The sequence below is a fragment of the Mytilus trossulus genome, chromosome 12 (genome assembly GCF_036588685.1).
Source record: "Mytilus trossulus isolate FHL-02 chromosome 12, PNRI_Mtr1.1.1.hap1, whole genome shotgun sequence".
Lineage (NCBI taxonomy): Eukaryota > Metazoa > Mollusca > Bivalvia > Mytilida > Mytilidae > Mytilus > Mytilus trossulus.
The window spans coordinates 12301790-12427997 of NC_086384.1; the positions used below are offsets into that span (position 1 = coordinate 12301790).

At 32.1% G+C, this 126208-nt stretch overlaps 1 protein-coding gene and 3 long non-coding RNA genes across 4 annotated transcripts; 1 reads left to right on the top strand and 3 right to left on the bottom strand.

Moving 5' to 3' along the window:
* Window positions 1–12329: 12329 nt before the first annotated feature.
* On the bottom strand, window positions 12330–14749 carry LOC134693239 (uncharacterized). Its single transcript, XR_010102374.1, has 3 exons — window positions 14496–14749; window positions 13006–13187; window positions 12330–12427 (listed from the first exon to the last, which is right to left on the bottom strand). It is a non-coding gene; the product is annotated as an uncharacterized LOC134693239 (long non-coding RNA).
* A 6031-nt stretch (window positions 14750–20780) lies between these two features.
* LOC134693238 (uncharacterized) lies at window positions 20781–23692 on the bottom strand. The gene is made up of 3 exons (XR_010102373.1): window positions 23450–23692; window positions 21477–21673; window positions 20781–20972 (listed from the first exon to the last, which is right to left on the bottom strand). It is a non-coding gene; the product is annotated as an uncharacterized LOC134693238 (long non-coding RNA).
* Window positions 23693–26412: 2720 nt separating this feature from the next.
* On the bottom strand, window positions 26413–29891 carry LOC134693863 (uncharacterized). Its single transcript, XR_010102497.1, has 3 exons — window positions 29677–29891; window positions 27082–27281; window positions 26413–26675 (listed from the first exon to the last, which is right to left on the bottom strand). It is a non-coding gene; the product is annotated as an uncharacterized LOC134693863 (long non-coding RNA).
* A 32896-nt stretch (window positions 29892–62787) lies between these two features.
* On the top strand, window positions 62788–121560 carry LOC134693219 (multifunctional protein CAD-like). The gene is made up of 43 exons (XM_063553960.1): window positions 62788–62892; window positions 62999–63125; window positions 65022–65291; window positions 66247–66305; window positions 68211–68294; window positions 69169–69310; window positions 69793–69964; window positions 72469–72654; window positions 73392–73493; window positions 74144–74294; window positions 75402–75533; window positions 75836–76069; window positions 78139–78360; window positions 78535–78723; window positions 79399–79644; window positions 83355–83492; window positions 84091–84341; window positions 85198–85444; window positions 86886–86984; window positions 87577–87678; window positions 88551–88673; window positions 89109–89291; window positions 91621–91839; window positions 92101–92451; window positions 92753–92857; window positions 94828–95070; window positions 95475–95556; window positions 95966–96132; window positions 96554–96718; window positions 97386–97517; window positions 98988–99189; window positions 99523–99638; window positions 100077–100292; window positions 101129–101348; window positions 107115–107272; window positions 109340–109417; window positions 109837–109978; window positions 112616–112686; window positions 113382–113507; window positions 113701–113856; window positions 115455–115556; window positions 116083–116177; window positions 118842–121560. Exons 2-43 carry the CDS (start codon window positions 63020–63022, stop codon window positions 118942–118944), a joined length of 6687 nt encoding a protein of 2228 aa, XP_063410030.1. The 5' UTR covers window positions 62788–62892; window positions 62999–63019; the 3' UTR covers window positions 118945–121560.
* Window positions 121561–126208: the final 4648 nt, after the last annotated feature.

Sequence of the window (126208 nt, forward strand, 5' to 3'; positions counted from 1 at the left end):
TACTAGCAGTAGTATCGACCCAGTGGTTGTAAATAAACTCACATAGGTACCAGGATTTTTATTTTGTATTTACGCCAGACGTGTGTTTCGTCTACAAAAGAATCATCAGTGACGGTCGAGACCAAGAACGTTTTAAAAAAAAAATTAATATAGTACCAGCAGCGAACATTCTTAAATTGTTTTCCTCCTCGTCCTTGGTCTCTTGTGGATCGTTTAATCATACATGTAGGTAATTATGTCATGTCCTTGTTCCATATGGTTGTGGTTTTCAGCACACACGACGTAGTACGAAGGCCATTTATTTAATTTAAAACACACATGTAATAAAATGCAGCTTTTTGTCATCATACATGTCGCATGTCTTGTATCTCATTATGTTTTGACTCCAGATTATCCATTACAAAAATAAAACAAGGCTCTGTTTTGTTTAAGAAACCAGCTTGCTAGTTACAGATGTCGGAAAATAAGAAACCCATACATCAGTTTAACATGAAGAATGGATATTTATAAATAAAACTTTTAACAATCATTAGTTGTTCTGTTTTTCTTTTATTCCTGACCGACTTATACTTTCCATGCTGCGGTAGGTTATTTTACATGATCATTTGTGGTTTGTCTGATTTCATATATCAGGTCTTCATATGCAAAATTTAGTTTCTTGAAACATTTTTGCAAAAAGTCTTAAATCAATTTCGTTGTTAAGCCAAAAAGGGGATTTTGTCTATCAATATAGAAACAAAATATAGCGGTTCTTTGAAAGAGAAACACACATCTACCGACGTCTAGACATCACAGGGAAAACAACCACTCAAGTGCTATCAATATACCAGTTGTCTCCAATGATCTTGGCTTGTACTTTTAGGAATTTTGGTTCTCAATGCTCTTCAATTTCATAACTTATTTGGCCGTTTTAACTTTTTTCTGATTCGAGCGCCACTGATGAGTCTTTTGTAGACGAAACGCGCTTCTGGCGTATATACTAAATTTAGTCCTGGTATCTATGATGAGTTTATTGTATCTCTGTCTGTATTACATCAAAGAACTACACATTGGTATTTGGTGCACACGACAAAATTTGTCTATACGAGAAGAATTTCATGGCGATGTGTTTGTTTGTTTTGTTTTTTTTTGAAGCTTCGAATCTTATTAACTTACTAGTCATTTGAATTAATTTAATTTGAACGTTTATCAATTAAGGTCTTTATCTGTAATGATTTTTGATCTTAGAATATGGTTTTAAAATCTTATAACTACTTATTTGATATCTTTCAATGTGTTAAGGCTGTTTATGTATTTTATGTGTTTACTTTAGATATTTGAATACGCGGTAGTCTTTAGCGGTTCTGACTTTAGATCTTTGAATACTTATATTTTTAATCAATCAGGACGTTCAGTAGTGATCTGATATCTATTTGAAACTGTCATGTAAAACTAAACAGTTCTTAAAAGACTGAACAATAGATTATTAATTCATTTTCTGTTTTTTGGTTTATTTTGACACTTGACCTTCAGATCTGTTCAGATAAGTCTAACATGACATGCTTAATTCTTTTCAGTCGTTTTCAAGATCAAAATGTCTGTTTAAGACGGAAATTCCTTCACCAGTGTATAGGATCTTTTGTAAACCAGTATTGACTGATTAAACTATAATAAAATTAATTAAAAACCAAAATGTCTTTCCAATTGATACCCTTCATTGTCTTGCATCATTTCGATATGTACGTCATAGCATTGAATAAACACTGTCATCCTTTCTGTAAGATTTCCTTACATCCAATCATTTGTAATTTTCTACATTAGAAAATGCCTGTACCAAGTCAGGAATATAACAGTTGTTATCCATTCGTTTGATGTGTTTGGACTTTTGATTTTGCCTTTTGATTTTTGATTTTCCTTTTTGAATTTTCCTCGGAGTTTAGTATTTTTGTGTTTTTACTTTTAATAGCTTTAAAAAGATAAAGTATTATATCGCTGGACAAAAACCATCAATTAATTTTGAATAAACAAAACTGAGGTAAACATTTCATCTATAAGAAGAAATCAAAGGAACAAAAGACATACTGAAGTGCAACAAAATATAAAACCTATACAAAATCGAAAAGGGGAATGTGTCAAAGAGACAACAAACCGACCCTAGCAGAAGGTCTCCAGCAGGTCTTCAATGTAGCTAGAAATTCCTGCACCCAGAGGCTCCTTCAGCTGAACCCTAAACAAATATATACTAGTTCAGTGGTTATGAACAACAAAAAATGAGGTCGATTGGTTGACAGAGTTTTTTCATTTATGACGGTCAACGTCTAGTAGCAGCGGGTTGTCAACTATCTGCACAAAAGCAAATAAAGAGACGAAAAATAACAAGTGTTAACATTCTAATCCAATCGTCAGTTAATGCATGGCAAAGAAATGAACAACGATCAAAACAAAACGCTTGAGAGAAAACCGGATTACAACTGTCATATTCCTGACTTGGTACAGGCATTTTCCAATGTATACAATAGTGGATTAAACCTGGTTGTAGAGCTATCTAAACCTCTCACTTGTATGACAGTCGCATAAAATTCCATAATATTGACAATGATGTTTGAACAAAACAAACAGACAATATAAGTAAAATGTCGAAAATAGTAGTACAGCAGTCAACATTGTGTTATAATCTTAATCGCTATAAAAAATAAAATATAAAACAAAGTAGCACAAAAAGGTATATCGACAACACATATAAGAAAAAAATACAGGCAAGAATACACAAATTTACCATACAGCATAAGAAATCAGAGCCCAAATAATGACTAGTGTGGAACCATTCAAACGGGAAAACCAAACGTCTACTCAATATTAAAGGCAAGAAGAGATAAACATTTATTAACCACAACAACAAACGACAACTAGTAAACATAAGGTTTCTGACTTAGTACAGACACAAACAAATACAGCGGGTTAAAACAAGTTCTTATAAAAAATACCTTCAAATTTATCTAACGGATTCGATAAGGCGCCGACTAGGTGTTAGTAGTGTAACCGTAGAATTTCATTGCATCAAATGATAAGAAAGGTATCAAACTTTGAACGAGGATACCTCGAGTTAAATAATACCGTCGTTTTATTTACATATATGTTGTCGTGATATTAAAATCAGGTTATTAAATAATTATATCTTACAATAAAAAACTGAAAGCTTGTATTATGACAAGTTGCTGGTTCGTAAATTTATGAATAGTGAGTGTACGATATATTTCAACTTCGTTAATCAGGCCCTTTTAGCATATATTACTCTACTATATATATAAACAGGTAACTACAGTATATATTCCACTATATTTAGCCCGTAACTGTGGTACATTGTATGTATTTTCACTAAATAAACCAGGCGCTTGTAATATGAATCCCTACTACATAAAGCAGATGCTTGTTTTATATATCTACTTCTAATAGTAGGAAGATGTTATATGCATGTCCACTACATAAAGTAGGCGGTTACCGTAGATATGTCCACTTTATAAAGCAGGTGATTGTAGCCATAGTACATATGTCCACTACAGATATCAGGAGGTTGTAGCAGGTATGTCAATTACATAAAACAGTAGGTTGTAGAAGTTATTCCGATACATAAAACTGGCAGTTTTAGTTTGTATACCCATTACGTAAAGCAGGCGGTTGTGGTGTTTATATCCACTACAGGAAGCAGGCGGCTTTGGTATGTATGTGCACTAAATAAAGGTGGCAGTTATAGTTAATATATCCACTAAATTAAGCTGGCTGATATAGTTTGTATGTCCACTTTATAAAGCAGCTGATAGTATTAATTCAGTCCACAACATAAAGCGGGTTATTGTAGTAGGTATGTTCACTAAATATAGAAGGCGGTTGTGGCATCTATGACCACTACATAAAGCAAGCCATTGTAGTTTGTATATCCACTACACCAAGCAGGTGATTAAAGAAAATTGTAACCTGTAAATTAAAAAAAAAACAAAGTTAACAGTTATCATGTCTCGATTACGCATTAAAAAGCGTAGGCTATCAGCGTGCTCACACACGAAGAAAAGGGATTGAGATGTTTAGTGAACAATTCATGTCTATTTTTACTGTTTGTTTTGAATGGTATTTCTTCTCCAAGGAGTATTTGGCAGAGGAAGGGGTTCAATGTTTTTTTCATTTCTAAGTGTATTTTAACGGATCTGAAATACTAGACAAACAATATATTTACCTCACACTGTTTTTAGTAATGCATTTATGAGTGAATCGTTGTTTGAGTAAAGACCAATGGCAAATATTTCGGTGTACGTCGAGTCTATTCGGGAAGACCTTTTTAAATGAATTATGTGTTCGGCAACGATGATGCTTTGAATCTTGATAAGGGGTTAATAAAAGCTACGTAAAGGTTTTTTTTATATAACAAATGAATATATAAAATTAAGACAAATTTTTCTGTAAAGAAATATTATTAATAATTGGTATATATATATCAAGTTTACTCAAAGGTCGTTTCTTCCTTAAATATACATGGTAAAACTATTGTTCTACATGCCTAGTTTTGTGTACACTTAACCTAGACAAGGCCTACATTGACTATCGACTACATGTAGACAAAAAATGATCTAAACTACATGTAAACATTGAGTTTTATCAATGGGAACGTGATTGTGTTAAGTTTACGTGTGAGTTACACATGTTACACTTACACACCGGTGAGCTTAGGTATATGTGAAGACGGCATAAGATACATGTAACTTGTAGTTACTGATAACTGGTTCAATGTTAATTTCAACTAATAGATATATAATGTCTTCCTATAATAGTATTCTAAACAGGATACATCAAACGCATTTACCGTAAAAACGTCATTCACATGACATCTTTCAATGCAAAATATAGACCACACATATATGTATTCGTATCGTAATTATATATCAACTAAAAGAACGTTCTGTCTTGATATTTCAAAGTTCAAATAGATGGTATGCTTTGTTGTACATATAACTAAATATATAAAATGAATCAAAGAATATACACGATGCAACGAAAATATGTTTTGTGTATTTCATTATAATCATGGTACCTTTGATAACTATTTACACCACTGGGGCGTGTCACTTCTGGTGGACGTGTCGTCCCCGATGTTATCTCAAGACCAGTAGTCAGCACTTCTGTGTAGACATGCATATCAATTATATGGTAAATTCTATAAATTTCCTGTTTACAAAGCTGATTTTTTTATAAAAATAAGGATTTTCTCATCCCAGGCATAGATCACTTGAGCCGTTTTTGGCACAGCGTTTTGGAATTTTGGGTCATCAATGCTCTTCAACTTTGTACTTGTTTGGCTTTTTACTATTTAGATATGTGCTTCACTGATGAGTCTTATATAGACAAAATGCTCGTCTGGCGTTTTATATAATAATCTTAGTACCTTGAGAATAATTCAGTCGTCATCATCTGTCGTAATATTAGGTATAATCATTCTGCCCAATGGAAATTGTGATGGCTCGCAGCAAGATGGATCAACACAATATTGTCGAGTTTTGACGCAATCACATATCTGCTTATAATAACTGCACAAATTATCATATACTCCATCTACAAGTTGTTGTCTGACTGTTAAAATAAAACAAGCAAATTGCTATAACTAGTAACTTATACTTACAATTTCTAAAATTGTTAGATTATCAAAATCAAGAATCGATTTCATCCGTTGACTGACAATGCAACATTTTAAACATTGTTTCGAAATATTTGTAACATGCGCTTTCAATTTACGTATATTACATATATAGGTACCAGGATTAGATTTCTTTAAAAAAGTATTTCATGAATGATTTATGTACATGCCCAAACTGTAAATCGGAAATGAGTGAACGAAATTGAATAACATCTGAAAAGTCAGACACATATCTCCAATTTTACCATTTGTAGTAGCATAAAACTTTCTTTTTCATTCAAGCATACCTTCACTGTTATTTTTGTTATTATCGATGGCAAAAATACTGAAGTCTTAGGAAAATTCAAAACGAAAAGACCCTAATCAAATGGCAAAACTAAAAGCTGAAACGCAGAATTTCATGCTTTTTAGTTTGATTCATGCAGATGAAAGATCCAGACATATTTGCAAACCGTATTGAATTATTTAGAGAATATTTGTCTTTAGTTCAAAAATTTACAAATATATCTAGGATTTATATTATTATTCGGAAAAAAAAAGAAGTGTATTATATGCAATTATGCATTCTATAGCTACATTATGTACACATATCAAGCTTTTAAAGACCATAGAAACAAATATAAACAATCCGAATATACTCACTTGACCATTGTTACAATATCTAAAAAGATTTTCATTCTTAATGTTTTAATTACATGTATACGTATAAACTTGTATAGTACTGTTATGGTGTCGTATGTGTAATGATATTATTTTTTTCGCCATTCTTGCTTATCATGCTTATAGGAAATCATGAATTGAAAACAAGTATATGGGTTGTTTATATTGCTGCTATAGCTTCTATCCAACCTGACTATACATCTGATTAAATAATGCAAATACTTACGCTATTTAAAAATACAACAATATTTTTAAATTGGTTTCACAAACTGCAACTTATATTGAAAATGAAACACAAACGAAAGTATTGCCAAGATGCATACACTAACTACATACTTACGTTGAACTTGTATTCGGTTTAATGTATACTCCTGAGAAATATTACAATAAATGCCAAGTATGAATAGAATTAAAACTTGTCTGGGTGACATCGTGAATCCAAAGTAGTGAATGTCCTAGTAACAATTAATTGTCTTTTGCTGCTGAAACAAACTGCGGCAAAACTACAACTCTTGATAGTCTAGTTTTTGCTTTGTATGAACATCCACGTCCTGGGACTTATTCTTTTATGCCATGCATGTCGTAAATCTGGTAGTTGGGTGGTTTTCATAAAACAGAAGTAGACTCATAAATATGTTAAGTGTCAAGTTGTAGAAATTGTAGGTTAATAAGGTGCATGTATAACTATCTTAAGTAAAGATTATATAACAAGATTTAGTTGCAAATGTACTGAATAACAATAACTGCAGTCCTAACAAAGGCCATGTGCATAACTCTTTTTCAACTTATGGTAACTTATATTTGCATTCATATATAAAACAAGAGATTATATGACTTTAAAACAAAAGGAACTTCTAGCGCTTTAGATATATTCAACAGGATTCCGGTGTAAATTTTGATCCACTCTATGGAGTTATTGTCAGATATTTGTACGAATTCGTTGTATCTTAATTCTGCATGTCTATTTAACTCCTATATATAATAAAAAACTCAAACAGTTCAAATCTTATGGACAGAACTTTAGAAAATACATGAAACATATAGCCTTTCACTATAACAGCAGTTCAAAAGTCGGTATTGCGGAACTGATAACATAATTTTTAATGTATTTCCGTTGATAGATTATAAAAGTATATAGAAGGTTCAGAAAAATCAAAACTATTTGAATACTTATGCATTCCTGGTTTGCAAATTTGTATGTTTGAGTTTATCTCGTGGAGGTAAATTTATAAGTAGTGCTTCGGATCCAAAGACGTTGATATACGGTATTTTAATAGTGTTCCCTTTCCCCTTGGAAACTAACTGTGTACCCTTCTGTTCGGATTATTGATGAGCTGGTTGTCTGATTGAGTCCAGAAATTATCTCAACCTTTACAAGATAATTAATCTGAGACACAGGCCCATCTGCATCCTTTCTATGCATTTACCTCGGATTTGACAAATGCAGTCATCTAAGTACCAGTATCGTTAACGTTGAAAAGCGAATCGCTTTTAATCTTGAAATTAAAAATATTCGTCACCTCAACAGCAACATTCCTACATTATTCATGTATACGCATAAATAAAATTGAGAATAGAAGGGGAATGTGTCAAAGAGACAACTACCTGATCATAGAACAGAAAACAGCAAAAGGTCACCAAAGGGTCTTCAATGCAGCGAGAAATTCCCACACCAAGAGCCGTCTATTAGCTGGCCCTTAAACAAATATACATACTAGTTCAGTTATAATGAAAGTCATTCTTAACTCCAAATTGTACACAAGATACTAAAATTAAAAATAATACAAGACTAACAAAGGCCAAAGGCTCCTGACTTGGGACAGGCGCAATAATTCGGCGGGATAAAACATGTTTATGAGATCTCAACCCTCACCCTACACTTCTAGCCAATGTAGAAAAGTAATAGCATAACAATACGCACATTAAAATTCAGTTCAAAAGAAGAGTCGAATGTCAGAAGATGTAACCAAAGAAAATAAACAAAATGACAATAATACATAAATAAGAACAAACTACTAGCAGTTAACTGACATGCCAGCTCCAGACTTCAATTAAACTGATTGAAAGATTATGTCTTCATCATATGAATATCAGGCACAATCCTTCCCGTTATGGGTTTAATATCCTACTATTATAAGATATATGAGAAGAATATAACCCGTGTCATACCAACAACTGGTTTTTAAGTAAATGTGTTTAGGTCCGACGCAAAGACCCTTTCAGTGAATCAATATTAAACCAAAATATGCAATTTTCAATGACCTGACACCAGTATCGTAACTACTGTAAACAAACTTAATTTCGCGGATACTTTATTCCGTGTTTTACCCTTTCTTGACCACTTCGCGGCTATTTAAATTTGCTATTATCTGATTTACTTGATGAATTTTATTAAGGAAAGATCAAAGATTGACATAATCGCGACGATTTATATAAGCGTTATTTTTCTACTCACGAATGTCGCGAAAATAAATCGCTCGCAAAAATAAGTTGGTTTACAGTTTATTCCTTCTTAATAAGTCTATTTGTAGGTTTTATTTTCTTCTTGGGTGAATACTGACATTATGTGCTTTATAAAGAATATTTCCATAAAACAAAAAGAATGTGTAACACCTGAACGTTTAAGAAGTCTGCATGTTGAGCTATATTAGTTATAGAAAGTTGCGGTGTTGGTGTCAACAAGACAACTCTCCATCCAAATAACAATTGATACAAGTATTCTCAAATCAAGAAATGAAGCTACTTAGACTTTGGTAAACGGTATAGGTGTCAGGGTGAAACAGAGATTTGTCAGGATTTTGTTAAAAAATGTCCCAGCCCTTTCTGCGTATCCTCGAGGAGCACCTGATTATAACAGGTTCGTGCATTCCAGTCTTTATTTTTTTATATATAGTTGTAATTTATATTCTTTGTCAAGCTTGTAACTTCAGTTGCATGAAGCTCGACAACGGAATATTTACCCAGCGGCGTCGGTGACAGCAGAGTTTATCATCTTCTGTAAACCTTATCATTTCAGAAGGTAGAATTCATTGGTATTTCATTATTTGCATAACGATGTCTGGTGTTATGAAATTTCCGTTTCCTTTGTTTATCCTTGCTATCTTATACATTGTTCAGTGACTACTTGAAAAACAGTTAAGACGTGTTATAATGTAAATTTCTCTCATAATTAGAGTAAAGAAGGTCGATGCCACTGCTGGTTGACGTTTCTTTTTCGAGGGTACCAACAGCTCAGTAGTCATCACTTCGGTGTTCACATGAATATCAAATACATGGTTATTTTTATAAATTTCCGGTTACATACAGGAAGAGATTACCTTAGCCGTATTTGGCCCCTCTTTTTGGAAATGTGGGTCCTCAATGATATTCAACCTTGTGCTTGTTTGGCTTTACAGCTATTTTGATCTGAGCGTAACTGCTGAGTCTTATGTAGACGAAATGCGTTCTGGCGAACTAAATTTTTATCCTGGTACCTTTAATAATTATATTCATATTTAGTATGTGTGTTCATTGCCAAGTTATACTGCTAGTCAGACCGTTTAAACTTGACTTCGACCCCTTTTCGTTGATCAGTTTACAAAGTTCAGATACTATACATACTAGTTATACTAGCTATAGTTTGTGTATTGAATGTAAGATGTACATGTCCAACTGACAGGTTTCACTTGGCCTTGCCTCATTTTCGTGGTTTGGCGGTAATAGTGATTTATTTTATTTTTATTTTGTTTTGTCTGTTTTTCTAATATTCTATTCAATAGGGCAACTATATTTGTTGTTTTACGATATGCATTTCAGTCTGCAGATTTTATCAACCTGTACTTTTCTTTAAAATTCCATTTCATCGTGTTTACTTGTTCCGTCTATCGGTTGCGTTTTATTATGTCCGTTTTTTATGTAATGACCTATTTTGAATGATTTGGAGTTAACGGTACTTTTATTCAAATGTTTTGTTATGGCTGTTTCTATATATTTGAGTTTAACAAACTACGCATTAAAGAATATGCGACAAAAGTACTGAAGATTGTATGACATACCTTTTGTAAAATGGCTTACTATTATTCGTCATGAGATTTTAAAAATATAGAAATAAATCATCTTTGTGCATGTGATGTCGCAAATATAAATAAAAAATAATACAGGTTTAGTACCGTTTACAAACAACAGAGATAAAGAGTTGCTTTGACATAGAGACCTGTCTAATAGTTTTGTTAAAGACGAGAATTTAATCAAAGACGAGAATTTAATCATATTTATCACCTACACATAAGGGTTAATTAGTATATCATATATCTTACACTTAGGAGTGTAACCATTATTCAAATTTACCCACTTTTGTGTTAAGAACTCCGTACATTTATATTGAAAACTGCAATACACTCCGTGGAAGTGAAGTTCTAAATGAATTTTAGGCACAGGTGCTTGTGCTTAATCGGATTTTATAGTTTTTACATAGACTATGATTTCTGACAACCGAGATTTAAAACAATATGTCTAATACTTACCCTGTGTTTATTTTTATCAAAAGAGAATTTGTTACTCAATATGATCATTTAATATTGGTGTTGACATTATAGAGATATGTATTTTGCTGTGTGCATATGATACAATTCTGTTAGCCAACACTAAAATCTGTTACAAAACATTTAAGTATATTTAAAGCATTGTTATACTGACAATACAATTGTCCATGTTTTGAACAGTTTTAAAAAACTTCACATTAAACCAAACTCATTTGAATGATATCAACATAACTTAGAGATATGAATATTTCTGTCAGAAGTGAATATACTTATATTGGCCTTGTTTTAAATTCCTTAACTTTAGTACTACTTCAAAAGCAGTATTAATTTTTCGTGCTTTTTTTTAAAATAAACTAACAAATAATTTAAAATATGGCGGGAAATTATTCTCTACATATTTGTCATATTTTTATCATTGGCAGTATTTTTCTTTTAAAAAATCTGAAATTAACAAGGAATTGATAAGATTTCAAAAGTGATTTTATTCACTTCGAATTGATTGTTCCTCAGCATATGCAGTCGATTGTCACTGTAAATTTATGTGGAAGCATGATATAAGTAGATACTACGTATGTGTGGTATTGTTTGAGTAAATTTGAATGACATGGAAGGTTTGGCTACCCATAAAATTAGGTTCAATTTGTTATTCATTCTCAGTATGATCTGTACCAAGTTAGGAATATGGCAGTTGTTATCAGTTTGTCCGTCCCTTTGTATGGTGGTGTTCGCTTTCAATGCATTTCAGTGTTTCTGTTTTTATTCATTGTTTTCCTCTCATTGTTGATGTGTTTCTAAAGGTATCAGTTTATAACCCGGATTTGTTTTCTCTCAATCGATTTATGACCATAGAACACCGGTATACTACTGTTGCATTTATGTATCACAACAGACTCTGAATGAGAATACACCATTTATACAGCTCGTGTGGTGGTACATTGTAATTCATTTTTTTTTGCCATGACAGTTAAATGAAGCGGAAGGGTTTGTTTCAGTGCCCGACAATTAGGGATTTACACTCATCTGGGCTCGGGTATACAGGGCTAATTTTTCGGGATCCGGAAACAAATTCTGACTATTTTCAGAAATCAAAGTTCATTTTCAAGATTCTGAAACACATTCCGTTCTACCCTCTATCAGAAAATTTGTTTTTAGTGTAAGCATAAACCATCAGTTGCCGGTCGATTGATTATGTGAAAATTGTGAATAAATCGTAAACATATTGATGTTCGGTTGTTAAACTAATTCGAATGAAAAGAAAATGAAAAAAAATAACTTCATCATTCCTATAAGATATATACTATTAACATTTCATTATAACTTTAACATATGCTGGTTCATTAACCTATATATAGTGAATGTATTATATTTGTTCAATACATTAAAGCAGGCAATTATTTTGTATATGTTCCATCACATAATGTAGGTGATTGTAAAATAAATATCAATTACATAAAGCAGGTGGCTGGAGAATGTTTATCCACTTAATAAAGAGATGGTTGAGGAATATGTGCCCCCTACATATATAAAGTAGGTGTATGAAGTATGTATATCCACTCCATAAAGCAGATTTTTTAGAGAAAAAGATAACCTGTTAATAGAAAGAAAAACAATTATCAAAACAAACCTTTCTTATAGACTAACTAATTTTTTTATTGAATAGATGTGTTGGTTCAAAACATTTGCCACAAAATGTGACAGTGGTGTAACAGCATAATATAAGAAAACACATTTAAACCGTTAGATAGAGTTTGAATCATCATACAACGCAAGATTTGATCTAAGATTTGTTTGTTTGTATTGTTCCTTTTTAGACATGATAATGTTAGTTTATAAGATAAAAGTTTAGCTAGTACCAGGTTCAATCAACCATTTTCAACATGAGAAAATGTCTGTACAAATTCAGGAATAAGACAGTTGTTTTACATTCTTTTGATATGTTTGAGCTTGTTGTTTTGCAATTACATTACATACTTTCCGTTTTTAGTTTTCCTCGGAGATCTATATTTGTGCTACTTTACTTTTATTCATACATAATTAGAATTAAAATATAGCAGACAAGAACTGTAATATCTGATATGCATGCCTGCTATGTTGAACCAATTTCGTAATAAAAGGAAACATCGTATCCAAACAATGCAACGTATAAGATAGAACACTTTTTTTTACCTGTAGAGTATTTCAGTCGTCATCATCTTCTATAGCCATCATCTGGCCAATTAGTTTGAACAATTGTGATTGGTTACAGCAAGATGGATCAACACAAAATTGTCGAATCCTTGCGCAGTTACACATCTGCCTGTAATAACTGCACAACTGGTCATATGTTTCAGGAGATAGAGGTGTGGTGGCTGTTAAACAAAACCAAATTGATATTATCTATAGCTAATACTTAAAAAAATCGCGAATTTTGAGATCAATTGTCAAAGTAAGGAATCCATTCAATATTGCTGATCCTCACAACTGCCGAAATGGGGATAATCTTGAAATGTGTTAAAACGCATTTGAAATTACATATAAAGTCAGGATTATATTTCGTGAAATACCTCGACTATAAGTGGTAGTACGTTTCCAATTTCACTTTTGAACCAGGAATAAAACATTCACATGGTAATATCATGATATTTACATAACAGTTGCATTGTCAGGAATCATTCATGTTAAAGCTATAAAGCACCATTTAATGTACTTAGAGGGTTATGGCAACTCCAAAGCATTGCCTGGTTCGTTTTTGGGGGAGGATGGATTTCAAATTTAAAATACATTTTTTTACATATTGTGATAGGGCAGGCTTAACTTCCTCAGGGTTTGAGGGCCAACTCCACTTATAATTGAATTGCATTGTAATTCTACATACGAACATTCAACAAATATTGTTTTTGAGATGTTATTTGAAGCAAAACGATTCATGAAACTTAACACGTTTTACAGAAGAAAAAAAAGTGTCAATTCAAACACGTCTAATCGTGAAATAAAGTTGCCGATTATCTCCTTCGATAAAATTGTTGTATTTGTTTTCAAATTAATCTTTAATCTTAACATAGATTTGTTTTCTATAGAATACATGCTTATGTACATTAAAGAGCAAGATTATCTGCACCCACCACAACTACCTGTTGTATCCACACTATAATTTGAGAACTAGTAAAACAAAAGTCAAAATAAATATCTTTATGCACATCCTTAAACTCTTTAAGCTCAAATAAACAGATGTTAAAAAAATCAAATATACCAACATGGTAGTCTTTAACTTGGTAGAAAAGGTTCGATTTCTTTTGTTCAATATCAATATGATTCGAGTCTGTATACACTTTGTGAAGCGTGTGATTCTGTTTGAATATTGCAAAAGTAATGACATTTCTGATTTTGTCATGTAATTGAATTGGATAGAATCATATGTGAAGTGTTCACTTGCTCCTCTACCTACTCCATATACTACTTAATGCATTTTGTTGAATAATGTAGATATTATGTTATGACATAAAATATGGTTTATAAATTTCACCAATTGCAATTGCAGCATTAGTGCTTGGTAGATTCGTTAAGTTTAAGGAACGTTTTACATTGTATTTGTCCATTCAAAATAACCTTACAAAACTGCAATACGAACCATTACCATGATAACATTGACAGGATGTATGCAATACCTAAATACTTACTTTCAACCGGTTTACGCCTTAAAACAAACTCCTGTGAAATATTGCAACACATTCCAAGGATAACCAGAATAAAAACTTGTCTTAGTGACATTTTCGATGCCAGAGAGAAGTCCTTACAAACAGTAAGTTGTCTTTTGCTGCTTTAGCAATATGCAGCAAAACTACAACACTTGAATGTCTAACTGCTTCACCTATACATTTACGTAATAGGACCGTGTCTTCTATAATAACATTAAAGTTATATAAGTATCACATTCATGCTTTTTATAAAAATCAGCTATAGGCTTTAGGCGACAGTAAAATGTCAAATGTGAAGTTGTAGAAATTATAGGCTAGTTAGGTCCATGAATAACTGGCCTAAAAATAGCATATAATATCATTTACCTGTAAATGTTGAATGTAAAATATAAGTAATCCATGTATCTAACATCTTTATCTAAATGAAATTTTGTCAGCGATGACTTTCATTTATCTTAGACAGCAGTGTCTTCCAGAGATTCAGCTATTCTAAAATATCCGAGTAAGAATACATAACTTTATACCATCTTTCACGTATCTCTAATATTGAGGGAACAACATAATTACACTTCAGATTTTATGACAAAACCTTTAGAACTTTACTGCTACCGTTCAAAAGTCTATATTGTCGTGTTGGCGTGATTTAGAAAAAAACTTATAAACCAAGGTGCAAAATCAAACAAAGTTGAAGAATCTGGCTATTCGGAGTTCCTTACGGATGTACTTAGGTGAGGTTAGGTAAATATTTTAAATTACGAAGTTAAAATTGATACTTTAAGCTGGTAGAGCATCATTTCAGGATTAAAATAAGTTTAAAATATTGATAGGTCATGGACCTCCTTTTTGCGATAATTGAGATTAAAAATAGGGCGGGAAAAGGCTGACTCGGACTTTTACCTTATATTTGCATTGGTATTATTGGGTCTCAAAACAGAAGGAAGAAAATCAAGAATCTTCTAAAATTTTGGCAAATAATCTTTCATGAGCCATTAAGGCTTAAATGAAAAAATAAATGGGTGTTATGGGGCAAAATATTTTACATTGTAATGTTTGGAAAAACACCAAAGGTCCGAACATTTGACACAAATTCCAAAACCTCACCTAAGTACATCCTTGTTAAAAATATGAACATCAAAGAAGCTAGAGCGTTTAATTTAACAAAAAGGTATACTAATGAAGTTTTGTTTTTAACAGTCTAAACCTTTCTGGTTGGGTCTAATTTACATATCCTCCTAAATTGCCGTCTCAAGAATCCACAGATACAGCTTCCTCTGCAATATTTTTGGACATCGGTCTCGAATTTAACACTGTTCATCACATTAATGAATTTATAACAAATGAGACAATTTCAATTTTTTATTTTTAATTTATAAATTTTCGTCAACTTAGTAGCAATTTACAAACTTTACCTGCATAGGATATGAGATATACATTTCCAAACTCATTTGGTATTCAAGAGCTTGCCGCTGCTACTCCGACAAATTAATACGTCAACCCTGTCTAATCTAAATGTTGATGAACAACTGTGATGTCAAAAAAACATATCGTTCTGCTTCCAAATAAGTAATGGATTAAGGCAGTGAGGTCGTTAATGCAAATCAGAATAAAGAAACTGAATGGGTCCATCAATGCCCATGCTACGTCAATCTTCAAAGACCCAAATGTTGTTAAACACCTATCCGACCTTCATGATAAATATGTTGTTGTCCCCGCATACAAAGCCCCAAATAACATCGTTTTTGTCTGTAAAGCTCATTACATTAATTGCTTGATAAATGAATTAGGTATAGAGAATTCACATGGAAACTCAACATATAACCTCACGAGGCTTACCAAAGAGGAAATCCTGGATAATCATAGGTCTGTTCTTTGTTCCTTTGGTATTTCAACCAAAGATGAAGAACTGGATCTTCCATCACTGTATTGGATACCTAAACTACATAATTGTCCTTACAAACAACGGTATATTGCTGGGTCTTTCAAGTGCTCCACGAAACCCTTTTCTTAATTATTTTAACATCTATTTTATCAGCAGTCAAAGACGGGCTTCAAAGTTATTGTGAAACTGCCTATTCTAGAGGTGGCGTGAATCAGATGTGGATACTTAAAAATTCCAAAGATCTTTTAGAGTACATACAATCTAACTCTCTTTCATCTTGTAACAGTATTAAAACATTTGACTTTTCTACTCTTTACACAAGTATTCCACATTCCAAACTAAAAGACAAATTAAAAGAGTTGGCATTACTTTGCTTCATAAAAAAGAATGGCCAACGTAGATACAAGTATCTTGTCTTAGGGAGGGATAAATCCTACTTTGTAAAGAATCACTCTGATTCAAACAAAAAATTCTCTGAAACCGATATTATCAAGATGCTTGATTTCTTGATTGACAACATATTTGTTACGTTCGGAGGACGTGTTTTTCAACAAACTGTCGGCATCCCAATGGGAATAAACTGTGTCCCTCTACTTGCTGACTTGTTTCTTTATTATTATGAGGCAGACTTCATGCAGGAACTTCTTAGGAAGAAAGATAAGAAGTTAGCAATATCCTTTAACTCTACTTTCCGCTATATAGATGACGTTCTTTCACTAAACAATTCAAAGTTTGGTGACTATGTGGAACGCATCTATCCCATCGAATTGGAGATACAGGATACTACAGATACAGTTAAGTCGGCTTCATATCTTGACTTACATCTAGAAATTGACAATGAGGGTCGGTTGAAGACACAACTTTACGACAAAAGAGATGATTTCAGCTTTCCAATTGTGAACTTTCCATTTCTAAGTAGCAACATTCCAGCAGCACCTGCATACGGGGTATATATCTCCCAATTGATACAATATTCCCGTGCTTGCATTTCCTATCATGATTTTCTTGATAGAGGGTTACTGCTCACACGGAAGCTATTAAACCAAGAGTTCCAAATGTTGAAGTTGAAATCATCCCTTCGTAAATTTTACGGACGCCATCACGAGTTGGTTGACCGTTATGGAATAACCGTTTCGCAAATGATATCTGATATGTTCCTTACGTCGTAACTACAATCCCCTTTCCTTTCATGAATTTGACCTACCGAATTAGACTATTTACCGGATTTGTAATCACATAAGCAACACGACGGGTGCCGCATGTGGAGCAGGATCTGCTTACCGTTCCGGAGCACCTGAGATCACCCCTAGTTTTTGGTGGGGTTCGTGTTGTTTATTCTTTAGTTTTCGATGTTGTGTCATGTGTGCTATTGTTTTTTCTGTTTGTCTTTTTCCTTTTTAGCCATGGCGTTGTCAGTTTGTTTTAGATTTATGAGTTTGACTGTCCCTTTGGTATCTTTCGTCCCTCTTTTAATACGTTATCCTTCCAGAGCACCCAAGATCACACCCAGTTTTTGGTTTGGTTCGAGTTGCTTAGTCTAACTTGTGTTTTGTGTACTATCATTTGTCTGTTTGAGCCCTGGTGTTGTCAGTTTAATTTCATTCTATGAGGTTGACTGTGCTTCTGGTTACTTTTGATCCCTCTTTTGTCAAAGAAAATACGAATGTCTTGGTGATATATATTAGGTTTCAAATCACAAATAGTACGGAAACTGATTGTTTTGAATGTACATTTTAGGTGCTGACGTTGTTTGTCATATTGATAATGTGTTAAAGTTCACCTTTTTGTCCTTGAATATAGTTTTACCTTTATTGTTTATGATTTTGGGTATATAAGTATGACGTCGACCGGTACCAACACATTTTGCAATATTGCTTTGTTTAACTTGGTTCTTGACTTTCATTTTTGCTTTTTCTATTCCATGTCGTGTTTCATTGTTAAAACAGTTTGTTGTTTATAGTGATTAGGATTACATTACAATATTGATGTACCCTTATATTTAATGTAAATAGTATATGAGTTATGCATGAACTTAATAATGCCAACATTTAAAGTTAAACTAGATATAACAATTTGTTTCATTGATTTCATCTACCTAAAAAAATTATTTTATAAAAATAAGAACGACGATTCACATAATTGTGAAACAAATGATATGAAATCAAACAGACTTGGAAAAAGTCAATTGCACATTTATGCAATATATTTATATTTTTTGTGTTATCAAAATTTGCTGTTACAAAATATTAGAAATTATTATAAATTAAGGAATGTATCTCCCTCGTGCATTCCTTTCAAGGAGTTGACTATACATGTTGGACCTTTTGGATTATAGCTCTTCATCTTTTATATAAGCTTTGGATTTCAAATATTTGGGCCAAGAGCATCACTGAAGAGACATGTATTGTCGAAATGCGCATCTGGTGCAAGAACATTGGTACCGTTAATTGTATTACTACCACTGGGTCGGTACCTCTGCTGTTGGACTATTTGTCCCCGAGGATATCACCAGCCCAGTAGCCAGTACTTCGGTACTGGCATGAAAATACGGATTTGTTGTGTTATTAGAATTTGCTGTTACAAAATATTAGAAATTATTATAAAGTAAGAAATGTATCTCCCTCGTGCAAAGCTCTGATTCCTTTCAAGGATTTTGCTATACATTTTGGACCTTTTGGATTATAGCTCTTCATCTTTTATATAAGCTTTGGATTTCAAATATTTTGGCCACGAGCATCACTGAAGAGACATGTATTGTCGAAATGCGAATCTGGTGCATGAAAATTGGTACCGTTAATGTAATTACTACCACTGGGTCGATTCCTCTGCTGGTGGACTATTAGTCCCTGAGAGTATCACCAGCCCAGTAGCCAGTACTTCGGTACTGGCATGAAAACACGGATTTTTTTGTGTTATTAAAATTTGCTGTTACAAAATATTAGAAATTATTATAAATTAAAGAATGTATATCCCCGTGCAAAGCTCTGATTCCTTTCAAGGATTTGGCTATACATTTTAGACCTTTTGGTGCAAGAAAATTGGTACCGTTAATTTTATTAAGGTATTATTCTACCGGGGTAACGGCCATTGGTAGTTTTAAGAGTTCATCTCGATGGTAAATACGACCCCGTGTAGACTCACAAACCCTTAGAATGTGGTTTTATGTTATCAATATAATCATAATAGCCGCCCAACAAATTTGTCAAGGCCATATAGTTTTACCCTTTTTCGTCATTCCTTCATTCCTTCATTCAGTCATTACGTCATTCCTTCATTCCGTTATTCCGTCATTCCGCAAAATATTATAATACAGGCTTTTTTTTTACTACCTCAGGCATAGATTACCTTAGCTAGATTTGACAAAATTTTAGGAATTTTGGTCCTCAATGCTCTTCAACTTCGTACTTTATTTGGCTTTTTAACTTTTTTGAATTCGAGCGTCACTGATGAGTCTTTTGTAGACGAATCGCGCGTCTGGCGTATATACAAAATTTAGTCCCGGAATCTATGATGAGTTTATTTATAAATTGGGCTGATTCTTTGTATGTGAATTTAACACGTTATAGATCAAGTTAGAGTTTCGTTTCGCTCCGATAATTATTGCCTAATTTACGGGCTTTGGACTTCTATAAAATGTTGAAAAATACAGTTATACGGATTTTTTTTTCTGAACGCCTTCAAATATTGGGCTGAATTGTGGTATGTGAGTTAACCATGGTGAGTTACAGATTGTCTGAGTTTCGTTCCGGTCCACTAATTGTGGCCGAAATTACTGGCTTTGGAGTTCTATGAATTGTTGAAAATCATAGTTATACGGATCTATTTTTCTCTTAAGATATAAGGCTGATTTTTTGGTATGTTAGGTAACCATGATGAGTATCAGATCACGTTTAAGTTTTGTTCCGCTCCACTAATTATTGCAGAAATTACGGGCTTTGGACTTCTATAAATTGTTGAAAATCACAATTAAACTAACTTTTTTCTAAAAATCCTTCAGATACTGGCCTGATATTGAGCTTGTGGGTTACTCATGATGAGTAACAGATAAAGTTATGGTAAATTCAGCTTCGATAGTTTTTGCCGAAATTACGGGCTTTGAACATTGATAAATTGTAAAAAGAAAGTCACAGTAATATGGATTTTTTCAAAAGGTTATCATTAATAAAAAAAAAAAAAAAGAGGGGGAAATGTGCCATTTGCATAATAATAGAATTGAGAATGGAAATGGGGAATGTGTCAAAGAGACAACAACCCGACAATATTAAAAAAAACAACAGTAGAAGGTCACCAACAGGTCTTCAATGTACCGAGAAATTCCCGCACCTGGAGGCGTCCTTCAGCTGGCCCCTAAACAAATACATACTAGTTCAGTGATAATGAACGCCATACTAATTTCCAAACATATATATTTTATATACAACTAAAACACTTGCTAAATCATTAATATATGTATACTCAGTGGATTGTATATGTCGACTTCATAAGACAGGCGACTAAATAATGTATGTCCACTACATAATTCAGGAGATTAACGGAAGTATATCACTACAAAAAACAGGTTTTCTGGAGAACATTATGACCTGTAAGAAGAAAACAAGAAAAATATTGATCTCCTATTATTAACGGTAACATTGACAATATGACAGTCGTTTACCTTCGTTTGAGGTGTTTGATCTTTCGATTTTCCGTTTGATAACTGTTTTTCCGTTTTGTATTTTCCTCGGAAATCAATAATTTTGTTATCTTACTTTTGATTATACATGATTAAAATTAAAATATAACAGACAATAACTATTATTGGTATGCATGCATTGTATGTTGAACCTATCATAGATTACTTTAGCTGGATTTGGCAAAACTTTTTTGGAATTTTGGTCCTCAATGCTCTTCAACTTCGTACTTTATTTGGCCTTTTTCACGTTTTTGGATTCGAGCGTCACTGATGTGTCTTTTGTAGACGAAACACGCGTCTGGCATATATACACAATTTAGTCCTGGTATCTATGATGAGTTTATCTATATACGTAAATTTAAGGAAACATCGCATTCAAACAATACAAGTTATGAGAGTTAAACGTTTTTACCTAAATAGTAATTTAGTCGTCATCATCCTCGATAGCCATCATCTGTCCAATCATTCTTATAACAGCGAATGGTGATTGGTTGCAGCAAGATGGGTCGACACAAAACTGTCGAATCCTTGCACAGTCACATCGCTGCCTGTAGTAACTGCACAACTGGTCATAAATATCAAAGGGTTGAGGCGCAGGTGTGGTGACTGCTGATATAAAACAAAAACAAATTGACATTATCAAATACTTTAAATACGCAACATTACGGGTGACACATGTTGAGCAGGATCTGCTTACCCTTTCGGAGCACCTGAGATCACCCCTAGTTGTTGGTTGGGTTCTTGTTGTTTATTTTTTAGTGTTCTATGTTGTGTCATGTGTACTATTGTTTGTCTGTTTGTCTTTTTTTTCATTTTTAGCCATGGCGTTGTCAGTTTATTTTAGATTTATGAGTTTGACTGTCCCTCTGGTATCTTTCGTCCCTCTTTTAAAAAAATAGGCATTCTGAGATCAATTTCAAAAATAAAGAATCTATTTGAAATGGCTGATCCTTACAAATGCCAAAAAAGTTTTAAAAAAATATAATCTAGAAACATGTTAAATTCGCATTTTAAATTACATATAAATTCAGTATTTCGTAAAATGCTTCCAATTATTAGTGATGATACGCTGTCAATTAAACTTTTGAAACCCGATAAATACATTTAAATGGTATTATCAAGATTTTTGCATGACAGATGCATTCTCAGGACTCATGTTTTAGCTATAAAGCACCATATAATATACTTTGAGGGATATGTCAACTTCAAATGATTGCCTGGTTTGTTTTCGGTGGAGGAGGGATTTCAAATTTAAAATACATTTTTTAAATATATCGTGATGGGACAGACTTTACCTCCTCAATGTTTGAAGGTTATCTTCTCTAGATAAAACACACTAAGAATTAAATTGAATTGTAAAAGATCAACACATGCTGTTTTTGAGTTGAACATGTGAGGAAGATTGAGTGAAAAGTGTGACCGACTGTTTTTTCAAAAAGATATAGGAAGATGTGGTGTATGAGTGCCAATGAGACAAGTAAATTTCATGAACCAGATATAAATATTAAAATTCACCAATTGTAAATAAACAAGAATTGTATAAAAGAGTGAAGAAAGATACCAAAGGGACAGTCAAACTCATAAATCTAAAACAAACTGACAACGCCATGGCTAAAAATGAAAAAAGACAAACAGACAAACAATAGTACACATGACACAACATAGAAAACTAAAGAATAAACAACACGAACCCCACCAAAAACTAGGGGTGATCTCAGGTGCTCCGAAAGGGTAAGAAGATCCTGCTCCACGTGTGGCACCCGTCGTGTTGCTATAAACTATGTCAGAAATAAAGTTTAATTATCTGTAGTAGCACGACGCTTCTTTAAATCTATATACACCTACTACCTGAATGTTAGTATGACTAAATAGAATGTATATCATTGTCCCAATATTTTATGTTTTTCTTTTAAATTATGAATGTTTAATGTTATTATATCAGCATGTAGCTTTACTATAGCAAAATATTGTTATTTATAGCGAGACGATTCATGAAATTTTACACGTTTTAAGTAAAATAGGATTTGAGTCTGTATACACTCTTTCAAATGTGTGCCTTTGTTTAAAAATAACAAAAGCAATGATATATCTGAATTCTTTCGTGTAATTGTTTCACGATAAAATCATGTGGGTCGTGGACCCTTGCTGCTATAACTACTCAGTATCCTACTTCATACATTTTTTTAGATTATATAGATATATGGTTATACAATTAAATATGGTTAATAAATTTCACCAACTGCAACATGAGGGGTTGATATATTCGTTTAGTTTAATGAACGTTTTAACATTGTATTTGTCCATTTAAAATAACCTTAAAAAAATGCAATACGAATCATTACCATGATAACATTGGCAGAATGTATGCAATATCTACATACTTACTTTCAACTGGTTTACGCTTTAAAGCAAACTCCTGGGAAATGTTGCAACATATTCCAAGTATAATCAGAATAAAAACTTGTCTTGGTGACATTTTTAATCCAAGAAAGAATTCCTTACAAACAATTGGTTGTCTTTTGCTGCTTTAACAATATGCAGCAAAACTACAACACTTGAATGTCTAGCTGTTGCTTCACAGGAACATCCACGTCCTGGGACCTTTTCTTCTATAACAAAATAAAAGTTGTAAAAGTGTCACATTGATGCTTTTCATAAAAGACAGTTATAGTCTTAAGGCAAAAGTAAAATGTCAAATGTCAAGTTGTAGAAATTAGAGGGTAATTAGGTCTATGAATAACTGACTTATATATTGTATATATTAGCATTTTACCGGTAGAACAAGAAAAATATATACAATCCATGTATCTAACATATGCAAGTAAATGGAATTTTGTCAGAAAAATTTCAGTTGTCTTAGAAAGCAGTGACTTCCGCCACCATTTTCTACATTTAAAAATGCCTGTACCAATTTTTCTCTGTGTTCAGTATTTTTGTGATTTTATTTTTTGCTGGTGTTATTCCACAGTGTTAAGTTTATCTTGCTTTAACCATTTACAAAATTTTAAGGCTTTCTACCTCAGGCATAGATTACCTTAGCTGTATGCGGCAAAACTTTTAGGAATTTTGGTCCTCAATGCTCTTTAACTTCGTACTTTATTTGGCATTTTAAACTTTTTTGGATTCGAGCGTCACTTTTAGACGGAACGCGCGTCTGGTGTATATACTAAATTTAGTCCTAGTATCTATGATGAGTTTATTTAATCTATGAATTGATTGCAGATCTAAGTAAAAAAACATTACATAATGCCACATTTCACCTACCTCTTATATTGAGGAAACAACAAAAACCACTTCAGATTATAGGACAAAACCTTCAGAAATTCTCCTCTTTTACCGAAACAGTCGTTCAATAGTCTGTATTGCAGTGTTGACATGATTAAGAACATACTTTTAAATTAATTTATACGTTACGCGTGTCTGATCAGAACGGTGATGAAAAAAGGTGATGTCAAAAAACATCTAGTCCTGTTTCCAAATACGTGAACACGGCGGGTGCCTTATGTGTAGCAGGATCGGCTTATCCTTCCATAGCATCCGTGATCATCCCAATTGTTTGCTCGGGCTCGTGTTGCTAAGTCTTTATTTTTTTATGTTGTGTTTTGTGTACTATTATTTGTCAGTCTAAGCCATGGAGTTAATTTATTATCTATGAGTTTGATTGTCCTTCTGGTTTCTTTCGCACCTCTTTTGTATTAAAAAGATACCCAAGTTTTGCTGTAAAATATTAGGTCTCAACATCACAAATAGTACAGAACCTGATGAATTTGAGTATAGATTCCAGGTGCTGACGTTGTTTATCATTTTGATAATGTGTTAAAGTTCACCTTTATTGTTTATCATTTTTTTAGTATAAACTGATTACGTTGATCGGTACTTTGTTTAATTTTGAGAGCTTGACTTTCATTTTTGCTAAATTGCCTTTTGTTTATGTCATTTCGCGTTTCTTTGTTTAAAAAAAATATTTGTTTTATAGTGATAAATATTAAAAAGGTTATAAAACAATTTTGGCTGATGTTACCATATGTTTGACGTAAATTTTATGTAGGTTACGCATGAACTAAGTTTGAGCGGCTTTTTAATAGAAAATAATGTCAACATAGAAAGTTAAACCAGATTAAACCATTTGTTTGATTGATTCTTTCTACAAAAAAATCAGTTTATAAGAATAAGAACGACGATGTAATATTCAGTTTATAAGAATAAGAACGACGATGTAATATTCCTTACTAAGCACAAAAATGTCAGTATTCACGTAAAAAACTTACAAAACCTTTTAACAGACTTATTAAGACGGGATATAGTTACGAAACTGCTGTCAGATCATTAAAGATTGCATATTTTGGCTTTAATATTGATTCACTTATAGGGTCTTTGCATCGGAACTAAACACATTTATTTAAAAAAAACAGTTGTTGGCATGACACAGGTTATGCTCTTCTCATATATTTATGATAGTATGATACTAAACCCCTTACGGTAGGGATGGTGTCTGATATTCATATGATGAAGACATAATCTTCTAATCAGTTTAATTGAGGTCTGGAGTTGGCATGTCTGTTAACTGCTAGCAGTCTGTTGCTATTTATGTATTATTGTCATTTTGTTTAATTTCTTTTGTTACATCTTCTGACATCGGACTCGGACCTCTCTTGAACTGAATTCTAATGTGCGTATTGTTATGCGTTTACTTTTGTACACTGGCTAGCAGTATTGGGGGAGGGTTGAGATCTCATAAAAATGTTTAACCCCGCCGCAATTTTGCGACTGTCCGAAGTCAGGATGTTCTGGCCTTTGTTAGTCTTGTGATTTTTAATTTTAGGTTCTTGTGTATAATTCACAGTTTAGTATGACGTCCATTATCACTGAACTATTATACATATATTTAAGGGAAGAGCTGAAGGACGCCTTCGAGTGCGTGAGTTTCTCGCTACATTGAAGACTCATTGGTGGCCTTCGGCTGTTGTCTGATCTATGGTCGGGTTGTTGTCGCTTTGACACATTCCCCATTTCCTTTCTCAATTTTATGATTTCGTAACCTATTATATGAAATCAAATAGACCTAGAAAAAATAATTGCAAGGATTCGCAATATATATTTATTTATTTATTTATTAGTATATCGGGTTGTGTGACCGTCGGCAGTCTTTTGAGGTCATCTCGATGGTAAATCAGATCTCGTTTATACTCTAATACTCATATAACATGTATAATGCTGTTATATATTGGCGGGATCATTGTTTTTTTAAAGAATTTTCTTAAGTTTTGGTATGTTGTAAATCAAATATGAACATTTGAGTCAAATCGGTAAACATTTATTTTACATATAAAGCCTTTTTAAAAGGTTAGTATTAAAATAAAGGGAAAATGTGTCATTCCAATAGTAAACATAGTTATTCTATTTACGACTATAAATTTTCTGGTTTATTAATCTATGTATAGTCAGTGTATTGTATATGTCAACTTCATAGAGCAGGCGACTAAATAATATATGTCCACTACACATTTGCTACATAAAACAGGTGATTGACGAATGCATGTCCAGTACAAAAACAGGTGATTGACGAACGTAGTCCAGTACAACAAACAGGTTTTATGGACTTTATTATAACCTGTAAGATGAAAAGTAGAAAATGAAAATACAAAGATCTCCTATTTTTCGCCTTTTTTTATTATTAATAATTGTAAGAGCGGTGTAGTAGTGTAATATAAGAACAAACTTTAAAACCAATTGAATAGAGCTTCAAAAAACAGATCAACACAAATCACAACAATCAAATATCGACATATACAGAACACTTGTAGTCAATGAAATTTAGTTCAATATGAATTAAAACAAATTAATACTAGTAGTCCATGTCTTCCCATACGTATACATTAAACAGTTTTGATGTAAATGTTCTCAAAAAAGAAACTATATATATGAAGGGCCATAAGTTGTCTAAATTATTCTATTGAAATTAAATGAAACCTTGCAATTAAACGATACAACTTATTAGAAAGAAAATGCTTCTTTACCTACAGAGTCATTCAGTCGTCATCCTCCTCTGAATCTCTCGTCTGACCATTTGTTCTCATTTCAGTAAATAGTGGTTGGTTGCAGCAAGATGGATCAACACAAAATTGTCGAACCTTTGCGCAGTTACACGTCTGCCTGTAGAAACTGCACAACTGGTCATATACTCCTGAACGATTTTCTAAAGGTGTCAGTGTAGCGACTGTTAAAAGAAACAATCAAATTATTGTTATCTTATACTTACAAGAAATGTGAGATTATCGAAATCAATTAAGTCCTTTTAACATTGCTGACTCGTGCACCTGCCAATGCATTCATTAATTTTAAAGGATTAATTATTAAACATGCATTTCAATTTCGAAATTCATTCAGGATTTTATTTCCAATTGCCACCTCATTTTTGTGATCGGGAATACGATAGCCGTATGCATTGTAGGGACGAAATCCTGTCAAGTTAAAACTAGAAACGTGACAAACGTGACAAATGCATTCACATAGCAAGTTACTTTCTTTTTGTGAGAGTTTTATATTAAGACATAATTCAATTTACAAGTTAAAACCATCTTGTCATCTACTTGTTCGCTTTAGCTTAAACTTAAAACTTCTTTGCATACTCAGAGGTAAAAGACTAACTACCCGATGAAATTTTGTCCATATAATGCATACGAAATATCAACAAGTGAAGTCGTTACGAAAATCCAAGTGATCGGTGTGTCCTACGTTATGTTTCTTGTAAATCTAATTGATAATATATATATATATATATATATATATATATATATAAACGAGTCTAAATTGAAAACTACGTTCAAACCTATGACTGCGTTGGATAAAAACCGCAATTTTTATACGTGTGCATGTCAAACAAATTTCGTTGTAGAAGGGTCTAAAAACAGCACAAACAACATTTTCCAAAAGACCAAAAGAGTGAAAAAGTATATTTAAACAAAACGCATTTGACTAACAGGTCGAACAACTGATGTTCTTTAACCCTGCTGACTGCCATTGGCGATTGCCAAATAAAATTGATCACAGGTTGTAACAAAATGGATCTTATTATAAATTTAATACGTCACAGAAAAAAAAAATTGTTAACTTGTGGACAGGATGTTGTGCCACAAACATTCGGTGTCAATATTTCTTTAGTACACCATATCCGGATTTCGACAATAAATGTCTCTTCAGTGATGTTAGGGATCGAAACGGTATTTGGAAGGCCATATAAAAGCACCCTAATTTTTAGAGAAAGTACCCTCATTTATATATATATATCTTAAATATTCCTTAAATGGGATTCAAAAATGAGTGAACAAAATTGAATAATATATAAGTCAAATATACACCTCAAGTTTTAACTTTTGTAGTATCACAAGCTTTTTTTTAAATTACATTTTTGTAAATGCAATTACGCTGTTATCATAACTCAATAGAAATGTAGTTCATTTGATCCATATTTTCATGTTTAGGACTATGAATTTTAATGCTATTATATCAATGTATAGCTTTCATATATCATAACAGAGGAATGCAAAGCTAGACTATGTTCGAAATAGTTTGATTTACACGTTTTTTATGACCCAACAGTCAATTGAGTATGCATTATCATATAATAGTGTATCCGATTTTGTCTGATCGACACAATTCTCGTACTAGTATATGGTTTTGATTTCTGACTAAAAGCCGAAGACAGCGATGCAAATTGAAGCTTTAAAAACAATCTTTTTTCTATATAATTGTGTTCGGATGAATTAATGCTTATGCATAGTAAAAATTTCTTTTAACTTATCACAATTGACTCTTTTGTCAAAATTTGTGATTACTTTTTAAGTTAACAAATATCTGTTGGGTCCATACTATAGTTTAAGCAAAGCACGTACATAGTATAAAAGAAAACCCAAAATAAGCACTTCTCTTAAAATTGAAGGCAATAGAAACATAAATAAACAATTTATTTCAAATTGATTTCAGTTGATATAGACTCGTGATTGTGTTTGGGTGAAGTGGCGATAAAAGAAACCCTTGAATTGTGCATGTAACTGAATTGCGTAGAATTTAATGGGTTTTTTTTCCTTGAAGCTATATCTACTGCTAATAATGTTCATACATTTTCTTGAATTATGCAAATACACGATACTAATGTAATTCAATATATTATGGTAACTAACTTTCATCAAATTCAATTTGTCCACAGTTACTAATTACTTCTTGCATTTTAATGAAGCTTCTTTAACAGTTTTATGTGCCTGTCTCAAGTCAGGAGCCTGCAATTCAGTGGTTGTCGTTTATATATTTGTTTTTCGTTCATTTTTTTAAATAAATAGGGCCGTTAGTTTTCTCGTTTGAATTGTTTACTTTGTCATATCAGGGCCTTTTATAGCTGACTATGCGGTATGGGCTTTGTTAATTGTTGAAGGCCGTACGGTGACCTAAAGTTGTTAATTTCTGTGTCATTTTGGTCTCTTGTGGAGAGGTGTCTCATTAGCAACCATACAACATCTTCTTTTTTATTTCTATAATCAGCGTATCCGTCAGATTAAAGTTTACCTTAAAAATTAAAAATAATATTGACAACTTTTATGCAATAGTTACATACTTACATTTAACTGGTTTTCTCTTTAAAGCATACTCCTGTGAAATATTGCAATAAATTACAAGGATAAATAGAATCAAAACTTGTCTAGGTGACATCTTTAATCCAGAAAAAAGCCTTACAAACAATAAGTTGTCTTTTGCAGCTATAGCAATATGCAGCAAAACTACAACACTTGATTGTCTAGCTATTTCTTCACAGGATTATCCAAGCATGTGGACCTTTTCTTCTAAAACAACACAGATGGTGAACATATATATCACCATGAAGACAGAAATAGGCTAAAGGCCACATAAATATTTTAAATGTCAAGTTGAAGTAATTTAAGGCTAATTAGGAACATGTAAGAGTGACTTAGATATGAAACGTTGTTTGAAACAATAGATGCAATGCATGTGCGTTATTCTCCAAAAACATTACTACTGATGCTGATTGCATCTGCAGCTAACATAGCATTTAGTCTCAACAAGTATAGGAACTGTGTCTTAGAATACAGTGCCATTTCTGAATACGAATTTGCACCCTAGTGACATATGACTACCTAACTCTAATATTGAAGGGAGTACACAATTGCTGTATATTCATATTAAAACTTTCTAAATTTCCCTGTCGATATATTATGAAATTATATAGAATTTAAGTTTAAACTAGCTCGAATAAAGATGGAAAGAATGGACTTCTAGTTTTGTATTCCCTTTAGTTATAAGACTTCTGAAAATGTTTCTGCTTATTTATGCATCCATAGTTACTACATAATTAGTTTTGCGCTTTTGTCATGAAGATTATTTTCTCAGCCTAGGCATATATTACCTTAGTCGTATTTGGCACAACGTTTTGGAAGTTTGGATCCTCAATGCTCTTCATCTGTGAACTTGTTTGGCTTCATACACATTTTGATATGAGCGTCACTGATGAGTCTTGTGTAGACGAAACGCGCGTCTTGCGTACCAAATTATAATCCTGGTACCTTTGAATACTATTAGGAACAATGTCCTTTTTCTCAAAAATCGCCAGGAATCTTCAAGGACGAGTCTGATAATGCCAAAGGACAAACTTCAATTTATCGTCTTATTGAAAACGTATTTGTATAGGGTACTCAAGATAAGGTCATCAAACATCAACTAAAGCTATCGGTTAACCAGTTAATCGGTCGAACTATTATCCGAGTAACAAAACTTCAAAACTATTCGATTCGACAACACTAGTACAAACATGACTTTGATATATTTATTCTGCTATTGGTGTACATGTTAACCAGATGTGGATTCTCAAAAATTCGAAAGATCTACTGCTTAATCTTCGATCACATTCTTTGCAATTTTGCAGCAACATCAAGATTTTTGATTTTTCTACGCTTTAAACTATTATTCCCCATGCTCAATTGAAAAATCGACTTCACCATCTCATTAAACAGAGCTTTTTCTATAGAAATGGGAATCATAGATATACATTTCTTGTTTTGGGTTACAATCATGCATTATTTTTGGAGGAATCACACTGAATCTACCAGAAAATATACTGAGGATAATATTATAAAGTGCTGGACTTTTTGATCGACAATATATTTGTTGAGTTTGGAGGATTTAAATTTCAACAGACATTCGGTATTCCAATGGGTACCTATTTTGCACCCCTTCTGGTCGATTTGTTTTTTATACTCGTATGAAGCAAAATTCCTTCAGAACCTACTAAAAGACAAAAAGAAAAAGCACCTTGTGAAATTCTTTAATTTTACTTTCCGATATATTGATGATGTTCTATTATTGAATAACGCATATTTCAGCAAATACTTACATCTCATATATCCAGGTGAACTTGAAATCAAGGATACTTCTGATAGTAGAAGGACTGCTTCATACCTTGAGCTTATCCTCAACATTGACGTAGATGGACGACATCACACAAAAATCTATAACAAACATGACGACTTCAACTTCCAAATTATAAATTTCCCATTTCTCAGCAGTAACATATACCTCTGTCCCTTTCGTTTGGTGTTTACATATCTAAATTGATACGTTATTCTCGTACTTGTTCACACTATACGGAGTATATAGTCCTTACGCAGAATCTCCTACAACAAATTTATAAGGAGGACAGGTTGAAATTGACACTCCGTAAATTTTACGGACACCATCAGCAACTGGTTGGTCCATACGATGTGTCGTTGTCCAAACTTACTTAGGACATTTTTACCACCTGTTAGATTGTGGTTTGTCATTACGTCGTCTTATCTTTAAGTTACCGAACGTGACTTGTTCCCGATTGTGACTGATTTGCTGAGTGTGAATGCGCATTGCTATAAGACGTGTTACGGTACTTTTCTATCCCAAATTTATGTATTTAGTTTTGATGTTATATTTGTTATTCTCATCGCATTTTGTCAAATGTCTGTACGTCTTTTCGGTTATATTCATGTGTTATGGCAAATAAAATTAATCACCGCTTTCATTTATTAGATTTTATTGGGTTCAACGTAATGTGTAAGAAGTATTACGTTTGTAGTCTGATTCAGAATTAACCGGACATAGAATATATTATTGCTCTGATTCCTTTCACAGATTTGGCTATTCTTTTTGGAACTTTTAGATTAAAGCTCTCCATCTTTTATATAATCTTTGGATTTCAAATATTTTGGCCACGAGCATCACTGAAGAGACATGTATTGTCGAAATGAGCATCTGGTGCAGGAAAATTGGTACCGTTCACGTTATTATTGCCTAACTGCTACCTTAATTTAATCTGATAAAGTATTGCAATTTTAATAGTTATTAAATGTAATATCAGTATTTAGTTCAAATATAATTTTAAATCAATCCCAATTCTATCTTAATTTTGATAGATAGCTTAATTCATTCAAATGCGACGTCATTTTTTTGTCCTTTTTTTACAGTTTCAAATGTGACATCACTTTGCATTGAGGCCTTGACTAATTCGGGTGTGTCTATTTTTTATGTTGGATTTTGTCGGTTTATGTTATGTATCCGGTTGTCTTCTGTAATTAGTTTAATACTTCAGTTTTATCATACATATCTTGTATATAGTCATTTTATAATATGTACTGTTTGCAAAAGTATAAATATTCTCAATTATAGGGATGTGATGGTCCCAAACAGAAAACCCTGGCCGTTTTTTGCACAACTTTTTGTAACTTTTGGTCCTCGATGCTGTTTAAGTTTGTCTTGTTTTGGCTTCACTAGTAAGTCTTGTGTGGACTAAATGCACTTCTGACGTGTTGAATTTAAAACCTGGTGCCTTTTGTTAGCTATTATTCCTGTGTTTCTTTGTCAAATTTATTTCCCTTTTATGTTGTATTGTAGTCCTGTAATATTGTGTTGTTATTTAAATGTTATATTTAAGATGACCATTAAAGCGGGAGGGTTGGCATGCCTCAAAACCAGGTCCAACCCACCATTTTTTTCTTTATGGAATATGGTCATTATTATGTTATAGTTCGTTTCTGTGTGTGTTACATTTTGACGTTGTGTATCTTTCGTGTCGTTTGTTTCCTCTTATATTTGAGTGCTGTATTTAGTTTTAATGTATATTTGTTATTCTTATCGGATTTTGTCTAATGCTTTGTTCGTTTCTGTGTGTGTTACATTTTTATGTTGGGTCGTCATTCTTCTCTTATATTTAATGCGTTTAACACGTATACATTACATAAACAAACGACAACTACTGTACATCAGATTTGCAGCGGGATTAAACGTTTTGATGTATCTCCCTTTTTCTGAAACAATAGCACAACATCACAACATAGAAAAACACACGGTAAAATATCAATTGGCAGGATCAACTCAATCAAAAAACGTAAATTAATACACTATGACCGAATTAATTTGATCTGCAATATCTGAATGCAAATGCACAGTTAATAAAATAATAGGGGCAAACATTCAAGGCCAAAAAGCAAACAAACAGGTCTAAACAAAGTCATTTAGTCTAGGATACACGATTTTGTTTTATTAAATGTTATTTTCTTTAAACTGGCTTTCAACAATTCTTTCTTAAATGAGATCGGTAGTGCATGTCTTAGGTCTCTTTGTGTGTTGTTTGTATGTGCTTTGTGCTGATTATAAATCTCATACAACTGATTTATTGAGTCAACTTTTTTCTCTTACTCTTTTGCTTCGCTATTGTCCCAGATAACTATCAGGCGTTCTTGATGATAGTATATTCAGTAAACAGTTATCAAAAGTACCAAGATTATAATTTAGTACACCAGACGCGCGTTTCGTCTACATAAGACTCATTAGTGACGCTCATATCAAAATAGTTATAAAGCCAAACAAGCACAAAGTTGAAGAGCATTGTGAATCCAAAATTCCAAAAAGTTGTGACAAATACAGTAAAGCACTTCGAACGCAATAAAGGAGAAGGTCCGATTTCGGTCGATTTTTGCCTCAAACTTCAGGTTCATCTGATGAAAGATAATGGATACTTTTAAAATGTTTACTTCAGTCGAATCAATTAGATTATGTGAAAGATTTGATGTGATTTAGTCATTAAAGACGGTCAAACATGCCTTGACGCTTACAACTTACATTTAAATATTTTGAATGAACACAAATGCGGCCACTTCCATTTTGAACAGAAACTTTTAAAATTACTTCAAATGCTAAAATTGTCCAGATTTCATTAATTTAAAATGACTTAAAGATGCTAGTACCCGATACATGTGTATCGGTATTATCAAAAACAACCCTTATTTATGTAACAGAAATATTATACTTTCAAATAAAAAGCTTAAAATATTTTAACAATTTTGTAAAAATGCTATATTTTGGGGCCAAAAAGGGGTCTTACTGGGCTTACTCCTTTATGATGTATTGCTTTAAAAGATTTAAAAGCATAAGGTTGAAACCTCTTCTTTGAGATTTTTAAGTCTCCGAGGGTATCATTGGCTCAATAGTCCTAATAAGATACTGAGACGCTCATAACAAAGCTTTCGGAAATTGTCCGTTTCTACGTTTTATAATTATAAATAATTAAATAACACTCCAATTGTTTCGATTCTGATACATCCTTTGACTTTTAAATATTCGGCTTTGAACGTTACTGATGAAGGTAATCCAGAAAAGATTTTCCAACGCGTTGAGTTTAAAACGTATTGTTTTCCTTTTTTTTATTTAGTTTCTGATGGAAAATCGAAGGTTGTCTTATAAGCAGTCATAATACATCTTCTTATTTTGATTTCTTATAATTCTTTTAACTCGATTTCCGGCTCTCCTTTGACACCATTTGCGAGTATGGTCTTAAGGAAACGATGATAGTCCGTCGGAAGGAGACGATAAACGGCTGACCCGTGTTAAGAGAGAGCCATATCTCTTGCACGTTAAAGACACCCTTGTAGTTTTCGAAAAAGAGTAGGCTAATGCCGCTACAAGGCAGCACTTGCACCGCAAAGTGGAAAGGGATTAATATAAGTTGCAAAACTTGTTTCCCAATCCACTATAAATAAATATGTTTAAACTAATTATAATTCTTTTAACCTAATATCTGAAAATTGATGTAAAAAATCTGGACAAATATGGTTTATAATAACGAAATACAACTTTACATACCACTTGAATAAAATAATGCTTTTAACCAAATTGTTTTCTTGACGAAATCGTAGTCTCTTTAATATTTTATTTATATGCTTGTTGTTTAAATTGCTCTATATATCGTCTCTAACAGAAATGTACATGTTGAATATGATAAATGAAAAATATATGTCTCTTTTATGTTAATATTATATGTTGGTAAGTATAAGGTGAGACGTTTATAACATTGCAATATTTAATTGATTGATTTATTGGTAACAATACAGATTGAATATAAATCTTGTGTTTGTGGTCCTGTTGGTCAATTTAAGGGTGACTTGAGTATTGTGCAAAGACCGAACAGAATTTTCTTTAGAATAATGAATCAAACTTTACAAAGTTCGAATAGGAGCTGCAAGCTCTTGAATACCGAATAAGTTCCACATGAACGATCAGCAGGAACCCTTAAAAACTTGGGGTTTAACTCCTGTGTTCCAAACGGATGAGCAGTTCATGCTTTTTGCAAAACTCAAGTCGTGTTGCATGTTTTAAGTCATATCTGGTGAAGGAGGAAAGACATATACAATGTATTACAATTCAATGGTTATCATTTATTCAGGCAATTTAAATAATTATTCAGGTCAAGATGTCTTCAGAGAGTAACAGTTATACAAGAAGTCATAAATATGCTGCAATTAAAACTGGACATTACATTTGTAAACAGAAAAAAAACACCTCTGCAGATGATAAATTAAAGAAATGTCAATGTAAAAGGGATAAATTAAGTTTCATACCATCTTGTTTTGTTCAATATTTTCAGAACCTATGATTATATGTTTGTGAGATAAAATATAATCGCTCGCCTTTACTTTTCAAGCTTCTCATTTAAAACTTGCAAATTAAATGTTTGTTATTTAAATTTTCAAATCGATCGCTAGTTCAAATTTCTGGAGTGGAAAAATACGTGAAACAAGAAATTAAATTGATGCGGCCTAAAAATTTCATTTATATTGATTGTATGTGGTTTTTTAATTTATTGATAGTGATATTCTTTTTATCAGGTCTAACCCGGAAGATAACACCGTATGGAGTACGATGACATTGTGTTAATTATAGTTGTATTGACTATCATATCCGGACATGTCAAAAGCAGTAACCCTCAAGGAAGCACAAGTTCCAATCCTGTGTCAACTTTGCGAAAACATTACTGAAATAAGGTGGAAATGTCAAGACTGTTGTTTACTGCTGTGTGAAAAATGTAAAACGAAAGTACATTCAAAGTTTAGGGAAGCCGACGGACATACTATCATTAAGGTGGAAGACATCACGACTGATGAATTTTTACAACCTAATCTTCATGCATATGCTATGCGATTATCATCCTGAAGAAAGGATTTGCCTATTTTGCAAAACATGCGATCAGTTAGTGTGTCCAATTTGTATTTCAAATCAACACAAGGATCACAATCAGTTTGAGAATTTGGGCGTTATCTACCAGGAAAATCTCAAAAGCCTTAATTACTTCCGAAATGAGCTAGACGTAAGTATGAACTTTTTTTATACTGTAAAAGAGAAAACTAAATTACAAGAAGGTTCCTTTGACAATATAAAGAAATCAATTGTAATACAGGAAGAAAACTTAAAGACAGCAATCGAAATGGAATCAAAATCACGAATTCAAATCTTAGAATCCAGTCAGAAAGATTTAAGCGTATCAGCATCATACATGTCATATAAACTGAATAAAAATGCATGTGCACGAGAAGACATAGGTTCAAAGTTAAACTATCTGGATACATTGCTTAAATCAGGAAACTTGCAAAAAATAATGGAGGCTAAATGTTTCATACAGTCATCTTGTTTCAAGATTGATAGAGCTCCTTTTCCGTTAGATCCAGAACTGGATTTGTTTTCACTTAAACAGGTCATAGACAAAAGAGATGTGAAACTTTCTCAATTGTTCGGAACCTTGGAGAAATGTTCAATTAACAAGAAAATACAATTGAATATACTAGGCTCGAGAAAAATAAACAATCGGGTTTATATGTCCCTCTACGAACGATTCCATTCTTTTGAATGAATTTGGTGCTTTCAACCTCAAAGACATGTCTTATAGAGAAAAATCAATACAAATTTGTCGGGAGCAATGTGTTTTCAAAAGCATCATGGAGGCTGCATTTATCTCAGATGATAACATTGTTATGTCTTTTAAAAACGAATCACACATCAAGATATTGTCGTCTGATCGGATATTTAAGAATTTTGTAGATACTTCTCCCTTGATCCCACGCGCTCTCCACTTTACACAATCTGGTAAACTTTTAGTCGGTGTTAGCGATGTCGGTCCAAAGCTTCCACTTTCACCTAAAAGTGAGCGAAAACTTCTTGTGTTCGAAAAAAGTGGTCTTCAACTCCATGTATTCGAATTTGATACAAAAAAAAACGCATGTTTACATTTGTCCGTAATGTAATAAGTATCAATAATATTATATGCGTTATTGACATTAAAGCTACATGTAAAGAAACATACAGAGTTATTGGACTTGCCTATCCTAACAAAATATTAGGGAGATATTATGGGAATGAAGATATAAATTCTAAACTGGATTTCAAGTCCAGAAGAATAGCTACATCTCCGATTGGACATATAATTGTCCTTGACGTTGAAACTGAAGTCTTCCATTTGTTGAATACGAAAGGAGTTTTGCAAATGTCCATCATGTTACCTAATTACGGTATAGAACGACCAAGTCCATTTTGCATTGACTATCATGGAAGAATGTGGATCACCAACAAAGAACCTTATCTTGGATTTTTCCACGAAAGAAGTAACATTATGAGCGTTGTAAATTTCTCTGGTTTTTAAACTAACACTTTTATGTTTTAGTTTAAAAAAAAATATGGTTCTTGGAGGTTGTGACTCTTTTTTTAGGGAAGGAAAAAAGTCCAAGTTGGTATATTTGAATTGTTTTCTCTGGTTTCTATGGGATTTAACTTTGAATTTAAATGTACTAGGTCTATTATTTACGATGTTTGTATCTGATATATATATGTAAATACCTAAATTACATAATTACGAGAAAGCATGCGGAAAATGTAAACAATATTAATATCGCTCTACAGACAAAATCAATATATGCTATGTGTGAAAGATAGAGTAAGTCAATTAAGAATAAAACATGCATATTTGCAAATTGAACCCATTATGTCTTTTTTTTTCAGTGACATATTGTCTTGAAAAAATGGAAATTCTACGACAACTACTGTACATCAGATTCCTGACCTAGGACAGGTGTTATTACACCGTTTTAAACTTTAGAAAATGTCTGTTCTAAGTCAAGCATTGAACAAGTGTTATCCATTTGTTTGGTGTGTTTTGAGCTTTTGATTTTGTCATTTGTGGGACTTTCCGAATTTTCTTCGGTATTTTTTGGTTATTTTGTTTTTCAATATATATCAGGCAAACATTTTCCGGTGTATGTGCGAGTAAAATTTTTATTTGAATACTCATATTACCAAAAGTGCAGCACATAATAAAGAATTTTTACCAAATATTTAAAACTGTTATGAAAACAGCTTTGTCTATAATGCTATACAAGACTAGAACAATCTACCGTCCAATATAACAAAAATCAATTAGATCTGCTTTAAGACTTATTTAAAGAACAATTAAAAATAACAGAAAGAAATCTAGCATTTGGAGTATTTGTATATGTTTTTAAAGAAACATTCATTTTTTTAATGAGATTTTAGTTCTTAAAATGAAATATAATGCGATAATTTTTATGTCTTTTTAAACATTTGACCCCTTTAGACATAAACTATACTTTGTTCGTTTTAATGAGGGCTTTTTTTCTGTGCACTGTTAAAAAAAAACATTATGGTACTATTTAAAAAGTATATACATATATGTGTGTTAAAGTTACATTCTTAGGCATTAATAAAGATTGACTTATGACTGCACCAATATACTATATTTTAAACCGATTTCACCAAACTTAAATGTGTTGAGTGTTGATTGTTGCTTTTTGTAGTTACTATAGTGATGTATTTGTATATGTTAATATAATTAATTCGTATATTTTAACTAATTTGATTCGTTGAGGGATATTCACGTGTATTTTTTATATGCTGATGACATTGTATTTATTGCTGAAAATGAAAAACATTTACAGACTCTATTCTATGTATTAAGTAATTGGTTTGTTACCAATTGTATGAATTGGAGCTTAGATAAAACTCCAGATGTTCATTTTAGGAACCCTTCAGTTCAAGAAACATCTAAATCTTTTTATTTAAATAATAATACAGTGCAAACACAATCTTATTACCAATATCTGGGTTTACTGTTGACAGAATATCTCGATTATAATGAGATGGTGAAAGCTGTAGCAATGTCTGCAATTCGAACTCTAAGTTTATTAATTGTTAAATGTAAAACACAAGGTGGTTTCCAGCACAGCACCTTTACAACATCATTTGATACTTTTGATAAGCTACGGTGCATCAATTTGGGACACTCGCTCTTTTTCTTGTATCAACGCTGTCCAGAACAGATCTACCAGTTTTTTATGGGTGTTGGCAAGTATACTCCAAATGATGCAATTAACAGGGAGATGGGTTGGAGACCACCTAGTGTAAAACGATGGACATTTGTCTTTAGGCACTGGCCATAAAGTAGTGTCATGACCAATGACAGAATAATAATATAAATTAAAAAGTTTTCAAATGGTCACGTAAAAATTATGATAATAATAAGAAAAACTGCTGTATAGTCATGAAAAAGTCTTAATTCATTGTAATTTTGGTTTGTGTACTAGTATTGATAGTGGGCTGCATAAGATTATTGTTGTACAGATTGAAAATATTTTATTTTATAAACATATTGCAGAATGGCAAACACAAATTTTGTCACAGAGTAATGGTAACAAGTATCGTACTTATAAGCTATATAAATCACAATAGTGTACACAGTTATATTTAAAACCAAAAATGTCTAGAAAATTTAGACGACGTGCTTATGCAAATTTATATGTGGCGTTGTGCCACTTAAAATAAAAAGAGGACAATATGAGAATAAACCAATAAATGAAAGATGTTGTTTAATATAAAAAAAAATGAATTGAAGATGGAAACATGTATTTTCTTTGTCCTTTATATGCAGACCTTCTAGATATTACAAAATGAAGTAGTAAAACATAACGATCAATTTTAAAACTTGTCTATTGACGACAAATTTATATTTTTTATTTAGAAATGAAGAATTATGTCAGGTAGGTGCTTAAACCTGCTTTAAAATTTCATGTAGTAGAACATTTTTTGTATTTGTATATAGCAGATGGTGTATTTTAAACTTGTATAATATACATGTTTATAGTTTTAAAATTGTGTGAAATATTTTTTATAATTAATCCTTTAATATTAGTCTCTCATCATTCTTAATAAAATGGCGCTTGTATATGTTCTTTTTATAAAATTAATACTTACATAACGTTATCTAGATAATACAATTAATTATCTAGTTGCTAACACAACCCTACATAAATCAAATTGTAATTGTTGTATTATACATTAAATGCCATAATTACAAACCTGAGTTGGAACTATATCAAACTTCCGAAAATTATCGAGGCGTCACTTTTACCTGTGACGTCATCTTGTAACGTAGCGTTATTCTGTAGGTGACAATGCAAGGTTATTTTGTACTCTTTTTTTGGGCTTTCGTTTTACGTGTTTGTTTTTATTCTGGGGTAAGTCGTTACGTCGGTGTTGACATAATGGTCAATTTTTATAAATTTATTGTTTGCAAAAGTAAGAATTATTCTAAAAACAAAGGATTTTCTTATCCAATGCATAGATAATCTTAGCCTTATTTGGCACCACTTTTTACAAATTTGGGTCACCAATGATCTTCAACTGTGTACTTGTTTGACTTAATTTCTTTACTATTTTTATCTGAGCGTCACCTGTGATTCTTATGTAGACGAAACCCACGTATGGTCAATTAAATTATAAGCGTGGTACCTTTGATAATTATTAGCATGTCGAAATGTCCTGTTGTGATGTCAATTTGTCTATTTCTTTGTCCTGAATGTTCCTGCATGTATTTGTACTGTAGTCCTGTCATGTATTGTCATCATATTAATGTTATCTTTAACATTGCCATAAATGTACGAGGTTTGGCTAGCCGAAAAACCATTTGTTCTTTAAAGATCTTTAAATGTCCTGTACCAAGTCAAGGACATTGCCATTGTTATATTACAATTCGTTTCTGTGTGTTAAATTTCAGTGCCGTAGTTCTCCTCTTAAATTTGATGTACCGGTTTCCCTCAGTTTTAGTTTGTAACCTGGATTTGTTTTTTGTTTTCTCAATCGATTTATGAATTACGAACAACGGTATACTACTGTTACCTTTATTTAGTATTTAAGCTAATGATATGTTACTGTTAGTTTCAATATACAAATATGTTTAATATATGTTATCCAATATTTCATGTTATATACACAATGTTTTATATGTATATTGGAATGTATAATGTTAGATAAGTTGAGACTTTGATAAAATATTGCATTTGTATGAGGTCAATACAGGATATATTGCCCAAAGAAGTATATCGACCTCGGACTTCGTCCTCAGTCAATAAACTTCTTCCATTTCAATTTATCCTTGTTTCAACCTCCTATAAAGGCTATTATTGTATAGTATTGTCTTGTGAATAGTATGTATATGTGCTTGAATTTGCCTGAATAAAACTATACTATAATATCGATTCACTAATTTTCACGTTCTCTACGATTCTGTTTTGATTTTTAATCGTTATTACAATCTAGTAAACTTCTCCTTATATTGCCTCCTTTTCAAATACGTGAATTTGCATCTAAAATATACCAACAAGTAAAATGTATGCCGACATCTACACTAAAGTTACGAGATTGCACGGGTTTTTTTATAGTTTTTTTATGATACTTGTACAGAACATGCTAAGTGTAGGACAGAAGTTCGGGTCTTCTTTTGCAGTCTTTAATGCTTTACATTTATATATCAACCAGCTGACTCACAGTCGACCTTAAAGTTATGCCTTTTTGCAGCCTCCTTTTTTGGTTATCAAGGTGGATCATCGGTACCTGGATATATTTTCTCAGATATAATTGTTTTATACTTTACAAATGTAGCTTTTACCATGCATGCATTGTTCGAAAATATTATGAAAGTACTGCTCACCGTTCTATTTGTAAAGCTACAAATTGTGCAAATTGCCCAAATTTGCATAGATAATTCACGAAAAAAACAATTTTTTGTGTAAAAAAAATAAATTATGAGATAGATTTGTTTAAATTAATTAAGAATTTAAGAAACAAATTAACTTGTTTTCTCTTTCAAAAAGTAAACAAGAGTTCACACGCTGAAATGTCTCGCCTTCTTTACATACCATTGATATTATGTTGATAGTCCTAAATATAAATGATTTTAAGCTTCACTACAACTATCACATTAACTTAACATGCTCCAAGAAAAGGGAAATGAAGGCTAAATATTAACCAAACGAGAAATACATATACACCTTTCAATCATGTTATAAAGTTGACCTATTGCTTACAGTTTCTAAATAACAGTCTTCACAAAAAATACATAGACTTAACACTGAGCAACGAACCGTTAAATGAGGTCAAGATCCAATTAAACCTGCGAGACTGACATGTAAATCATAAAATACTTCCATATACCAAATATATATGACCAATAGCATAAAGTATTAGAACAAAAGACCAACACTCGAAAAAACTTAACATTGACCACTATACCATGAAAATGAGGTCAAGGTCAGATGACACGTGCCAGTTTGACATGTACATCTTACAATCATTCCATTATCCCAATATAGTAGACCTTTTGCATACAGTCACAAAATAAACAGCTGCGCCATGAGCACATGATACGCCCTTTGTGTTTGTGAGATGTTTTGAAATGCAATAATCATAAATAGTTTCTGAGATACGGCGCGACATGTGAAAAAAAAAGCCTTTTTTTACCAAAAAAACTATAAAATAAAATTTTGAATCATCACCAAACAAGAAGGTGTCCATAGTACACGGATGCCCCACTCGCACTATCATTTTCTATGTTCAGTGAACCGTGAAATTTGGGTCAAAACTTTAATTTGGAATTAAAATTAGAAAGATCATATCATAGGGAACATGTGCACTAAGTTTCAATTGATGTAACCTTAACTAATATGAATCAAAAACTACCTTGACCAAAGACTTTAACCTGAACTTCGCACTATCATTTTCTATGTTCAGTGGACCATGCAATTGGGATCAAAACTATAATTTGGCATTAAAATTAGGAAGATCATATCATGGGGAACATGTGTACTAAGTTTCAAGTTGAGTGGACTTCAACTTCTTCAAAAACTACCTTGACCAAAAACTTTAACCTGAAGCGAACGGATGCACGGACGGACAAACGTACAAACGAACGAACGAATGAACGGACGGACGAACGGAGGCACAGACTAGAAAACATTATGCCCCTCTACTATCGCAGGTGGGACATAAAAATATACAGATTTTTAGATTAATATACCTAAGAAGTGTGTAAAGTTTTAAGCAAAAGTCATAAATGGTTTTTAAGATACGATGCAACATGTGAATCATCAACAACAAGAATGTGTCCAAAGTACACGGATGCAACACTCGCATTATCATTTTCCATCTTCAATGGACCGTAATTTGGGTAAAAAATCAAATTTGGCCTTAAAAGTAAAAAGATCAACGAATGGGGAACATGTGTACTAAGTTTCAAGTTGATTGAACTTTTAATTAACTTCATCAAGAACTAATTCTCCTCTTAAATTTGATGTACCGGTTTCCCTTAGTTTTAGTTTGTAACCCGGATTTGTTTTTTGTTTTCTCAATTGATTTATGAATTTCGAACAGCGGAATACTACTGTTACCTTTATTTAGTATTTAAGCTAATGATATTCTACTGTTAGTTTTAATATACAATATGTTTAATATATGTTATCCAATATTTCATGTTATATACACAATGTTTTATATGTATATTGGAATGTATAATGTTAGATAAGTTGAGACTTTGATAAAATATTGAATTTGTATGAGGTCAATACAGGATATATTGCCCAAAGAAGTATATCGACCTCGGACTTCGTCCTCAGTCAATAAACTTCTTCCATTTCAATTTATCCTTGTTTCGACCTCCTATAAAGGCTATTATTGTCTATTATTTTCTGATGAATATTATGTATATGTGCTTGAATTTGCCTGAATAAAACTATACTATAATATCGATTCACTAATTTTCACGTTCTTTACGATTCTGTTTTGATTTAAATCATTGTTACAATCTAGTAAACTCCTCCTTATATTGTCTGCTTTTCAAATACGTGGATTTGCATATAAAATATACCAACAAGTAAAATGTATGCCGGCATCTACACACATGTTACGAGGTTGCAAAAGTGTTTTTTTTTTTAAATTTTTATGATACTTGTACAGAGCAAGGGCAATATCTTTATATGCTAAGTGTAGAACAGAAGTTCGGGTCTTCTTTTGCAGTCTTTAATGCTTTACATTTATATATCAACCAGCTGACTCACAGTCGACCTTAAAGTTATGCCTCTTTGCAGATTACATTTTTGGTTATCAAGTTGGATCATCGGTACATGTATATATTTTCTCAGATATAATTGTTTTATACTTTACAAATGTAGCTTTTACCATGCATGCATTGTTCAAAAATATAATTAAAGTACTGCTCATCGTTCTATTTGTAAAACTACAAATTGTGCAAATTGCCCAAATTTGCATAGATAATTCACGAAAAAAACAATTTTTTGTGTAAAAAAAAAATAAATTATGAGATAGATTTGTTTAAATTAATTAAGAATTTAAGAAACAAAATAACTTGTTTTCTCTTTCAAAAAGTAAAAAACACGCTGAAATGTCTCGCCTTCTTTACATACCATTGATATTATGTTGATAGTCCTAAATATAAATGATTTTAAGCTTCACTACAACTATCACATTAACTTAACATGCTCCAAGAAAAGGGAAATGAAGGCTAAATATTAACCAAACGAGAAATACATATACACCTTTCAATCATGTTATAAAGTTGACCTATTGCTTACAGTTTCTAAAAAACAGACTTCACAAAAAATACATAGACTTAACACTGAGCAACGAACCGTTAAATGAGGTCAAGATCCAATTAAACCTGCGAGACTGACATGTAAATCATAAAATACTTCCATATACCAAATATATATGACCAATAGCATAAAGTATTAGAACAAAAGACCAACACTCGAAAAAACTTAACATTGACCACTATACCATGAAAATGAGGTCAAGGTCAGATGACACGTGCCAGTTAGACATGTACATCTTACAATCATTCCATTATCCCAATATAGTAGACCTTTTGCATACAGTCACAAAATAAACAGCTGCGCCATGAGCACATGATACGCCCTTTGTGTTTGTGAGATGTTTTGAAATGCAATAATCATAAATAGTTTCTGAGATACGGCGCGACATGTGAAAAAAAAAGCCTTTTTTTACCAAAAAAACTATAAAATAAAATTTTGAATCATCACCAAACAAGAAGGTGTCCATAGTACACGGATGCCCCACTCGCACTATCATTTTCTATGTTCAGTGAACCGTGAAATTTGGGTCAAAACTTTAATTTGGAATTAAAATTAGAAAGATCATATCATAGGGAACATGTGCACTAAGTTTCAATTGATGTAACCTTAACTAATATGAATCAAAAACTACCTTGACCAAAGACTTTAACCTGAACTTCGCACTATCATTTTCTATGTTCAGTGGACCATGCAATTGGGATCAAAACTATAATTTGGCATTAAAATTAGGAAGATCATATCATGGGGAACATGTGTACTAAGTTTCAAGTTGAGTGGACTTCAACTTCTTCAAAAACTACCTTGACCAAAAACTTTAACCTGAAGCGAACGGATGCACGGACGGACAAACGTACAAACGAACGAACGAATGAACGGACGGACGAACGGAGGCACAGACTAGAAAACATTATGCCCCTCTACTATCGCAGGTGGGACATAAAAATATACAGATTTTTAGATTAATATACCTAAGAAGTGTGTAAAGTTTTAAGCAAAAGTCATAAATGGTTTTTAAGATACGATGCAACATGTGAATCATCAACAACAAGAATGTGTCCAAAGTACACGGATGCAACACTCGCATTATCATTTTCCATCTTCAATGGACCGTAATTTGGGTAAAAAATCAAATTTGGCCTTAAAAGTAAAAAGATCAACGAATGGGGAACATGTGTACTAAGTTTCAAGTTGATTGAACTTTTAATTAACTTCATCAAGAACTAATTCTCCTCTTAAATTTGATGTACCGGTTTCCCTTAGTTTTAGTTTGTAACCCGGATTTGTTTTTTGTTTTCTCAATTGATTTATGAATTTCGAACAGCGGAATACTACTGTTACCTTTATTTAGTATTTAAGCTAATGATATTCTACTGTTAGTTTTAATATACAATATGTTTAATATATGTTATCCAATATTTCATGTTATATACACAATGTTTTATATGTATATTGGAATGTATAATGTTAGATAAGTTGAGACTTTGATAAAATATTGAATTTGTATGAGGTCAATACAGGATATATTGCCCAAAGAAGTATATCGACCTCGGACTTCGTCCTCAGTCAATAAACTTCTTCCATTTCAATTTATCCTTGTTTCGACCTCCTATAAAGGCTATTATTGTCTATTATTTTCTGATGAATATTATGTATATGTGCTTGAATTTGCCTGAATAAAACTATACTATAATATCGATTCACTAATTTTCACGTTCTTTACGATTCTGTTTTGATTTAAATCATTGTTACAATCTAGTAAACTCCTCCTTATATTGTCTGCTTTTCAAATACGTGGATTTGCATATAAAATATACCAACAAGTAAAATGTATGCCGGCATCTACACACATGTTACGAGGTTGCAAAAGTGTTTTTTTTTTTAAATTTTTATGATACTTGTACAGAGCAAGGGCAATATCTTTATATGCTAAGTGTAGAACAGAAGTTCGGGTCTTCTTTTGCAGTCTTTAATGCTTTACATTTATATATCAACCAGCTGACTCACAGTCGACCTTAAAGTTATGCCTCTTTGCAGATTACATTTTTGGTTATCAAGTTGGATCATCGGTACATGTATATATTTTCTCAGATATAATTGTTTTATACTTTACAAATGTAGCTTTTACCATGCATGCATTGTTCAAAAATATAATTAAAGTACTGCTCATCGTTCTATTTGTAAAACTACAAATTGTGCAAATTGCCCAAATTTGCATAGATAATTCACGAAAAAAACAATTTTTTGTGTAAAAAAAAAATAAATTATGAGATAGATTTGTTTAAATTAATTAAGAATTTAAGAAACAAAATAACTTGTTTTCTCTTTCAAAAAGTAAACAAGAGTTCACACGCTGAAATGTCTCGCCTTCTTTACATACCATTGATATTATGTTGATAGTCCTAAATATAAATGATTTTAAGCTTCACTACAACTATCACATTAACTTAACATGCTCCAAGAAAAGGGAAATGAAGGCTAAATATTAACCAAACGAGAAATACATATACACCTTTCAATCATGTTATAAAGTTGACCTATTGCTTACAGTTTCTAAAAAACAGACTTCACAAAAAATACATAGACTTAACACTGAGCAACGAACCGTTAAATGAGGTCAAGATCCAATTAAACCTGCGAGACTGACATGTAAATCATAAAATACTTCCATATACCAAATATATATGACCAATAGCATAAAGTATTAGAACAAAAGACCAACACTCGAAAAAACTTAACATTGACCACTATACCATGAAAATGAGGTCAAGGTCAGATGACACGTGCCAGTTAGACATGTACATCTTACAATCATTCCTTTATCCCAATATAGTAGACCTTTTGCATACAGTCACAAAATAAACAGCTGCGCCATGAGCACATGATACGCCCTTTGTGTTTGTGAGATGTTTTGAAATGCAATAATCATAAATAGTTTCTGAGATACGGCGCGACATGTGAAAAAAAAAGCCTTTTTTTACCAAAAAAACTATAAAATAAAATTTTGAATCATCACCAAACAAGAAGGTGTCCATAGTACACGGATGCCCCACTCGCACTATCATTTTCTATGTTCAGTGAACCGTGAAATTTGGGTCAAAACTTTAATTTGGAATTAAAATTAGAAAGATCATATCATAGGGAACATGTGCACTAAGTTTCAATTGATGTAACCTTAACTAATATGAATCAAAAACTACCTTGACCAAAGACTTTAACCTGAACTTCGCACTATCATTTTCTATGTTCAGTGGACCATGCAATTGGGATCAAAACTATAATTTGGCATTAAAATTAGGAAGATCATATCATGGGGAACATGTGTACTAAGTTTCAAGTTGAGTGGACTTCAACTTCTTCAAAAACTACCTTGACCAAAAACTTTAACCTGAAGCGAACGGACGCACGGACGGACAAACGTACAAACGAACGAATGAATGAACGGACGGACGAACGGAGGCACAGACTAGAAAACATTATGCCCCTCTACTATCGCAGGTGGGACATAAAAATATACAGATTTTTAGATTAATATACCTAAGAAGTGTGTAATGTTTTAAGCAAAAGTCATAAATGGTTTTTAAGATACGATGCAACATGTGAATCATCAACAACAAGAATGTGTCCAAAGTACACGGATGCAACACTCGCATTATCATTTTCCATCTTCAATGGACCGTAATTAGGGTAAAAAATCAAATTTGGCCTTAAAAGTAAAAAGATCAACGATTGGGGAACATGTGTACTAAGTTTCAAGTTGATTGAACTTTTAATTAACTTCATCAAGAACTAATTCTCCTCTTAAATTTGATGTACCGGTTTCCCTTAGTTTTAGTTTGTAACCCGGATTTGTTTTTTGTTTTCTCAATTGATTTATGAATTTCGAACAGCGGAATACTACTGTTACCTTTATTTAGTATTTAAGCTAATGATATTCTACTGTTAGTTTTAATATACAATATGTTTAATATATGTTATCCAATATTTCATGTTATATACACAATGTTTTATATGTATATTGGAATGTATAATGTTAGATAAGTTGAGACTTTGATAAAATATTGAATTTGTATGAGGTCAATACAGGATATATTGCCCAAAGAAGTATATCGACCTCGGACTTCGTCCTCAGTCAATAAACTTCTTCCATTTCAATTTATCCTTGTTTCGACCTCCTATAAAGGCTATTATTGACTATTATTTTCTTATGAATATTATGTATATGTGCTTGAATTTGCCTGAATAAAACTATACTATAATATCGATTCACTAATTTTCACGTTCTTTACGATTCTGTTTTGATTTAAATCATTGTTACAATCTAGTAAACTTCTCCTTATATTGCCTGCTTTTCAAATACGTGGATTTGCATATAAAATATACCAACAAGTAAAATGTATGCCGGCATCTACACACATGTTACGAGGTTGCAAAAGTGTTTTTTTTTTAATTTTTATGATACTTGTACAGAGCAAGGGCAATATTTTATATGCTAAGTGTAGAACAGAAGTTCGGGTCTTCTTTTGCAGTCTTTAATGCTTTACATTTATATATCAACCAGCTGACTCACAGTCGACCTTAAAGTTATGCCTCTTTGCAGATTACATTTTTGGTTATCAAGTTGGATCATCGGTACATGTATATATTTTCTCAGATATAATTGTTTTATACTTTACAAATGTAGCTTTTACCATGCATGCATTGTTCAAAAATATAATTAAAGTACTGCTCATCGTTCTATTTGTAAAACTACAAATTGTGCAAATTGCCCAAATTTGCATAGATAATTCACGAAAAAATATTTTTGTGTAAAAAAAATATATGAGATAGATTTGTTTAAATTAATTAAGAATTTAAGAAACAAAATAACTTGTTTTTGCTTTCAAAAAGTAAACAAGAGTGCACGCGCTGAAATGTCTCGCCTTCTTTACATACCATTGATATTATGTTGATTCCTAAATATAAATAAAACCTTCACTACAACTATCACATTAACTTAACATGCTCCAAGAAAAAGGAAATGAAGGCTATATAAACCAAACGAGAAATACATATACACCTTTCAATCATGTTATATAGTTGAAACAGACTTCACAAAAAAATACAAAGACTTAGCACTGAGCAACGAACCGTTAAATGAGGTCAAGGTCAAATTAAACCTGCGAGACTGACATGTAAATCATAAAATACTTCCATAATGAGGAAATCCTTTGAATTCATGCTTTAGTAAAACTTTTTCTGCTATGTTGAATTACAGGTTAAATAATTATGCAGATCATGTAGATCTGATTTCAAAGTCACAAGCAGGTTTTCGCAGAGTATTCTCTACTGTTGACAATATATGTGTATTGTATTCTTTAATTACTATATAATTTTCATTTGGTAAGAATCTATTTTGCACTTTTATAGACTTTAAAAGCGCTTTTGACACTGTATGGAGGTCAGGATTGTGGCAAAAAATGCAAAAATCAAACATTAAAGGTAAACTATTTTATGTGATCTATATAATATGTATCAAAATATAAAAAAACATGTGTCAAGAAAGGAAATGAATTTTCCGATTTTTTAATATCTCATACAGGAGTGAAACAAGGTGAAAATCTATCACCTTTTTTAATTTCTTTGTTCCTAAATGATTTAGAAAGTTATTTTGTGGAAAATAATATAGAAAGTCTAGATAATATTTCAAAGCTGTGCTTTTTAGTAAAAGGAAAGTAAAAGAAATCAGAATTTTATGATAAATGGTGAAAAAATTGAAATAGTTGATTCCTACTGCTACCTTAGTGTACTTTTCAATTACAACGGTAGCTTTTGTACAGCACGAAAAATACTTCTTCTTGTTCAAGCACAGAAGTCTTTGTATGCTCTATACCGAAAAAAAATAATATATGTATTCCCATCGATTTGCAGCTAAAACTTTTTGACTCAATGGTTAGTCCTGTTTTATTATATGCTTCAGAGGTATGGGGATTTGAAAATAAAGAAAGCATTGAGAAAATACACCTTCAATTTTGCAAAAACATTTTGAAATTAAGAAGCAGTACACCTAATTATATGGTGTATGGGGAACTCGGAAGATTCCCTTTGGAAACCATTGTTAAACGTCAAATGGTGTTGTTTTGGAATAACTTGTTATCGGAAAATAACAAGTTATCTTCCATTATGTATAAATTAATGCTTAAATTGCATTTTCAAAACCCCACAAAATTTAAATGGATTACGTACGTTAAATCCATATTTGACGAAAATGGAATTAGTTTTATTTGGTAAAATCAACTTCCATTGGATAAACTGGGATTAAAGAACATTATCTCACAAAAACTGAATGACCAATTCATCCAACATTGGTTTGCACAAATGAATAACTCCTCAAGAAGTGCATTTTATTTATTTTATAAAGAGGAATTTCTTTTGGAAACCTATTTGATAAAGTTGAAGCTGTGGGACAGGATTTATATGGCAAAACTCAGATGTTCAAATTTAAAAATTCCTGTAGAAACGGGAAGATGGTCCGGAATTCCAAAAAATGCACGAATTTGTCATCTTTGTGTAAATGGAATAGGAGATGAATTTCATTTTCTTTTTAAATGTCAAAAACAGGAAATAAAACTGCCACAATATTATACTGCAAATCCAACGGAGTACAAATTGAAACAGCTTTTAACATTTTGTCATGAAGAACTTTACAAAAACATAGCAATATTTTTTTTAAATTCTTACACGATACTTGTTATTTATGTTAGACTTTTTTTTGTTTTCGTTGAATTATATGGTAGTTTGTAAATTGACATTTTCCAATATTTTACCATGTATGTAGCATTATTATGTTTAGTGTGAATGTATTGAGTATAAATACGTGTATATATGATGTCCTTTTGTACACCTATGTGTCTGAGGTTTATTAATAAAGTATTGTCTATTGTCATACACCAAATATATATGACCAATAGCATAAAGTATTAGAACAAAAGACCAACACTAAAAAAACTGAACATTGACCACTATACCATGAAAATGAGGTCAAGGTCAGATGACACGTGCCAGTTACACATGTACATTTTACAATCATTCCATTATCCCAATATAGTAGACCTTTTGCATACAGTAACAAAATAAACAGCTGCGCCAAGAGTACATGATACGCCCTTTGTGTTTGTGAGATGTTTTGAAATGCAATAATCTTAAATAGTTTCTGAGATACGGCGCGACATGTGAAAAAAATCCGCCTTTTTTTTACGAGAAAAACTCTAAAATAAAATTTTGAATCATCACCAAACAAGAATGTGTCCATAGTACACGGATGCCCCACTCGCACTATCATTTTCTATGTTCAGTGGATCGTGAAATTGGGGTCAAAACTTTAATTTGGAATTAAATTTAAAAGATCATATCATAGGGAACATGTGTACTAAGTTTCAATTGATGTAACCTTAACTAATATGAATCAAAAACTACCTTGACCAAAGACTTTAACCTGAACTTCGCACTATCATTTTCTATGTTCAGTGGACCATGATATTGGGATCAAAACTATAATTTGGCATTAAAATTAGGAAGATCATATCATGGGGAACATGTGTACTAAATTTCAAGTTGATTGGTCTTCAACTTCTTCAAAAACTACCTTGACCAAAAACTTTAACCTGAAGCGAACGGACGCACGGACGGACTTACGTACGAACGAACGGACGGACGAACGGAGGCACAGACCAGAAAACATAATGCCCCTCTACTATTGTAGGTGGGGCATAAAAATATACAGATCTTTAGATTAATATAACTAAGTGTGTAAATTTTTAAGCAAAAGTCATAAATGTTTTTTAAGATACGATGCAACATGTGAATCATCAACAACAAGAATGTGTCCAAAGTACACGGATGCCCCACTCGCATTATCATTTTCCATTTTCAATGGACAGAAAATTGGGTGAAAAATATCAAATTTGGCCTGAAAAGTGAAAAGATCAGCCAATGGGGATCATGTGTACTAAGTTTCTAGTTGATTGGACTTCAGCTTCATCAAAAACTACCTTGACCAAAAACTTTAAACTGAAGTGGATAGAACGGACAGACGAACAGTGTAGGTTGCGACATGTGGACGCCAGACAGACGGACGGACAAACAGACAGACGGGCAGACGGACGGCGGACATTTGTATACCATAATACGTCCCGTCACAATTTTGACGGGCGTATAAAAACAGACCAAATCACAAAAACTTAACTACAGCCACTGAACCATGAAAATGAGTCAATGTTAGATGACACCTGTCAGTTGGACATGTACACCTTACAATGATTGTCAAATGATCTGTATGTTTTTTTATTGAAAACAGGATTTCAACTTTCTCTCTCAATCATTATGAGTAATAGGATAACTATATCTAGTATGTGCGTACATTGCAAAGCCCTAATGCCCGTCATACAGTTTTCACTTGAATTCGACCTCATTTCATTGATCAGTGAACAAGGTAACGTTTTGGTGGTCAAGTCCATATCTCAGATACTAGAAGCAATAGGTCTAGTATATTTGGTGTCATAATGAGAGAGAAATTTGAACTTTTTTCATGTAGTCACTGAAGCATGAAAATGAGGTCAAGGACAATTATCATTTGACAGACATCACTCCGTAACATGAGGCATCTATATACAAAGTATGAATCATCCAAGTCTTCCATCTTGTAAAATATAAGGCTTTAAAGAGGTTTTTGTTAACGCCACCGCCACCGAATCAGTATTTCTAAGTCGAGCTTTCTGCCAAAACGAAGTCGCAGGCTCGACAATAAAAACCCGACCAAAACCGAAACACTTAACACTGAGCAATGAACAGTGAAAATAAGGTCAAGGTCAAATAAAACTTTCGCGACTGACATATAGGTAAAAAAATATTTCCATACACAAAATACAGTTGACAAATTGCATATACTAGAACAAGAGACTAAAGAGACCAATTTAAAGTTTAACTAAACGTTAACTTAACTTTGACCACTGAACCATGAAAATGAGGTCAATTTCAGATGACACCTGCCAGCTAGATATAAAATTGAGAATGGAAATGGGGAATGTGTCAAAGAGACAACAACCCGATCATAGAAATAACAACACCAGAAGTTCACTAACAGATCTTCAATGTAGCGAGAAATTCCCGCACCTGGAGGCGTCCTTCAGCTGGCCCCTAAATAAATATATACTAGTTCAGTGATAATGTACGCCATACTAATTTCAAAATTGTACAAACAGGGCCGTTACTACCTATGAGGAAGGGGAGGCAACTGCCTCCCCGAATGTTCTACACCAAAAGTTTTTTGAAGTAACAAAATGAAATATTGACAATATGTACACGAAGAACTTGAATTTATATTGTAAACAACACAAATTTACAGTTTTAACAGTGTAATATGTCTGTCAGTTTCCGGATTTCAGTAAAAAAAAAAATCGTGTGACCGTCCGTCTGTTATTCAGTATTCGTACGAGAATACATATTAAACTTTGCTTTTCGATAATTTTGAATAAAACTTAACTGTTCACATTTATTTAGGGGCTCAATTAAGCAGAGGAAGTTCCATTTGTACTGTGAATCCACGACCATTACCTTTAATTTCCAGCTGAGATATGCATGCTTTTCTCACAATGTGAGGACGGTTTACTTGAATAATTAGTGCGCCCTCTATCGGGTGCGTCTAAACACTGCTAAGGAGTCCTTAGTGCACTAAGGACTTATAACATGCCACTAAGGACTAGATGGGGTGCTGTTACATGCAATTTCTTTTCATATTATGGTAGAGAATGATATTTAATGCATACATTTCAATTTTTGTAGAAAAATAATCATAGATGAATAAGATATTCAACATTATTTAGACACGTGCCCGTATTTCTTTGATGTGCCGAAAATCAATGAACCGTTTGACACGTGTCATATTACATAACTGATTACACGAGTCATGGTATTTGTTGTGTTTAATGGACAACATTGGTAAAAAAATGAATTGTTGTTGAAATACTATTAATGTGGGTTTTTTTCAGAATGAAGAAGTATTTTTTCTCAAGTGTATTGAAGGTTTTTTAATTTGATGTTCATATATTAATAAATGACAGAATACGGGCGACGACGGACATGCGTTCGAACAGGTATGGAGCCGAAACACATTATTTTGTTTCTTGTGGTGCACTTTTCAAAATTTATTTTCTTATATGGAGAGGTTGAGCAATGTATTACTGGACAACACGTAATCAATAAGATAATAAACGTTTTACTACATGCAACCACCCTTGTGCGTTTGCTATAGTACTTTTTCAAAATTTCATCCTTTTTTTTAATTTACATATGAAGACGTTTGAGCAATCAGAGACGTATATATATGTCTCTGGAGCAATGTATTTGGGGACACAAAAAAATCCATCTGATAAAAAATATTTACTACATGTAACCAAACTTATTTAATGCAAGCTACAAGTAAACAGACGGATTTAGACAGAAATCATGTTTTTGAGCGTATGCTATGGTTCATTTTCAAATTTTATTATCATATGAAGAACACGTTTGAGCAATATATTTCTGGACAAAAACGAGTTCAATACGATATAAATTTTTGCAACCAATATAAAAAATGATGTGGTAGGGTTGGTGATGAGACAACTATTCACAAGAGACAAAATGACACAGAAATTAATATCTTTAAGTTACCCATACGGCCTTCAACAGTGAGTAATTTTTACAAAGCACTCTCAACATTATATCTTTAACTTTAAATTAACAAATGCAGGAAATTATTCGTAAATATGTACTAAACACTGTGGAACATTTTGAAAAACATTTCTCTTTCATATATTAGAAATAAAACCTAATCTGACTAAAATTCGTTAAATGATTATTTTAAACTTCTTTTACTTTTAGAAGGAAAAAACAAATGTCAAACAATTTCAAATTAATAAGTACCGCCTTTGTAAACTGATATCAAACTGGTTGAAAACTAGTGGTTTTGATAAATCACAAGGACGCCACATGATTTTTTTATCAATTCAATCGTTTTTCGTACTAGTACGTAAAAAGCAGCAATAGAAAGTGGACAAATAAAAATCATGATTTATAGTTTTTTTTTTCGGAATTTACTCATGTTTTAGTGAAGCCACTCGTAACGTATCTTTGTCGGAATTATAATAAAAACAAAAAAGTTATAAATATATATATTCATTTGGTCTTCATGTCTCTTATATAAACATTTTACCAAGCTGACCATACTCTTACTTATTAGTTGGCGCACATCAACATTAAAACCTATGTCAAATAACTATGTCGGGAAATAAATGAAACAAAAGCAAAATTATTTGTCCTTTTAATCATTTAATCTTTTAAATAAGAACAACACATTTTATTATGATAATCAAGTATTAATCTTTTCGATACAATTGTCAATTTCTTAAATTAAAGAATATATGATTGTTTAATCAGTTGTTATATTATTTGGCACGTGTCAATCGGTTCATTGATTTTCGGTATATCAAAGAAAAATGGGCACGTGCCTAGAAAATGTTAAATATCTTTTTTATTTATGATTATTTTTCTATAAAATTTGAAATTTATGCATTAAATATCAATCTTTAACAGAATATGCAAAAATAACACGTATAACAGTAGTCCTTCTAGTCCTTAGTGGCATTGTATAGTCCTTAGTGCACTAAGGAGTCCTTAGCAGTGTTTAGACGTACCGCCCTCTATCAGCCAAAGATAAATCGATTGTGACGCAAGATATGAGGGTCAGGAAGGGTCTGTTATGATATCAGGTATGATTCAGGCTGCCTTAATAGGTCTATATATACAACACCAGCTCTTTAATAAGGGCTTTTGACCGAATAAAAAAAAAGAAAGTGGACAGCTGCATTGAAGACCTGTTGGCGACCTTCTGCTGTTGTCTGTTTTATGGTCCGGTTGTTGTCTTTTTGATCGTGACATAACCCCATTTCCATTCTCAATTTTAATTGTTATTTGGATGGGGAGTTGTCTCATTAGCTCTCATAACATATCTTCCTTTATCTATAAATTAATTTGTAATGTAGATGAGTAACGGTATGCATAAAACTACAATTTTAATTTCATCAAATGTTTTTGATAATTATTTATGAAATTGACTTGAAGCTCAAGGAGTGATTCTTATGGTCAAGAAAATAAGTTTGTAAAACGGCATCTGATTGAGAATGAATATAAACTTTGTGTTCTGGTTTAATCACACGGTTTACAAAGAAATGTTTGGTATATATATATATATATATAACTTTACTATAGATAATTTAGCTGATCTGTAACAATAACATCTTCATGCCTTATATATCATGTACTGTAGTACGCCGCTAGATTAAAACTGACGTGGAAAGGTAACATATGGCCACCGAAAGCTCTTTTTTTGAGAGCCCAGGTGGTCGTGTGGTCTAGCGGGACGGCTGCAGTGCAGGCGATTTGGTGTCACGATATCACAGTAGCATGGGTTCGAATCCCGGCGAGGGAAGAACCAAAAATTTGCGAAAGCAAATTTACAGATCTAACATTGTTGGGTTGATGTTTAGACGAGTTGTATATATATATATACTGTTGTAGGGTTGTCACTGACTCAGACGTACTTATGAATATAATTATTTTCTGTGACTGTATCTTACATTAATTTGTAGGATCCTTTACTATAGATAATTTAGCTGATCTGTAACAATAACATCTTCATGCCTTATATATCATGTACTGTAGTACGCCGCTAGATTAAAACTGACGTGGAAAGGTAACATATGGCCACCGAAAGCTCTTTTTTTGAGAGCCCAGGTGGTCGTGTGGTCTAGCGGGACGGCTGCAGTGCAGGCGATTTGGTGTCACGATATCACAGTAGCATGGGTTCGAATCCCGGCGAGGGAAGAACCAAAAATTTGCGAAAGCAAATTTACAGATCTAACATTGTTGGGTTGATGTTTAGACGAGTTGTATATATATATATATATATATATTAATTTATATGCATCCTCAGACCTGAATGTAGTAACAGAAACATACATGTTATGCTATTGTTTCAGAAAAAGGGAGAAGGTTTGGATCCATTAAAACGTTTAATCCCGCTGCAAATGTTTGCACCTGTCCTAAGTCAGGAATCTGATGTACAGTAGTTGCCGTTTGTTTATGTAATATATACGTGTTTCTCGTTTCTCATTTTGTTTATATAGATTAGACCGTTGGTTTTCACGTTTGAATGGTTTTACACTAGTAATTTTGGGGCCCTTTATAGCTTGTTGTTCGGTGTGAGCCAAGGCTCCGTGTTGAAGGCCGTAACCTATAATGGTTTACTCTATAAATTGTTATTCGGATGGAGAGTTATTTCATTGGCACTCACACCACATCTTCCTATATCTATTTCTAATGTTTGTCCGCTCTGGTAGTAATATTATTACTCATCAGATGATTCTTTTCTAGCTGAAATTTAAGCAGATTTTCAAAGATTAACTGATATACCGTGAGGCCGAAAATTTTCCATATTATTTTGTACAAAATGTTTTAGATATCAGTAAGTCTTCTGACGTAAATATTATCAAATTGCCCTCGAAGTGTCAACAATCAAGTAAAAATACCAGTTTAATTGAGTATGTAGTTGATACTTCTTTATTTTTACAACTTGTACATGATTTTGAAATATTAAATTGAATATACTTTTTTTCAGACTCTCTTTTCTATATTTGCCCTCTCTTAAAAAAAACTACATGGTACACGGCCACGTCTAATCTATGTAGTATTTCTATTTGTATCCATCTAATGAGTTAAACCTTTTTCAACTAATTTTTATAGTTCTTTATAATGTTGTAATGTTCACCACTGCTCCAGGTTAGGGGTAGGGTTGGACTCTAGCTAACATGTTTAACCCCGCCACATTATTTAAGTATGTGCCTGTCGGAAGTCAGGAGCCTGTAATTCAGTGGTTGTCGTTTGTTGATGTGTACGTACGGTGGACTATAGTTGTCAATTTCTGTATCATTTGGTCTCTTGTGGAGAGGTGTCTCATTGGCAATTATACCACATGATCTAGGCTATTTATATCCTCCGGAACTCATACTCCACCAGCAGAGGTATCGACTCAGTACTGTAAAAAAAATGAAAACAACACATTATAAATCATTAACAGGAATGGTCAAATGGTGTTAACCATAAAAGTGCCATTTTCTGTATAATTTAAGGGGAGAAAACCTCTTGCGACTAAATTGTACTACTGCTTAATCAATTAAACAAAAATGTTATGTTAGTACAATATATTCGTACTTTAATGACTTATCTTTATTTTCATTATTAAACGTCAGTTTGAGTAATTCAATTTATTTTTCCAACAAAAAGGGGTGTGCCGGCTTCTTAATAATTCATATGAACCAAGGATTTGTATGAACAATATCTAAAAATTGCAGTCTTAATGGGAATATCATTTTAAATGCACAAAGAGATATAACAGAAATTACGGAATTTGGGATATATTTTAATGCAACTGATACTTTAACTTCAAAACTGGGGTTTTTCCCCCATAAAACACAAAACATTGATTATAATGATGATATATATACGGATGTGCCATGATGACCCATTGGTGTCTTGGAAAAAAATCCGGTTACGAAGTGAACAACTTTTAAAAAAAAGTACGGAGCTACTTATCTATATACTTACTTATAATATGTCAATAACTAGTCTATTGATATTATTTACAGATTTATATTTTTATATTTCCATTATTATACCTATTATATGTAAAGTTAGTGCTAGGCTGTTTTAGATAAAAAAAATAAAGGGTGTGTTAGAATCTATATTATAGCAAGCAAAACCGTTTTCGTTATGTAGTTGACATATCAAATACGATAAAAACATTAAGATAAATCTGAAACCATAACAATTCGGTTTTGTACATTTCATGAGCAGAAGATTATATAATTGAGTCAAATACAAACTTATAACCCCATCAAAATATCATACTTTACATAAATTTCAAGAAAAACGACCAAAAACTGACCCAAAAAAAGACTCATTTTTGTGAGAGTTACCTCCCCTTCCAATGAAAATTAATTTAAAATGTTGATTTTGAGTTTTCCTCAAGTTAGATTTTATGGGACTTTTTTCTGTGTATATAAATGGCAAAATGCTATAGGTTAGAACTAAAACATTTTCTGTTGCAATTAGTTTAAAGTTAAATCTTAGTTTGACTGGACTACAACTACTTTTTAAATCCTTTATAATATCAATCTACATTGTATTTTCCATCTTTAAACAGGAAACTGTAAGATTTGGATAATTATGAAAATTTTATTTTTTATACGATAAATATGGTATTTCAAGTTGAGTATGGCCATGCAGTTTGTGCCGGTCATTTTATAGCTTTGATCACGATTTCCAGAAAACTGACATGCAACGACTCTTTTTCTTATTTTTCTTCTACAAGTTAGTCATTTGAATTTACGTTGCACTATGATTGGGAACAACATTCAAATGATAATAAAGTAGTATTTTTCTCACAGGTCAGCCGTACAAGAATATGGACGGATTTGGAATATGACTCATATAGCAGTTTGGATGTCAATCAAATGATTTACCCTTGTTTCACTTACACTGTTTACATTGTTTACTTTCAAATACATAAATGTAAAGCAAAATTATATCCGGGTGAAATTTGATCCCGAGGAAAAAATGTCACAGTTGTTGTTGTTATTTTTTTATCCGGAGGAAATTATTTCCCTGGGATTTTTTTTTCTTTGCCGTGAAATTCTATCTGGGTAGTTAACTTATTGAATAGTTATTAGAAAAAACTTATCCTTTAAAATACTATGAAATACATGTGCATGTAGTAATAGTGTATTTGAAATAAATTGAAATTGTTAGAAAAAAATTCTCATAATTGGAAATAATTTCACAAATTATCCTTGAAAAAATTTCCTGAAATATTCAAGTCAATATCATCCTTTTAAAAAGAAAATTATAATGAAACATAGGGAAGAAAACCAGAAGTAATTTCAAAGATCTTAATTGTGAAAATAATATATCATGATTAAATAAGGTTAGTGAAATACATGTAAAAGTGAGTTGTCTTCAGATCTCAGTACAAATATAAATTTAAAAGTAAGGTAGAAATATATGGTTCCATTACTACTGTTAACAGTAATAAAAGAATTTGATTATGATGATATTTTTAACTATATAAATAGTTTGGTCTGGGGACAGCGATGTAGTTGTTGATTATATGGAAGTCAGATAAATCATAGCATAACAATATATTGGAACAAAAGCATGTTTAACAGCTGGATAGTTTTTACCTGTGAAATGTTATCTGTCTTATTAAATCAAATTGTAGTCATCTTTTTATTAAAATTAATGTATAAAACCTAAGATTCAAGGAAAAATTTCACTATAAAATAGATTCGGAAACATATTTTATTAATATCTTTAAAATATAAATTGCTCATAATTACCTCCCTTTGATAAATTATGCAAATTTGGTCTACCTTTGTGAAACATTTTATAATTATAGTCAGGTATATATTGATTGTGAGTAACTTACATAGTAGTTAATGGGACTCTATTTCACAAGCATCTGTACGGCAAATATATACCAGTACATACTATCCGCACAACACAGATAGATTTTCACTCCTCTGGATAAAATCAACCTGTGAAATACCATGCCTGGAAAAAAATTATCGGGACAAATTATCCTCTGGATAAAATATCACTAAGGACGTCACTAATGTTGTTATAAGTTGTGTACAATCATTTTTGCAAACAAAATATGTCCCCATTTCCATTCTCAATTTTATTAAACTAAATTGACCATGTTGACTTGCAAGTGAATAATTCATTATCGGTGTTTCTCAAGTAGTTTCATATTTTGATCAAATTAAACAATACTGACTGCTAAAAGCGGTTTATTATTCCACTATTTATTTTTCATTGAACAAAAAAAATCATATTTAATTTGTTTATGTATCTCTGACTCTGGTGCCCCTTTATAAGTCTTTCTATAATTATAGATGTAATTGACTGGTCTCTACATACACTAGTTACAACTTTAAGGATGCACTCACTCGTGAGGTGCTCCTTAAAACATACTCTCATCTAAACTAAATGTGCCTATTGTTTTTATCTTATAGTTATAAAAAAAATATATAAAAAATGTAAAAATTAAAACTTAAAATTGTAAATATCATAAATAAATAAAAGTAAAAAAAAATGAAAACTAAAGATCGAAGAAGAAGTATTTCTGAATTATATAAAATTGATTTGATCTATTTTGATTTATATAACTTTCCTTCAATAAAAAATATTTGAATAAATAAATATCAATTCAGAGAACAGCTACATATATATATAAATGTATATGGGTTCTTCTCTGTTCGGGTATTTTTCTGGTTTGTGAACTGGTCTTTGGTTAAACCCCATTGGGAATGGCGGGTCATTAGAGTGCATAAAAGTTGTTGATCTCCACAATAGTTCGCAATTTATCTTTGAAAGAATAAGTTGTAGGAAGTATGCATACTACATTGGTTTAGTAAACAAAATTATCTCTCAGTTTAAATTTAGTTATACGCCTGTCTTTTCTCGATGACTGAGAATACTTCGTTTTATTTTGTAGAAAAACAACAACACGTGGTTTATGGGCTCAGCTGATTCTACAATGAAAGGACGGTTACTTCTCGAGGATGGATTTGAAGTCGAAGGAATCCATTTTGGAGCGAATAAAAGTATCCCAGGAGAAGTTGGTAAGGGAGTTTATCATAAAATTCTTCAATGAAACACCAAAAAAGACGATGCAAGACCTGTCATAAGTGAAGATACTCATGTCTATAGATAGGCTAGGCACAGGCACTTGTTTCTATCCATTGGAAGAACCACTATCATAGTAAATATACGTTGATAGTGGTTCTTCCAATGGATAGAAACAAGTGCCTGTGAGGCTAGGGCCTAAATTAAAATATTGTTTGTTTCCCCAATCCTGACCATACCCGTAGCCAGGGGGGGTTCGGGGGGTTCGGACGAACCCCCCCTTGAAAACAAATAAGCACTGTTAAAGTCAATGTTCTGTTTCGAATTGTGACTGTTAAAGTCGAGTTTGTGAGTCAAACGAACCCCCCTTTGGAAATTCCTGGCTACGGGCCTGCTGACCCTGCCTAGCCAGGTGTGGGTAGGTAGGTAGGGAAATAATTATTTTTTTTCAAATAGCTTTAACATTATCAGACGATCCAGCAAGCCTGAAAATCCAAAATGAAAAAAAATATTTGACTTAGTTTTGACAATAAAAATTTTATGAGTAGCACCAATTTTGCATGGTCGATTGTAGTCCAAATAATTATGACGTCCTGAAAGGCTATTATATTTTTTTTCTTTGACGCCTAAAGAAAAAAAATATAATAGCCTTTCAAGACGTCATAATTATTTGGACTAGGTCGGTTGGGATAGGGGAATTTAAACAAACAATATTTTATTTTAGGCCTAGTCATGATAAATAAGTTTTTTTTAATAGTCACTCTACACATTATATGCTCCTAGATAGAAATCATAACACATGCATAAGTAGCAAGACAATAATAACACACATTTATGGCAATATAACCTTAAGATTATACAATCATCAGATTTTTTATACGACTGCAGACATGATCACACAAATTATTGGTATCACGTCGTCAGAGTTGTCCATAGATGGATGGTTTCTGGATATTTATTTTTATTGTATAAGGAAATAGAAATCAATATAATTTGAACACAATTTTTATAACCACAAAAGGAAGCTTGGTATGGATTTTTGGGGTTATGGTCCCTGATATAAGGTTAAGGAATTAGGGGTCCAAGGGTATTTATATGCGCTGCATATCTTTTTTTCTTTCTAAATTAGATTACATCATTTTTGTACTAAAGGCCATAAGTGCATGTTAATTTTAATGAAAAATTACCATAGCCTCTTTTATGGTTAGTGCAGCTTTATGGAAAAGGGGCAGCTTTTCATACGGGTGAATTCGTGCTTTGAAAAATACATGAAAACTTCATAGAAACAGAACAGTAGTCCAAATGATCATTGATGATAAAGAGGTCTAGAAAGGCTTTTCTTTATTTTTTTTATGCAACACCTTCTTACAACATCATAATGCCAAAGGCTTTATTTGCGTCTGGCCTTTTTGAGAGAGAATTTTTCAAACAAGGCACAATTTTTGGCATAAAATCTTCATTAACCACTTGAAATTTTTGCATAGATTCAAAGTCTTATCAGTTGTGTGTTATTTGGTGCAAAATATTTCCAGAAATACCCAAAAGATATGATTAAACATCTTAAATAAGATACTATACCATTTGATGTGTTCAAAGAACGATCTACCTTGGTTTTACTAATATTCCAAGATTTACGATCTTCAACACTTTAAGAGAATAGGAAATAATAATCTCAGGAAAATTAGACAGACCTAAAATTCTGAATCAGATAAAAGTGGAATTTTTCAAAAATTTGGGTCCAACAAATTTTATTGATGAATAAATAAGATGCCATTCCATTTAAGGTGCTTAAAGATCTACTTTGATTTCAAAATGGTTTGAAATTTCTTTTTTTTCCAGGATATTTAGTAACAATTTTAGCTTACAACTCTATATCTATTTTGTAATTTTAGTATTTCAGACTGGAATGGTTGGTTACCCAGAATCTCTCACTGATCCATCCTACAGTCGACAGATTTTAATCTTGACTTATCCACTGATTGGGAATTATGGGATACCAGCTGATGATTGTGATGAATTTGGACTGAAGAAATGGTTTGAGTCATCAAAGATCCATGTTGCTGCCTTAATTGTAGGAGATTTCTCTGAGCAGTATAGTCATTGGAGTGCTATTAAATCTCTTTCCGATTGGTTGAAAGAGTACAATATCCCAGCATTGTATGGTAGGTTTCAGTTTTGTTAAATATAAGAAGATGTGGTATGATTGCCAATGATACAACTATTCAACAGAGACCAAATGACATAGAAGTTAACAGGTGATTGTGTGACCTTTAACATTGAGCAAGCCCAGAAATGTAGAACACTTCAAACAAGGACAACTAATGACCGGATTCATGTTCTACACAATAAACAAAACAAATACGAGATATAGCAACAATTTCAGGATTGTTGAAAGCATTTTAATTATAATAATATAGTGACAGGTTTGTAGAATAGATTATTTCTGTAATCAACCAATGTACTTTATGGAATTATCTATTTTCTATGAAGAAAGATTGCAACCACCTACACTGATCTATGTGTACCTGCCTGTTATGTTGTCAGCATTCATTGAAGTTTATGTTTAAGTCTTAAAATTTTCTCCTGTGAAAAGAGTTGAGTTGAACATGGAAATACTGTGTGTCAATCCATCTGTCTGTTAAATCTTGTTTTGTAAGTGCTCTCAGGTATACAGTTTTTTGTCGGAATTCTATGATACTTGTATCATCGGTTTATATCAGCAATGTCTTGGATGATCAATTATTATTTAAAAGAATGATACCCCTAGGAAAAATTAATTTTATGGAAAATTGCATCATTAGTGGTCTTGTGTGTACAGTTCTTTCCAGAATTCTATGATACTAAATGTATCATAGGTTTATATAACAAATATCTTGAACAAATTTTAATATCAGTGCAGATAGATAATAGATAGATAAAGAGTTATGCCCCATGAAATATTAATTTCTATTCTCAATGTTATCAAAAATTACTTGGTATTGAAGAAATTCTTTTTATTTAACCATGTTAACTATTTAACATGTCTGATGGTCCTGATTATGTACATGTATAAAATACTTGTTAATGTACAAATAATAAATGAAATAATCAACAGTTTCTTTTCATACATCTTTGCAGGAATAGATACAAGAATGTTGACAAAGAGAATTAGGGAAAAAGGAACTATACTTGGAAAGGTTGGTATTGGGCTATCCACAAAATAATGCATATCAAACTATGAATAGATGAAAGTTATGAATCAAAAATGTTGAATGTTTCATTAAAGCTTGATATAATATCAAATCTTATCTTTTTAATGACACTTATTGCTTAAATTTCTGTTGTACTTTTCTCGCCATTTCAAGACTTAAAAATATCTGTGTTAGATAATCTGAAATAAGTCATATTTAATGGTGTTTAAAGTACTATGAACTAACTAATTTTTGCAACTTACAGAAAAAGAGAAATAACACAAATATAAATCATCTTGAAAACTTAAAACTTAGGTCTTTTTCCTTGTCTAATTAAACCAAATACATGTAGAAATTGCGAAATAAAATTTCTGTGAATTGGGCTAGAAAGTGCTAAATGCTAAATAAATTATCTGTGAGAAAGGAGAAATCAAATATCCGCGAAAATAAGTTGGGTTTTCAGTAATTAATATCAATAGACACAGACCTGCCAACTTTTGAAAATCTCCATGGGGGATTTAGCGCGCGACAAGATTTTTAAGGGTTTCAATTATAGCGACTTTTCTGTGAGCATTGTTTTTTACTCCTAAAATAGTCTAAGTCCTCTTCTTTTTTTTGTATACTAATGATGAGCTTATAGGGCTTGATTTCTTTTATTTGCATGATTCTTGTTCTATTAAATTATAAATTAACTGAAGAATAGAGAAAATGGCATTAAAAATAAAAGATTCAAAGTAGAGACCCCCTCCAAAGACCTTCTCATCTATGAACATTGACTCAAAACACCTAAAACTACATGTCCTAAAGTAAGAAGGATGAAGACCGATTTTGATTTATTCTTACTTATGGTCTTATCAGTATCAATGAGAAAATGGATAACATTTGAGTTATCTTTCTTTGTATTCAGAGGTGCTCTTACCGGTGGAGGCTTATACAGTAACACAGTATACAAAATGGCGTCGATTTTAAATCAACAGACACACGATGTCTGATTTCAAAAATGATTTCAAGATAAACGATGTTTTCTTGAGAGTTCATTACAGTTCTCATCTTTCAATTAATTATGATTTTGCTGTGGAACTACGGCAAATGTTGCAAATTGTGCTTGTATGATGAATTGATTAAAATTGAAAGGCTGTTTGACCAAATTAATTTTGAGATCTGTCACGACCCATTAGGTAATCTGATTACCTACAACCACTAGTTATGACACCTGTTGTGACTGTTGATTAGCGTAGGGTAATTAACTTGTCATAATTTACCCCCAGGTAAAATGATTGATTTTTTAAAATTGATCAGAAAAACTTCAAAATCGGTAAAAAATATTTTTTTTCAGGTATAATTGTTGAAAATCGGGATTTTGACTAATTTTACGATCACGATATCGGGATTCGGGTTGAGGGGTAAAAATCGGGATGATACCGCGAAAATCGGGATAGTTGGCAGGTCTGTAGACAACTTTCGAGTTTGATGCGTTTCCATCAAAAACTCTGGTATTAGTGAACATCATTCGTGCGTTTAGGGACATCGTCACTTCCATTCCAATGTTGAACGAGTGGTTAGAAAATTATAATAATATATTGCAGGATTTATTCGGCAAACTATATTATCATAATTGACAATAAGCACTGCTTTTATTAAGGAATTGTGCTTAGGTACCTACGAAACAAAAATTATTTCTAGTTTATCCTGCACAATGACGATCACTTAGACGCTTGATGAACGTAAATAGTGCAGAGATACAGGCGAGCCCCTCTATCTGGTAAATGATGTCACAAAGGCGTGCCTAATTGACGAGTTTTTTCCAGTGATGGATGAACTCGAAAGTGGTCTATTGTATAGATTTTGCAAGTCACTGCTAATTATATGGGTAATACCATAATGAGAATTATTATACTGTTACTGTTTTAGGTAATAATGGAAGGAGTAGATCCTGAGTCTTTTCCATATGAAGATCCAAACATAATGAACTTAGTACAACAAGTGTCTATAAAGGTAGGTTTTAAAATACATGTGTATTCCGCAGGCTTCAAAAATAGTTTTGTAAAAATTCACTTACTCAGAGTTCGCGAAAACTTAGTTTGACCCGTCGGACATTGGACCGACAAAGCAAAATTATTTGTCAGTCCTACAAAATTTTTGCCAGTCCTAAAAAAATCTGTCAATTTAATCCTAATATAAAATAATAACATATTTTATCCAAATATATCTTTATTATTATTTTTAGTTTTATTTTTCACAGCCACGGACAAATTAATAATGAAGGACACGTTCTGTTCTTCTGATTGTTCTTATAGTCATCTTAACTATCAATTTCATCAACTGAATCATTTTCTCAGTATTTGTTATCTCCATCTAAGATTTCAATCGCCGATTGTTTGCCAAGAACAAATTTAGCAGGCCACGTGTAGATCTGCACTAAGTTTTCCATAGGTTTCAGCTTGTCTATAATAACAGGAATCCAGTACCGGAAATAACCTGCAGGTACATCTGAAGACCGATGTAAACACGTATTGGAATTAGTTGCGATGCAACTAATTACCGATAAAAAGGGAACTACAACGGCCGTTTTTACATCGGTCATCAGGACCGGCACTAGGTTTCAAAATACTGGTCCGAGCCTCATTTTGGCGGTCAGGACCGACAGGACCGACTATTTTCGCAAACTCTGCTTACTATTCCAGATTGAATCCTAGAGCAATATTTATTCTTTTATTCTTGTAATAATTTGAACAATTGATAATTTGTATGTAATTTACGATTCTGTTTTTTGTCAGTAACTTGTCAAAGGTTGGTTGGTGTACAAGATTATCCAAGTTTATGAGGTGTAATAAAGTTTTCTTCCTTAATTATTATCATATCTTTCTAGAAACCAGTGGACTATAATCCTAAAGGTGATGTTAAAATAGTAGCAGTTGATTGTGGTATAAAGTACAATCAGATTCGATGTCTGTGTGAGCGTGGGGCACATGTCACAGTAGTTCCATGGGATTATCCACTCAAAAGCAAAGGTAAGATTTTTCAAGATGTTAACTTATTAGTCCGGAACCAATTTAAGATACAAGAGCTTTAGGATCCTGTTAAGCTTTAGAGAATATTTTGTATTTTTTTGTGAGGTATCAATTAGATAGTGTGTGAAGTTTAAGCTTTCTTCATTACCATTCAAAAAAAAATTATTATACCATTCAAAAATTTTATGAATTTCTTTACCATTTTTCCATTCTTACTGAGAAATGGACTTGGTTTTTTTTTCGCAGCAAACACCTTTACAATGTCATCCACTGTCTAAGGCAAGACACAGGGTTTCCAAAATTCGTTTACAGATTTTTTGAAATAGTTTATTTGTGTAATTGTGCAATTCTTTAGTTATTGGTTTAGGCTGACATTTCAGATTAATATCTTATTTCAGCCCCTATTTGTTTATTCAATTTGTTACAATGATAACTTAAAATATTAACATAGACTTCGGATAATATTTTTTATTTTATTTTAGATTATGATGGTTTATTTCTTAGCAACGGACCGGGTGATCCACAAATGTGTAAACAGACTATACAGAATCTCAATCAGCTGATCAAAGAAGCAGACTACAAGCCCATATTTGGAATATGTCTTGGACATCAACTTTTGTCTTTGGCAATTGGTGCTTCAACATATAAAATGAAGTGTGTATTTGTTTTGGATGATATTTGTTATTCTTGTAAATACATACAACTAAAATTATCAATTGAAAGTAAATGCAAAAGCTTTATTTTTTTGGAAGTTACTATACTAAATTCTGAACTTTATGAATATGAAATAGGGGATTAATTTTATTTTCATTGTTATAAAAATTTAGTTTGACAGCTTCTTTAACAATGTTGTTAAAAAGGGGTCTCATTGGGGGGTTCCGATCCCGGATCCCGCTTAATGTTTTGTCAGATTCCTGTATCCCGCTTACACTATATACGTAAGCAATTCTCATTTTTAGCTCACCGAGCCCGAAGGGCCAAGTGAGCTTTTCCCATCACTTTGAGTCAGTCATCAGTCGTCGTCCTGCGTCTGTCGTCGTCAACTTTTACAGAAATCTTCTCTTGAACCAATTCAAACCAAACTTCATCTGATTGATTCCTAGGGTATTTCGAATAAAGTCTATGTTTTAATTCCCATTTCATCAAAAAACATGGCTGCCATGGCTAAAAATAGAACATAGGGATAAAATGCGGTTTTTGGCTTATAACTCAAAAACCAAAGCATTTAGAGCAAATCAGACATGGGGTTAGATTGTTTATCAGGTCAAGATCTATCTGCTTTGAAATTATCAGATGAATCAGACAACCAATTGTTGGGTTGCTGCCCCTAAATTGGTAATTTTAAGGAAATTTTACTGTTTTGGGTTATTATCTTGAATATTATCATAGATGGAGATAAACTGTAAACAGTAATAATGTTCAGCAAAGTAAGATTTACAAATAAGTCAACATGACCAAAATGGTCAGTTGACCCCTTTAGGAGTTATTGCCCTTTATAGTCAATTTTTAACCATTTTTTCGTAAATCTTAGTTAACTTTTACAAAAATCTTCTACTTTGAAACTACTGGACCAAATTTTACCAAACATAGCCAGAATCATTATTAGGCTATCTTGTTTTAAAACTGTGTTTTGTGACCGGGCAAACCAACCAAGATGGCAGCAACAGCTAAAAATAGAACATAGGGGTAAAATGCAGTTTTTGGCTTATAACTCAAAAACCTAAGCATTTAGAGCAAATTTGACAGTTGTAAAATTGTTAATCTGGTCAAGATCTATATGCCCTGAAATTTTTAGATGAATCGGACAACTCGTTGTTAGGTTGCTGCCCCTAAATTGGTAATTTTAAGGAAATTTGCTGTTTTGGGTTATTATCTTGAATATTATTATAGATAGAGATAAACTGTAAACAGCAATAATGTACAACAATTCAAGACTCAAAAATAAGTCAAAATGACCAAAATGGTTAATTGACCCCCTAAGAAGTTATTGTCCTTTATAATCAATTTTTAACAATTTTCGTAAAATTTGTAAATTTTTACTAACATTTTCCACTGAAACTACACGGACAAGTTAAATGTAAGCAGCAAGAATGTTCAGTAAAGTAAGATGTACAAACACATCACAATCACCTAAACACAATTTTGTCATGAACTGTCTGCTTCCTTTGTTTAATTCACATATACCAAGGTGAGCGACACCGGCTCTTTAGAGCCTCTAGTTTTGTCATTTCCTGGGTCCCACAAGACCTCATTCCTAGTTTTCATGACACAATAACTTGACTTTCACGTGTCACGCTTACAAAAAATCAGCAATCCCGCGTCATGCTTAGATCCAATGAGACCCACTTAAAATGCTATTTTGAATGTGGATGGGTTTTAAGCATGATTCTTGGTGTGTTTAAACTTTAATGCACAAGTGTTTGCTGCTTTCTTTAATAAAGATATAGTAGATATCACTGAGAGTGGTTAGGAAGTAAGCCGTTTCAGAATACCTTAATTATTAGCAATTTCTAATGTTTGATATATATCTTTATCTTTAAACAAGCAAGACATTTTCTGTGTCAACTGTTTATGTTTTGATAAAAATAAAGTCTGTTTGAATTTTTCAAGATGAATTTATTGTACTGAGAAAAATCAAAGGTTACATATATATATTTATTACATTGGTTGCAATGAATTACATTGATTTCCCAGTTAGATAAATCCGATAATTTCACATGTGAAATAAACGTGGTTATTTCACTCTCTGACGTCATACAACAATAGGCGTTGTCAAGACGTCGATAACGTCGAAACAAAACATGCGTAGGAAAACCATATAGTTCCTTACACTTTCTACATTAATTTCATAAAAAAAAAGCAATTTGACAATGTAATAAAAAGTATAACTAATCGCCGTATTTGAATATAAAAAATAAGACAACTTGTGACCGAACGCCGCTATGGATTAAACTCGTGCTGCGCACTCGTTTAATCCATGCGTCGTTCGGTCACGCGTTGTCTCATTTTTTATATTCAAATACGGCGATTAGTTATACTATAAATATATTACATGCTACATCTATTTATAGCATTATAAATCTCAATTTTTTTTTAAAGTGATAGAAATTCAAATTGCACTTTCTAGACTTGTGTTTTACAAATTTATTTTTTTACAGATATGGAAACAGAGGACATAATCAGCCATGTATCTATGACAACACAATCAGATGCTTTATAACAACACAAAATCATGGTTTTGCCGTTGATGTTGCAAATTTACCAAAAGAATGGCAGCCATTGTTTACCAATGCCAATGATAAAACAAATGAAGGTGTTGTCCATACCTCCAAACCTTTTTATAGGTATGTCGTGTTTTAACTTATCATCAATCAATTGAAATATAATCATTCGCTGTATCAATAGAATATTCTTTCTAGTTCAATGCTAGGAAATCACTGTCAGGTAATCACAATGTGCAAGTAAGAAGAACCATACTTCTTTAAAAAAGAACCGAGTTGATCTGAGTTATCTATTTTTGTCATATTAAGTAAACTTTCTTGTCCAAGTGAGTATTCTATGGACTTAACTTTCCTGTGCAATGTTGAAAGGCAAAAATTTCTGTAGCATTCATTGCTATTTAACTGAAACTATAGTGTTATTAACAAAACAGTTTTGAGACAAGTTTTTATTTATAAAGAAAAAGGGGATGGGGAGATAAACCTATGGTCAGTGTAACATGTATATACAGTTGAGAATTATTCATTTCAGTAAAAAAAAAAATGAAAAAAAATATATGTAACAAACAGAAAAACAAGTATGTTATTTCTTTTGATAATATTTTTCTAGTGTCCAGTTTCATCCAGAGCATATGGGTGGACCAAGAGATCTTGAATCCTGTCTATGTTATTTCTTTTGATAATATTTTTGTAGTGTCCAGTTTCATCCAGAACATATGGGTGGACCAAGAGATCTTGAATCCTGTCTATGTTATTTCTTTTGATAATATTTTTCTAGTGTCCAGTTTCATCCAGAACATATGATGTGGACAAAGAGATCTTGAATCCTGTCTATGTCATTTCTTTTGATACTATTTTTGTAGTGTCCAGTTTCATCCAGAACATATGGGTGGACCAAGAGATCTTGAGTCCTTGTTCGATGTGTTTTTGGACCAAGTAAGAGCTCACAAGAAGGGGAACAAAAGGTTGGTTGGTAGACCAATATTAATGAACTATTTATTTATCTGACATACAAGGTATTTTGTCTTCAGTCTGAAAGTGGATATGTTGTACTAAACAATTATTCCATGATATAAAAAAGAAGATGTGGTATGATTGCCAATGAGACAACTATCCACAAAAGACCAAAATGACACAAACATTAACAACTATAGGTCACTGTACGGCCTTCAACAATGAGCAAAGCCCATACCGCATAGTCAGCTATAAAAGGCCCCGATAAGACAATGTAAAACAAATGAACTGATTTGTGATTTGAATAAAGGATGAGGGATATATATCAATATGAATGCAGCTCAACACCAAAACATATATATAAAATGACAGAAAGAGGTCAAAATGTAGTCTGGAAAAAAATTAGACCATTTTCTTAGTTGTATGTTTTCCTGTTTTTTTTAAAAAGATTGACAGAATTTTTGGACTTTCAGCATCTTTTAATACTTTAAAACATTAACTACATTTATTTGAATAAGAGAAAGATATATTAAATATTCCTTTTCGTTGTAAATAGAATATTAGTTTTCCAATTTATAAATGTAAGCAGTCTTCACAGAGGAATTATGTATTTTTTTCAACTGTTTGAATAAGAATATATCTTTATGTTTTATTTTATCAGTTTAACAGTAAAAGACCGACTTAATATGGCCCTACAGACACCTGTACATGTACCTCCTGTGGCTAGTACCAGACCAAAGAAAGTTCTTATCTTAGGCTCTGGTGGGCTATCTATAGGCCAAGCTGGAGAATTTGATTACTCAGGTTCACAGGTAATATATCTAATCTTTGGCTCTGGTGGACTATCTATAGATCAAACTGGAGAATTTGATTACACAGGTTCACAGGTAATATATCTAATCTTAGGCTCTTGTGGACTATCTATAGGCCAAGCTGGAGAATTCGATTACTCAGGTTCACAGGTAATACATCTAATCTTAGGCTCTGGTGGACTATCTATAGGTCAAACTGGAGAATTCGATTACTCGGGTTCACAGGTAATACATCTAATCTTAGGCTCTGGTGGACTATCTATAGGCCAAGCTGGAGAATTAGATTACTCAGGTTCACAGGTAATATATCTAATCTTAGGCTCTGATGGACTATCTATAGGCCAAGCTGGAGAATTTTATTACTCCGGTTCACAGGTAATATATTCTGGTTTCATTGACCATGTAAAGTGGACATAATGGACTAGATGTTTTTAACACTAGGGAATTTTCATGGTAATCTACCCACTGAGAGATTTTTACAATAACCTCTTTAAACACTACTCTCTTGATAAACTTCTTCTAATTTTGGCTGGTAAAAGCAAGGGGATATATAATGTTAGCTATATGTCCTTGGTAGAAGTTTTAAAAGTTCATAGTTCAATCAAGCATTAATTTGACTGTAACCTTAAAGGGATTGCAACAGAAGATTTTCAAGTTTTAATCTTAAACATTTATACCCCAAATAAACACAGAAAAAGGTGCAACAGCATATAACTTGAAAAAGACTAAATAAAACATCACAATTTTAAAATTGCTATGGAGATTTGCATTGAAATGGGAGATAACTCTGAAAAAACAGCAGAAATATTAATAAAAATTGATTCAAAATTAAAACTTTACCACTTCTATTCAGCAGAATGTATTGATTTTTGATATTTTAGCTGTCTTTAGAGTATGACAAACAACTCTATTGGTGTTTTCATATCTGTTATCAACATAGATTTTGTAATTCACTATTTAGTTGACACTTTAAAAAAAAATTGATTAAATTCGCTCTATGTATTTAAAGTTAAGATGTTGATATGATTTTCACAGTTTAGTATTTTATGACCACATGTTTTTTTTAGTCTTGTTATGTTATCAATTTATATATTATTATTTTTTCAGGCAATAAAAGCTTTGAAAGAAGAAAGCATACAGACAGTGTTAATAAATCCAAACATTGCCACAGTGCAGACATCGAAAGGACTGGCAGATAAAATCTACTTTTTACCTATCACACCAGAATATGTCATACAGGTATGTCATTGACATAAATGCTTGAATATTAACCACTGTCAGTTCTTTCACATTGTGTTTGAGTTTTCATACAATAATTTCACCAACAATAAAAGCTTGTAGGGGTTAGGTGTGTAATAATCAACCTTTATTGAATGCTAATTTATGCCTTAAAGTTGAAAGATTATAAGCAGTTGTTTGTCTACAAATTTATTTATATACAGCCAGGAACAGTTACAGACACAATTAACCACCTTTTGCTTTTCATTTATGAGAATAAAAGTTTGGAAGATATTTATAACTTGATAATGTTTTCTGTTCAGGTGATAAAAAGTGAACGTCCTGATGGTGTTTTGTTGACCTTTGGTGGTCAAACAGCATTGAATTGTGGGATAGAATTGACAAAACAAGGCATATTAGAAAAGTATAATGTGAAGGTTTTAGGGACACAAGTGGCATCTATTGAATGGACAGAAGATAGGAAAGTGTTTGCTGAAAAGATGGAAGAAATAAATGAACATGTTGCTCCAAGTGAAGCTGCTTATACAGTTGATCAGGTAAAGCAAAGAAAAAAAGTGATTTTCTGCCTCCAAATCGACAGTAAGTTTGATCCCTGATCTTAAAATCATTGATTGCCTTTCCAAAAAAAATTTCAAGAATAAGTGTTCAAAGCTTTCTTATTAAAGTGTGAAGCATATTCATAGTAGGACTTGTCAAACTATTGAAAATCATGAATGTATCATTACGCATGTTCAAATGACTGGATGCACAAGTGTAAAACGGCACAGAACTTGGAGAAAACATGAAATTTATACATAGAAGTTAGAAGATATGATTGCCAATGAGGAATGATACTAAAGGACATTGAAATTTGGAACTAAAGGTCACTGTATGGCCTTCAACAGAAAGGGAAATCCATACCCCTTAGCATTAGCAAGCTATAAAAGGCCCTGAAATGACAAATGTACAACAATTAAAAAAAGAATGCTAACTGCCTGAATCAACCAACAACTAATACAATATACAGCAACAAACAACAATCATTGAAATACATTCCCTGAATTTGGACAGTCACATAAAGAAGGCAGTTTTAATGTAAAAATAGGGCTAGAAATTCACACAATCATATCCGTGTTCAATGATATCATTCAAAATTTGACCTTCCCCTGATTAGCTGTACTCGTCATTTATATACTTAAGGAGTCTTCTTCATATTCTAGCATATTAATCTATTGCAAATAAAAAATCATAATATCTAATAAAATTTGTAGATTTAGCTATCTAAGTCCTTATATTTGTTTAAAGTATCATTCGTTTATTGTGGAAAATAATTTTAACTTTGATTCAGCTACAATTAAAAATTGCTTGCCGGTTCCTCTCTGTGATTACCATTAGAAAACGCTGGTTCATTTCCCAATCAATCTATCATCAAAGAGAAGATAACTAATTCGATCTACATTCATAGTCTTTTTCAAAAATGATGAACGGTTCTTTATGTTGGTATGTAATCATTTTAAGGGAGCTCGCTTCTCAGTTTCAAAGTAATTAACTTTTCAAAACACTAGTTTATATTGATAAGGAATTAATAAAGGAATCCAAAAAGCAAAAAATATATATAGGTCACCGTGCTTGTTTTCGAGATATGAGCCATTGAAATTTTGACGGGAAAATATTCTCTCTTGACTTTTCATAGCTTTATCATTGACAAGTTGAAGTTCTCAAAAACTGTTAAAAAGTAATAAAAATTTTATAAGACTTTTACAGATGGCTCATCATTATACATGTTTAAGAATTTCAAAAAGAAAAATGGGGGTCACCGGTCAAATTTTTCAAGGCTTTTAAATGGATAAAACCAGAGGATTCCAAAAATCTGACAAAAACTCCAAAACATGACAAGCCAGCTTCCTTAAACGTTTCAAATTTATGAAATTATATTGGTACATCAATGTTTTTGATACACCAATAACAGAAACTGAAATATATTGAATAGATACACTTTGTAATTATTCAAAATTATATCAGAAACGTAAACTTAATTATAAAATAATGAACCTGTTAAGGGGAGAGAATACTCGCATAACTTTTTCGAAATGACACATAATACAACGAAATGTCACTCTTGCATATGAATGGCACATCAATAGAATATTTTAACTGTGCAATCGTCCGCCACCTTCAATAATGATTCTAAATTATAAATATAACCAAAAGTTGTTAATCTATATAGATAGTGAAGACTAATGAAAGCTTCCTCAGAAAAATGCTCGAGCCACTTGACTTTCAAAGCTCAAAAATAACGTTTTTACACAATATTTGAATAAAGTAGTTAAAGTTTATTCGCTTCTCAAAGTGGAAGACGCAATAAAAATCGTATGCTTGCACCTTCCTACAGAAATACGGATTTAATTAAGTCCTGAACATTTCGACATTTCATCGTATATTTATAACAAAACCGGTTTTAACCAAATCACAAGTATGTGTTAAGATCAGACTAAATACCTATTTCCCGATATGGTCAGGTAAAATTGCTACATATTCTTGTTTCTTTTTCCCTATCAGTTATGTGAACCAAGACAAAACATTGTAAAGTTTCTCTTTTAGTCAAAATAATTTGTCTTTTTAATAGGCAGTGCAAGCAGCTGAAAACCTAGGATATCCTCTATTGATTAGAGCAGCATTTGCCTTAGGTGGACTGGGTTCCGGTTTTGCTGACAACAAGGAGGAGTTGATATCCTTAGTGACCTCAGCCTTTGCTCATACAAGTCAAGTTCTGATAGACAAATCCTTAAAAGGATGGAAGGAAGTAGAGTATGAAGTGATCAGAGATGCCTTTGACAATTGTATCACTGTGAGTACAATAGCATTGAATTTGCAACTCTTATTTCAATAAGATATTATCTAAATTGTGCAAATTTGTTAAAAAAACAAGGTTTCAAGCAAATATTAGTGAATTTCTCTATATGAAAAAATCCTTATTTTATATTATGAAACCTTTGAGATAATTTCTATTTTTATTCTGCAGGTCTGCAACATGGAAAATGTAGATCCATTAGGAATCCATACGGGTGAATCAATAGTGGTAGCTCCAAGTCAGACACTTACCAACACAGAATATAACATGTTGAGGACTACTGCCATTAAAGTCATCCGGCATCTGGGCATCGTTGGAGAGTGTAATATACAGTACGCTCTCAATCCTGAATCTCATGAGGTAATTATAAAAATAAGAAGATGAGGTATGATTGCAAAATTACCATGAGCAAAACCCATACCAGATGATCAGCTATAAAAAGCCTTGACATCACAAAAGTAAAACCATATATAAATGTGAACCCTAGATGAGAACTTTCTATACTCTTAATATATGTATGTCATGTTGACAAAGTTTAAATGTGAAAAGGTTGAAATGGACCTTTTAAGGTAGATAGAGTGTTGTCCAACAATTGCAATAAACTATCTTAAGAAAATAATCTGTTTAGGTCTTTGATAAAGTCTGCAAATTTTGTGAGAGAATTGAAATTGTAAGACTTTTTATTCAAATGAAGATGACGGCTTTATCATTTTCCCCCAGCTAAGTTGTTCAAGGGGATATAACTAACTTTTCAAAGGATATTTACTAAATTTGCATCTTTTTCTTTAACACAAGAACACAGGTTCCCTTGTCACCAATTTGTTTTCTAAATTTTTCAAAGAGAGCCTAAAAGAGCTTTCTTAACATATTTTATTGAAAAATTCTAGTTTTTAGCTTTCATTCTTCACACAAAGTTGATTTTTCCAATTATATGTTAGTTCAATTCTGCAAAAAAATTATCAAAGAAAAGGACTACTCTTGTTTCTGTAATAATTAAAAGAAAAATAGTTGTAAACAGAGTTTGTATAATTTCAGTACTACATAATAGAAGTGAATGCCAGATTATCACGAAGCTCAGCTTTAGCCAGCAAGGCAACAGGATATCCACTGGCTTATATAGCAGCTAAACTATCTCTTGGTATACCACTTCCTGAACTCAGAAACTCTGTCACTAATTCAGAGAAGACACCAACCACAGCTTGTTTTGAACCTAGTTTGGATTACTGTGTTGTTAAAATTCCGCGTTGGGACCTGAAGAAGTTCTCGAGGGTTTCTACCAAGGTGAGTATTACTGGGAACCAAATAGAAGCAATTAAAAATATGACAAATTTCTATACACAAGCTTAAGTGGTTAATTCTGTTGTATATTTTACCTACATTGTATAGACATTTTCATAGTGGTTTTCTTTACACAAAACAGTGTATTCAAATATGAATTAGACCAAATATTATACAGTTGTAGTTCCACATTTTTGTTTAATTGAGAGTGTGATTTATTGAAGGAAAATTTTTTAGTGACTATTATACAGTAAAGACATGTCTTCGATACTACAAAACAAAAGTACCTTCCCTTACCAAACATGTTTAAATCTAGACTTTTGCATTAGACTCCCATGTTTGAACATTTTATAGTGTAGAGAAACATTTAATACATTTGTCAAGTAATATGAAAATATTGTTATGGTTAGAATGAAATAATAAATAGACAGTTTTCACTGATATTATTATAGGTGTCAAAGATCATGAATAGAATTAAAAGTAATCAAAATTTGTGTTGAGTGATGTGTTCAGGATGTTTCTTTGACCATGCAAGATGGATATTTGATTTCTGAGTATATGTTTAATACTTTTTACACTTTATTCTTTAAATAATTTTGCAGCTATGTTCAGATGAAATTTATTTAGGGATTGTAGATAAAAATTGAAAGTAGACAATACAGTGACTTCCGTTCTGTTCTGCTAATGTTCTGAATAAAGTGCTGGATAATTTTATGAAAATTATAAAAAAAAAGTTACACATTCTTTATAAACTCTTGCATGGCTCAAGTCCATTTAAAGACAAGAAAAACACTGATTTTGTCTTTCACAACTGTTTTCTCTTTGTGTGTACAAGTTGCTTGATTTGTGCTAGTTTTGGGAAATGCATGCACTTCCACATTTTAAAAGTCATTAAAAGCAAGAGTGTGCAATGGTTTAAATGTTTTGAAAAATCAAGCTTCAGGTGTATAGATTTTACTTTATACAATGCAGACTTTTGAAGTTTTTCTTAGGATAATTGGTCAAGGATGCTTTAAAGATGCTTTATTTATAACATTACTGTAAATCAGACAAAATGGCAAGTGAAAAATTTCAATTCTTTATAATAAATAGAACATTTTGAATATAAAATAATGACTTAAATAAAATTTTGAATTATTCTTAAAGAAAGGAAATAAAACCTAGATGTTTTAATTTAACATATATATGGACCATAATTTGGTATTCGGCCTTTGGTTTCTTTTTGTATCCTTTTTTATAAGTTCTAAAATTTTAACTTTTATTTTGTGGGTTGTGTTGGTGTTAGAATAGTATGGATGGAACAATTTAGTTTTTCGAGAAAAAATTAATACATTTTGATTCACCGTTTACGTGACATGAAACCAAACAGGAAACCAATCTTTATTTTCTTTATTTTGCACAATATAATTCAAAAGGCATAAATAAACACCATTACTAGTGTTACTTGCTTCATGTTAATATAAAAAATCTATTTTCAATGTTATATTAAAGTTTTTTTTAAACCTGACAGGAAACCATAAGAAACCGAAAGCATTTTTTTAGTTTTATTTTATTGCAAAATCTGCTTAAAATAATCTGAACAGTATACTTTTTCTTAAAATCCATCTAAAATGTAACAGTATTATAAAACTCCTAAATATGTGCTTGTTTTGAAATCAATTAGTACAATTTATTCAGAATTTTCCATATCTTCTTCATTGATACAGGATACCATAATCGTTGTATCTTGATGTTTAAGCCAAAAAAATGTATTTATATTTGGTTTTGATATTCCAGTTATATACAATTTATTCCAAATCATTGGCAATGTAACATTCTTTAAATCCAGTAAAGAAAAAAAACTGTTAACACGGAATTAAAATCTTTAAAATAGGCACAATGTGATACTTGTGACCTGTACACCATCTACATGGTTTCCACATTTTAATCTACTTTAGTGGGCTCAAATCAATAAAGTACTTCCTTTCAAGTCATGCATGGTAAAAGTTTACTTCTCCTTTGACAAGTTTATTGCGTTTCTGATAAGTGTTTGCAGAACATGAATAAAAAATATTAATTAAAAACTGTGACAAAGATTCCAACTTTGTACATTCCAAGTGTAACGGTATATTAACATGTATTTTTTATTAAATTATATTTATTCACCTAAAATATCCAGTAATATTTACTGCTGAAGTTAAATCAATCCAACGAGCATTGGTACAATGATAAGAGATGTAATTTTGATTGATTTTTCCAAGGACTCTTCACGTCATTATCGGGAAACGAAGTGTGTTCTAACGTCTGTCAAATATGAAATCGATTTTGTCAAGTCATTGGGCATTTATTTTCACACAGGATCGTATGTAACATTATGCACATAGGAAAAATAACAGACCACCGGCGCAATCTCTTTGACAATTGTATTTTCCTCTTTTAAACAAGACGAAACAAGTCTACAGATTATGTTTGCTAACATCCCGTTGGAAACAAAAACAATGTTTAGACCTAGTATTTCGTACTTCCGGCCGTAATGGCTTTATCACATGTTAGTCACATGTTTCACGTATGACCGGAAATGATTAGAACTTAAGGACAAAAACAATTTTAATAAATAACTGGACTTCTGTTTCGTGTGAAATGTAATGCATAACGATAACGTAATTTTCTTACTTAATTATTACGAAGATCAAAACAAGAATGTAAATCATCTCTGATTTACCTGTTTGAACATCTCGAGAGAGTTCATATTTGCATATTGTTTTTAAGAATTCTATTACAACAAAGCAGATTACATCATCTAAAAATTGCGTTACGAAATCAGACACAAAAATCATGCCACTGTTCTTACATCTGCTACATAAATACTTATAGTTCTCGGCATTTTCTTCTCACTATTCTTATTGGTCGATGTTTTTTGTTATTTGAAAGCAAAAGTTACGAATTTGCCGGTGACGATTATCTATAAATCAGTCAGCGTTATGCTCTTCGGAAGCAAAAAGTAACGCGAGAAACGACACAAAAATACGGTTGTAGAATCTTTGAAATTCGTATATTTTGAAAAAATTTTCTAGGGAAGAGTAGCATACACTTGCATGACTTGTATGTTGATAAAAATAATTGCATCTTTAGATGTAGTTACAACTTTTCTTACAGTAATTCACATTTTATCACTTTTCTATAGTTATAGGAAACGGAGCCCAATAGCAAATTATGATCCATATATATATATATATAGCAAAGCAAAATCCAAGGAATCTAGACAGTTTATATCTACAGTTACAATTTCATGTAATGATTTGTCATTCCATAATTCTAATGATTATTATAAGGAAGTTTTGGCTTAATCACCAAATAGCACTGGCAAAGTTCAATTTGGTATTGCATTTTATTTGTGGAGGTGCTTGAAACATTTTCTTTCCAATGTTTCCAAAAAGTTGGGTACCTCATCATCTGAACGATATAAATTTTGTATATGGTAAATTTTCTTCATCCCTAATATAGATATGTTAATTCAGTCTTTTCTTTTATGATTCATTTATCTGTTTATTTTCATTATATCAAATATGATGTCAGTAAAATACTTAGATGTTTTCAAAGTTACAGGTTAATTTTAATGGGGTTGAAACCATGTGAAACAGAAAAGTTCATAGAAATATTAATTTTCATGAATATTTTGAGTAGACGTGGACTTAGTTTATGAATTAATACCTATCATAATTAATTAATTTCAGATTGGTAGTTCTATGAAGAGTGTGGGAGAAGTGATGGCCATTGGTAGGAAGTTTGAGGAAGCATTTCAGAAGGCTTTACGTATGATGGATGAGAAGGTTGTAGGATTTGACCCCTACAAGAAAAAAGTATCAGAGGCTGTAAGTCATGTTTAGTAAATGATGGTTAACTAGTAACAAGTTAGGTCCTTGCATTCGTGGATTAATTTTCCTACCTTCAGACAACAAGTATTGAGGAAAGCATTACCATATACATAACATGTTGCTACAAACCTTCAAATGAAAAAAAAAATATAGCTGACAATGCAGTACAGACTTTACTCATTTTTGAAGGCCATACCATGACCTATAGTTATTAATTTGTGTCATTTTGGTCTCTTGCGGAAAGTTGTCTCATTTGCAATCATACCATATCTTCTTTTTTTATACATGCACAATTATCCATTTAATCCACATTGTATATGGCAAGATTGACAATCAAAAATGAATTATAGCTGCTAAATGACACTAGTTTTTACTTTAGAATATGACTGTTTTTAGTCTATTTCAAATCCATAATAAATACTTGTGGCTACACAGGGTATCAATTTTCACACTTCATTTTAAAAAATACAATATATGTATTACACATAGTAAAAAAGATGAACAATTTGAATAAAGTCGATGACCCCAATGTAAACTAAAGGACATATGAATGTTTGACTATAAGTTAACATTTTGAATAATTATATTTTGACAGGATTTACAGAACCCAACAGACAAGCGGATATTTGTTTTGGCGGCAGCTATTAGAGCTGGGAAAAGTATTGATGAACTATACAGACTGACAAAGATAGATAAATGGTTCCTCTACAAGTTTAAAAATATTGTTGATCACAACACTAAACTAGAAGAATTTGCTGGACGAGGACAGGAAATCTCACATGATCTGATGCTGAGAGTTAAACAGCTGGGTTTCTCAGATGAACAAATAGCGAGAGCTATTAAAAGGTATGGACATATAGGTTCATTATCAAAGATGTTTCAAAAGGTCATGTATTAGCAAAATCAAAATCAATAGCAGTAATGTGTTTAGATGTATTGTTGATCACAACACTAAACTAGAAGAATTTGCTGGACGAGGACAGGAAATCTCACATGATCTGATGCTGAGAGTTAAACAGCTGGGTTTCTCAGATGAACAAATAGCGAGAGCTATTAAAAGGTATGGACATATAGGTTCATTATCAAAGATGTTTCAAAAGGTCATGTATTAGCAAAATCAAAATCAATAGCAGTAATGTGTTTAGATGTATTGACACCACTGGTTCATCTTATAAGGCCAAAACAAAATATATGTCTGTTTCCTGATTTCGACTATATCTGACTCAAAACCCCGACCCTAGATCTTTTTAATTAATTTTGAAAAAAAATCATTTCCGGTCTGTTCCATATCCGTATCTTACTATGCCTAAACACTCAATATGGCTGCTCCCAGGTCAAATGTGCTACAATTAAGGTTTAAAAAATGTCGGCACTGGGAGGATAATTCAATTAAAGCTTCTTTAAAGAGATTAAATCATTTTGGGTACAGGACCCTAACCAACATGACATTTAACTGACTTCAAATCTGACAGGGAGTGCAAAATTTTGTTTTTTTTAAATCATGACCTACCGACCCTGATTTATTTTTCTTGGCATCAGGAAACAGATATATATTGTTTTTTGGCCTAAACAATCTTTGATTAGTATCAAACTTAGAATAACCACAGGTCGTTAATAAAATCATTTAACCTTTGGTGAATGAAGTCCCTGTGAACAATTGTAAAATGGAAATAATATATTAAAAGATAATTTGTACTTGTAGTTCTGACCTTGTGGTGCGTAAGATGAGACAGGAAATGACTATAACACCTTACGTCAAACAAATCGACACAGTAGCAGCAGAATGGCCCGCCCAGACAAACTACCTCTATCTGACATACAATGCTGCTGAGCATGATCTGGCCTTTGATGGAGGATTTATCATGGTGATAGGGTCTGGCGTGTACAGAATAGGGAGTAGTGTGGAGTTTGATTGGTGTGCTGTTAATTGTATTACTACACTTAGGGAGGTATGTATTAGTGTGGCATTGTATATCATGGTGATAGGGTCCGGTGTGTATAGAATAGGGAGTAGTGTGTAGTTTGATTGGTGTGCTGTTAATTGTATAACAACACTTAGAGAGGTATGTATTAGTGTGTCATTTTATATATGTTCCGGACCATATGAGTATTTGGACCATACGCGTATGGTCGGACCATATGAGTATTATACTCGTTTGGTTATTAACGGGCCGGACCATATGAGTATTTCGACCAAATAGGTATTTTTTTCAAAAATACAATAGAAATAAAACAATAAACTTTATCTTAAAAACAAATGTGTTTACAAAAAAAAAGTATAAGTTTTACATTTCAAAAGCTACATAAACATTAAATATTGATGCCACAGTCAGTTGATCTTAGTTTTCATCGCTAATTGTATTCGTGTATACGTTTGTATATTTCGAATTACCTTCACACGGTACCATACATGTAGCTTTTCTGCGATTGCTTGTTTTAGATCGAAAATGTCCAACTCTAGATTTCCAATATCGTAAAATGAATATTACAGATCAAATCAAATAAAGGCAGTGGCTATTTCATAGCTCTTAAATGCTATTTTACCGGTCTTATAATTAAGATTAGAATAGAAATATAGAAATAAAGAATAGAAAAAAATAAAGAAACATACACTTTTAATATTTTACTTATCAAAAATGTCTTAAAAAATATCATGATCTTTAAATAAATATCATGATCCTTGCCGGTGATGTAACCTACTTTAAACAATAAAATTCCTTTAACAATATGTTCATTTGATTTTGACATCTTCTTATAATTGTACTTACAAATAGTAAGTATTATTAACTGTGTGAAACTGTTTTTTTTTTAATAAGTTGTTTTGATATTAAATTACATATTAGTGACGTAACAACCAGAAGGGTCACACCAAATAAAGAGTTTAAAAGTATACGTGTTGGTTACCCCGACCATACGCGTATGGTCGGACCATATGAGTATATACCCATATGGTCATGACCATACATGTATGGTCCAGATACTCATATGGTCCGGAACATATATAAAGGTGATAGCTATATATAAAAGAGAAGATGTAATATGATTGCCAATGAAACAACTCTCCACAAAAGACCAAATGACACAAATATGGTATACTATACTGTTCTTATTCATAAACCAACTGAATTGTCACAGACTCATGAAGTCTTCTATGGAAAATGGGAGTTTCTACTAGACACAAAGGTAGTTCCTTGACCAACAACTTTTTGTAAGCTTTATTTACAGGACATCTAGAAAAAGAAGTGAAGTAGATTTGAATTTCAAGAGATAAAAAGTCAATGAAATAATGGGATATTTTCTAAGAAATACTATTTAATGCAGTAATATAAAAATATTTGTTTTATATTGACTACTGACCATGTAGTATCAGACTATATATTATATTTACAGATGGGACATCAGACCATTATGGTAAACTACAATCCCGAGACCGTTAGTACTGACTATGATATGTGCGACAGATTGTACTTTGATGAAATTTCATTTGAGGTTAGTGTTACAAAATGTTGGATTTATTTTGAAAATAATTTATAAAACTGGAAACTCTGATTGCCAGAGGGTATTTACTCTTTTAAGTCTTTGATTTTTTAAACTTTTCTTTTTTTGCAAATTGAAGTTAGTTTACTTATTAGTTTTCATTATAAATGAGGAGACTATTTTTCATGAGAAATTTTATCCCTAGATATAATAGATTTACAAAAATAGACAGACAACATAGATCTTTAAACATGCTTGAGATACTGTGGATTCATTTATTTTCGTGGATACCAAATTTCATGGATTGATGAAAACTTGCATACTCGTGGATTTGTAAATTCATTGTTTTGGCAAATTCTGCATAATTTTACATTCCTTTAACAAATCAGTATTTCTTTGAACATTTAAATTCGTGGTTCCCCTGTTCCCACGAAATCCACGAAAATTGATATCCAACAAATATTAATGAATCCACAGTAATATATATTCATAAAACAAAAACTGTTATTGGGTTGCTGTCTCGTTGGTAAATACACAACCTCTTTTCTTCTCACATGTATTTGAAATGAATATGACTACTGATTTCATCCATCTATCATTGTAGACAGTAATGGATATTTATAACCTTGAAGATCCAGATGGTATCATTTTGTCTGTTGGAGGACAGCTACCTAACAATATTGCCATGCAGTTACATAGGCAACAGGTAAGATGGTCTGTGGAGAGGTACTTTACTTATGATTTTGAAGATTTTGATCGAATAATTTAAAGGTTTTCAAATTAGACAAATGTTTAAAATTTTATTTTGAGTAATTAAGATGCTCTTTCACAAAAATTGGAAAACCAAGTACATAAGCAACTGATAAGATGTGGTGTTGGAGAAAAGTTTGGTATTGAAAACAAAAATCTTATTGTCGCACAAAGTCATTAGAAAATTTCATTCAGACAAGCTGTTTGAACAAACAAAAGTGACTTATACTTTATCTGAGTTTGTAAATGTCCTTTCAACAATAAAATGTTAGGTGAAACAATATTTACAAAATGCAATTTCTGCCACTTCTATGATGGTATATTTCCAGGTCCAATTTATCATTTTTCTGAGGCAACGTACAGACCAAATGTGCATAAAATTTTGTCATTATTTAAGTAAAGGAGTTTAAGTGATGAAATATTAAGTTTTCAAAATACTATAAATGATATAGACTTGATATTTTCTGCCTCCTTACCAAGCAAACAGCATTTGAAAATAGGGGCAGGTTAGAGCACAAAATAATCACAGCTCTTTTCTGCCTCCTTACCAAGCACACAGCATTTGGAAATAGGGGCAAGTCAGAGCACAAAATATTAATAGCTCATTGAAATTTGAGTGTCATAATTTAAATTAAATTTATTAATATATGAGGGGCGCAAAACATGTCACAAACAACCCCTTTCAAAGAGTGTATATAGTGAGTTGGTAAATTCAAATGGCTCTAAAACAGAACCATAGTACTTTGTGATAAGAGGTTGTGCTAATACATTTTCGACATCACTATAGTGTTGATGTAATGTTACCATATACAACATATGTATTTTTAGGCCAGGATACTAGGGACTTCACCAGAGTGCATTGACAATGCAGAAAACAGATTTAAATTTTCCCGTATGTTGGACAACATGGGTATACAGCAGCCCCTGTGGAAGGAACTTACTGATTTAGAGGTCAGTGTATTATCCAATACTCTAAAATTCAAAATGTTGGAAAAAGTTTAATAGAAGTTAAAAAGATTAGGAAAAAATGAAGATTATTATAGACCCAAATATAACATAAAATGATTCACTTATAAATATTTTCAATTGTGATGTCATGATAAAAGGCATCCATGCATGATGACATCTCAAAGAAAGAACACATCATTTTGCAAATCATTGTAAAAGAAAGATTAAGTCTAGTGCAATACATGTACAATATTTATCCACCGTGGACATAAATTTTGGCGAGTCTCACATTTCAAATATAAAAATTCAATTGTCTGGAGTTACTAAAATGTTTTAAACACTTGATTCAGTTGTGGAATCTACAAAATGTATCTGATATAGGAGTTTTAGGATTTATTTGCAAAAGCAACAGAAGTTTTATAATAATTTCTTTTTCAGTCTGCAATCACGTTCTGTGAGAATGTTGGTTACCCTTGTCTTGTGAGACCATCATATGTACTGAGTGGGGCGGCTATGAATGTAGCTCACTCTAGCAGTGAACTCAAGGCGTACCTGTCTCAGGCCTCAGCCTTGTCTAAAGATCATCCTGTAGTTATCTCAAAGTTCATACTAGAAGCAAAGGTAATCTAACTTTCAATTAAAACTTTGCATTAGTTGTAGAGAATGGAGAAATATGATATACATATAAATTTTTATTGGACGGAATTTAAATTTAAAAACAATAAGACTTAATATGTTTTGAGATTATAATCTAAAATTGAGAATGGAATTGGGGAATGTGTCAAAGAGACAACAACCCGACCATAGAAAAAACAACAGCAGAAGGTCACCAACATGTCTTCAATGTAGCAAGAAATTCCCGCACCCGGAGGCGTCCTTCAGCTGTCCCCTAAACAAATATACACTAGTTCAGTGATAATGAACGTCATACTAATTTCCAAATTGTACACAAAAAACTAAAATTAAAATGATACAAGACTGACAAATATATACAGTAAATATTTGGCATTTATGTTGTATAGACCACACAGTTGAAGACACAAAATAGGGAATGGAAAATTTGACTAGATCAATTGAACAGAACTTTTTCATACTATATTTTAAAAAAACAAGTCTGACATTTTCTATAAACAACTTTTAAAATTCAAGCTTTTTCCCATAAATTTGTTATGTTCAAATACATCACAGTGAGGACTGATTGCTCAATGAAGTCATTTACCAGGATTTAATTGGATGTTAATAATTCTTGATTGAATAAATGATGTTAATAATTCGTTAAAAAACAACTCGAGATTGGTCTATTGTAGTATGACTTCAATGAAACTCTTAGTAAATTATTTAGGAACTCTGTAGTATAATCTAGAATTTTATTCTACCGTAGATACTCGCTTATAAGTCGGATGTTTGGTAGTAAAATTCAGAACCCAGAGAGGGGTACCGACTTATAAGCGAGATCTAGAGACCAGAGGAAAAATCCAAGCTCGATAAAAGTGGTCAGGAGTGAATTTCCTGGTCAAAACTACGTTGGTGATTACCAAACCTACATAAATCCCTATATTGAAAGTTTTTGGCGAAAATAAATGACTACAATACTGTCTTTGTGTTTTATTTGTTCTCTGTTAACCTTTTTCTGACAATTTGTGTTGAATATGCCGACTGTTTCCGGTTTGTGTATTGATTTTCATGGTCAAGTGGTTTGTGCATAAACCCAAAAGAAAGAGCCAAGAACCAAAAATGTAAACGAGATTACAATGTACCAACTATGTAAAAGGATGTATTCAGTGGAGTTATTGTGTCATTGTTTTGATATAATGATATCAATTCAATACTTATAAATCATACAATAATAAAAAATAATTTTGATAGTCATTCCTAAGATCAAAATATTATTCATTAAAATGTCTCAGGTAAACACAAAGATTACAAAATTAATTGGCAAGCCAATATAATCCATTGATAACCCCTAATTAAGAGACAATGAGTTGTATTCACTAAAGGTGTGAAAAATATCAGTGATAGGTGAACAGATGACACTAATGAGTTGGGAGGTATTTTAATATAAAGTTGATTAGCTTCACTTAATTTTTTTAATCCTTTAATCATCACAATATAAAAAGAATTATGAAGTCTACATGCTTCTTTAACACTGAGTTATGTGTGCTGGGAAAAATATTGATTGACTTAAAAAAAAATTAGGTTCATATTGGTTTATGTTTGCTTTTCTCAAACAATAGGTTGTTAGTCATACCCTACAAAATCATTGATGCATTAAGTAAACAACACATGGCCAATCTGTAATCAAACAGTGAACAAAACAACAGGAATAAATACATCTTTATTATTAAAAGCTATATAAATTATCAACATCAACTAAATTCAAATCAAACAAACATTCATGCAGAAAATGAATATAATTCCTGTATTTGCATTGGTTTTACCGGCGTTCTGTAACTGTCAGCTGCAAAAAAATGTCCCAATTTTGTCCGACTTATACGAGGGTCAAGACTAAATCCTCAGAATTTGGAGCTGAAAAGGGCATCCGACTTATAGTCGGATCGACTAATAGGCGAGTATCTACGGTATTGTTTTCTAATTTCTTATAATTTAATTTTGTATGTAACACGTCTTCTGATTGGCTGACGTTATTTTGTTATGAGCCCATAGACATAATTTAGTCATGTGACCGTGACGTCATCAACGTTTTTTCATGGTTTTCTACAGTTTAAAATGGAATTTAGAATTAAATTATAAGAAATGACTAATATTTTTTTTGTCTATTCGAAATAACATAAAAAATGTGGTGCACACTGTTAAATAACCCGCTACGAGTGTTATCCGGTGTGCACCACATTTTTTATGTAATTTTTTCATAGACAGAAAAAATATTACAGTCATTCCTTAATGAGATGCTCCAGATTATTCTTAATACAAACAAATACATTTTTAACAGGAAATAGATGTCGATGCTGTAGCTTCTGATGGTGAAGTTATTTGTATGGCTGTCTGTGAACATGTAGAAAATGCCGGAGTCCATTCAGGGGATGCAACTCTTGTCACTCCTCCACAAGATTTGAATGAAGAGACATTAGCAAAGATAAAAGTGATTTGTTGTTCCATAGGAAGAGCTCTAGAAGTTAATGGACCTTTTAATATGCAACTCATTGCAAAGGTAAAAACTTAATGGTTATATGTTAGAGTTGAATGCATCTTTTTATAGAATGATGATTGTTAAAAATTGTAATAGTAAGACATCTTGTGATGAATTTCAGCCTTGTAACACACCTGTACTGGTTATAGAAATCAACATTTGTCAGCTGAATGTGTAACTTCATTTTGAGATCAGTTAGTAAATTGTATAAAAAAATGCATCTGAAATTTTGTAATGGAATTTTTTTTAAGACTTACAACACATATCCATTTTGTTTTCCAGGACAATCAGTTGAAGGTCATAGAATGCAATGTCAGAGTGTCAAGGTCATTCCCATTTATTTCAAAAGCATTGGATTATGACTTTATTGACACAGCAACCCGAGTAATTATGGGTGAACCAGTTGAAGTAGTAAATGTATTGTATGGTTGTGGTAGAGTGGCTGTCAAGGCACCAGTCTTCTCATTTTCTCGTCTCCATGGTGCTGATGTGTTGCTAGGAGTTGAAATGGCTAGTACCGGAGAGGTAGCCTGCTTTGGAGAAAACCGTTATGAAGCTTACTTAAAGGCTTTGATGAGCACAGGCTTCAAAATTCCAAAGAAAAATATACTTCTGTCCATTGGCAGCTTTAAGGTAGGCATATTTAAAACAAAGTTCCTTTGTATATTATGTCAGCCAAATTTGGGTTTCTCTTGTACTCATGAAAGTCAACAAAAATTGGTATCCAACAAATGATAATGAATCTACAGTATACATACATAGTGAAATGGTGATAGATACATTTATAATAAATCCTCAAAAACAAGCTTAAGTATAACACAAATTAAATTGTGTTTGACAATAGTTTAAAGCTATTAGATTGGGATAAATATTTTGCGCAAAAATGACATATATTCAAAAGTTTGCTTTAATATGTTCTACCTATATTTTATAGGACAAGACTGAATTATTACCAGCAATTAAAAACTTGGAACAGATGGGTTATAACCTATATGCTAGTATGGGAACAGCTGATTTTCTCTCAGAACATGGAGTGAAAGTAAGTACATATTAAACTTCAAATTTATTCCTGGAAACAGCTTTTTTTCTCAACTTAAAAGTAAAATAAAAGTGAATGACCTAAGACCTGCATTTAAATATATTGCAGATTTATTTATTTAGTGGATATTGAAATATAGTGAATAAAGGACAAATTATAATTTAGCCAATACAGTCGATTCCACTTAATTGCATACCGCTTAATAGCATAATTCGGTTAATTGCATACTTTTCTCCTGCACAAAACCATTTCCCATTCACCTAATGTTAAATTGTCCGGTTATATGCATAGCCTTACAAGTGGCATTTCGGTTTATTGCATAGAAAATAATCGCCAGCTAGATATGCTCAGTTAAAACTGACGAGATTTTTGACCGGAAACGGCAATTTGGTAAGTATATTTTTCTTGAATGCATCATAATTTTCCTTATTATTTCACATTTACTTGTGTGTTATTCAAATAAAGTTTTAAAACAGTACCTTTCGTGTTTATATGATTATAGAAAAGGCCTCGATGTGTACACAGGTAAAGTTTCCCATATTCTATTTTAAGCCTCGAGGTCATAAAAATGTCAATCAGCTGATTGTTGTAAAAACACAATCATTCTATGATCTTCTATCTCAAAAGGTGTTAATTATTGATTGGATTTCAAACATTGTTCATAGATTATATTTTGGGTGAATTTTTAAAACATTAACGCCTGCTAATTATCGATCATTATCCAATGTGTAATTTCGTAATTCAGCTTGGGTGATCTACATTTATGTTAAATATTACAGGGCATTTATATATGGTTGAAGAATTTTATACATCAATCTTTCCTTTTTAATATTTTTCTAAAAAGAAAATTAACTTCTGATTATTATATTTTCTCACTTTCAACACTCGTGTCCAGCAAATAACCCGTGCATGGCCCCATCACCTGTTAACTGCTTTGCATAAACGAAACTAGCGGTGTTAAAGTAACAGTGTCACATCACTGTGTAATTGGTAAATACTGAATATCAAAGGCAGTTCATTACACAATTATTGTTTACAATGATTATAAACTGTGTAGTATTGTTAAACAGTTTGTTTTAAACAAAGCGTAACAATTTAATTTGTACATCCGTGTCATAGAAACAAATGTATTTTTAGAACAATTTTATTATCGTATCTCAGGTAAAGGAAAAGTCGGTACATAAATAAACAAAAACAAAATGTGTTTATAAACTTTATTGAAAGAATATACAATGAAATACAATGTAAGACAGTAGACAAATAACTTTTATTAGAATAAATAAGCATTCATTATGTTGTAAGTGGACTATGGACGTACATCTTTCTTCTTTGCTGATCTGCACTATCGATGTCATTTGACTCCGTAATTTGTCATTTCGGATATAAGCATACTCCGCTTTATTGCATAATTTCGTCTGACAAATAGGCTATGCAAATAACCGGAATGTACTGTACTTGATTTCATTGTTTTGACAATTTTTTTAATACAAGCCTTATCGTAATGTGTACTTTTGCTGTCAGAACACTTGCATTAATGGTTTGCCTCATCATGAAAAACACAAAAAAAGTTTTCCACTAGAATAATAATGACTTCACAATTCGGGATCAACAACACTTTTTTCGAAATTCTGTAAGTTTGAACTCTGCTTGTTTAATTCGGTGTGGTGATTGCGTTTAACTCCAATCTTAATTGAAATAATTTCCAGTTTTCCTGCTGAACGTTAGTGCTTCTCTTTGTTTCCCTCCGCCAATAAAAGCTTGCAGCATGAGAAAATTATTAATGCTGAAAGCATCAATGTAGTTTTTTGCCAACTATAAATCTTCAATGATTTTTATTCAGCTTAGATATAACCAAAAAGAATATAACATTACTAAGTTACAAAGACACATTATAGCTCAAACATGTAGTCAAAACTATTGTTTTATGAAGTTTATCTGTGGTTTAAAACAAACATCTATTTTCACTACAGATACAAGGTGTAGATTGGCCTTATGAAGATACTGGTGAATGCAGAAATGGTGGTGAACAGAGGACCATAGCAGACTATCTAGCTGACAAAATGTTTGACTTGGTTATTAACCTACCGCTGCGAGGGTCAGGATCACAGAGGGCGTCGTCATTTGTTACCCAGGGGTATAAGACCAGAATGATGGCTGTGGGTTACTCAGTACCATTGATAACTGATGTCAAATGTACTAAACTTATCATTGAGGTAGGTTCCTTTTGAATTTTGCCAGGTAGGATTAATTAGATTTATAAAGCATATTAGCTTCAAATTCTTTTCTTAAGAAACATACAAATTATGAAAAACCAACTTCAACCAGTCTGATTTTTTAATTTTTTTATATCTGAGAATACTAAAGCTATGATTATCATCAATCTTTTTTGTACAAATCTTAAAGTTCTTCAATTCTTTCATGAAAGATTTCTAAGAAATTCACTATTGTCAAAACATCATCAACAATTCCAATTACAAAACAACAGGTGGATAAAGAAGATGTTGGATTTTACAAATTAATAATTTAAATCAATTAAGAGATGACTATTTGCTTTAAGTGATATGGATATGCTCAGATTTGATGGTTTTTAAAAGAAAAGGTGCTGATATTATTTCAGGCATTACGTAGATTAAAAGGTGCCCCTCCACTTAAGACACACATAGATTGTATAGCATCACACAGAGTAGTGCGACTACCAGGTAATGAAAGATATTTTAATAAGAATAATCACTTTGAATGGTAATTTTATTTTATTTTAATTTTAATTTTTATCTGTCAAGTAAAGAAAAAATAGAGCTAAAGTGTACTGTCAGTAAAAAAGTTTGTCCAGACTAATTAATAAATTGGTCATCAAAAGTTACCATGTGACCATTTATTATGAATGAATACACCTTATCACTAATCCCGGCTGACCCGCCCTCTTGAACTTTTGCCGTCAAGTCAAGATAGTTTGTTCTGTTACGTCAAAATTTTACGGGAACCTGTGTGATATTCAGTAATGGTGGACAAATAGCGATAAGGTGTATTGACTACAAAAATTGAGTTGATTAAAAAAGGGTTAGACCCAGTTGACTTCTCCAATAAAACAATATTTATCTGAACTTTCAGGTCTCATTGATGTCCATGTTCATGTTAGAGAACCAGGAGCTACACATAAAGAAGATTTTGCTTCAGCAACTGCAGCAGCTCTAGCAGGGGGGATAACTCTCATCTTAGCTATGCCTAATACTAATCCTCCAACAGTGGATGATCAAGCATTTGCAATAACTCAAAAGGTAAGTAAAAGTAATTAAAGATAAATTATTTTCATTATGGAATTTGTTTATTTTCTAATAAAAAAATCAAAAAATAAAAATTAATTTTATATTTAAAAAGTTTGAGTGGGTTGACTCTTCCCTTTATTTAATGATGTTTATGATAGTGTTGTAATCAATCATTTCCAATCAGAATGAAAGTTGTTTGAAAGTATGAATGGAAGACGTTTAATAGATGAACCCTTTAAAGCATGATATTTTTAGATTGCTGTGAAAAAGATTATGAATTTCTATTGTTATACAGTTGTCAAACTCACTAAGACAAGATAGTTCTGAAATTCTAGCAATCAATTTGTTAATCTATGTATTTATGACAGAAATTATGATACATCAATCCAATTACAAGTAGGCAGAATATATATTTTTTTCTTTAATATTTCAGTGTGCTAAACAAGGTGCTCGTTGTGATTATGGTATATTTGTTGGAGCCAGTAGTACCAATTACAGCACATTACCTCAGATTGGTGGGAAAGCTGTAGCATTGAAGATGTACCTGAATGATACTTTTACAACACTGAAACTAGATGACATATCAATATGGATGAAGGTAGGATACTGCAAATTAGGAAATTATTGTGCATTTATTATTGCAATTTTTGAAGAATGGACAAAATGCAAGATTCATTAAAAGCTGCATATTGAAATGATACGTTGTTCTTTTGATATATTGAGATACTCATCTAGTCACACTTTAATAAATACCTTGAAATAATTTCTGAATTTTGAATTTACAGTAATCTTTAAACACTAGTCTTTTTATTTATTTTTACGCCATTGAGATTGTTAGAATGCACTACTTATAAGTTCCTAAATTTCCACGATGAAGATTTTTTGTTTGTATCTCTGTTATTTTTTTCTCATGTATTTTATGCATGACATAAAAATAACAGAGATACAAACAAAGAATCTTCATCGTGGAAATTTTAAAGTGCTGACTTACTTGCTGTTCAATAGGTAGGTAAAAGTTATGAGGAATGTTTTTTTTTATACTAAGAAATTTTTTTATTCTTTGGAAGGAGAAAAATCTAAATGTTTCAGTGACCCTGTTTATAGATGCCAATTCTGATATTCCTGAATAAATACCTCTAAATTCTCTTAAAACAATTGATGCTAAAACGTTTTTCGGTGAAAATAAATTTTATCGAGACCAACTCCCTTTGCAAAGATATTATATATCTATGTATTTATAATTGAAGTTCATTATTTATTTTCAGCATTTTGAACATTGGCCAAAGCATTTACCACTGTGTTGTCATGCTGAAGGAACTCATACAGCTGCTGTCATTCTACTGTCAGAACTATTTAAACGTCCAGTTCACATATGTCATGTGGCCAGGAAAGAGGAAGTAAGTGGCTCTGTTTATGCATACTACTTCAACTATTTTTGCCAAGTTTATGTCAGATAAAAAAATCCCTGCTCTACAGCAGGGCTTCCAAATTTTTTTTTTAGCCAGCTGGAAATTTTATATCTGATCCTGATTTTAATCCTTAAGACTAAGGGCTGTTCCAGAAAATACTATGTCCCCCCCAGGGACGGCACTTTTTTTTAACCCCCACCACCCACAGAAATAAAATTTAATTAGAACAGCACTCCCTTTGCATTTTGGTATTTCAAATACAACCACCCACATAATATTTAAAAAAATTGCCTTCCCTGGGGGGGACATAGTATTTTCTGGAACAGCCCTAAGTCACAAAAAGCAATTATGGTAATCAGATGGCCATCCCAATGATTGACATTAAATTAAAAAAGAATGATATTAAACTTTACTTTGGTATGAATTTGATGTTCTGGCATAAACTGTTAAATTTGGCAGTGCATCATTCAAAGTGTGCACATCAGCGTGATCATATCTGCCTTAGACTCTTTATTTGTGCAAAATGACGTTGTCTATCTAGAAGTTTACCTTGTTTTAGTCACATTTCCAAAACCGGATGTTGACTTGACAATGGTAAAACATGGACCATAAACGGATTGTAATAGGGGTTGTTTTGATAGTAATTAATCATCATGTCACTTTTATGACCCAAATGTGTGGCTGTTAAAGGCAAAGGTTGGATCAAAAAGATCGTCACATGAAATATTCAAAATGACCGTAAAAACCTTGAAAGCTAAAAAGTATATAACCGTTTCATGCTTTGCCCAGCCGGACTTTTAACGGACATTATACAATTGTCCAGAATATATGACCGTTTTAAAAGCCTTGCTCTGCAGTGGTTGAAATAGCTTTTTTGATAAAAAATACATAATAAATTAGAATGTTCCTCAGAAAAACAGTTTAAAGGTTGATAGTAAAGATTGTAAACAAACTACTAACATGTGAGTGGTGCAGAAAAAATATACAGACAGAAAACACCAAGCAAGTGATTATTTTGATAGCCTATTTAAGTACAGCCACACAATATTATAACCTATTTAAGTACAGCCACACAATATTATAATTGGGGTTAAACTAGTTTTATGGGTATAGACACCAGAAAATTTGGCTATCAATAGCTAGACCATTTTAAAACAGGCTTAATAGATATATTAAAGAAGATGTGATATAAGTGCCAATGAGACAACCTTCCATCAAAGTCATAATTTGTAAAAGAAAAACTATTATAGGTCAGCGTACAGTCTTCAAAACTGAGCCTCGTCTAAAGCCTATATTAAAATTACCTGTATTGTAGATCTAGAGCTACTATAAACAGGATGTCCTTCATTTTAGCAAGAAAAGAGAAAACATACCAAAAATTTGAAAAGTCAGCTTCATTAAAACATTCTTTAGCAGGAAATCTGATTTTGATCATACATTTATAATATCTTATTCTAGATCCTTGTTATAAGAGCAGCTAAAGAGAAAGGTCTGGCTGTCACATGTGAAGTAGCTCCACATCACCTGTTCCTGACCGCTGATGACCTTGATAATGTAGGTCACCTAAGAGGTCAAGTTAAACCTCCACTTTGTACCAAAGAAGACCAACAAGCATTATGGGATAACATGGAAATAATTGATTGTTTCGCAACAGATCATGGTACGGCAATAAATTTGTTTATTTGGATAGGAAAACTGAGATATAACCTTTTATATCAGGTTCAAGAATCAAATCTGGTATTACATTAACCTAAATTTCCAGTTTTTCAAATTTTTTTGTCAGTTAGAAAAGGTTTTTCTCTGTTTTGTTCAATACTTATTGATAATTTGCACTGTTTCCAAAAGAATTAAGATTTTGTTTCCGAGAATGTTTATACAAATTTTTAATAGTAATATACAAACAACTTATAAAATGCATTCTAAAGAATATTGGCCTTGATGACAGTAGGCAGTTCTTTTAAGTTGTATAAGAGATTATTCCTGATTATTTCAGCTCCACATACATTAGAAGAGAAGGATGGAGCCAAGCCACCCCCTGGATTCCCAGGTTTAGAGACTATGTTACCTATGTTGTTAACAGCTGTTAATCAAGGGAGACTAACTTTAGATGTAAGTTACAGTGCCTAAAAGATATGAAGATCTCTGGGAAACTTCAAATAATTTTTGATGGTGTTTTTTTCTATGATAGCATTTTTGTTAAATGTTTTTTGCATTGCCTACATAGATGATTCTGGAATCTATCAGACATGCCAGCTTTCTTGATTAATAGAGGGTTTTCTAGAAGAGAGGTGGTGGCCATACTCTTGAAATGCTCCATTTTTATAATTTGAATACCTCAAAGGAGACATTCAAAGGATTTTAAACAGCATTTAAAAATCTAAAAATGCATATATAAATTATTCAAACCATGAAAATATATATGATTGAAAACACTTATGACATGGATAATTAGGTCCTCTTGATCTAAAAACTCCCTTTTTAAAATAGCCTAATAACACCCTTTGAAATTTCTAAAGGCTGATGAGTTTGAAATGGGTTTTTTTGCAGGACATAGTTAGCAGACTGCACACTAATCCACGAAGAATATTTAATCTACCAGAACAGCCAGACACATACATAGAAGTTGATATGGAAAGTAAATGGATCATTCCAGAAAGTATGAAATTTACAAAATCAAAATGGACACCCTTTGCTGGCAAACATGTGGTTGGAAAAGTTAGACGTGTCATGCTCAGGGGAGAAGTAGCATATATAGATGGAGAGGTATGCTAAAATCAGTTTCAATAGTGGAATTATTTATATCACACAATGATATAAACATGCTCATATTTCATATATTGGGTTTCCATTCATGTTTTCAAAAATCAGAGTATAAAAATAGTTTTATAATCAGGGCTATTCCAGAAAAAAATGTATGGAGGGGTTGGAAGGCAGTTTTTGTCAGCACCCACCACCCAGACAATTGTAATTAAGAATTATAGTGCATTATAGTGTGAAAAGTCCTCTGATACCCATCACCCATGTATTATTAATACAATGTGCCTTCCAACCCCCCCCCCCCCCCCCCCCATACATTTTTTTTTCTGGAATAGCCCTCATTATAATCTGAAATAGGCACCATTTATTTTGAATTGGGACTTGTTAAAAAATCAAATGTAGGGGACTTGCTAAATAAAGGTTTATACAACTTTATAAAGGTTAAATTTGATGACCCAAAAAAAAAAAAATATTGAATGATTTATAAACCATATTAAAAATAAAAAGGAAAAAACAGAAGTTTTTGTTGATAAATAATTGTTCAAATCATTCAAAATGAAAAGTATGCCGTTTTGTTCCTGTTATAAATGCATACCAACATATAGATGATGTAATTGAAGATGAATTGAAGGACATATCAATAATACATTTGATTATAATCTATTTTCCATCTTTTATCAAGCTTTTTGATGTATTTTATTACTGCTAAATTTAGAAGTGTTTTTTTACCATTTATTTTCTTGGTTTAATTAAATAGAAAAGTGTGTAAATTATTATTTCAATTGCAATCAGATTTTTATCCTACATTTTGTAAAGAATTTATATGACATTGTATTTGCTAGGTTGTTTTGAATCCAGGATTTGGTTGTGATATCAAAAGCTACAAACATTTCCCAAGCCAGGTACAGAGTGACCAGCTACAAGTACAGATTCCACCTGGAACTTATGTTGGATCTTCTGCTCCATCATCAGAGCCATCCAGTCCTAGAAAGATCTTACAAGGAGCTTCCTATGATAGATTGACCAATAAACCAGTCAAAGTAGAAAGTTACACTTCCTATGGTACGTTTTATATATATATTTTGGTTTCCTTATTTTACCCCAGAATTTTATCATGGGATGTTTGTTATAAAACAAAAGATCAATTAGAGTCCTTTTGAGTGTAGAAAAGTGATTCTTTTATTTTCATTAGAAATTTTCATTTTGAGCTACTGCATTGCAATAACCAAAACTTTGCCCATCTTACTAACAACTTTTTGAAATAACAAGGATTATCTCCCTTATATCATAATTCATTGGTCCTTGACAAATCATCAAACTATAAATAATTCTAAGAATTAATAGTTTGTACACTAGTAAAAAAACTAAAGATTTGGGAATTATATTCTTTCAGTAAAGACATAAATAAAAGATTGGAAACTAAATCCACCATATTGAACTTTATTAAATCGGCACAGAAAAATATAGACATTTTCTTTGTTTCGAAATTGGATTGCTGCAGTTTCAGTTTAACAAAGTATAATTATTGTTATTCTCTAATATGTCTCTCTAAGTGAAAATTAAATCTTATTTCAGACATTCCTCTTGACTATGGTAAATTTATGATATTGTATCATACCTTGTATTCATATTGTCACCTGTATCTTCATTGAGGGAATTTTAACTATTTTCATACATATTTCATCATATAATTTAGTTATAATTTAACTGCTTTTGGGATTTTTGGAGACATCATACTTTATTCTGCCCCTAATTTAGAAATTTTATTACAAAAAGAGATTTTGTTTTGTGGGGACAAAAGAAAAAAAATTAATTAATGTTAACTTTAAAAGAACATTGACAACTGTGATTATTAGAGAGGGGGGATAGGATCTTTTTTCAGGACTCCGGGATAGGGTTTTATTTAGCTCGGAATTTCAGGATTGACCCTTTCAGGATCCAGGAATTCTTTTTTTTATTTAGGGATGACAGGATTTAATTTATTTAAGTTCGGAAATTGTATTTTTAAGCCCAGGATTTTGGGATCAGGACCCCTCCTATCCCCCCTCATTATATGTCTTATGACAAATAAATTTTATTATACCCCGCTTTAAAAAATATACCCCTGCTTTAAAAAAGGGGGGGTATACTGTTTTACCTCTGTCTGTCCGTCCATCCGTCAGTCAGTCCGTCCCATGAATATTTTTCGTTGCATTTTTCTCAGGAACTACAATACAAGGATTTCTGAAATTTGGTTTCAGGGTTTATCTAAGTCAGCTTTACCCGTGTGATGCGTTTTCAGATTGATCACTTGATAACTTCCTGTTAACCGAACACTTGTATGATTTTACACATGATAGCCAAGTTGAAAATTTTCGTCACACTTTTCTCAGGAACTACAATACAAGGATTTCTGAAATTTGGTTTCAGGATTTATATAAGTCAGCTATACCGTGTGATGCGTTTTCAGATTCATCACTTGACAACTTCCTGTTTACCGAACACTTGCATATTTTTACACTATTTATTTTTTCGTCACATTTTTCTCAGGAACTACAATACAAGGATATCTGAAATTTGGTTTCAGGGTTTATCTAAGTCAGCTATACCTTGTGATATGTTTTCAGATTGATCACTTGACAACTTCCTGTTTACCTAACACTTGTATGATTTTTCACTATTTATTTTTTCGTCACATTTTTCTCAGGAACTACAATTCAAGGATTTCTGAAATTTGGTTTCAGGGTTTATCTAAGTCAGCTATACCGTGTGATACGTTTTCAGATTGATCACTTGACAACTTCCTGTTTACCGAACACTTGTATGATTTTACACATGATAGCCAAGTTGAAAATTTTCGTCACACTTTTCTCAGGAACTACAATACAAGGATTTCTGAAATTTGGTTTCAGGATTTATATAAGTCAGCTATACCGTGTTATGCGTTTTCAGATTAATCACTCAACAACTTCCTGTTTACCGAACACTTGCATATTTTTACACTATTTATATTATCCACTTGTGGCGGGGGTATCATCAGTGAGCAGTAGCTCGCAGTTTCACTTGTTATTCATTTATTAAAATTTTTAATATTGTTATTCCTCATTTGAGGATTGGTTAAAAAAAAAGATTTTTAATTGGTTTCTGTCTGAGCATGTACTTGAATTTTCAAGCGTATCTTGCAATGAAATAATGTTGGTAAAAAAAAGGTTTTAATGTTTGACAAATGCTTTAAGTAACATTAATTTTATTACCTGCATGATTATGATATAGTTCTAACAAGGCAACTGGTAGCTTGGAAATTGTAACAAATCTCATACTTTAGGTGGTACATAACATTACAGGGAGATAACTCTGTAAGAATCAGTTCAACATTTTAATCACGTTCTAATTTTAAGAAAATTGTCAACATCTCAATGATAAAACTAAGTGTTCGAAGTAAATATTTTGTCAAAACTTTGCCAAATTAATCTTAGTCAAGATGTTTGGTACCACCTTAAGACCTTAAGATGTCAAATAAGAATAATAATCTAACTATTTAAAACAAATCAGATATAATCAAACCATTAAAAAAAGATTGAAGTTTTGTTTATTTTACATAAAGATTTAGAACTCATATAGGTATTGAATTATATTGGTGCTGATCAGTCAATGAGCATGAAAACTTTTGAAAATAAAAATCAGTATTTATTCTGGAGAAAGACTTAACATTGTGAAAACAAATATTACAGAAAAGTTTCTGTGGTAAAAACTTACTCCATATAAGACATAATTGGCAAGTGATTAATTAATAAGGCCATTCATTATTGGACCGAAATCTGAAAGATCATTATTTGGTTGATAATATAATATCATTAAAGCTGTCATCCTAATACTAGCAAGTTATAGGTTTGGTGGGATTGTTTTCTTTGTTAGTATGAATGTTTGCTCAAGCATTTAAAATAAATTATCATCAATATCAATTGATAGATGTGGCTTCATCTTGTATAAATTGCTTAACTTCCAAAAACATTTATAGGTATAATTTATACAAGCTGAAGCTCCACCTATCTCTTGATAGCAGATGTCAATCTTAATTACAATGCTTGAGCAAACATTTATATAAACAAAGCAAGTAAGTCAACTAATAAAATTGAAAATGGAAATAGTGAACGTGTAAACAACCCAACCATAGAAAAAACAACAGCAGAAGGTCACCAACAGGTCTTCAATGAAGCGAGAAATTCCTGCACCTGGAATACTTGCTAGCATTCTATGTTAACAGCATTCTGAGTGTACATTTGTGTATGCTGAAATATATTACAACTCATATAATCTTGTTCACTTTATATGCTAACTCAACTCTTTTTCAACAAAGTCCCTAATTTTACAGTCATTCCTAGTGGAGATGAGCATACAAAAGGTAATACTCCTTAGGTTTTAGACTAATTGATAAATATAATATATTTTATTTACTAGTACATGTAGTTAAAATCATTACAAGCTTCGTATAATTTATATTTATATACATGTAGAAAACGTTGTTATTGTGTTGTTTGCTTCAGTATATGTAGTTACCATATTTTGAAAAAGGACTTAAACAGCTAAACAGCTTTGACACATTCCCCATTTCCATTCTCAATTTTATAATACAGGGTATGAAATTAGCAAGGACCCTACAGAGTTCTATCATTGCTATAAAAGAGCTGTTTATTTGGTTTATGTTGTAGTCCAGTGCATGTACAGAGTTTATGTCAGGAATTCACACACAATATTCAGTCTTTCTACTTTGTGTGAATTTTTAGCTTTAGTTTTTTGGCAAAATGTATAAAGCTTCAATGTACATCTGCTGCAAATTCTTTATTTTTCTAATAACAGCTTAACTACAGTTTAGATAAAAGCATGAATGCATGATAAACTAGCTATGGAAGATGTCTTGCATGTTTTGATATATATTAAAAAAAAGTAGTCAATTTGCTTAAAGTCATATGAAACGAGTGAGTGGTGAAAAATAATGTTTATTCAATTCTTGAAACAATGCATGTATATATCATAAATTTAGTCCTCTGTGCACGAATTTAGCATTTTTCTCTGTCTGTTATGACTTAACAAATATGGCTGCTCATTAAATGCCGTGTCTTGAAGCCAAAGTTTTCCGATTGTCACCTTATAGTAAACAAATAACAAAATGCATGGGTATTGAGCAAGTGTTTAACATGCATGTACAATCAGATAATTGTTTATTTTAATGACAGATCCATACGTATTGCGATCACCGGATTTTTACGAGAAGGGTTACGCTCAGGTCACTATGCATACAGAAATTATGTCAGCAAATTGCTGTCTGGGAGGAAGTAATTAAAAATAAGAAAACTTCTTCTAAATGTGGACAAATTAAAGAATTTTCCTCAGAATAAAGTATATGTACATAAGTTGTATAATAATAATATAAAAAAACATATGCATAATTTTTTTTTAATTTGAGGTTACTATGACTTTAATTTGATATCACCTATTTGCATATTTAAATTACTTCCTTAATTTTCACTGCATACTTCACAAAACTGTTTCATATTTCTGGTTTGGGACAACTCTTATTCATAATTTTGGATAAAAGCAAAGTCAACATATTAGATTATTTTTTTCTGGAATTTTGGAATAAACCACACTATAAATATTGATGTAAGAAAACAAAGAAAACTGAATTAATGACATGCTTGAATGATTTGAAATAATATACTTAGATCAGTTTTGACTAAGGAGTAGGTCCGGTAAGGACCGATTTTGGCCTCAAATTTCAGTACATCTGACGAAAAATTTTGACCACTTTTTAAACACTCAAGTGTCTATTTCATATGATTCAATTAATTTATGTGCAAGATTTTAACTTATTTAGTCATTTTAAAGATCCGATTCAAGCTCAAATATGAAAAATCTACCAAATATGCGAAAAAATGTCACTTTTCAGATGGTTTTTGTCAAAAACGAAAGTGGCCTCATCCGTGTTCATCCTCAATCTTTATATATGTTATGTATTTTAATCAAATATAACTTCCATTTCGATATTTTGGATGAACATGAATGCGGCCACTTTCGTTTTACCCGGAAACCGTCTAAAATTTAACTAAAATGCTGGAATTGTGAAGATTTCAGTAATTTAGCACGACTTCATGGTGCTAGTACGTGCATTGTATTGTCAAAAACAGCCCATATTTATGTAGCAGAACCATTCTACTATCCAATAACTAAGTAAAAGTTTGCATTTTAACAATTTTGTAAAACTGCTATATTTTGGGGCCAGAAAGAGGTCTTACTGGTCCTACTCCTTTAAATGATTATCATACTTAGATTTATGAAAATGGCTTTTCCTTAACAAGTTTTTAACATCTTTTGTTGATGTTTCCATATTTTTTAAGACTTTTGGTTTCGTTTCACATTCCTGTGTTTTTCTGTAAAATTGTTTTATTCTTATGTCATTGTGCATTAACATGCATTGTTTGTCATAGGGTAATTCATTCATAAAAACCATATGTTGTGGGAGTTCACAGGAACAACCTAAGATAATCATGATATTGTTGATCACCTGACATACAATATATTCATATTTTACCAAGGGTGTATACTCAAAGTGTTTTAAGAACGTCATGTTATAATGTACATAAATATTTCTAATATTTATAGAAGCAATTAGAAAATTCTTGTAGTTTTTTTGTTAAATGTACAAATGATTAATAAACAAACCAGTGACATATAGTTGCTTATATCCAAATTATTAGGACTTTGGTTGATAGTTGTCTAATGGCAATCATACCACATCTTCTTGGTTCTAGAGGGAGATAACTCTTCTATAAATTATTCTTTATTTTACAGCTAGTGGATATGATAGTAGCAGGGATAGAGATCTTGGTATGATAACACCACCACACACACAGATGTCTACCATTCTACAACCAGTAGGACTGCCTCACTATACACACGGTGTTACTGGTCACCATGTATTGACTGTAAAGGCATTCCAAAAAGAACAGGTAATTATCTCCCTTGAATGCTAATAACACCACCACACACACAGATGTCTACCATTCTACAACCAGTAGGACTGCCACACTATACACATGGTGTTACTGGTCACCATGTATTGACTGTAAAGGCATTCCAAAAAGAACAGGTAATTATCTCCCTTGAATGCTAATAACACCATCACACACACAGATGTCTACCATTCTACAACCAGTAGGACTGCCTCCCTTTACACATGGGGTTACTGGTCACCATGTATTGACTGTAAAGGCATTCCAAAAAGAACAGGTAATTATCTCCCTTGAATGCTAATAACACCATCACACATACATGTCTACCATTCTACACACATGGTGTTACTGGTCACCATGTATTGACTGTAAAGGCATTCCAAAAAGAACAGGTAATTATCTCCCTTGAATGCTAATAACACCATCACACATACATGTCTACCATTCTACACACATGGTGTTACTGGTCACCATGTATTGACTGTAAAGGCATTCCAAAAAGAACAGGTAATTATCTCCCTTGAATGCTAATAACACCACCCCACACACATATGTCTACCATTCTACAACCTGTAGGACTACCCCACTATACACATGGGGTTACTGGTCACCATGTATTGACTGTAAAGGCATTCCAAAAAGAACAGGTAATTATCTCCCTTGAATGCTAATAACACCACCACACACACAGATGTCTACCATTCTACAACCTGTAGGACTGCCACACTATACACATGGGGTTACTGGTCACCATGTATTGACTGTAAAGGCATTCCAAAAAGAACAGGTAATTACCTCCCTTGAATGCTAATAACACCACCCCACACACATATGTCTACCATTCTACAACCTGTAGGACTACCCCACTATACACATGGGGTTACTGGTCACCATGTATTGACTGTAAAGGCATTCCAAAAAGAACAGGTAATTATCTCCCTTGAATGCTAATAACACCACCACACACACAGATGTCTACCATTCTACAACCTGTAGGACTGCCACACTATACACATGGGGTTACTGGTCACCATGTATTGACTGTAAAGGCATTCCAAAAAAAACAGGTAATTATCTCCCTTGAATGCTAATAACACCACCCCACACACAGATGTCTACCATTCTACAACCTGTAGGACTACCCCACTATACACATGGGGTTACTGGTCACCATGTATTGACTGTAAAGGCATTCCAAAAAGAACAGGTAATTATCTCCCTTGAATGCTAATAACACCACCACACACACAGATGTCTACCATTCTACAACCTGTAGGACTGCCACACTATACACATGGGGTTACTGGTCACCATGTATTGACTGTAAAGGCATTCCAAAAAGAACAGGTAATTATCCCCCTTGTTACCTTATATCCCATCCTGGTTACCATGTTGATTTGTTATTCAAGCTATAGTTTTGCATACATTTTAAAAATCAACCTATGTATTAAGGATAAGTTTAATCATTTTAAGAAAGTTGACAGTTTTCTCTAATGACATAGGGTCTGTCAGTTGCTTTCTTAAATAACACATTTAATCAGCACAGGTACTCCCAAACAATAGTAGCCTATAAGTTAATGAAGACCTACACTTAAAACTACACTTCAGTATCTCAGCTCTGCTCAACCATATTAGAATAGTATGAACTTGTTGATTTCAGATATAAAAAGAAAGGTACCGTTAAAGCTTGCCTGTAGCTGAAACTAACCTTTTGCCTTCATTATAGATTAAATATTATGGATGATAAGACGCTTTAGCTGTAAATACTGTGGTTTAAATGATGTGGATTAGGTGCTTTTTACTTGAATTCTATTCATTATTCAAACAGGGAAAATATTTTTTCCAGAAATTGAAAGAGTTTTAAATAAGCATTATTAATCATCAACCTTGAACATGTGCATTTAAAAAAAGTGATATTGTACTGAGAATAATTGACTGCAGTTATTATATATCTAAATATTCAAAACTTGTATCAGATCTATTATCATAGAATAAGACTTTTACAGTTATGTTATAGCTTTGATAGTATTTCAGTCATAGTTATGTTTTTCATTTTATTTACAGCTTCACCATTTGTTTAACTTAGCACATCAGTTTAGATTGGCAGTGATCAGAGACAAATCATTAGATTTTATACTCAAGGTATGTACCAAAGTTATTTATTGGCAATAGAATAATTACCAAATTGCAGATTGCATGTGTAAACAAATATGGCCACCTGTATTTAATTTGCATATGAGATTTTCATGTATAAAAAAAAGCATATATATACAGTGTTATTAAAGTCTGAAAAACAAAATTTGAAATCTGAAGTTAGTATTGTCTATCTAAAATTAAGCTTACTTCCCATTAAAGATAATTAGTAGCAGTGTCATCAGTGTTATACATACTTAACTGTGTGAAAAAAACTCACAATAATTTATATATCATCAGGAGAAAACAAATTTTGCCAGATTTAACTAATTTGACTTGTGACCTCAATTGAAACAAATTAGATTTGTTCCAGGTATTTCATGACTTTCCTCTACATCTTTTCTTTTAAAGTGATTTTATTTCCACAGGGTAAAGTAATGGCCTCTATGTTTTATGAAGTAAGTACTAGAACAAGTTGTTCTTTCTCTGCAGCTATGCAGCGACTTGGTGGAACTGTTGTCTACATGGATGAGGCTCATTCTTCTGCACAGAAGGGGGAGACACTGGAGGGTAAGTAACTAGAGAAACTTTGGTCTCCAAGAACAATTACCAGTAACCTTGACGATTAAGCTGCTCCATAAAAAAAAATAAAAATAAAAATAATCTTTCATTGTACAATCTAATTATATGAATATTATTTCCCTGAAAATGTAAAGGCCTAAGTGAGCTTTTCTCATTACTTGGCTTCTATCATCTGTCAACTGTCCTCATCTTTTAACTTTTACAAAACATCTTCTCCTATGAAACTACTGGGCTCAATGTAACTGTTCAGCACCATATGAGTATTTGGACCATATGCATATGGTCATGACCATATGGGTATATACTAATATGGTCCGACCATACGACTGAACGCGTATGGTTGGGGTAATTAACAGCATACATGTGAACCTCCCGACGGGAGTACAAAACTCCCGTTTTCAGGGGTCTCCTCCCGTCCTCCCGTTTAGGAGAAAAAACTCCCGTGTATGAAGCTTATGAAATATTTCATGAATGAAAATTTTCAGACGCCATATTTGATCATTTCTTACTACTGTACGGGTGTTATTGACACCTGTGTTAAAGTTTACCTGTACATCAAAGAAGATGTATAATTAATTGGCTTCACTTGACAGCTAGGGTGTCATACATACTGGTAATCAACGATGATTACCTCAGGCTAACTGCCGTTGTGTTATAAAAGATGTGTATTGGGAATATTGAAATACATTTTTGTTACTTCCCTTTGTTTTATCCTGTTTTTAGTTATTTTGCTTTTAAAAATGTAAATTGTAAAAAGACTATAAATGATTAATATTTTAATCAAATAATCATAAAAGGATGTTGATTAAATGAATTTAAATGTTTTGGGACAAATAAAAAAATATAAATTTATAACTTATTTTAGCAATCTAGACCTCCATTCATGGATTAAATTGAAGTTTATATTATAAATCTGTTTATCAATTAGGTGACCGAGATATTCAATATGTACATTTACACCAATAAAAGTTCTAGTTAAAAGTTTGAGATTAATTGGGATTATAAAACCTTGGGTTTTAGAATTGTAGATGTTAGTATATATAAGATTTTATTGTGTAAGCTAGAAATAGCAAAACATTGTAAATTTTACAATGTTTAAGTCTTTTTAAGTTTTCTACAAATATGACTTTCATAATGCTTAAAAGCCATGCAGTACTACTGTTAGTGTTTGTAATTTATGATGTTGCAAACAAACATGTAGAGCTTATTTCTTTCTTATTTGTCATTTACCAATGATAAGGAGATGGAGACATGAATAAAAATCTATACAGATAAGATAGATAAATATAATGATTTATTTGCAAGCAGTGAACAATCATTTATCAAAAACAAAACAAAAGTAAACAGGAAACAGATTCTTCTTAATATTTTATTTTATTCAAATAGAAAGGCAATAAGGGATCATAAGGGTACTTTAAACATATTACATTTTGTAGAAAAAACACAATTTCTACTTCATATGGTTACATTGAGGATAAAATTTATGTCGATAAAAAACCTCCTGATCTGAGTCCTAATCTCCTGACCAAAATTTCCAAATCTCCTGATCTGAGTTTCACAGTCCATCACATGTATGTAACAGTCTGTTTCAGGCTACTTTGAATACTTTTAAACTCTTCATATGGTATGACCGTTCCTTTAAAAATAGGCTATCATATAGGTAATTTTATTATCATATCATAATAAAGAGATTAACTGAATATAAATAAGAAGTTTCACATAGTTAATTTTACTACCAGGCTAGTCAAAACTATAATAAAACATTTTATACAGATGCCTATTACCGATTTGTTATTACGAGTTAAAAGCAATATGTCGACATGAAAAGATAACTTCCATAAATTGCTCATTAAACTGTTACACAAGAAGTCACTTCCAAGGAACATAATTTATTTAAGCTGTTTTGTGAATATGGTGTTCTATGATATTTGAAATCTAGAGCTTCATAAACACCGTAGATACATCTGAATAACCCAAAACCTCAGCTTTACTGCATGCAGCTGCAAAGAAGGCTTTCTTTTCACTTGCAAACAAAAGGTGTAACTGATATTAAAGGATTATGTACAGCCATGACGTGCAAATTCAAAAAAAGTTATGTTACCGCACGTGTGGAAGTAAATGTCACAATAAGCCTACATGTAAGAATGTAATAAGCGATGAAAATTAACTTTGACATCAATATTTAATTTTAACGTAGCCTTTGAATTAATACATTGTCATGTTACCATCATTGTTTTTTAGAAAAAGTTTATTGTATTATTGAAATGGTGTTATGCATATTTAAAAAAAATACCTATATGGTCAAAATACTCATATGGTCTGGACCGTTAATAACCATACGAGTATATACTCATACGGTCCGACCATATGAGTATACGCATATGGTCATGACCATACGCGTATGGTCCAAATACTCATATGGTCCGGAACATAACCAAACTTGTCCACAATTATCATTGGTGTATTCAGTGTATTCATTTTAGAAATGTATGATAACCTTGTCTGCAAACCAATATGACTTACATGGCTAAAAATAGAACATAGGGTAAAATTCAAGTTTTGTCTATCATTTTGAAAAGCACTTATAAATAGAGAAAATCTGACATTTGTTTATATTTGTTGTAGATTCAGTGATGACAATGAGTGGTTACTCTGATGTAATAGTTATAAGACATCCAAAGCCTGGAGCAGTCACTGTAAGTTTTAGATTTTGGGTACTGATTGCATACAATCTAAACTCTATTGTGCTGACTTAAAATCTAAATCTTCAACACAATATATAGTGCATTGATCATAACATTCTATATACATCTTATCAATGAACATTTCAAGAAATTCATCAATGAAATATATGCTCAGATATATATTCAATTATCAAAATGATGTTATACATGTACTTGTCAAGTAATCTAATATATGTTCTAAAGTCATCTTTAGATAAAATGGAGTTATCTTCCTTTGTCCAGAATTGTAGTAAAACCAACTATAACCAATGCTTAATACAATACAAAAGTTAATTTAACTTCACTTTGATGAAATAAAGCTACCTTTACCCTTCAGTCCTTACAAACACTTTGATTATCCTTACCTACAATTACTTGTATTTTTTTACATACTTATGTGTATCATGAAACTGCAATATGGACTGATGCTGATATGAAAAAAGACAGTTCCTACTCATTGCAAAAACTATAATATCTGTATTAAATCTTCATCTGAAATCTGTTAAGTTTAGCATTAAGTATTTCATTATATAACATTGGGCTTATTCTATAGATTATGTGTTTCTATGGTAAACATAGAAAATATTCTTCTTTATTTTCAATTCTGGGGCCCAGCTTTTGTTTCTATAGTAAACATAGTAAAAAATATTCTTCTTTATTTTTTACAGTCTGCGGCCCAACTTTCACGGAAGCCAGTTATAAATGCAGGTGATGGTGTTGGGGACCATCCAACACAAGCCTTACTCGATGTCTTCACAATCAGAGAAGAAATTGGTACATGTAATGGATTAACTGTAAGTGCAAGCCTTTAGACTCAAATTTTGATTGACTCTTATTTTGAATTATGACAGTTTTTATAGACAATTTGTGTTTTGTTGTACTTTTGACTTTATGGTACCTTGGAAATCCACTTAAAAATGTTATCAAAAGAAAAATAATGAATCCACAATGTGTCACTGGATCATCATTGATGCTGTATTATTTCAGGTAACAATGGTTGGAGACCTAAAGAATGGTAGAACTGTCCATTCCTTGGCTAAGCTACTGACCCAATACAGGGTCAAGTTTAGATATGTATCACCAGACTTGCTTAAGATGCCAGATAGTGTTAAAAACATTGTTTCAGAAAAAGGAATTCCACAGGTTAGTATGATATGATTCCACAACATGTCCCACTTGATATTGTATACATTTCCCCCTTGATGTGATGCCAAAAGCGTAAATAAATGATACTAGGTATTTGTCATCTACGCTAGCCAAGGGTTTCAATCTCCTTCCCTCCTCTCCACCCTTGGCTGATTGATATAAAATTTCAGAAACAGAAGGTAATGATTTTTATTGGTTGCAATTGAAACTTGTTGTATCCAATTAAAAGCGCCTATAACATGATCACCTGTAAATGTAGAAAGTGTATGTAAACAATTGCCAGATGCTTAAAGTCTTTACAATCCTAAACCTACGACTATATTTAGTGACAACTTGAATTTTTTTTATCAACTAGTAGATGTTCCTGTGTATGTTTCTTGTACAAATGCATGAGTGTCAACGTATATTTCCGTTTCCTGCTTTAGGCCACACTTAAAATTATTTTGGTTTGTCCAAACCCTACTCACAAAGGTTGAGACAGTGGGTAGGTAGGTAGGCATTTTCTTTTCTTTTTTTTCAAAAAAAGAAATTAAAGTATCAGATGTTTATTAGTCTTCATGCCTATATGATTAAAAAAAAACTTCTTCAAATCAGGACAATAAAAGAATTTGAGTAGGCAGCTTTTTTCTGGGTAGGTAGCGTTTGGGCAAACAAACCTATTATTTATTATGGCCTTACCAAGTGTGAAGAATCTAGACGCTACCATTTTTTTACCTCCAAATTGAAGAGTTCAAGTGCTACCATTTGTCAACAATAATGTATTCAGAATGGGTGTGACTTTAATCGACCAATACATGGCGTCACATTGTTATCACAAATGTTGGCTTAATCTGCCAATCTACAAGGGTGGAGAGGAGGGAAGTGGATTGTAACCCTTGTGTAGTAAAGATGTTATCTTTGGGATTAAATCAAAGTTAACTAATCTACGAGACTCAATAAATATTGAGTCTCGTAGATTAGTTAACTTTGATTTAATCCCAAAGATAACAATAGATTGTATGTAGCTCACAGCAAATGTCTGAAGTGTTTGGGAATTGAATTTATTCCATTTTCAATATTTACAAGATGAATATTTATACCCATGTGGAAGTAGAAGTTTATTTAATCCCAAAATGTTATTGTATCAATTGGTGACAAAAAATTGTCAATATGTGATACAAAGTCTGTACTTGACAGAACCAAAACCATACTACTAATTGTATTGTTCTTCATTTGTTGATTCCACCAGCATTCAGACACAGAAGAGAGGGGGATATGACCTTTATAGGGACTTAGGGGTCAGGTGTTTTTAACTTGGGATTTCGGGGTTGACCCTTTCAGGATCCAGGACTTCTTTTTTCGAATTTCAGGATGTGAGGATTGATTCAAATTTATTGAATTTGGGACCTTGGGATTCAGTGTTTTTAAGCCCATGATTTCGTGATCAGGACCCCTCCTACCCCCCTCAGAGATCAGATAGACTATTATTCCCAGTCTTACTTACATATATTAGTACAATCTATGGATTGCATATCAATATGAACCAAAAATAATTCTTCCACATGTCATGTATGTGTGGTTTTTTTTTGTAAGTTTGTAATTTCTTTTAATAACAGGAAGAATTTAGTAGTTTAGAAGATGCCTTGCCAGAGACAGATGTACTATACATGACAAGAATACAGAAAGAAAGATTTTCATCTTCTGAAGAATTTGAAAAGGTATATCTTCATTTGTTATAACCTTCCAACTGAAAATATTGGAATCATGCCAAATAACAAGATAATGCTAAGTCAGGGCCCGATCCAGCTATTTTAAAAGGGAAGGGAGGGTTCCAACTATATGCTTCCATTCTAAGACAGGGTAGTATTAATTCACAGCAATTTATCTTCAAAAAATATGTTTACAATCACAGGAAACTGAAAATAATATGTTAGCCATATCAAACAGACATGACAGAATTGCATAAATGTTTTAACTTTCAAGCAACTATTTTAGTCATCTAAATTTTGGTTTAACCATGTAACCTTATGCTTATGAAATTGATTCTATATAATATTGTATTTCATTTACTATAAATTCAGGAATTTGTGCAATTGTTGAACAATTTTTTTTGCCTACCCAATCAAAAATGTTGCAGAAATAAAAACATGGCAATAATTTGTGAACTCACAGTTATATAGTTAGCAAAACAAACGACTGACCAACTGCATCATTAGATATTAAAAACCTGTTTATTTATTGTAGGCATTTGGACAGTTTATCGTCACACCAGAATTGATGACAAAAGCTAAGAAGAAAATGGTTGTTATGCATCCACTACCAAGAAATAACGAAATTAGGTAAGTATTCCTTGTATGGAAAAGTGTTCATCACTTGTTTCTAAGGTGGTACCCAACACTTTCACTAAAATTAATTAGGCTCATTTAATTTTCTTTAAATTTTGAAGAAATATTTACTTTAACCCTTTGACAAAAATATAAAAAAAAAAAAATTTGAACCAACAATTTTATCAAAAAAATTACACTGATTACAGAGCAGTTTGACAAACACTTATTTTGATCATTGAGAAGCTTAATATTCCCTTAACATCACAACGTAATTAAAACGTTCTGCTGATTTTACAGAGTTATCTCCCTGTAGTGTTAGGTACCACCTTAATGATATGGAACTAATTTAATATTGATTATTGATGTTTGAGGCAAGTACTCTTGGCCTAATTGATGTTGTCAGTTTTTACTGGTGAAGGAAACCTTGGAGTCAATTAATATCTCAGAGATGCAACTAATGGTCGGACCTAAGGGGCAGAATTTATGCAGGTCCGGCAAAACTCGTAGCTGTGCAGGACCTGATGGCCGGCAATATTTAAGTCTGCTTGGGTCCGCCAAAACTGAAATCCCCGTCGGCCCCGGCAGAGTATTTTGTTTATAAAATTGCGATCATCTTTAATAAAAGTAAATGTCCTGTTCCCCCGCATTTTTTAACTCCGGGAACCAGTATTTCCACCCAGTAATAGTCTTTCGTACCTTGTCCATCTCGCCCTGAACAATTCTCCGTATTTCCGTCATGTTTTTTGTTTCAGAAATTCGCTCTCTAGGAAGGAGGTCTATTAAGCATAGTTGATCAGTTCAGGAAATATGTCATGGCCGATAAAATTTGTAAGTGGGTCGAAACCCGGTAAAAGACCAAACTACCTATACAAGTTGATAAAGCTGTAAAGCGGTCTTTGTACGAAAAGGAGAAACGACCTGAAAGGTCATTTAACCCAAAATGGCAAGAGGGGAGATCATGGTTACTTTATGAATCACAGGTTATTTTAAAATAATAATAATAGCAACGAAATCAAAATTAACGTTTGTTCAATAGCATAATTTCATTTGATTTTTGAGTGAAAATATGGGTCTGGCAGAAATTTGATGGGTGTGGCAAAACTTGGTACCCTGTAGGCCCATTGTCTGACATGGAAAAAAAAACTTGTTTGCATCTCTGATATCTGAGTTGGCCACAACTCGGGCCACACCTGCCACATGCAGGGTTTCAACTCGAAACGTCAGTGTTTATAGGCTAGTGATACTATAGATGAGCTATTTAGACCCTCATATAAGGTATAACGGGTTATTTTCGTTGGTGTTAAATTTTTCGATTTTTATTGCCTCGCCTTGAAGGAGTCAAAAAGCGAGACATAGGTATGCTGTTTCCGGCGTCGGCGACGGCGTCAACAATGTTTTAGCTTGTGATTAGCTCAGTTTTATGGGGAACCACTAGTGGTATGTCAATGATAATTGGTATGCAGATGTATTACCATTGCCACATCTCATTGCCATGGAGATTATTTGGCTCCGCCCCCTCAGTCATGGTCTATTGACTTTGATTGGTTTGTTTACATAACATGTATTAGTTTGTGATTAGGTCAATTTATGGGGATCCACTTGTGGTAGGTCATTGATATTTGGTTTGCAATTGTATTAGCATTAATTGGCACAATTCATTGCCAAAATTACAAAAAGGCGAGACATATCTCTGTGATAACAGTTTATTGAATAAGGTATACAAAATATTTTGATGGTTATTATTTTGGCGGATTCAACAATTTTATCAATACCTTGACATGTAGTCTTTTAAATTGGCAGAATTTATTTTGGCAATTTTGTTCAATTGACGAAAATAAGCGAAAATTTACACCCCGCGAAAAAAATAATCTGCTATACGTTTAACCTCATTAATCAATCTATGAATGAATTATCAATAAAAGTGGAGTCACTGTGGTCACTATCCTGTTGTATAGTTTCAAAGTGAGAGTAGTTTACAAAATTAATGTTTGTATTATGACACAATGTAGCGGATTGGGGAATGTGACATTAAGTGTTACCCTTGTCCATCTGCAAATCTGTACATCTGTATGTCCAAAAATTGGTTTCAGTTCTTTTACTTTGGTTTGCCTCAACCAATGTCATGAAAGTTATGCTCAATGCTTATAACTAAAGAATACTTAGGAAGGCTTCACTTCTATCTAGAGTTATGCCACTTTACAAATAGAAAAAATATTGTTTTCCTTTCCATTCTGTAAATTAAGTTTGCCTCAACCTTACGTAATGAAATTTATACACAATGCTGATTACTGCAAAACTCAATTATGAAATTAGGTAGTGTCAGTTTTATTGTTCTTGAGTTATGTCCCTTTAGAACATAATATATGCTAGTGGAGGCATCATTTGTGTCCCATAGACACTTTCCCCATTTATTTATTTTTACAAATCAAACCAAATATTTAAGATATCTTGACCATATGAAATTATGGTAGATTAGTTACAGGAGAGAATGATTTCATTGAAGGAAAACAATTATATTATTATTAATTGTTTTATATATTTTGTATTAAAGTTATTTATATAAACTGAGTGAAATATTTGACTTGAGAATGCATTGGATATGAATTTTATTTATATAAACTGAGTGAAATGAATGATATTAGAATGCTGATTCTTTCCTATTCCTATTCCTTTCAGCACTGCCTTTGATACTGATCCCAGGGCTGCCTACTTCAGACAGACAGAGAATGGAATGTTTGTGAGGATGGCATTACTAGCACTAGTACTTGGGAAATGTTGATATATATGACACACTTTAAGGTTTCATGCATCCTATTATATTAATTTTTCCTATTAAAATGCACATGAATCAAAAGCAAAACTTTACAACATTTGATCCAAATGAAACCAAATTCAAATGTTTTAAGAATAAGATGCTATAAGATATCACTTTTTGATCATTTTTGTTGCCATAAGAAACTCAGAAGTCTGATAGCTTTTAACATTGCTGGTTTATTGTGTGCATATCCTCAGAAGAAACTGAAACGAAAAATCAGTTTAATAATCTTTAGATAAGTTGTTTTTGTATTTTAATTTGTACTTTATAGAATTAGTCAATTACATGAATTGTTGTGTTTCTATTGTACTCAGTATATATAAAAATAAATAATGTGTGTGGTCTGTTAAAAGGTGTGTTAAAATAGGAGGTTATCATATTATAGTATATAATACTTGTTGACAAATAAGACCACTGAATTATATTAACTACTAGAGAGTAACCTAGATATTTAAAAAACATAAATGGATGGGTGTGATTCTATTTATGATAACCAGGTGTTTAAAGCTATGATGCGTAACTTACATTATTTGTACACATTATTTGTTTTTTAACCTGAAGGTTAAAAACAAGGTTATAAGTGTATGACACTACTTTATGTAAGCACAGAAACTTCATATCAATCATCAAAAGTTCAACTAACATGTGACATTTTGGGTTTATTCTCAGTAAGGGTCTTTTTTCAAATAGAACATGATTTAAATACAAATGTCAGTTTTAAATTACTTAAATTCAAGCAAGTCATCTTGTAAAAGTAAGACAAGTTATGATATATGGGTGAATTATTTTTTTTGAAATTGTTGCATTAAAGATGTATATCTATATTTGAAAGTATTACATTAATGTTATATTAATGTTTTAATAAATTCATATTTTCATACACTGGTATTCATAGGCTTATCTGTAGATCCTTAATAATGAAAAGTTCAGAACTATTATGTGTATGTGTGGTACATTGCACCAATTTTTTGGTCCATTTACCTTACTTCATATTCAAAGATTTCTACAAAACTTATAGGTAATACTTCATTTAAATGTTAGATGCTGCTCTGTTTTGGTCCATTTTGAATCCTTAGAGAAATCTGAAATCTAGTCAAAACATTCAAGACTTGTACTGCCATTTTCATTGGGCATTTATTGAATATTTGATAGATGTGATTACTTTGATTATATTTCTATTTCTCTTAACCTGGAAATATTTAGTATATCATTCATTATAGTTTTATAGCCGGTTTTCCACTGAAATAGATATGTGAGGGTAGGAAGTACTTTTACCACCAAAATCCTAAATAACTAACACAATTTCATTGAGTAACTTTGAATACATCAAATGAAAATATAACTATAAAGAACAATGTCTAAAAATAGAATTTTCCTTCCTTTCTGTTCACACAAATTCAAGAAATTCAAATGATTAGTGTTTGGGTTTTTTTTTAATAATTTTCCAGCTTCAAGGATTTTCAATGAAAAACATGCATTTTGAAATTTATATTTTTCATAAGACTTATTTTTCTGAATCCAATAACTTAATGTACAGATCCATTTTAGGGTAAGATTACTTTTGGATATTTCTATAGATGTCAAATAATTATTTACTGTTTTGAGTGTCTGTCCACTTTGTATAAGACTTTGTTGATATTGTTTACAATTATTTTTTTTGTATTGTCTATATATTTTTTGTAGTGTTTTTTGGTGCATAATTATATTTTATTTTTTTCTGGAAACATGTTTAATTGTTTTCTTATTACAGTTGTCAATATTGTGTTCATTACATATATACATATTTAAATTTATAATATAGTGCTAAATGTTTAGTCATTAAGTATATAATATAATTAATAAGCCAGGTCTGGTTTTCAAAAAATCTTACAGCTGCTTGATAAAAAAGAGTTCATTATAAAGAAATAAAACTCTTCCAGACAACATTTTGTTACGAATTAGTCACATCAAACAAAATATGACATGATTTATTTTCTTATATTAATACAGATAATCATTTTACCAACTACTCTTGTTGGTGCTGTTGTTCGTCAAGTGATTTAGCTGTTCTTTTGTTTTTCAATAATGTTTTGGAATTAACAGGGGAATAAATTGCAACATATAGTATAGGAAAATGTTAAAAATTTGTTTAATATATAATTATGTTGCATATATATTATCTTATAGTTTAGTAATAATTTTAAACCAATATTTAGAGTTTTAATTCTACATAATAAATGAACAGCAGATCAATTTTGAATTTGGATGTTCCTTATAGAAGCCATCTCAATGAGACCTATGGATGAAGGAATTTAAATCTATTATAGCATTTCCAGTTTCTATAATAAATATGTTCAATACTTCCCTAATATATTTGGAGGGGTTTACTTTGTTATTGTATAGAACTTCTACTAAAAATACATGCATGTATTATGTATATCAAATTATTGTTTAAAACTTTTGTAAAAATAGACTACATATATTTCTTGATGATATTGTCATTTATATTTGTGCATAATAGATAGGTATATATACAACTAACACAGGTAAAATGGTGCATACTTTATGATCTCTATATGTTAATAAATATATTATTGGTTATAGTTTGTACTGTTTTATGACCATTTATGGGCATTATGTTTTCTGGTCTGTTCGTCCGTCTGTCCCGCTTTAGGTTAAAGTTTTTGGTCGATGTAGTTTTGGATGAAGTTGAAGTCACATCAACTTGAAACTTAGTACACATGTTCCTTCTGATATTAATGCCAAATTAGAGATTTTCCCCCATTTTCACGGTCCATTGAACATAGAAAATGATAGTGTGAGTGGGACATCCGTGTACTATGGACACATTCTTGTTATTGGATTCAATTGTTTAATCAATCTTCTCAATTGTACACCAGGCCTCACAGTTATAAAACAACAACTCGAAAAACAACCAATCAAATTGCTGGATTTCATGTTTTGAGCATGATTTTTGTGCTCCGAGCACTGAGCAAATTTTTATGTTTTCGAGGCTTGTAGTATCAGATTGAACTAAAGATTGTACCACCAGATGTTATATCGGCATTTGTGTAATGAACCAGCACCTTAGTAACATAAACACAGAAGGTTTGAAAATTTCACCTTCAAGGTGATTGCATTATGTCATATTAGTTCTCATTGGACTGAACCTAACAAATCCTTGACGGAATATCATTGCAAATAATAACCAAAATTTCATAGAAAAGAGTTTGAGATAACAACAACATGATACAAACACAATCAGAAGCCAGGGCCAAAACATGTGCTCTTAAAGAATAAGCAATTCCTGCTCAACCATTCCCCCCGTTGGGTTACGAACAACGAATTCTAAACCTTTTATGTACAACGATTATAGAAATATTGTCTAGTTATACCACAATAGAACATATTGGATGCAACATTGGCCATTAAGATTAACCGCCATAACCAATTCATCATGCTTTAATGATGAGTTTCTATGTATGTTAGCGATTGCTTTTGTGTTTCTGCTGTTCTGTTGTATTCCTCTCATAGTTGATGTGTTTTCTCAGTTATAGTTACCAGGATTTGTTTTTCCTTAGTTGAATTATGACTATTGAACAGTGGTATACTTCTGTTGCCTTTATTTTAGAGATGTCGTAACTTCCTCATAAAAATTCATGCTTCAGGAGGGTCCTTGTTGGCCACAACCGTCTTTAAAGGATATTTTGGTAAAAACACAACAATTAATGTATCCTGCTTCATTAGTGTGAACAGTTTCCTATAGGAAGACTAAGTTATCTTCTTCGTTGTGAAGTAAAGTTATTTAAAGCCCTTGGAGTATAGTCCTGAAACAATTTCATAGTAAAATTTTAAATAAGTAATAGTATAAAGAAGCTGTAGTTGTGATATATTTTTGTTCTCACTTTTATGCCATAAATCAGGGACTTTCTATACTAGAGTATAGAAAGTCTTTTCATAAATTCCAGTTAAATAGTCATCAACATTAATGATTAATGAGTAAGCTGGTATCATCAATATAGTAGAACTGATGATCAAATATAATGCTAATTTCAGATTATGATCCGTCGGATTGATGCATATATTCATCATCATATTATTGAACTTACGATTATGCATAGCTGTCACCATTTAGCACACGAATGGTAATTTTACAATATTCGTTTGTTGGATTCACTTTCTACATTAAAAAGGCATATTTATTCACTTAAATATCATGTGATTATAACGAACAGTTTTTATACGACCGCAAATTTTGAAAAAATGTTCGTCGTATATTGCTATCACGTTGGCGTCGTCGGCGTCGTCGTCGTCGTCGTCGTCGTCCGAATACTTTTAGTTTTCGCACTCTAACTTTAGTAAAAGTGAATAGAAATCTATGAAATTTTAACACAAGGTTTATGACCATAAAAGGAAGGCTGGTATTGATTTTGGGAGTTTTGGTCCCAACATTTTAGGAATTAGGGGCCAAAAAGGGCCCAAATAAGCATTTTCTTGGTTTTCGCACTATAACTTTAGTTTAAGTTAATAGAAATCTATGAAATTTTGACACAAGGTTTATGACCACAAAAGAAAGGTTGGGATTGATTTTGGGAGTTTTTTGTTTCAACAGTTTAGGAATTAGGGGCCAAAAAAGGGCCAAAATAAGCATTATTCTTGGTTTTCGCACAATAACTTTAGTTAAAGTGAATAGAAATCAATGAAATTTAAACACAATGTTTATGACCACAAAAGGAAGGTTGGTATTGATTTTGGGAGTTTCGGTCCCAACAGTTTAGGAATTAGGGGCCAAAAAGGGACCCAAATAAGCATTTTTCTTGGTTTTCGCACCATAGCGTTAGTATAAGTAAATAGAAATCTATGAAATTTAAACATAAGGTTTATGACTATAAAAGGAAGGTTGGTATTGATTTTGGGAGTTTTGGTCCCAACAGTTAAGGAAAAAGGGGCCCAAAGGGTCCAAAATTAAACTTTGTTTGATTTCATCAAAATTGAATAATTGGGGTTCTTTAATATGCCGAATCTAACTGTGTATGTAGATTCTTAATTTTTGGTCCCGTTTTCATATTGGTCTACATTAAGGTCCAAAGGGTCCAAAATTAAACTTAGTTTGATTTTAACAAAAATTGAAACCTTGGGGTTCTTTGATATGCTGAATCTAAAAATGTACTTAGATTTTTGATCATTGGCCCAGTTTTCAAGTTGGCATAAATCGAGGTCCAAAATTAAACATTGTTTGATTTCATCAAAAATTGAATAATTGGGGTTCGTTGATATGCCAAATCTAACTGTGTATGTAGATTCTTAATTTTTGGCCCAGTTTTAAAATTGGTCTAAATTAAAGTGCAAAGGGTCCAAAATTAAACTAAGTTTGATTTTAACAAAAATTAAATTCTTGGGCCTCTTTGATATGCTGAATCTAAACATGTACTTAGATTTTTGATTATGGGCCCAGTTTTCAAGTTGGTCCAAATCAGGATCTAAAATTATTATATTAAGTATTGTGCAATAGCAAGTCATTTCAATTGCACAGTATTGTGCAATGGCAAGAAATATCTAATTTCACAATATTGTGAAATAGCAAATTTTTTTTTAATTAAGAGTTATCTTTCTTTGTCCAGTATAGTAAGAAAGAAATATCTGCAAGAATTTTTTTTAATTGGAGTTATCTTTCTTTGTCCAGAATCAACTTAAATCTTTGTTATATACAATATACAATGTGTATTCACTTTTTACTACCAACTGGTAAATTTAAATAATCTTTACCATTCAGTGATAACAAGCAGTTTTTTTACATCTTAATATTTTATGATGTATTTAAATGAGTAGTAATTGTTGCAAACTCCATTAGAATATTTTAATTGAAATCAGTTTTGGAATAAGGGAAAGGGGGATTTGAATAAAAAATTGGGTTCAATTTTTCTCATTTGAAATTTCATAAATAAAAAGAAAATTTCTTCAAACATTTTTTTGAGAGGATTAATATTCAACAGCATAGTGAATTGCTCTAAGAGAAAACAAAAATTTTAAGTTCATTTGAATACATTCATTCTGTGTCAGAAACCTATGCTGTGTCAACTATTTAATCACAATCCAAATTTAGAGTGGAATCCAGCTTGAATGTTGTGTCCATACTTGTCCCAACCGTTCAGGGTTCAACCTCTGCGGTCGTATAAAGCTACGCCCTGCGGAGCATCTGGTTCATGATTAATACAAATTTTCGTGGCATTTCTGTGCTTCATCAGTGGACTTAGGGTTTCACAATAGCACTGGCTAACACATTTTATCAAATTGCAGTTTCAATTTTTCTCCCACAAACTGATCAACTGGATTTTTAGCTCATCTGACCTGAAAGGTCAAGAGAGCTTTTCTCATCACTTGACGTCCGTCGTCAGTCGTCCCGCGTCCGTCGTCCGTCGTCTGTAAACTTTTACAAAAATCGTCTCTGAAACTACTGGGCCAATCTTAACCAAACTTGGCCACAATCATCCTTGGGGTATCTAGTTTAAAAAATTTGTAAGGGTTCCGCGGAACCCAGAGTCTCGCCTACTTTTGCTGAAAATCACAGGCTCAACAAAATGAGGAAAAAAATCAATAAAAATATTCCTCTTGATACTATACTTTTATTTTCGTCGAAAAAGCGAGACTAAGCGATCCTACATTCCGTCGTCGTCGTCGGCGGCGGCGGCGTCCACAGATTCACTCTGTGGTTAAAGTTTTTGAAATTTTATTAACTTTCTTTAACTATACTGGATTACTTCCAAACGTGGACAGAAGCTTGTTTATGATCATAAGAGAGTATCCAGAAGTAAATTTTGTAAAAAAAATCAATCTATCTTTTCCGTATTTTACTTTTAAATGGACTTAGTTTTTCTGCGAGGAAACAACACATACACTCTGTGCTTAAATTTAAAAAAAAAAAAGAACTTTCTTATGCTTCCTTTTATTGGTACCAAACTTAGACAGAAGCTTGTTTATGATCATAAGCTAGGATTTAGAAGGAAATTTTGTTAATATTTTGTACCTGTGTATCTGTATTTTACTTATAAATGGACTTAGTTTTTCTTCCAGTTCACATTACATAAAGTCTGCAGTTAAAGTTTTTAAACATTTATTAGTGTAACGTGTAACCAGGCGTTAATATCCCAAACGTCCGTTCCAGTCAATACTTGGATCCAAGTTGTCCACAAACAATACGGTAATGCTAAAACCTACAACTATCTAAATTATGCACAATGAACTAAAATAT

Coding starts and splice junctions, on each gene's coding strand:
- LOC134693219 (XM_063553960.1), top strand. CDS start 63,020: ATGGGCTCAGCTGATTCTACAATGAAAGGACGGTTACTTCTCGAGGAT. Junction 97,518..98,987: donor ATGTGGCCAGGAAAGAGGAA/GTAAGTGGCTCT, acceptor ATCTTATTCTAG/ATCCTTGTTATAAGAGCAGC. Junction 115,557..116,082: donor CTTCTGAAGAATTTGAAAAG/GTATATCTTCAT, acceptor TATTTATTGTAG/GCATTTGGACAGTTTATCGT.